At 37.8% G+C, this 144,179-nt stretch overlaps 3 protein-coding genes across 3 annotated transcripts; 1 reads left to right on the forward strand and 2 right to left on the reverse strand.

Annotated features, from left to right (window-relative positions):
- The first annotated feature begins 1,472 nt into the window (after positions 1-1,472).
- LOC127663395 (palmitoyltransferase ZDHHC9-like) lies at positions 1,473-29,860 on the forward strand. The gene is made up of 9 exons (XM_052154965.1): positions 1,473-2,248; positions 13,029-13,189; positions 18,772-18,930; positions 22,904-23,041; positions 24,550-24,596; positions 25,274-25,378; positions 26,588-26,691; positions 27,693-27,795; positions 29,678-29,860. Exons 1-9 carry the CDS (start codon positions 2,082-2,084, stop codon positions 29,858-29,860), a joined length of 1,167 nt encoding a protein of 388 aa, XP_052010925.1. The 5' UTR covers positions 1,473-2,081.
- A 4,041-nt stretch (positions 29,861-33,901) lies between these two features.
- Positions 33,902-46,909, reverse strand: LOC127663394 (SAM and SH3 domain-containing protein 3-like). The gene is made up of 8 exons (XM_052154964.1): positions 46,700-46,909; positions 37,873-37,962; positions 36,484-36,618; positions 35,826-35,970; positions 35,585-35,736; positions 34,798-35,010; positions 34,456-34,600; positions 33,902-34,128 (listed from the first exon to the last, which is right to left on the reverse strand). Exons 1-8 carry the CDS (start codon positions 46,760-46,762, stop codon positions 33,905-33,907), a joined length of 1,167 nt encoding a protein of 388 aa, XP_052010924.1. The 5' UTR covers positions 46,763-46,909; the 3' UTR covers positions 33,902-33,904.
- Positions 46,910-50,435: 3,526 nt separating this feature from the next.
- LOC127617134 (xaa-Pro aminopeptidase 2-like) lies at positions 50,436-61,569 on the reverse strand. The gene is made up of 21 exons (XM_052089041.1): positions 61,440-61,569; positions 60,607-60,674; positions 59,108-59,218; positions 58,938-59,001; positions 58,697-58,801; positions 58,146-58,232; positions 57,761-57,904; positions 57,392-57,493; positions 57,205-57,286; positions 56,552-56,753; positions 55,734-55,823; positions 54,791-54,900; positions 54,462-54,539; positions 53,885-53,956; positions 53,714-53,774; positions 53,537-53,606; positions 53,237-53,341; positions 52,272-52,331; positions 52,102-52,178; positions 51,389-51,478; positions 50,436-51,107 (listed from the first exon to the last, which is right to left on the reverse strand). The coding sequence occupies exons 1-21, from the start codon at positions 61,486-61,488 to the stop codon at positions 50,907-50,909; spliced, it is 2,028 nt and encodes a 675-aa protein (XP_051945001.1). The 5' UTR covers positions 61,489-61,569; the 3' UTR covers positions 50,436-50,906.
- Between the last annotated feature and the right edge of the window lie 82,610 nt (positions 61,570-144,179).

Consider the following 144,179-nt stretch of genomic DNA (forward strand, 5'->3'; position numbering starts at 1 on the left):
AATGTTTCTTACCCAAATATAAATTTCAGTGTTAAGCCTTACTTTTTCGTTTTTTTGTAAGGATCTTAAATCCTACCTGGACAGTCTCATTGCCTCCAGCAACTCCAAAGCCCTCAAAACTGCCTCACTATGTCATTTTTTACGATATTTTCCTAATTTTGTAACATCTCAACTGTGCTTACCCCTCACATTGGTTTTGTATGTTCTTAATATTAATAATAAATAAATAAAAATAAATCTCATTAAAGCACATTACTGCCGCCTACTGGTAACTTTGGGTTATATTCATTATTCAGTCTCCAAATTCCAAAATGTCTACAGCTGTATAAACTACCGGTCAAACTTTTGAAATACTTGACTGAAATGTTTCTCATTATCTTAAAAATCTTTTGATCTGAAAGCGTATGTTTAAATTTTTTTAATTAGTTTTTACACAAAAATATAACTGTGCCACCATATAACGAAAATGTAATAATAAAAAATATTTTGAAATTGATGACTTGGACCAAATAATAAAGAAAATCAGCCAATAAGTGCCCAACATGGGAACTCCTTCAATACTGTTTAAAAAGAATCCCAGGGTGATACCTCAAGAAGTTGGTTAAGAAAATGTCAAGAGTACATGTGTGCAAATTCTAGGCAAACTTTGACTACTTTGAAGATACTAAAATACAACACAGTTTTTATTTATTTTGAATATTGTTTAGTCACAACATAATTCCCATAGTTCCATTTATGTTATTCCATAGTTTTGATGACTTCACTATTATTCTAATCTGTGAGAAAAACAAATTATAATAAAGAATGAGTAAGTGTTTCATAAATTTTGACCTGTAGTCTTAAAAATCGTATTCTTGATAATAATTTTTGCGTTGTTTCCCTGTCAATATATCTAAAAATCCTTAAAACAAGATCAATTTGATTGATCTTGTTTTAGAAAAAACACTGCATAAGATATTTAAAAACTACCAGTGCTGAAGAAGTAAGCCAAAGTATTTAGAATACGTTATTGACTTTGAGTAATCTAATGTCATTACAAATGACATTTTACAGCATGTATTCTGTAATCTGTAGTGGTATACATTTCAAAAGTAACCCTCCTAACCCTGATTAGATAAAGATAAAGATACTATCCTGTATCTTTTTTTAAATCTCTTGACAAATGAAATAAAAAATAAATAAATAATAAATACGGGCATCCTAGATTAAATGACAGGAGGAATTCTGTATCAAAATTATTATTATTTTTTTTTAACACGGGCCTTTTATTTGGGATATCTTAAGGTGTGGCACGTGCTAAAATATCACGTTCAATTAATGTGGTCAAAAGTAATTTTTGTATGACTGGCTTAATGATGGTTTGGATATTATGAGGACAGCTTGCAAAATTCCTTTGTTCCCTGTACAGTGAGGTACTGGCCCTTTAAGAAGAGACATTTCAATCTAGGCGTGTTTCCTGCTCCCGGAGAGAATCCAGCCCTGCTCGCGCATCTTACGAGGGAGAAATTGGAGGAAAGATTATACTCTGACTTACACAAATACTTTCTGTATAATCGCCACAGGGCTTCCTTAATTTAGTTATTAATCTTTTTAAGAGAAAATGGATCGTACAAGCCTGTCGGGATAGACACTTTTTTTTTAACCAGCGACTTGAATGACAGTCGGTCAAGGTCTAATCTCCAGATGTGCAATCAACATTCACACGTTATTTGATCTAAATTTGAATCTAAACTTAAACACTTTTTAACTGATTTAAAGTGTATGTTTTCTAATGTCATTATGGGACATGTTCGCATGTGGATGAGATTTAATTTTGTATGGATTTTGAGCCCAGGAGAGCAGATATGTAGAGTGACGGACTGATGACTTGAACACTGATGATTCATGACAACACACGGGGAGAAACCTACAAACATCTCGCACCTGAAGGAAGATTATACAGAAGCCCTTTGAACCGTATTCCTGATCATCGTTCTCGTTTGTCTTTAGTATTTCCTCCGCCCAAGTTAATAATTTAGCGGACGCGGTTGCGATTCATTTATTTCAGGTTACATCGGCAAAAGATCAGTTTATTTGCTACCATGTCGGCGGTCATGATAACACGGAAGGCAGCTCGAAAATGGGAGAAATTACCTGGGAAAAACACATTCTGCTGCGATGGACGTGTTATGATGGCTCGACAGAAAGGAGTATTTTACCTGACGTTGTTTCTCATCATTGGGACCTGCTCTCTGTTCTTCGGCTTTGAGTAAGTTCATTTAAGTCTGTGGTGGTTATTAGCCATCAGCGACGCGACACAACTAGAACGCTTCCATTATAACCATATAATCAAGCAAGCAGTTGATTATAACAGGAGCGCTTTAGCTGGTGGCAAGTGCCAATGGCGTTTGTTTAATGCCATTGTAAAAATTATACATTCCTTTAACACAAAATGACGATTTTGCCCATTTTAGTGCCACCTGCCAGCAAACACCAATCGAAAATGTGTATCAAATGTAGGACCGTCAGCTTTTATTGTTTGGAAGTTATATAGGCCATTACTCGGATATGACAACTGTATTCTTGGGCCAATTGATTTTAAAAAACAATAGCCTTCACTTTACTTCAACAGTCAAGCTCCAGAGAAGCCAGTATTTCTATGCAATACGGGTGGCACATTTTTGCTTCAGAAACATATGCTTGGTTGTGTGTGTGTGTGTGTGTGTGTGTGTGACCTCCAGTTACATGAAGTATATGAAGAGGATTTAAAGGGATATTCAATACAAGTTCAGCTTAATCGACAGCATTTTTGGCATAATGTTGATTACCATAACAATTGTTTTCGATTCGTTTTTCTTTTTAAAAAGCCAAAAGGTTACAGTGAGGCACTTACAATGGAAGAGAATGGGGCCAATTTTTGGAGGGTTTAAACACAGAAACGTGAAGCTTAAAATCGTATAAAAGCACTTGCATTAATTATTCTGTTGAAACTTGTGTAATATTTGAGCTGAATAATGGTGTTTAAACTCATAGATATACATAGATATAGTTTTTAAGGCATTAGGTTGTTATGGCAAATATGCAATTTTACATCTTTACACAGAAAGGTTAGTAAGCAATTTTAGCGCACTTAAATCATGTTAACATGCATCTTGTTTACGTGTTGTGGCTATATTTGAACATTTATTTAGTATTAAACATTTACAGATTGACCCCATTCACTTCCATTCTTTGTGCCTCACTGTAACCCAGATCTGTGCTTTTTTTTTTTTTGAAAGGAGGGACAAGTCGAAATTGATTTTTGTGGTAGTCAACATCTACAAATGCTGTTGATTGATCTTAACTTGTATTAAACCCACAAATATTCCTTTAATGTGTTTAACCTCTGGATGTCAAGCTATAACATAATGCTCAAAATAACTTACCTTGTAGAATGTAGATCTGCTATTGAAAGGTCTTTTTAAAATTACAAATTTCCTCTCCTGATGACATCAATAGAAAAGAAACAAATAAGACCATTGTGCATTTATGTTTTATGCATTTATGTTTATGACACACATTTTTGCTAAATAATTGAAATTCAAATTTATTTGGAAGTGGCTTGGTGTCCATGTTGATAAAACACATCCTGGCTGTGCTTCTGCATTGGATGTGAGCTCTCTTGGGTGGATATGAGCTCCCATTTGTGGACAGTGATGCACGTGGTCTGTTTCCTGAGACTTGAGTGCTGTGCCCTGCCCTGCCCATATCTTGGATCCTCCATTTGGCCTGTTCATCAGCGCACAGGAAATGGTTGGCCTGCCCCTTGCCAGTGATCAGACTGATATACACTGTTTGCCAAAAGTTTGGAATAATGTACAGATTTAGCTCTTAAGGAAAGAAATTGGTACTTTTATTCGCCAAAGTGGCATTCAACTGTTCACAATGTAGTCAGGACATTAATAATGTGAAAAATCACATTACAATTTGATTTTTTTTCCCCCAGAACTTCTTAAACTACTTCAAAGTGTTCTCATAAAAAGATCCTCCACATGCAGCAATGACAGCTTTGCAGATCCTTGGCATGCTAGCTGTCAGTTTGTCCAGATACTCAAGTGACATTTCACCCCACACTTCCTGTAGCACTTGCCATAGATGTGACTGTCTTGTCGGGCATTTCTCATGCACCTTACATTCTAGCTGATTCCACAAAAGCTCAATGAGGTTAAAGATCCATAACATTCTTTTCCAATTATCTGTTGTCCAATGTCTGTTTCTTTGCCCACTCTAACCTTTTCTGTTTGTTTTCTGTTTCAAAAGTGGCTTTTTCTTTGCAATTCTTCCCATAAAGCCTGAACCCCTGAGTCTTCTCTTTACTGTTGTACGTGAAACTGGTGTTGAGTTGGTAGAATTCATATATTCTCAAACTAGAGACTCTGATGTACTTATCCTCTTGTTTAGTTGTACATCTGGCCTTCCACATCTCTTTCTGTCCTTGTTAGAGCCAGTTGTCCTTTGTCTTTGAAGATTGTAGTGTACACTTTTGGATGAAATATTCTGTTTTGGCAATATAAAGCATTGAATAGCCTTCATTCCTCAAAACAATTATTGACTGACGAGTTTCTAGAGAAAGCTGTTTCTTTTTTGGCATTTTTTTTTTTTTTACCTCATATATTGACCTTAAAACATGCTAGTCTATTGCACACTGTGGCAATTCAAAAACAAACACAATGTTAAGCTTCATTTAATGAACCAAATAGCTTTCAACTGTGTTTGATTTAATGGCAAGTAATTTTCTAGTAACAAATTAGCAATTTAGCATAATTACTCAAGGATAAGGTTGTTGGAGTGATTGCTGCTGGAAATGGGGCCTGTCTAGATTTGATAAAAAATAACTTTTTTAAATAGTGATGGTGCTGTTTTTTACATTAATAATGTCCTGACTATACTTTGTGATCAGTTGAATGCCACTTTGGTGAATTAAAGTACCAATTTCCTTCCGAAACAACAAAATCTGTACATTATTCCAAATATTTGGCTGCCAGTGCCACACAGTCATGTGAATCTTAGTTTACAGCACACCATGTTCATATTGCTGATAACCATAATTACTCCTCATGGGGCAGTTATATTAGCATAGAGACTAAGCTAAGTGCAAAAGCATGATTGCAAACTGTGTGTTACTGGGTGATGACCAGCTAATTGAGGAAGTGGATTTTTTCCCCCATTGAAAAGCGCTCCTACCGTTCCAGTTTTTCTTTGTTTGTGAAGCATTTTCTTCAACCAGCTCTAGAATGTGTAATCTTTTGTTTGTACTGAAACCGAAACTGACATGAATGCCACGAATACCTTTATTTGAAACACTTTGTGGAAAATGCAGGAATGCTTTTTTGTCAAATAGTAGCTTTTGAGTGTAATCAGCGCGATACATTTGTGGTATGTGGGATCATATAAAATAGGAACTCATTATTTTTTACTAGGCTCTAGCTAGTATACATTTAAAGTCTAAATGGATGTGCACTGAACCTTCTATGTAATGCAGAGTATGACATTGCAAAAGAGAAAGGCAGTGTCTTTGGCACTTGTATCTGTTCTAAAAATTACTGACCTTACTGCCCATGAGCAGTCTAGATGGAAATGAATCCAAAGAGGCTAATTCTTTTTAGCGACTCTCCATGTTTCACTGCTGGCACTCAGCTTCTTATCCAATAATTTGCAGGAATTATTCTAAGAGATTTTTTGCATGCTCGCACTACTATGTCCTCATTGGCCTTTATAGGCCAGTTCATCCCTCCACAGAGCAACCAAGTACAAGATTGATTAGTAGAGCTAGACTTTGTTCTTTCTAAAAACCTTTGTCTTTTGCTCTGTGACGGTGCTTGGGAGAATCTATTCCTCTTTCCTTCTCCCTCCTCCCCTGGCCTGCATCCCACCTATTCCTCTCCTTATGTGTCTGTCTGTTTTTGGCTGTGATACTACTGTGTATGTGGAAGAGTAATTTGTGCATTAATATATTTTAACATTAGGAGCTAGTTGACTAGTCCTAAAAAGTAGTCAGCTGGTTGGTGAATCAATATTTACCTTATGTAAAAGACTCTACATGCACACTTAAGCTGTATTCACAGTTTTTGGCAAGTCCAACGCTGCGTTAATGTCTGCACAGCTGAGATGGTGCGAGTTAGAAATGAAAGCGTACCTATATTCATTGCCAGATTCATGCTGCTTGCATTGTCATCAACAGTGCAAAAACAGTCATGAATCACTCTCTAATAGATTCTGTCAGCCTTTTTGTGACACGTGATTTATTTCAGAGCGGTTTGCAGGAATTTTGGTTGTACGTGAATATGTTAAATGATCGTAAACATCAGGCCATCTCCAATTTCTGCTATGCATTTGTGGACAGAGGAATGTCCCTCATCCTGTGGCCATGTATGAAACATGTGCAACTGAAGTCATAGAGACACAACAGAACTAATTGACTAGAATTGACTGAAAGAAAGAACCTCATAGCATTTGCCTTGTGTGAGCTCAAGAAGGCCACCGTCTGGTGCTGTCCTTCTGCAGAGGTCTTGACAAAAAGAGAGAGTGGTTTATCTTTTTTTTTTTTGTGTCCCTCTGTTATGCGAGTGTAAAACTGGAGTTTTGGCAAATTATTTTTTTGTGTGTGTGGTGTTGCATAATTTATTTGCTTCGGGAATCACTCACTTAAATGAGCAAACTCTTTATGAAGAATTAACAGATGCTGTGCATTAATTTTTTAGCCTTGCAATGCCGTCGAACATTACAACAGCTTTATCTGAGTGACACAACTAAAATCTCTATTCTGCTTTATTAGATCAACTACACTAAATACATTTAGTGTACTTTTAAGCACCCTTAAAAGTCCCACAACATAGAGAAGAGCCACTGGCATCAGATCCGAATTACAGTTTATTTGTTCAATTGCAAATCATATTTTTTTAAATTTAATTTTGCATTGCAAAACTGAAATAGATGAACTGATTATTTGCATGTTAAATGTTTTTTCCCCAGTTTATTTCCTTATCAGTTTAACCTACTTTTTGCTTTAAAAGTACATACGCAGACTTTCTGGAACTGATCTGTTTCCATAGAAATATAACTAGGGAAAAAACAAAGTAAAAACACTTTCACTCTGTATTCAATGCATTTGTACACATATTCTGTGGAGTAAAATTAAGCATTGTTTAGTCCAGTAACATTGTCAGGTATTGCATTGTTAAGTACAGTAACAGAAGTTACCATTGTGTGTCATTGAGGGACACTATAGCTTTATTTACACTGCATTTGTTTTTCAAATACAATCTTTAGGACTGACATTCTGTACTGTAAAATAATGAAATCTGTTCCTTTTTGTTCAGACAGTATAGTCAATATCCAGTGTTTAATAGGTTGCCATAGTAATGACTTGCACGATGTCTGGAGATGATGTCTTTAATCCTCTGGAGAGAGGATTAAAAAACTGGAAATCTTACCTCTGCTCAGTCGTGACATATTGAATGCCACGTGCAAATTTGTGAATTAATACACAGATGAAGACACTACCTTGCTTTGTGTATGACATTACATACACGTTGTGGACAATCCTTCCTCCCCCAATCGTATTTCACCATACCAAAATGCAGTTTAATTAGATCTGGCTCGTAAAGGTCGCATTTTATTTTGTGTTTTGCATTTTAGACTTCAAACAACTAGTCACATATGTCAAAGTCCCAAAAATCTGATTTTTGCTCTCTGTCTGAACAAAGTATTAATTGTAACGTGTACCTTTTCTGTGTAATTGTAAATTGTATGGAATGTAGAGAATATCCAAATTGTAGCCAGCATACATATGAATGTAAGAGGTCATTGCACATAAACACAGTATTCAACATCACAGATCATGATCAAAAAACATGCTTCAAGTATGTTGTCATATTTGTCCTTTGATTTGTTTGAGACTGGACCAGGTTGTGCATCAAATATGCAATCTATATATATTTTCAGTCAGCATCCGTTTTTTTATTCCCCTCTCATTATTCTTTCCGGTGCAGTAGCGGATGTTTGCTTAAAGCACTATCAGTAATGATGATTGTCAGGCCTCCCTTTCCCCTGTCCTTCACTGACCTCCACCTAGAGACCAGGCTGACCAATGAAGCAACTCTATTGATTTTACAAACACACTGTAAGCTCTTTTCAAGCAAAGTCATAAAACTCTGCAGTTGTGTTTTATGTTGTCTTAATTGTGGAAAACGTTCCTTTTCACCTTGTACACTGTGGAACTGTGTAAGCCGATAATTCACCAAGTAGAATCTGTAAAGGCAAACCGAAGGGTGGAGATGCAAGAACAGAGTAACAGCAGGGAATTTGTGCATGATTTGAACTACTAGCATTTGTTTCAATTTCCTGATCTAGCAGATTATGAAAAAGTGTCTTTGCAAAACATTTACATAGTCATCCGCTGAAATGGAAACACTTCAGTTTTATTAAGCAGTAAACGTGTTGACTATGTATATTCAGGCACAATACATACAGTGCTTATTGCATGGTTTTATGGGGGGATTAGAGCATGGTTAAATGAATGGTTCACTCAAACATTTTAATTTGCTGATAATTTACTCATCCTCAGTATTTCTTTCTTCATAAAAAAATCATTTAAGATTTTAGGATTTCATTTCAGGCCTCCTCCTTTAAACAATGCCAGTGAATGTATTTGACTCCAGTTGACAAATCAATTTCTTCTGACGTTTGATTATTTTTAGAAACAAAGCAATATATATACTTTATAACTACAAATGTTCACTTCCGTACATCTCTGTGACACACGCTCACAAGAGGGATGACATAAGCTCGTTGGTAAGGTCACGTAGATGAGGCGGCGGCAGGAAGAGCATCATTGTTTACAAGAGAAGGAGCACTGTACAAATGTTTAATTGTCTTTGCTGTAGATTTGTATAAGTGTATTGTTCAAAATGGTCATTTGGTGTGTGTATCCTGGATGCTTCAACCTTCAGAAACCCCAAAGAATATGCACGCTGGGAAAAATATTATCTTTTCATCGATTGCCTATACATGATCATGAGCGATTGAACATTTTACCCCTGAGGATTTCTGCATAAATAAGTTTGTGAAGCTTCTCTTCTGTGTGATATCACCTGTACCATTGATCTCACTGTGTAAACACTGTAAATCCTATGAATCTCAGTAAATGCTCTCGCACTTGGTTTTACTAACAACTTGAGTGGCTTGAATTCCTGATAGTCATATAACCTATATATTTCTGCTAAAGAAGTACAAGTAGATAATGCAATGGCATTGCTCCAAAATAAAGGATGGCTATTTACTGCAGTAATGTTTTCTTTTTTTTTATTATTGTTTGGAAATTATTTTTTATTTTGTTTTATACTATTTTGAAATTGTTTTGGACTGTTTTGCTTTGTGAACGGCGCTTGGTCTGTGGTGTGTGCCAGTTTCTCATGTAAACAATGATGCACTTCCTGCCTCCTCCACGTGACGTGTGACCTTACCAACGAGCTTACATCATCCCTCTCATGAGTGTGTGTCACAGAGATGTATGGAAGCTAACATTTGTAGTTAAAAAGTATATAAGTACATGATTACATTCACTTGCATTGTTTATAGGAGGAGGTCTGAAATGAAATCCTAAAAGTCTTAAATTCTGTTTTGATGAAGAAAAAACTCTGGCATGGCCTGTAAATTACAAGCAAATTTTCATTTTTGGGTGAACTATTCCTTTAAATAACCTCAGTGTGTCAGAGACATGAGGAATTTGCACTTTAATGGTGATGTGACGTGTGTAATTTTTTCATGTTAAAATATTTTCTCCAATCCCATCTTAATATACACTGACAACAAATTATTTTGTGGATGGATTTCCCTGAAAAGTTTAAACAATTAAGCTCCGTGGCACTATCAAAACATTGCTCAATGTGTTTGAGCTTCCCGACCAGCCTGAGGGTTTGGGAAACAAAAATGACACACTTCAGCTTTAATATTGAAGCTGCTTATCTCTGGTATTGACTATTGAGGAGAGAGGTCATATCCTGCACTGCATGTTGGGTAATGTCTGGCAAGCTCAGAGCTGTGATAGGAACTAATGATGGAGCTCGTCCAGGACACTTAATGTCATCAGCAGAGACATGACACACACACACACACACACACACACACACACACACACACACACACACACACACACACACACACACACACACACACACACACACAGCACTCTCCTCTGTTTCACCCTGCTCTTCCCTTACACTGTGCTTTCACAATAAAATATGGATTACCCTGCAGCATTCTACACAGGATTGGAAAGTTTTATCGACCAGCTATATGCTCAGTGTTTTTTCTCCTTTTTATTTTTTCTTATTCCTGAGTTTAAAACTGAAAAAATCACACTAAACCGACCCATGTCACAGGTAGAATTCCAATGTATTGAAGGTTTAGGTATGCTGATACACCAGTGTGATGTGTGCAAGTGAACTTTGGACATAGTACAGTGTAGTCTGACTGGAAATGATCTTTCTGTTGCTAATTAGTGATGCTTGCTGTGACAAGTTTGACTGTGATTAATGCTAATTCTTAGGGTTAGGCAGTCAAACATTCACAAAGCTGTAAACTTGTCCTACATTGCATGTGTTGTGTACTGTAGGTGAATCAATTGGATTGTTGAGGAGCGGTGTGCGATTACTTTTCCAAAAGATTGGTAATACGATTTTCATCTAGTAGATGATAAACCTGGTGTGTTACCTTAGATTCACATTTGAAGGAGGGACCTAAGCCATGTTTAGGGACCAAAATATAATACTTGGGCCAGTATGCAACTACCCAGAACACCCTAACAATCGCAGAGCAATATTCTGGATATACTGAAGACCTTAGCAACCACATAGCTTTGCCCTGGCAAAGTGGTGGTGAGTTTGTCACGGACATGCACTTTTAATTTTCATCAGAAATGGTAAAAATCTAGTTTTAATTACTGCCTATGTGCTAGTATCACAGCACTAAATTTGCCACAGGATTTGGAAACCGGCCCCACCCACCAGTCTGAGGAGACAAGCGGACTGGTTAAACAGGTGTTTTGGTATGCACCATTGAAAGATTAATTTGACACCTTATAGTGTGTGTAAAACATCCATCGTAAAACCTGTGCCAAGTCAAATATACGGATCACGGAAGGTCCGTTGTGGTGACCTGTCAGGAGCAGCCGAAAGAAGAAAAACCCTACATATATCTAGTGTGTCGTCAGGGATGTTTGAGGCTTTAACAAACCCTGTTGTTCTCGTTCACTCTTTTGACTTGGGCTTGTAAGCAACCACCCCAGCAATCAACCGTTACGCTAGCAACTACCTCGTGCTGCCCCACAAGAGCTCAAGTGGAACACTGTTGTTTACTACACTGAAATATTCCCCATTTTTAAGAAGGAAGTAACAAATAAAACACTTGCAATATGTTTCTGCTAGCTTTTGTATTGTTAGGGCTAGCCATATCTTCTCTCACTGAAGTTTATTGTAGTTAGTATTGTAAAGACTCCGCTTCATTTACTGAATGCTAAACATTGCAAATTTTCCCGAGTCTGTATGCACAGTCCTGTGATGAGGTTTGTACCATTATATTGATGTAAAAGCCATACATTATCTTAGTATAGCTGGTCTACATTGCAGGAGAGAGTGGATAAGGAGAGCCAGGGCGACCCTATTAATAGCTAAATGCAGTGGCCTGTGGAGTCGGCCAATCTGCTGCAGTTTGAGCACAGGGAGGCATTTTTACAGGACCAAAGCCATCCGCAGTAATGGGGAACAACCAAAACCATCTCTATATGGCTGTCTGCCGGTGAAATGGAGAAATCACAGTAGTTCATAGTAGGGCTTGTAAACTGGGGTGAGAAAGAAAATTTCAATTTTCACCTTAAATATTATCTATATTCAAATTAAATTTGAACATTAAAGTCAGCAGAGTATACTACCTCAGACTCAAGCTTCATTATAACTGCGATACCACAGTGTTTTTCATTAATTACAGTTGTATGTATGGTAGAAATGTTCCCAGATAGCAGGGCTATTCAGTTGTACTCTGTGGTGAAGTGGTTCAGACCATGAGCCTAGGGGCTGCTCAAACAGACTGAGCACAACAGAATGGAATAGAGTGCAAGGATCTCAAGACACATATTTCCAAATTTAACTCCTTTCCTGACAAAGTGTTAACATTTTTTAACGTTTTTACTTAAATTCGACTAATATTCAAATTTTTTTATTTGACAGCACTGGTTCATAGTAATCATTGTCATTGACTACTTCGTTGTTGGGAAAAGAATGTCTTTAGGGGAGTTCTGTGCCAGACAAATATTAGACAACCTCTTCATCAGTGGCCTCCCCATTTGTGATCAGTGTCAGAGATGGAAAAATACCTGACTACTGCTTTACCAAAAACAGATTGTAATGGTTTTATGTTGGATTTAGAAAATGTAGAGCATGGAAGAAAGAAGGTCTTCCAACTGTTTTTTTTTTTTTTTTTATGTACATTTTTGATGTGATCATCATTGCTTTAGTGAAATTCATTTGTTGAATGTTTTGGATGAAAAAACATACGCACTCTAGAGAAGTGACAAAAAGACTTAGTTTACTCTAGCAGTAATTTATGTAAAGTCTGCACCACTAGCAAATATAAATTTTTACATTTTAAATGGTACAATTTATTCAAGAATGTTTTACAAATCATTTACACCTACAAATATTGTTAAATATTTTATGAAGTGTTTCATGATTGGGGCACATTGACTGTTTCGAGACAGGTTTCCCAAACACGCCACTGCCAACAATGGTTCAAAAACAGATAGTCCCGCCCCAAACTCACCATTGATTGACGTTGCCATATTGGTCTGCTCAAATAAAGAGATTGCAATTCGCTTTAGTGCCTGTTTTGAAATGGAAATAACACATTTAACTTTAAAACTAGATGTTTATTTCTGTTTCACTTTATGTGCTGGTAATTCCATGTTCACCATGCCATTCTTTTATAACTGTTGTTTTTGCATTTGTCCCTTACAGGTGCCCATATCTTGCAGTGCACCTATCTCCTGCCATCCCTGTGTTTGCAGTGTTGCTCTTCCTCTTTGTAATGGCTATGCTGCTCAGAACCAGCTTCAGTGATCCAGGGGTGCTGCCGCGGGCACTGCCAGAGGAGGCCAATTTCATTGAGATGGAGATCGGTGAGTGTTTTCTGACTTTAGGAAAGGGATTTGAGGCATTATGCCATAGTTTGTACCATCAGCCCTACCTGCATGTGTTTTTACTGAGCGAAGGGAAGAACATGAACAGGGTAGCAGGCGTGTGGAGTAAGTGGGACGATGTTAGCCCAGCTCTGCTGATTTATTGTATTGTTGTGCTTTGCAATTAAAGTGGCTGGGTGCATTCATCCATGAGTGTGGGACATGTGGGAGACATTTTGTTGTTCTTTACTTCCTCTTCATGGCCATCTGGTGAAATATGTAGTTTTGAGTAGGGATGCACAATACCACTTTTTCTCTTCCTATTCCGATATCAGAAATCTCAGTATTGGCCGATACCGATCCCAAGCCGATACCAGTGTTATTTTTTTGCGTAATCAGTTTAGAATATCTTTACATTATTGTGTGGAACTAATTGTGGAATTAATTGGGTGTACTCTTTAAAATGTAAAGAAACACAAACCTTTAACTACTTATTATTAACTAGTATACTGGATAATGTAGCAGCAAATTAACAGTAATTCCAGTCTTCAAGTCTTAAGTAGAAAAGAAACTGTTTATTGTTATAAATTGTAAACAAATACTAATGATGACAACAATAATAACAATAATAATAATAAATTGTTATTACTATTATTGACTTTTAATAAATAAAAACCTGTAATATATTTAAATTGTGTACTTTTTAAACCCTCACGGCATTCTAAACTCTCCAGGAATTCAGTAAGTGTCTGTTTGTAGGCAAGTTCACAGAAGTTTAATTCACTTATTCAAATTCTGGTAAAATGCATTTTATAAGTGAACCAAACTATTGAGCATCTACATCTGAGAAGCTGTTTTTGAGTAGCGCTCAAATATTGTGCACCGCTGTGAAGGCAAAAAATAGCCACGAGTGCATCACCAGCCTGTGCGTGAGTTGTGTCAGCAGAGCAGCACCATTCACTAATGCGCTGGTGCTGCGCATACTATATATTTACTTATTAAACACAACCTTTTGTGATTCACTGAGCTATCGCACGTCTTCAAGTGGCTTTGAATAAAATGCACGAGTCATATGAAGTGCTTTAATGGTGTTTTTATGGTTCTGTTATGTCTTTTTTGAAGCTTTACAGTAACGAACATGACTAACACACATTTGGATCTGGCTCGTCAGACCGATACCCGATCCGTCTAAAAGCTTCAGTATCAGAGCCGATAAGATCCATGTATCAGATTGGTGCATCCCTAGTTTTGAGGTTGAGCTAGATCTCTAGTGTACAGCACTACAGATGTCACAGGTCTGACTGACGTGGAACACTTATACACCAACAATCATGCCACGCTCCAAATAACTGAGATCACATTTTTTTCCCCATTCTGATGGTTGATGTAAACATTAACTGAAGCTCCTCACCTGTATGTACTGCACTGCTGCCACACGATTGACTGATTAGATAATTGCATGGATGATTGTTTGTGCAAGACAGACTGGTTTGAGTATTTCTATAACTGGGATGTGGTGGTGGCGTAGTGGCTAAAGCACAGGGCTGTTAATCAGAGGGTCCCTGGTTCGAACCCCATGGCCACCACCATTGTGCCCTTGAGCAAGGCACTTAACTCCAGATTGCTCCGGGGGGACTGTCCCTGTAATAATTGCACTGTAAGTCGCTTTGGATAAAAGCGTCTGCCAAATGCATAAATGTAAATGTAAGTGTAACTGTAACTGCTGATCTCCTGGGATTTTCACACACAACAGTCTCTGGAAATGAATGGTGCCAAAAACAAAAAAGTTTTTGGACGGAAATGCCTGGTTGATAAGAGAGGTCAACAGAGAATGGCCAGACTGGTTTAAACTGACAAAGTCTACGTTAACTCGGATAACTGCTCTGTAGAATTGTGGTGAGAAGAATATCATCTCAGAATGCTATTCTGAGATGCGGATTGGTGCTGTTTTGGCACCACGAGGGGGACCTTCACAATATCAGGCAGGTGGATTTAATGTTGTGGCTGATCGGTGTATGTTGTTTTACTATTTATGATAACATCAGAACATTGAAGAACAATTCAAGGAGGCATTTTGTCTTGTTACATTGAGGTACAATTAATTTTAAGATTATGAAATCGGATACACCCAAACAATGCCAAATGTCAACTCCCTTGAACAGAAAATATTCCAAATGACGTCTTCTGCAGGGATGTTTGGCAGCAACTATTAATTCTCTTTCAAATCTTAAGAATGTCTCACTGGAGACATTTGTCTGTTAAAAGCAATTATTTTCAAATAGCGAGGATTTTGCTGAAATGAAAAATCTGCTCAAGCATTCACTCTAGAATAGTGAAAGGAAAAAGCCTAAACCTTTAATCACAAATGAAAATGAAACTTATTTTCCAACTTCAACCACATTAAAGGAATGAATTGCAATAATTAGTTGCTATAAGGGTAAAAGTGTCCACTTAGCCTGCAACAAACTCCACTCTTTTCACTAAAAAGAAAAAATTGTAAAAATAAGGTAACTACGGTAGGTTGCTAACTTGTCCTACTTTGAATGTCACAAAGGTTATCATCATTGCAGCAGACTAATTGGATTAGATTAAATTGAAGAGCTGATCCCATCTTTCTAATTTTGCTTCTAATGATTCATTAATGTAGTCTTGGCTCACTTGTCTCTATGGGAATATTGCCTGATATGCAGTTCAGTCACCAACCGTTCCATGTACTGATTAGAAGATCTTGACTTCAGTACAGATGAATACAGTTCCCTTCATGTAGCCTTTCTATTCTTTACTTTTTCTGTTCTCTCTCTTCCTTCCTCTTACCTACTCCCTCCCTTTCTCTTTTAAATGAGAGCACCGCTGTTATAGATCAGTACCACGGCTAATGCTCAGATGTGTCCGGGGTGGTCCAGCATTTGTTATTACTGATGTTCACTAAACCAAGACATCATTATCTCTAATAGTCCTCCTGATAAACCAGAGTATTCTCTATTGTCAATAAATATCTTCAAACCCTTGTTTTCACTGACTCTTGTACAACATATGATCTCTGTTCCATAACCTAGTTATGCTAATTCTAAGGCAGCACTCTAACTGTCATGGAACATCATCAGTGGCTGATTTCTAATGTTCTACATAGGCAGCTGCTTTCAGGCAGCTCACATTTTAGAACAGAGCAATTCACATTCAGAGTTGATCTGCAAACTCTGTCTAAAAAAAGAGCCAATTTGTTTAAGTACTGCAGCGAGGCAAAGATTGATTTTTCTATACAAATTTCCTCTACTGTCTCAGTTCTGTTTCAATATACCAGCTTTAATATGCTATTTTTAGATGAATGTATGTGTGACTGATTAAAAGCGGCTGATGCTGGATCAGATGTAAGCACAGATGTGCCGTTTTAGCCAACCCAGGCATGTGGATTAAGAGGCAGCTGTGTGGTTCTGCCCTTTGTGCCTTTTGAGTACATGCTAATGCTACCATCTCTCTGGAGTACTAAAGTGCAGAGGCAGACAGATGTAAGGAAATTCGTTATTTTTCCACAGCATGATGGAATAAGAGGCTTGTGTTTTAAAGAAGCACTTTGACTTTGATAATGTTGCTATCAGAGGCGTTGAAAGTGAGTCATTTTGAGAATAAAGAAGATATAGAAAAGACAAATTGCCCATTTCAGAGGTCCATGTCTTTTATACCTGTGCATCTATATTCAAGTTGACAAAAACAAAAGTAAATGGAGTTAATAAAATCTTGATGATATAAATAGCCACTAGGTTGGCATTTTCTGAAGGACTTGACATACCAGGACTTGCAAGGCACAAAATAATAATATTTTAGGTAAGTGTAGGTAGTTTAAAGGGTTAGTTCACCTAAAAATGAACATACTCATAATTTACTCACCCTAATGACATCCAAGATGTTTGAATTTTGTCATCTGCTGAACACAAGTGAAGATTTTTAGAAGAATTTCTCAGCTCTGTTGGTCCATACAATGCAAGTGAATGTACCAAAATGTTGAAGCTCCAAAATCCACATAAGCGCAACATAAAAGTAATCCAGATGGATTAACCAGTGGTTAAATCCATATCTTCAGAAGCAATATGATAAGTATGGGTGAGAAGACTAATATTTAAGTAATTTTTTTACTATAAATTATCCTCCCTGCTCAGTCAATTGGCACTTTTTCTTCTTCTTCAGTTTTTAGTGATTCACATTCTTTGTATATATCTACTGGGCAGGTAGGAGAATCTTAATTTGTGTTCTGCAGAAAAAAGTCAAGAGTAAATTATGAGAAATGTTTGGGTGGATGATCCCTTTGAGTCAAGCATAGGTTAAGGTGCTAGATCTGCACAAACGAAATGCCACATCAGAGCCTTATTTTGATGTTTTCATGACATTCACTCTGCATCTTGTCTGCTATGCAAGACAATCAACACAATCACGCAGTGTAACGGTGTCTATAAATGGTTAAATATATGGAAAGAAGACTAATCACAATTCAGTATGTAAAAAAGAAGACCAATCGAATTCAGTATAGAAATGTTACAATAACTTCATTGCTGATTTTAAATGCTTACTATTCATTCATTGTAAATAAATGGGAGATATTCAAACCATTCTTAACTATATATATATATATATATATATATATATATATATATATATATACATACTGGATTATGCAGCAAGACAATGATCCAAAGCATAGGCATAAGACCACCTCTGAATGGCTAAGTCAAAATGTAAATTTTGGAGTGGCCTAGTCAAAGTCCTGGCTTGAACCAGATTGAGATGCTGTGGCAGGACCTTAAATGGGCAGTTCATGCTCAAAAACACTCCAATGTGGCTGAAGCAGTTCTGCAAAGAAGAGAGGGCCAAAATTTCACCACAGCATTGTTAAAGACTGATCTCCAGTTATCGGAAGAGTTTGGTTGCAGTTGTTGCTGCTAAAGTTGGCACAACCAGCTATTAAGTTTAAGGGGACAGTTAGTTTTTCACATAGGTGATACAGGTGCATCAATAATAAAATATATTTTTGAAAATTGTATTTAGTTTTTACTCATGTTGCCTTAGAACATAAAACAATCTCGTTTGAAGATCTAAAACAATTTAGTATGAAAAATACACAAAAATAGAGGAAATCAGGAAGAGGGCAAATCATTCTTCACAGCACTGTACTTGCAATTTTTGGGGAGTATTAGGCAGGCCACACTGCAAGAATTGTTTGAAGAAATTCAGAATAAAATATTAAACTGAAAATAAATTAGAACAGATACAAAGAGCATTTTAATCTCAATCAATGTTTAGCATCAAGCACACCGACATGGCAAGACCATTCATTCCAAAACCATTGTGTTACATTATAACAGCACTACCGGAATCACAAAAGGTGATTATGAATAACTATTCTGTACCTCATGTGAGAAAGCCACACAAACTCTCAAAGTTCATGGTTCTAATTAATGTTTATATTTTCCCAGCCTTGTGACATTCCAACAGTGCCGACTGTGCTGTGTGTCATGCATATGCATATGAATCTTAATCAACAAGAGTGGCTGCCGGTTGCCACGTTAACTGTTTCTACCCTTTTCTTGCAGAGGCGGCCAATGGGAACGTCCTGGCCGGACAGCGGCCTCCTCCCCGGATCAAGAACGTGCAAATCAACAATCAGATCGTCAAACTGAAGTACTGCTACACCTGCAAGATCTTCAGGCCCCCTCGTGCTTCCCACTGCAGCATTTGTGACAACTGTGTGGGTGAGTGTGTCTGACTGAACTCCACCCAGAGCTCAGGGAAGACCCATTTTGCTTTCATCTGTGCAGTGTTTCTACATTACAAATGAGCACCTTTGTCTGAGCCATGGTGCAGTGGGCTGTGCTGCAGTGCTCAGGACATATGGGAGGTGTTTGCTCACGGGAACCCAGGTTTGAGGCCAACTTGGGTCATATCTTGATCCAGCCCCCCCTCTTTCTCTCAACCCTACTTTCCTGTCATACTCTACTGTTCTATACAATAAAGAAAGCCAACCCCCCCCCCCAAGTAAGCAGCTACCCAGAACACCATATCAATTACTTAGCAACCATCCGGATGTTACAGATTTACAAATTACAAATTTTTTCATGAAATCTTCACATAATAATTGTAAACCAACCAGACCTTTGATATGGTTGCATATAGAGGTCGGCCGATTTTTTTTGCATTTTTTTACATAATCGGCATCGGCCAATATCCACGCATATCAAGCCGATTATTAGGCAGGCGCATTTGTGGACAGCCTAGTGTTGTTGTGGAACACGTGTTCAACGCACGCTGCCCCTAGAGTCATTTTCCAGCAGAGTGAGCAGACCTCATCCAGTGCCTAAGGAAGGAGCCAAGTTCCTTGGAGAAAACAGTAAGGGTTAAATTTGTATAACTTCTTTAGATTTAATTAAAAACTTTTGATATGTTACTGTCAACTTCAAGAAAAACGTGACAAACGCGATAGTTGACATGACGTTCGGCTACTTTGGATATTGATAGCGTAGTTGAAGTTGCATTATCACAGCAGAAGGGTTGCTATCATGTCACAATAAGCAAGAATTTTGCAATTACAGACAGTGAATCTGAGACTTTTATTTGTTCTGTTTGTGTGTCTTATATTTGAGAGAGTTGTCACTCAATGCAGATAAATAAGTAATAAAAATATACCAACGCAGTATATGCTAGTGAAGGACTGGCTTTGGTAAGCTCGGACGTTATCGGTTCTGCTGTCGATACTGGAGAAATTAAGAAAATACATTCTTTATTGCTATAAAGAGAAAGTTATTTTATCTCGCCAGCCATTTCTATGTATAATAATATGAAACCATTTGTCTGTGATGCAGTTTAGCTATTCGCAGAGAGAGAGAGAGAGAGAGAACTTGCTCACGCGGTGCCACAGCGAGCACAAAACGAGCCCTGCTTCATGAGTGACAGAACTAAACATTCAGACATAGCCGGGTTTAGATCTGTGATTATTAGTCTGATTTTATTTTAGATTTCGCCTTCAAATATTATAAAAAGAATATTTATACATAAGCCGCATTCTGTCTAGCACAACTTCCTTCCCTTCACAGCGGTGCACTGACATTTCTCCCTAAAACTCCAACTTAACGTCAGAATCAGCACGATCGGTGATTGTTGTAAAATACAGTCTAGCTACTGTTGCTAAATTGCGGGACGCGTTTAATAATAAAAAGAGCGCAAGAGATACCGTTCCCAAGGCGGCGCGCGCTCCGAAACACAACGCAAAGAGACAAGCAAACTATAGGCTATTTTGGGTTTCATATGCGCGTCTAAACGATCAAATATACACAAAAATATGTCAAAACGACCGGCTTGGAGATTCACTTAAACACAGTTTATGTCTTAAATGGACGTAGTTATGGAAATAGTTGGGGAGAAATTATACTGCATCAGGAGACTATTAGATCTGAACTCGGTCTTAAAGGGGAAGCTGTCTATTAAACATGTGACGATTGAGCCATTACTGCGAATCAAACAACAAAAGGCAAAGAGAAAATCACTTACAGCTCTTGAATGAATAACTTCTGCATTAATAAGCATTAATCTATCTATGATAAACTATGCGGTGTTATTTTACAATTGATTACTTTATTAGATTTCTTTTTAGACCACACCTGAACAGTAATGTTAGTAAACCTTCCTGAAATTAAATCACTGTGCCTATATAACGTTTATCTTTGTGTAATTGTTTATCTATTGTTTAATATAAATCAAAAAGAACCGTTAAGAATACCGTTAAAGTACCGGATCGATAAACAGTATCGGTAAGATTGTAATACCATTAAAACCTTAACGATACCCATCCCTAGTTATGCCTGTGCTTCTCTTGGATGCTCTGAATATTGGATTACGTGTCTGGATTGCCCCTTAATTAAAGCTGCATTTGGATCTCAACCTTCGTGTCTCGGAGCAGATCGTAACACCTGCTTTGTTTATTTAATATATTTGTTATACATTATTTATACAGTATGTTTTTACATTATACATTTTTAATTTTAAGTGTACAAGTGCAGATTGGTCAAGTGTTCAATAAATGTATTTGTTGAGAAATTGTCTATCTTAAGTAATTATTTGTGTTACATTTTATCTTTCAAATAAAAGGTTCAAATAAGAGGTTCAAACAAGCACATATCGGCCAAATATCGGCCAAAATAAATCGGCAGCATTAATCGGCCATCGGCCGACCCGGATTTCAAAAGATCGGCATCGGCATCGGCATCGGCCTGAAAAAACCAATATCGTTCGACCTCTAGTTGCATATGAGTGCCATTTGATACTTAAGTGTAATATTGAATTTTTGAGAGATGAGTCAGACAGCAGGCAGGCTTACACACATGCACATACACTGCAAGGTTAGTGAGATACATATGGTGATATTAGAGACTTCACAGAGGCCGTAGCTTGCACAGTTATCCTGAACAGCGCCATTTGTTTGGGCGGCCTGTACCTGCTGTAGATGGTCTGTCACACACGCATGCCCACATACACTATCGTTCAAAAGTTTGGGGTCACTTGCCTGAAATGTTTCTCATGTTCTTAAAAACCTTTTAATCTGAAGGCGTATGCTTACATGTTTGAAATTAGTTTTGTAGACAAAAATATAATTGTGGCAACATATTTATTTAATTACAAAAGTACAATTTTATAAAAAACTAAAAAAGTTTTTGAAATGGATGACTTGGACCAAACAATGAAGAAAAGCAGCCAATAAGTGCCCAGCATATAGATGGGAACTCCTTCAATACTGTTTAAAAAGCATCCCAGTGATTTCTCAAGAAGTTGGTTTAGAAAACGCCAAGAGTCATTTCTGCAAAATCTAGGCAAAGTGTGGCCACATTGAAGATGCTAAAATATAATACAGTTTTGGATTTTTTTAGTCACAACATAATTCCCATATTTCCATTTCTATTATTCCATAGTTTTGATGACTTCACTATTATTCTAAAATGTGAAATAAATAAAGAATGAGTAATTTACCCTAAACATTTGAACGGTAGTGTACACATACACAATCTCTGGTTTTGTGTACCACCTCCCTCTTAGCAGTTAGAATATCTGCCTATTTCTGCCAAATAGATTAAATTAAGGCTGGGTGATGTATAACGAATGTTCATACATATTCTCAGTGATTTTGCTGGAAATATATCAAGCTATATTTGGAATATTGCATTAAATTAAATATTGAAAAAAAGAATAATTGTGTCAAGTCGCTCTGCGGCATTTTCCATGCTTTAAAATATTTTCATAAAATAATATATAGGTAATGTAAATATTGCTGTTAATGACTGTATTTTGATATATTGGTGTATAAAATTGAAAAGACTCAAAATTATTCTTTATTGTGTATTGTGTTTATCTATAATTTAGTAAAAAACATGGTGGAAAACATGCCTTGATTATTTTTACTGTATTTTACTTCCTGCAATAAAATTTTTAAATCTTCTTAGCAACAATGTTTGCTTGGTTAAGATAATATTTCCTCTATTTAGATATAGATGTATATCAAATATCATAAAGTCTAAAATATATAAAATATAATTTTCTTAAGCTACGGTATATAGCCTTGCCTTACTCTCCAATAGAAGAATACAATGTAGAAACTATCTTTTCCAATTTAAAGCTTTTCACTTATATTTATTCCTTCATAAATTCTCTTAATTCTCCTCTTCATTGTCTTTCCATTAGACCGTTTTGACCATCACTGTCCCTGGGTTGGAAACTGTGTAGGAAAGAGGAATTACAGATATTTCTACCTGTTTACACTCTCCCTATCTCTGCTCACCATCTATATCTTCGTCTTCAACATCGTCCATGTTGTTCTACGTAAGTATCAAGGCAAGAAAAAGCTTGTGAATCTCCAATATAGTTTGGCATGTGTGACTTGTAAGTGTTCTAGAACACACTGTATGTGTCTGCACTAGTTATGTTCTTTTTATAAGTGTCTTGTGACTACAACATTTTAAATGTGTATCTTCACTGTTGACATACAGAATCAGATTATTTGAAAGAGGAAATGACATGAATGACATCAGTACCATTTTAAATGCACAGATGGTCCATCAGTTTAATGACCATGGCTTCTGGGAAAACAAGTTCCTGTAAGCGACAATAAATGCAAGTGAATACAGGAGCCTCGAGTTTTCTCAGGAGACGTGTTACTGTCAGAGATGTTCAGGATATTGGAAGAGCCACAGTGCTTGTAAATAGCTGCTGTCTTTCCCCCTATTTTTAAGTCCTCCTCTGATCTTCCTCAAAGTGTCTCAAAAGACAGAAGAGAGAGAGAAAGCGAGCAAGAGAGGCCGAATTCCATCGTACTGCATGAATGGATATAAAGCTTGACAATTTGGTCTGAGATTTTGATCTTAATTTAGAGTAAAGAATTAGTTCACAGAAAAATTGAAATTCTATCGTAATTTACTCATTTTAATGTCATTCAAGATCTTCGAAACAAAAAAGAGAAAGTTAATGAATAGTTCGGTCCATCTATTTTTTTTCAATACAATGACCGTGAATAGTTCCTCACTTTAAGTGATTCTTTTGGGTCCTTTTTTAAGCTGTAAATTAAGACACTATCCACTGCCATTGTATTGAAAAATGAAACTTGATCTATTAAAATATCTCTCTTTGTGTTCTGCATTAAAAGAAAGTTATATGGGTTTGGAATAACATAGAGGTGAGTAAATTATGGCAGAAGTTGAGATTTTATGTTAACTATTCCCTTAAAACACACGCTGACTTGCCTTTTTCTTTTTTAAAGAAATGATTAACCCAAAAATTAAAAATGATTAAATAATTATTTAATCCCTCATGTCATTCCAAAGCTGTTTTTTTTTTCTTCTGTTGAACACATAAGGACCATTTTAAAGCTGCACCCTTCTATACAATGACTGATTCTGGTTCCCTTTATAGCACAAGAGTAATATGGACTAATTCTATGGTGCTTTCGTAGTGTTTTTTTGTTGTTTTTGGAGCTTGACAGGTGTAATAACTATACATTTTATTGTATAGAAAAAAGCTGTGTGAAGATTCATCAAAATTCCCATTTTGTGTTCCACTGAAAAAATATCAGCAGTCAGGTTTGGAATGACATGAGGGTGCGCAAATAATGTCAGAATGTTTTGGATGAAGCTTGAACTTTTTATGACACTATGTTTGATAAGGTGCATATAAACAGAAAGTGCAAACTTATCAGCTCTGGCAGAGTGTGGGTGGGTTCATGTGCGAAAGTCTTCTGAACATTTCATGTAATGATGGGAGAGAGTAAGAGAGATGCATATCTGATGCTGTGTGTTACATGTTGGAGCATTTATCAAGTCTTGTGTGTTTTACAGGTTCTGTGGACTCAGGCTTTGTCAGTACTCTTAAAGAAACTCCTGGAACATATCCTTACAGTATACCCCAGAGCCAATCATTGGAAATTTGAAAACAAAATGAACTCATCATAAAACCATCATCATTTGAATGATTGAAAGGAAATCTATACCAATAAACTGATATGTTTGTTTACATGACACATAATTTGATTATATTTGAACAGGCACAGAGCTATTATTGTTTAGACACATGTGTCTTAATGGCAGCACATTTAACCATTTGTATCACCAAACAAAGCAAAGACTCTTATATCAAATTTCAATATTTACTCTGTTGTCAACAAACTATTCTGAGATGAGATGGCAACTATGTTTTAGAGCATTGTTGCTAGTTTAAGCTTGTCATTTGATGGTCCAAACTGCTGGACCATCTTGGACCAGCAACAAACCATCTGGTCATACAAACTTTAGGTGGACTAGCTGGTTTTTGGAATATGGTAGCTGGTCAGCCAGCCAATGACCAGCTTGGAACTCCTAGAAACCAGCTATGTTTCAAAACACAGTTACCAGTTTAAGGTGATTTTTTTTTATGGGGAGTTTGATGATACAAAAACAGTTCAAAATAGAGACTGGCGTCTATAAAGCTAACGAATTTGAACTGCAAGTAGTATTTGATTGAAATGTGTTGTTTAAAGTGTATCGTATGCAATCAGAGCATGTTGTTTTCTTAACTACCCATTCCACTGTGTTGGAGGTTATAGTCTGTTTCTTTACCCTCTGGTCTGTGGTTGGATTGACTGGCTTCCACACCTACTTGATCTCCCTCAACCAGACCACCAATGAGGACGTAAGTTTGTTTCTTACCTGTGTGTTCCAAAGTCTACTGTCGGTTCTTCACTCCTGCTGCTATCACATGGCTGGAAAGATAAACACATGCCCTAGAGCATTTCAGTACACTAGATCCAGCGGTCGTCTTGGTAACAGTGTGGTCTCAGTGATAAGCAAGCACAGAGGACATCCTAACATGGGTTTTATGTACACTGTATACAGTATTTATGGGTGTAATATAAGCACATGTGCTCAAACACACATGTAATGTATAAATAAACACACATGCAGTATATAACCATATATAGTCCTTAGATTCTCTGCAGCGGCTAGAGTTATTTATGCTCTGATTTGTCATATTAGACTGCACAATCTGTAGTTCTGGCGCTATGGCACTTTCACACCTAACCCTAATGATTAATTTACAGCACTTTTTTTCCCTGCAATTGCCTTCTGTCCCTTCTTTTCTCTGTAATAATTAGAGAGAGAGAGAGAGACAGAAAGGGAGGAGGCATGAGAGCAGTTGCTGATGCTGCAAATAATTTGGTGTGCCAGTCGTTTTCCATTTGATTAATCTAAATTTGATCTTACTAATTATAGACATCAGTACTTGCATACATGGCTGTCAATCAAACTCTGACTCGGACACAACTGAACTAACTTTTAAAACTTAAATCTAAAGTGGTGAAAGTAATTGATTTGGAATACCATGGATGTTTAAGAAACCTGTTTGGATACAGCTATTATTTTTGCAATTGCGGTTTTTGCTGCTATTGCCGCAGAAATCGCTTGCAACAGCTTTAATTACACTTAGAAATAATGAGGTGCTGAAACTTTAAATGAGAATTTCTTAATCTGGTTATCATTCCTTTGATGCATGCATACATACATACATGCATACATACATACATTTCTATGTAGGCGCAGCTGAAACAGCAATGGCACAGAAAGCTTATTTCATCTTCTTAAGATGAGGAAGTGATTGATTAGATCAGATTAAAACCATCGGGAAAGAATGGCTAGAACTGGAGCTGCCCTTTTAAATAAAGCATAACAGGGAAGAGATTATTTTTATTAAGATCCCATTAAATAACAAAAAATTAGAGTGTAAGGAAAAGAACCAGCAGAAAGTTGAAGTTGAATTCAGATGATTACAGTCAGTGGCAGTTCTGACATTTTGCCAGTTTTATTTTCAAAGTTCAAAGTGTCCTTTATCTCTACTGCACAGATCAAAGGTTCGTGGTCAGGAAAGAACCGTATCCAGAACCCATACAGTCACAAGAACTTCATGAAGAACTGCTGTGAGGTACTTTGTGGCCCTACATACCCCAGGTAAGGGCATAATTGTAGTTTTCCTTGTACAGTGGCCCCAATAAGTATTTGATTAGTGGCCAACTGATATATTGCCGTTAAATCATCTGATATTCAGATTTTTTTTTTATATTATCGCATCGGCTGGTACATTTTCCAGTTTGACCGATTTGTTTAAGGCTGCGAGGGTGCTGAGAATCGCCTGCTTGCATGTGATGAAGCTCACGAAATTCCAGCGTTTTCTTCCTGTCGAGATCTCGAAGATAAAATCTTCCTCTGAAGCGTCTGTCAGCCAGGATCAAGACTCAGTTCCTCTGATGTGCGAATGTTACATGTTACATCAGTCCGTGATGGGCTGAGCAGGCAATCCATCCGTGTAAATTATTTGCTGCTTTCTGGATCTGAGCGAGCACGTGAGAGCAACTTCAATGTAAAAGCCCTTCACGTGTGCTGAGTAAATGTCTTATTCTCTTGTGTACTGTATGTACAATGAGTTTGATTTGGTCTTTAGTGAGAAAATTCGACAGCTAATGTACACATGCCAACTGTGGTTGCAAGACGACTGTTTGCACTTTTGTTATTTCCTTCTTAACAATTTATTTGTGCAAATAAATAAAAAAAAATTGGATTACTTTTAAATGGTAGATAGCTGTTTCTTCTCATTTCTGTTCAAAATCTTTTTTTTTTTTTAAAGATTTGTTTTTACAAAGTACATTTTTTTGACTGAAATTGAGTAAATATAGTGCTAAATAAGATTTTATCATTATTATTTAGTTTTTTTTTTCAATTTCAAGTATGTGTGATTTGCTATAAAATTTTGTGATATCAGCATTATCGGCCACCCTGCTCTCTGGAAATGGGTATCGGCCATTAACAAAATACCCATATCGGTCGACCATTAATTTGGAAAGTTGTATGATCATAAATGCTTGCTGTCATTGCATTACATAACATTTCAAACCACATGGAATGTATTTGATATTGTTACATGTATGTTTATATGTCTCTTTCTCTCCTTGTAGTGTTTTGGACAGAAGAGGGGTGATGTTGGAAGATGCATGTAGTTCCACTCCTCCTGATGTGCCTGTTACCACTAAAAGCAGCACCCCTGCACCACAAACCACAGTAAGAGAGCAATTACTAAGAGTGTGTAAGCGAATGAGTTAATGTATGTTTAGCACAAACCTTGTTTCTGGCTGCTATAGAGTGCATTGAGTTGTGAGTCTGCAAGAAAGATCCAAAATCAATTACTGTGAGAGCTGGGAAGTGGTGAGGGGGAGGGAGAAGGACCATGTGGATTAAATAACTGCATTAAGTTATTTTAGCTTGATGTGGCTTTCATAGTGCATCATGCAGAGAAGTGGAGCGTGTCTGATGTAGTCTGTGTCCATCATAACTGCAAAGACCTGAATCTTTACATTGGGTCAGGTGAATGTAAACTTTGCTGAGAGTTTCTGAACAGAAAATACATTTAAAAAAATTTGTAGCATAATGTTGATTATGTTGCTTGACGTCTTGTAATATTTCAGTAAAATAAGAGAAGGTCTGCACTTTGAAAATAGCTCTAGAAAAATTGTCTTTAATTGTTTAGCAGCAGGGATTTTAAAAACAAACATTTTGGCCAAAAGCCTTTCTTGTTAAAAAGCTCATTGGTCACTTATAGAGCACACAAAAGCATGCCTGGGAACACAACGATTTTTTTCTGTCATGTTGGATCTTTTTGTTCCTTTTGCTAAAACCATTAACTCAGCAGGGATCCCTGATGGTCAAGTGATTTATGACGTCACGCTGGCAGATGGTAATGCATGCTTCATCTCCCACATGGCTGGCAATTTTTGTAAATGAAGCTCACTTGAAAATCACTGGAAAATTCAGCTTGTGTGATGCCAGCTTTAGGGACACAGCTTTAGAATTGAATTGGGCCAGGCCATTAACATTGAAATACACAAAGTTTAAAAAAAAAAGTACAATCAAAAGACGTAAATATTATTCATGTTAACATTGAACATTGAATGGAACCCAGAACATGTTTTCTCTCCAGTGTATCAGGTCGTATGTTGGTATTAACTTGTAGATATCTTGTTTCATGCACACCTTTTTGAGCCTCACTGGAAGGTTAAAGTGCTTTAAACAGGAATTATTGCCATCATATATCTGTGGACATCAGTTGTCACATGATTTGTGACGAGCAAGTTCATCATTCAAGAAAAATCTGGAAACATCAAGGAATGAAAACATTTAGTTTGGAGTAAAAAAAAATATCAAAGGGAAATCAAGTTTATTTTTGTTAACTCACTGACAAATACCTTTTTATTTTTTAAGCATAAACTCCACCAAATTTTGTGAGATTTCTCTGAAAACAAGACTTCATATCTGAAGGCCATTCTGCTTCTCAAGTATTGTTTTTACTTGCTTCAAGGATGTTTAGATATTTTTCCTGGAAAATAAGACAAAAATACTCTGAAAGCAAGTGATTTTTTGCAGTGTAATATTCCTAAAATTCATGGAAGATTTTATTTTGAATATGAATTGTTCTAGTTATGCTCAACTGTTATATATTTAGCTGGCTTGCCATTGGTGCAACCTATAAAAACTGATTTTTAAAAATCCTTATTTTGTCATTGTCAAAGTCATTGGTGAAAGTTATTTCTGGAATTGAAATTGCTTAAAGGCATATTTCATCTAAAAATAATTTATTATTTAATTTACTTACCCTCATGTCGTTCCAAACCCGTATGATTTTCTGTCTTCTGTGAAACACGAGAGGAAAGGTTTTGAAGGATGTTGACACTGCTCTTTTTCTCATAAACTGAAATTTAAAGGGGACTGAGGCTTCACAGAAGAAGTAAAATCATTCACGTTTTGAATTACGTGAAGGGGAGTAAATGATAACAGAATTTTCATTTTTGGGTGAACTATCCCTTTAAGGTGTTTCATTCAACTAGTCATTATATGAAATTATACCCCAGTATTCTGATGCCTAATGGTGTCCTTTTACCTCACGCAGGAACCCACAGCTCCTCTGATCCCCAATGAACACACTCCTGATGAAGCCAAACCTGGCATTGCTGCAGGCACCCAGAAGTCCAGCAGTTCCCTTAAAGAAGAGAAACCCCCGTTTTCAAGAGAACCTCTATCAACATCCCCCAATGGCGTCACTTCTACGGTCATCAAAGAATCTGCCCACTAGCTTTGGCAGCATTTTCCAGACTTCTCTCAAACTTGTGAATGTTCTAACATTGAGGAACACACAGAAAAACTCATGTACTGCTGGGCACATTGATGTGGACTCTGATGTTCAGAGCAGGGGCCTGTGTTCTCTTCTTTTCTCGCAGAATGCCTAGGTCCGGCGATAACACTCCGGAAAAGATCAGGAGGTCTTGATTACGTTCCTCTCTAAATCAAAGCATGATCAAACTCACAACAAGGGAAACGTGTACAGCCATGGAATTAATTGGATATTGATGAGAATGGGCTACCATGAAGCCTAATAAGGAAACTCTTAAAGCACTTGTTTTTCAGTGTCATTACCTGTTTCTCCATAGCCTGAGACCATTATTGTGTACATTTCTGGCTTATGTAGTCATTGGTGCAAAAGAACCATTGGATCAGACATTTTGTGTAGTGTGAAGGTGCGGCTACACTAGGCTTTGAGTATGCAAAATTACTTGGAACACAGTAACAAATGTGGGCAATATGAAATTATTTTACACTCTAGGGCTTATTTTGAATATATAAAGGATAATAAATTGAACATTTTACAATATTTCATCCATTCCACAACCATGCATGTGACTTTAGATTCTCTACTGGTCAAATGTCTATCGCCTGCACGAATTTGCAGGTCAGAGTTCACCAAACGTAATTTTATTTTGTATGCATTAATAAACAAAACTTCTTCCCATGCTTGCGTTTCCATTCACCCACACTCAAACATCTTTTCACTATATAATTTTCGCTCTAAGATTTTCTAAACTTGAACTTTTGTATGCAACAGAAGATGAAAATTCTTCGCATGACCTTGCATTTCAACTCATCTGTAGTCACGTGCATTTGAATGGAGGTAAATGGAGCAGAAAGTCTAGTGTGACCGCACCATGCCAGTGCGCTTTAGCCATTGCTTCCTAGTGCGTAGTAATGTAGTTTGTCGTTGCGATGAACTGCCAATGATGAATGAAATTACATCAACTGAAAAGGCCCAACAAAACTGCTTTCTTCTACTGATGTCACTATAAGCTCTGTTCAGTCAATATGTTGCAAATGTTACTCAACAGGAAGTTAAAGGGATAGTTCATCCAAACTTTTTTTTGTATTTAAGTCTTTAACATCTCCCTTTATCTTCCACCAGAAGAAAGTCATATGTATTTAAAACGGCATACAGTAAGAGTGAGTAAATGGTAATGGTAAGTTTTCATTTTTTGGGTGAACTATGCCTTTAAGGTCTGACAGAGGATGTGTTTATACAGTCAGTGTGAATGTTAGAAAGCAGGCCAGTGCTGTTTGTGGTGGAGGCTGCTCTTACACATGGTTATAGGCTGTGTGTGAGTGTTTTCATGTGTTAATCCATGTGTTTGCATATGTGTGAGTGTTCGTTCAGGCAGATCTTACAGATGTTAGTAAAAGTGCCTTACCTATGCTCTACTATTACATACAACCAAGGCCATCAACAGTAGACCCCTTAAATTCCATGTCCTTATACTATTCTTGATAGCCCTATACATGTAATAAATCTAATTTGTATACAATAGAAATTATGTATCTGAAAGCAAAAAAGATTTCAAGCCATTGTGTAAATGTATAAAATGTAAAATAACTGAGAAGCTGCATATTCCCTGTAAGAAGTGGAAAGACTTGTCTGATTTATTATTTTTATCTTGAGGGAAGTTACAACATTCCCTCCATATTGTATGTTTTAATGAAAACACTCCACAACTGCCTCCTTAAATCCAGCATCGTACTAATGCCTGAGTCTCTCGTCTGTGTTCACATCCCAGGGAAGTTTGCTTTCCTTCCTCTTTTTTTCTTTCAGATATTACTACTAGAGGTCATATGTCAGCAGCTGAAGGCTTTCCTGTTTGTGGGCAGAATAACACTTAATAATTTTATTTATTTAATTAATCATTTACTCACCCTCATGTTTTGCAAACCCATATGACTTTTTTCTTCTGTGGAACACAGGTGTTAGGTAGTATGTTAGTCACCATGCACTTTCATTGCACCTTTATGAGGGTGAGTAAATGATGACCGAATATGTATTTTGGTGTGAACTATCCCTTTAACGTTCCTGTTGGCATTTTAGCACATTTTTGCATAAAACTATGAAATGTTTTAAATCATGCTTGCACATTTTTCTCACACTTTCTTTTCACCATGTTTTATGTAAGGCAACTTGTCCCAATGTTTGTGTAAAGGAATGCATTATGTATTCTGAACAACTAATGCTCAACTTCACCAATATGTACTGTGGAATATTGGTGGCAACTTGTAAGATAACACCGAATCTCTAAAGCTTATAACCAGCCACATACAGTATTTATGTTGTGTGTATCAGAAGATTAGACATTGGCAGTTTTGTTTTGTGTGAAAAGGTGTGGAAGTGAAATGTGAAAATTATTTTATCTCTGTTTGGTTAAAGGAATAGTTCGCCCTAAAATCATATTTCTTTCATTATATACTTACCCTTATGCTGTCTCAAGCTCATATGATTTTCTGTCTTCTGGGGAACGCAAACAAAAGATATGTTGACATATCTCCATCAAAATATCCATACAATTTAAGTCAGTGTTGGCCAATAGAGCATGTGTACAGCACTCTGGACGTGCGTCAAGTGTGAGGAAGTATAATTGAGCTTCGTAACATGATCATGCCTAGGAGATTGCAGATGTCAAGATTTACAGTGTAAAGGAGTTAGAGTTTGGTTGGTTCTCACCTTAAACTAATCATATCGCTTCAGAAGACATGGATTAAACCACTGTAGTCTAACGGATTAACTTTGTTACCTCTATGCCCCATTGACTTGCATTGTATCGATATATTCAAATCCTATCTCCATCAAAATATTTTGGTTTTGTTCTACAGAAAAAAAGAAAGTCATACAAGTTTGAGATGGCATAAGGGTGCGTAACTTATAATTTTTGGGGGGATTATTCCTTTACTTCAGATCAGCCAACTTTATAATGTTGCCAGTCCAGTGCCATCCTTCGCAGGTTGAAATGTATCAGCTGAAATGCTTGTAAGATACATTGATTTACTTTGGATAATTATTAGAACTTCTAATGTGGAAGAAAGTGTTGAGGGTATATAATTCCATTTTTACACTTTAGTGCTATTCTAACAACAAAACCCACCCTCAGACTGTGCTTCTATAAAATCCATTTTTAATTTGAAGCAAATAGCCTTTCTGTGAGTACTTTTGTGTGAATAATAAGATAATGATTGATTGCAATGTTAATGTGTATGGAAGATATGTAAACATAAGTCATCACAAATTGAGATATGTTCACTTTGCTTGGTAATAACACTGTGATCATGTATATCTCATATTCGTCACTTTATACTTTTGTGTGTATATGTATGTTAATTAAATTATATATGGTATTACTACAAATAATTTTTGTGATGTAGTTCAAAATGTCAATTTAAAAATGTAACAAAACTAATACAAATACAGTGACAATACAAGACTTGAGCAAGACTTTGAACAATACAAACAGGATAAAATGGTTTCAAATTTACAAAACGACTTTGTCATTATGATAGTACAAACAAAAAAAGTACAATAATAGTATATAAAATGCTACTTCATAGCTAAAGGAATGATGATGAACCTTCTCAGATATAAGAAAATCACAGTTAGGTCATACATATAGAACATGAGTTCTGTCCTAGAAACTATATTGAGAAAAAAATAACTTTTGGGTATCACCATATGCTTCTTATTTAATGATACATATATAAAAAACATAGCTACAGTTTAATCCATGGAATATCACATGCAGTTTATGATTTTGGATACTTTCAAAAAAGTTCTGAACAGTAATGTAAAAGAGAAGCCGGCTACGTCCAGCATGAACTTTGTGCCAGCTTCTAAGAAAACCTGTTGTCTTCTGTACATCTTAAATAGTTTCCTTTTTGTGGATTTGGTCCAGCACATGGCCATGACAAATACCCTCAATCAGTCGGTGAGTTTGACAGAGTTTCCAAGTAGCAGAATCAAAGGAACATTCTGTGGTCTTCACTCCATTTGTCTCTCTGGAATCTCCTCCACCTTCATCTTCTCCAGCTGCTGCTGAATGGCTTTTACTTCTGTGTCAGGATCAATTTCTGCCTCGGTCTGGGATACTGCCTGGGGCTCCTCACGCCCATTTGCCAGGTTTTCTGTGCTCTCGTAACAGCCCGAGTCCCGTGGCCTTTCAGTCTTTTGCTCAGATTTGTCTTCTTCATCAGATTCATCCTCCGCTGATAAAGAGAAAGGATGTTAGTTGGGCAAACATCATTATTTTGATAATGAGCATTTACAGCAGGCTGCACAAATGACCAATAAGTGGGACACACAGACTAATCATACAATCATACAAGTGTGTTTAATAAGAAGAGAAGCTTAGAATGTCTACTATAGCTTGAGACCTGTGTAAAACCAAAGACCGGATACATGAAAGTAACTGTTTCTCCCTTACACTAAAGGACTGTCAGGTTTGATTTTCTGCATAAATCAATAACGCAAGTTATTGTAGTTTTATAGCTCAATCAGGTCTTTATGGATTTTAAGATTCCACATGGACTTACAGTCATGAATAAGTTCTGTAGCTTTCAATATCTTGGCACGATGTTCAGGGTCTGTAATGTTTAGGTCGTTCAGGTGGGAATCCTTCAGGTCACTAAAATCCTCCAAACTCTGGAAGCCATGCATGGACAGGAGAGATCCCAGCTCCTAGATACACAGTGGAGTCAATCATCAGAAGTTCACTACTTATGAGTCATCACTTTTCTTAACAGTTCATCTACTGAAACAAGTATTCATACTACTGCCCTTAAAGTGATTTGAGAGCAGGTGCTGATGAGTGTGGCAAGGATTTTTTTTATTGCATATTCTAAAGAAAGTAACAATAAAAGAAAGGCAAGGCTTACAGTTAGGCCTATTCTCTCTAGAACTTCCTGCAGGGTTTTTGGTTTGGGTTTTTTCCGGTTTCCCTGACTGGTGCATCGTTTTCTCTTTGGTGGTGTATCCTCCTCTGGTAGCATTGTGACGTAGATGAACTTAAAGGAGCCCACTTTGTTATTGAGTTTACCAGTCCAGGTGCCTACTGGTGGCTTCTCAATAATATGGATGATATCCCCCTTCTGTGTAATAAACGTAATGTCAGTGTTTGCACTACATACTGCAAGTATTCAAAGTCTCTGAAGTAAACAGATGATGAGATTATTTATTGGTTACAAGGATAAGCATCACTATTACTATTGCTCACACTCAGGATTAAAGTTAGGGTAAGGGCTAGACTAAGTTAAGTTTGGGGTAGGAGCAGGGATATTGCTTGGGGATAAGTCATATAATGTGACCAGAATATCATAAAGACTTGTAGGTGGGCTCTTTTGACTTGTCTATGTAAGCACCCAGAACACCTTAGCAACCACCTAGCAATGCTCTAGCAGCCATACAAAAGATCCAAGCAATCATACAGCAATGTGCTAAAAAACACTCAGAAGACCTTAGCAACTCTACAGTATGTTGTGTCAACAAATTTTGCATGGGCAAGTATTGTTCACACTTAAAATAATAATAATAATTAAATTCGATCTTAAATTCAAAATTTCATATATTGTTCAAAGATCTATTTGAACAGTACAGATTTAAAATAAACAGTATTACTGATACGTTTAACAAAAATGGTTCAGCACTATGTGTGGAAATCCTAACCTGCAGTTTTAGGGATTCAATGTCATATGGGCTGGGGGTGAAGTCAGTGTGGACTTGGGCTCTGCCACAGAAGGGCCCTGTGTAGGTGCTGTCCTCCAGTCTCATACTGTCTCTCTGGCTGAAGCCACTGTCCAGACTCTGTCTGTCAGCACCTGCACATCAGTAACAAATCAGTCAGCCTTATCATCTCAGTAACGGCTCATATGTTCAGGTCTGAGATTAAAAGGGCGTCCAGGCTTACATCCAGAGAGCTGGCGTGAGAGAGGGCTGTGTATTGTGTCCTCTGAGCTGTTGGAGCATACAGATGTTCTGTTCCCAGCACTGAGATCTGGCATCCAGTCATTTGGAGACATGGGAGACATAGAGCCATCCTCCCCACTCTCAATCTGAAATTAACAGAATATTTTAATTCTATTGCTATCCACAGGGGGGAGACATGTTCAATCTGTTACAAGTGTTTGTTTGTTTTTTGTATTTTTTCCCCTCACTATGTTTGCTCGCATAATGAGTGAAAGAAATGTACTACCTTGTATCATGCCATGTATACAATTTAATGTAATAATTGATTGCAATTATACAGTATTTCTGAAACTGTGGTATTTTACCAAGAGTTTTACCATCAATTTTTAGGTGAAATGTCTAACTTTTAACACTAGCATTACAAATGGATTTACAATAAATCAATAAATAAATAAAGAAGAAGAAAAATATTTTCAAACATTTTTATGAACATTTGCCATTTTATGAACAGATAGCCCCAACCAAAACTCATGTCATTGGCTGAGCCAATGTTGCCATGTCGGGATGCTCAAACAAATGGAGCAATCAATGTGGGCTCATACAATCAGTGAGTTATACATGGGGTAAATTATTTTGGACCAATGTTTTTTTTTACTTACCCCTTCCTCTGCAAGGGCTTTCTGAACCATCTTGGACGTTTTGCGGGTCATTGTGCGAGTTATGACATTTCGCCATCTCTTTCCCAGTTTCCCGTTACTTTTCCCAGAATCCTCTGGTGGTGCCCCCTCCAAATTCTTAGAGATTTTTCACAAAAACAGAGTGGTTTTAGACATTTTGACCAGCTTTCTTTAATATGTACTGTACACTTGCTCAGTTGCTACAAAATTCGTCTCATCGTCTCATCAAACTTCTCCCAGTCTAAAATGGTCAACTGACAATGAATAACTGTTGCTATATTGCTTGATCTCATTTTAAGTCTGGTTTCTCTGCGCAACTCTTACTGCAAAACAGTTGAAGAAATGGCTGTGTTGTCCATCATCAAAAAAAATTATAAAAAAAGACTTCTGCAAGAACCATGCACTGTAAAAAATGTCAACCCACATAACAAGTGTAAATGTCTTGATTAATGAAGGATCTATTGTGACCATATTAAGATTTTTAGTTACATTTTAAGGTATTTATTTATTGTATTTTTAATTATTATTGTTGACAATTCTGTGGTGTGTTACTCATAGCCCATTTATGATGTGCAAATCTATTTCAGGTCATTTTCCCAGCTGAGCTGAATCAGCTCATATGTGTTTGTGATATGACCAAAGTACGTGGAGTGTTAGTTTTCAAGCGCTGGTCCACTGTGCCAATGTCTGTGACAATGCTTTATGTGTCATTACCCCAATGAGTCAATGTTACTTCTCTCTGAACACTATATAAATGTCAGATGCCTTTCCTTTTATTCAAGGGAAAACATGTGCTGTTATCAAAGACACAGACAAAAAAACTACCTCTTCAAGGTGATTTTCTATAAGTCTCTTTTATAGTACACTTTTCTGTATACCACAGAAATTCAAATAACACCACCACAGAAGGTTATTTCATAAAAATTTACATTCAAGTCAAATCATTAAAGATGACTTTGATTTTTTAAATAAACATTTATTGCCCATATTTTCCTGTAGCTTTTGCTATTTATACCATATCACACAATTGTCTACATCTGATAAAAGCAGACAGATTGTGAAGCAGGCTCTCTGCTTGGATGGCTCATGAAAGAATGACATCCTGTCTTGATATTTTTTTTTACACTGGTTTAAGATTAACCAGTTTTGAGGCCTTATTTAAGCATTCTTAGCTTTAAAATGTTTGGAAATTGTGTGAAGTGTGACTTCCCAGAATGATCCTGATGATGCTGTTGTTTTTCCTCTTAGCCAACAGATATTTGTCATTAATGTACACAGCTACACATGAAATATTTTGATACCTAATTGAGAGCAGTCAGTTAAAGGTTGGGAATAGCCTCTTCATCTTTGTAGTTAACAAACCACACTTACACTTTCATCCAAGGTGGCCTCACTCACTACAGGTGATGCTGGCTTTGGCTTCATAAAGTCTTTGAAGCTACTGGACCTTTGCAGAGACAACTGTGAACATAGAAAAGATTTTAATCAGAGATACTATAGTTACAATCAGGGCCAATTTGTTTTCTGGGTGGACCCACATTTCCCTGGGCCCACTGTGTAGGATACCATAGAGAACCTTAGTGGGTCCCTTGCATCATGGGGTGGTGTATCATGCAATATGTACTTCTGGCTTATGTAATATGGGCTATTACCATGTAAATACTAATGTTGAAGTTACATTTATAAATAAAATTTTTGTCGGTTGTCATATTTCTAATTTCATAAATTATAAACGTACAGAAGATATTAATGTCATTCCATTTTCACTAGGTGTTTTTCCACAAATTGTCTATAATCAACTGTCTTCTGCATATATATTGTTCTGTACTGTTGCACATTATCTTATTATTGATCATGACCTAATAACCAGTTGAATGCAGAGTCATCTAGTATTGTGCTCTTGTAATGTTATCTCTGTGCAACATGAAATGTCCAGTTTAGTTTAAATGATAGCTCATCTCAGTGCATAATAGCCATAAACTTTTATTGTAGTGCCACTATCAATATCCTAATCAATATTTATAAAACATTACCAGGTCTTGAGACAACATCTGAGGACGTGGGGTTCCCTTTTGTGGAACTCGAGGTGCATATGATCGCTATGGGACACCGTCCAATTGTCACGTGGTCTGAAGCCCTTATACAATCACGCCTATTTATTGGCTGATGGAGCTTAAGCAATGCCCCCTAGGGAGCTACGTCACAGGCTCCATAAAGGCACTCACTTTCGCACAATTTAGTCAGATTTTTTGTTCTTCAGTGCACAAATTGTCTAAGCCTCTGTTTGTTTCTAGCGACTCACGTTGAGTTGGAAATGTATGTTTATTTTATTTTTATTGTATTGTGAATCCCCTGAATAAAGCAGATATCTAATTTAAAAATGGTATGGCGACATCTAGTGGCAAGCGTGGAACTGCAGATGGCCATCCTGTTGGTTCATCAAGTGGCATATAGTAGTCCAGGTGTGCAGCGAGATGGAGCCTGCTATAGTGGAGAGGTGTTCAGAGTCTGTAACACTTGTGCCTAGGATCCTTCAAAAAGTCACTAGTGATCCATGGATAGGTTACATGAGGACAACGGCGCTTCGTTGAGGCTTGCAATTTTTTCACCATGTGGTGTTATCCCCACTTGTTACAGTTCAACAGTCTCCAGATTTGGAGCTCTGTGCGCTGGAGCCATTTGGGATTTCGGCTTTATGTCTGAGAAGATAGGAGTGCGAACGGACACTGGAATTCTCCTCGTGTTTGTCACCCTCCCCCTGAGTGAAAGCGTGAGTCTTATTGGACATTCTTGGACTTTCCCTTGATTTTACCCCCACGGCTCGCACTGGGGAATGAGTTGGTCAAGGCGATTCTTTTGTTTGCAAGGGTGATAGACAACAGACTTTGTGCCTCCATCTATGAATCGAGGTTAGCAAATGCTCTCCCCCCACATGTATTGCATCTCACAGATGAGCACTTGGGGTTTGTATCGACACCGCTCAGAGGACCGCAGTCTTCTGACCAGCCAAAGCCTACTAAATTATTTATTGATGAAGTGGAGTATATGCTGGGACTGGTTTAGTGTCTATCCCCTTTTTCAATACAGCAATTTAGCTCTATTTCCCCCATAATTTGTGCTGGTGAACAAGCATTGAATATTTTCAGCTTGTCTGAGTTTTGCCTCTGCCTCCATGACCAAGCTTGCCAGCCTGCTTAGCTTTGCTTATTCTTATTCTTATATGTACATCAATTTATCCTTTGCCATTTTACCATGTGCTTTGGGTTTTCCAATTTCTACTGTTTCATCTGTGTGTATTATACTACGCACACCCTTTTCTCTCGTTTTGTTTTCTTTTTCGGCTTTGTTCTGCATGTCTACATCTCGCATGTTGACTGCATGCATTCATTTTCTCCACTGTGATTTACACAGATTATTGCATCAATCTCAAACATCTGCTTAGGAACCACATCGATCTCAAACCCTTGCTGCTCAAGAACAACCATAACAACAACAACAAAAAATTGCGGTGTGTCATCCGCTCATGTTATTGCTTCCTGCATTACATGCCATATGCTTACTATAGCTTCTTCTATCAGCAGTGAGGGATTCACATGTGATGAATGTAAGGAATTAGTCAGGCTGTCAGAGATGGTTAATGAGCTAGAGGCACGCATCCAAACTTTAGTGGAGCTCAGTTTAGAAAGAGAACCCAGTAGATACTGTATTGTGCTAACCACAATCTATATTGTTCAGGTAGAACTATTCTTTCAACCACTAAAGATAGCTTCACTAATAATCTTCCAGAATTGTCTCACCTACTCAGTAAGCCAAAAAGTCTAGAAGAACTTGATGAAATAACAGAAAATATAATTTTTCTCCCTAATTTGGAATGCCCAATTCCCAATGCGCTCTAAGTCCTCGTGGTGGCGTAGTGACTCACCTCAATCTGGGTGGCGGAGGACAAATCTCAGTTGTTTGGAGTCACTCAGCACGCCCTAGATTCAAACTCGCAACTCCAGGGGTAGTAGTCAGCGTCAATACTCGCTAAGTTACCCAGACCCCTCTTTTTAATATTATTAACTCCTCAATATCCTTAGGACATGTCCCAAGAATCTTTAAAATGGCAGTTATCAAACCGTTATTAAGCCACAGCTTGATCCTGGAGAATTGGCTAATTACAGATCGCTTTCAAATCTATCATGTTAATTTCTACAGTGAAATGGAATATATGAACAATTTTAGTCAGAATTTAGGCCCAATTACATTACAGAGACTGCACTTATTAGAGTTACAAATGACTTGCCCTTATCATCAGATCACAGCTGCATTTGACACACTCTTGAATAGGATGGAGAATTATGTTGGCATTAGTGGACTTGCATCAGCCTGATATTGGTCCCATTTAAATATGGAGTGCCACAGGGATCAATTTTAGGACCTCTGCTTTTCTCCTTATACATGCTTTCCCTGGGAGATATTATCAGGAATCATGGAATAAGTTTCCACTATTACGCAGACGATACCCAACTTTATATTTCCTCTAAACCCAACGAAAATTCACAATTCTACAAATTAGCAGCGTATCAATGAAATCAAAGATTGGATAGCCAGAAATGTCCTTCTACTCAATTACGACAAAACAGGTAAACATTATTTGACCAAAAAGCGCTAAAATATAAATTTACTCTCGATGGATGTACTGTTACAACGTCTTCTTCTGCAAAGAACTTAGGTTTTATGTTTGATACCAATCTGTCCTTTGAAACCTAATTTCCTTATGATTGTAGAACAGCATTCTTCTACCTGAGAAATATTGCTAAATTACGACACATGCTCTCTGTTGCTAATGCCTAAAATCAAAATTAATTCAAGCATTCGTGGCCTCAAAACTAGATTATTGTAATGCATTACTGGGAGGATGTCCATCAAGATCAATAAATATACTTCAATAGGTTCAAAATGCAGCAGCCAGAGTGCTGACTAAGAACTAAGAACTAATAAATATGATCATATTAGCCCAATTTTATCATTGTTAGATTGGCTACCTGTTAAATTTGGATTTTTTTACCCTTTTCTCCCCAGTTTGGCATGCCCAGTTCCCAAAAATTCTGGCTTGTTAATAATTCCAAGAATATCAAAATCCACAAAAGCAGGAAGATCCCTTTCATACTTGGCTTCTAATCTATGGAATAGTCTCCCTAACACTGTTCGGAATGCAGACACACTCACTCAGTTTAAGTCTAGACTAAAGACACTGTTTAGCCAGGCAAAAACCTAATTTATCCTTCAAATCACAATTAGGCTGATTTAGTTAGGTCTGCCGGAACAAGAAACAATCCATCATGATCTATAACTCTGCATAAAATCGAATGGCATCTGCGCTAAAATTATTATATTTGTTTCCATGTCTCAACAATGCATATTGATGATTAATATCCTGAGGTTACCAGAGCCTGCCAGATCCAGCTCTTGAAATGGAATGCATAGACTATCATTTAATTTCAAACAAAAGCCTTAATCAACCAACTAACAAAGGACAAAGCATCTATGTAAACTTCTGCAGTTAACCCAGGATGGACTTCAAAGACATTAGCCATTAATCTTGAAGTTCATAAAAAATATTTTCTTTTTTAAAACACTAAACCTTAATACATACTTAATTTACACATTGATAAACATGACTTGCACTGTACACAAAGAACTAATATTGGAATTATATTCATGTTGTTAACCAGAGGGGAACGGGCCCGCACAGTTTTTCCCAAGGTTATTTTTCTCCATTAACCAACATCCTATGGAGTTTTCTGTTCCGTGCCACAGTCACCATCAGCTTGCTCACAGGGGTTCTAAATACAATTATTATTAGATCATTTAATTTCTAAACACATTTTACAATCATATTTAATCAAACTAGACAATGGTCTCTGTAAGACATTATAGATATTACAGTTTAGTTTTTTTGTTTTGTTTTTGTTAATGCTTTCCAGTAAAGCTGCTTTGAAATGATGCGTGTTGTGAAAGCGCTATACAAATAAAACTGACTTGACCAGGGTGTGCCCCCATTCAGTGAATGAAATTTGACCATATAAACGTATCCGTTTCTACACTGTTTGCTGTTGGATCAGTATTGGGATGAGTTTGCCGTTGTACATGCCTCAAAAGCCCGACAACCAGAATATTGTTCAGTTTCACCCTGAAGCTTGCACTGGGGAGTGATCATTGAGAGACAGCATTCTGAATGTCTTGAGACTCTATGACAAAGGGTCTCAAGACATGCATAACAGAATTCGATGTTCAACAAGCACAAGTGTACACAAAACACACAGTCACAAGCACCACACGCTGTTCCCCCATAGGAATGCTGGGGCCATTGTGGATGACCAGCTTGTTCCCAATATCCCCACCCAAAAATGCCTGTGAAGAGATTTTATCAATGAACATTCATGCTGTATACACACTTCGGGGTGGATTTTATACATCCCTAGATCTAATAAAGGCAATTCTACCACTATTCTTCCCTGTTTAACATGCCAGGGCAGTTGTTTTATTCCTTGAGCGTCCCAACTCTGCAGGGGCGGATCTAGAAAAATATTTATGGGGTGGCGAGAGGGGGGCAGGAATTTTTGAGGGGTGGCAACATACAGTATGGCAGACTTATATATACTTAATTTAATCACGTTTATCACAGTTTGATGAGAAATAGTATGTTCACACTAAAAAAGGTCACAGGCTGCCATTTACAAACTCATACAGACAAACTTAATCTCATGCAATCAATGACTTGAATTTGAGGTTTCATGTGAAACAGTTCATATTAGGAATAAGTGACCATACAATGTGATCTCACTTAATAGGAGATAGAAGTATGATTGAAGTAAGGGCATTATTACCGGAAAGGCATTAAGGTAAGACACAGGTGATGACAGATGTGTGAGAGAGGAAGCAAACACACGCAGCATTTGTACAAGAAGAAACTATACAAAGAAAAACTTACACTATGGACTGAGCTGTACTAAAGTGAGCATAAATACACTGTGGAAATAAATAGGTCACGGCACTCAAACGAGGTACTGGACATCGCTTTAATTGTTTACTCAGAACACACATTTTTCCAAACAGATCAGTCTCTTGCCGCTCTGCATTCAGTGAAGTCGGACATTGGAGATTCGTGCTCGTAAATTGTCAAATTGGCCATAACTTTTAATTCTTTGCTGCCAACTGGGGTGGCAGCAGGGGTGGCAAGGTATTCTTTTAGGGTGGCACCCTGTCCAGACAGGGTGTTACCCAGAGAATGGACATCACATCCTCAGATTGTGGAACAAATCTAGAGGAAGTTTGGTAGAGCAGAAGTGAACCTGTTCGCTTCGAGCGAGATGTTGCATTGTTCCCCCTGGTTTTCTCTCTCACCCTTGGCATTGCTGGGCATTGATGTGCATTTATGGAAGTTATGGGTGTTTCCCCTCAACGGGGTGCTCTTTTGAATGATGGTTTATCCCCTGCTGTAGCTGATACCATTCTAAATGCTAGAGCACCATCATCAAGGAGGCTATATATGATTAAGTGGCATATTTTCTTGGTGTACAGCGTGAAGTGAAAATCCAGTTCACTGCCCTGTCAGTACAGTGCTGGAATTTTTTGCAGGAGCATTGTTACCCCAGCAATGCTTAAAGTCTATGTTGCCCCTATAGCCGCTGAACATGTGCTTGTCATTGAAGTCTGTGTTGGTAGACATTGTCTTTTCTTTCGTTTTATATACGGGGCACATAGGCTTAGACCTTTTTGTCCCATCTGCATACCTTTATGGGATTTATCTGTGTGTTAGAAGTGCTCTCGGGTGCCCCGTTCAAGGCCTTGACAACAGTTATTTGTAAGTCTTTGACTCTTAAAACAGCCCTGCTAGTGGCATTGGCATCGTTTAAGAGAGTCTGTGATTTGCATGCCCTGTCGATCAATCTCCACACGTGTATGGATTTTGCTCAGTTTGTGCACTGCGAGTTTATGTTGAACATACTAGCCAATGGCGTAAGTCAGAACAGTTGTTTGTGTGCTTTGGTGGTCGCAACAGAGGTGTTTCAGTGTCCAAGCAAAGACTGTCTCATTGGCTTATTGATGCAAATTCGAGTGTTAACGAAGCGTGGGGTTTACCTTCAACTTCAGGTATTAGATTCCATTCTACGAGGAGCATAGCATCCTCATGGGCTTTGGCTAGAGGTGCGTCCTTGGAGGACATTTGTATGGCAGCAAGCATACATTTGTTTGATTTTATAATCTGGATGAGTGTTTGACTTCTGCTTCCCAGGTTCTCTCTGTTGGAAAAGGAGTAAATTCATAATTCCTTGTATTTAGATGCTTTAGCTCGCTTGTGCTCCGCTGTATGCTTGACACACGGGCTTATACAGTGGGCAGCTACTGTTCGCATGGCGTGAATGTATTTTGTCCCCATAGTGATCATACACAGCTCGAGTTCCGTGAAAGGGAACGTCTCGGTTAAGTATAGGCACAAGCCTATGCAGCTGCTAGAGATTATGGCCAGCTATGCAATGTTACGCTCCCCATGTACATAACTATAGACCAGACAGAGTAATAAGCATTATGGATTACACTTGCTTCTAAAATGTGACACATGAGAGTTCTGTAGGCTGGAAATGATAATATTCTTTATGAAAAACAGGCTGGCATAGGATTTCACAGATATGAAAAAAGTTTCGGTAACACTTACATTGTCCATGTAACGTCTCGTAACGTATTATTCAGTACTTGGTTATGAATTTACACTGTAACATCAACACTGTAATGCAAAGTGTATAGAACATTTAAATGGAGCCAAATAGAGTTAATTCAAAAGATCAAGGCACTTTTTTATTAATAATAAGATCATTCGTGTGGGTTTTGTGGGCTGCTGTGTAGAGCATTGTTTCAATTTGACTTTTTCTCTTATCTGAACCGTTCACTGTGCCATTTGTTTTCAGCACAGGAAGTGGGTATGTTAATTCAACGCAGAGAATGCTACAAGCCAATCCCTGCAGAGCTGTGCACTATCTAGACAACAAAATTTAACTGCAATCTGCTTAACCAACCAAATGCAAAAACATATTTATATAATAAATAAATAAACAGTGATTGTTTATTTGTACTTCATGCCTATGTATGTTACATTCATCATTTTCACACTGTAGGAACATGAACATTACATAGCTTATGTAACATGAACTATGTCATTTTAGTACAACTTGAAATGTAAATGAATTTACACATAGTGTTGTAGAAAACAGATTGTTACTTTTCTTATGAACAAAACATTATTTCAAAATGTATTCCCATCTCATAATCTCAACTCATGTTTCAGGTGATGTGGAAAATTGTATTGTTGTATCATGATAAATGGGCATGTGTTCAAATGTATGCTGTATCCTACTCTGGATAGGGATGTGAAAAAAATATTGGTTTTAAAAACAGACATCAAAGTAACCATGATGCACAACAGACAAAATTGTCATCCTCCCTTTGACTAGGTTACAGGCAAATACAAAGCGACTGCAGTTTCAGAGAGGAGAAATTTCGAAACTGTTAGCTGTTACACGCAAGATGTAAATCAAATGGAAAATAAGCGTAAGGCTGTAAAGCATGAGTTAAGACTTTAACCGCTAAACGAGAAGAACTGGAGTGGCGTGGGCTGTGAAGAGGTAAATCTCACTTTGTGATCAGGAGCTCTGTTTGGATGCTTTGCTCTGATGAGGTATAAACCGCTTCAGGATGTTTGATGAGAACTGAAGTGTCTCGACAGGAACAAGATCTCAGCCATGCATTTCAACCAGAACAATATGGTTTCAGTTCTTACGTTCATTACAAGTCTCAAGCCAAACATGACACATTACAACAGTATAGTCATTCACATACTGTAGATGACCCTCTCAAAGTACTGCTGATATCTGCTTTAACACACATGTTGCATTGACATTGAGGACATCATTTATGTATATCCCTGCTGTAGCTCAATTGGTAGAGCATGGCACTAGTAATGTAAAGGCCATGGGTTGAAATGCAAAGTATACACCAAATGCACTGTAAGTGGCTTTGGATAAAACTGCCAGGCGAATGCATGAATGGAAATGTTCATTTGGCATTTGTGAAGAGCTTAAGGGTAAACCTCAAATGTACATAGAATCCCTTGTATACTTCCTCGAACTCCTCTTCAAACCAAGACCAAAACTCTTACCTTCTTCTTTTGCACCTGGGGCTGCTCCTTTTCTGAGGCATTGGATGGTTTCCGTCGTAACATGTTGATGTAGATCCAGTAGTGGTTAAGCAATAAAATCCTGAGGATCACAACTACACCTGTGGCAGTGTAAAAGTTGGCTGTGCTACTAATGCTTGTCACTTGAACTAAAACAGTGACAAAAAGCCACTAGATGAGGAAGAGGTAGAAACAAACTCTGATCGGTGGAGTGGAGAACTAAATGCTTGAGGAAGTCACATGACTTGACAGGAAATTTATTTTTTAAGAGGTTGCTTTGGTTGATATGTTTTACATCAGAAAAAAAACCCCTTTGGATTTATAGTATTGAACAACAGTTCCAGGGCTGATGTTATTGCAGTATATGTATGATATACATCTTAGGGAGCATCCTCAACCAAAAGCTTTCCATCAATGTGAATAGATGATGACGTATATTATATTGTATTATTTTGTGTGCAACACAAACAATAAGATAAACAGTCACTTAAAAGTCCATCTGGTATTCAAAACGCAGTTGCTGACAAGCCAAGACTCAGATGCATGTAAACATTGTAGCGTTTAATAAAAAATGAAAAACAATTTAATTAATAAAGAATGGATTGAAGGTTTGAAAATTTGAACAAAAGTGTAATACAGTGGGGTCAATTATAATTACTAATGGTGATTGGGCCAAGTCTGAATGATGGTAGCCCTTAAAGGTTAACTGCATCAAGGTCACAGACAGCGACAGCTATGACGCAGAGCACATTCACTCATCCAAGATAGCAGCTATCAAAAATGAGTCATGCCTCTTATTATGTTGATACTTATTATGTACTGAAAAGTCACAATGTCCTCATACGACACACACACACACACACACACACACACACACACACACACACACACACACACACACACACACACACACACACACACACACACGTTGTGTTTCCATGTTTTATGGGGACTTTCCATAGACATAATGGTTTTTATACTGTACAAACTTTATATTCTATCCCCTAAACCTAACCCTACCCCTAAACCTAACCCTCACAGAAAACTTTCTGCATTTTTACATTTTCAAAAAACATAATTTAGTATGATTTATAAGCTGTTTTCCTCATGGGGACCGACAAAATGTCCCCACAAGGTCAAAAATTTCGGGTTTTTCTATCCTTATAGTGACATTTGGTCCCCACAAAGTGATAAATACACACACACACACACACACACACACACACACACACACACACACACACACACACACACACACACACACACACACACACACACACACACACACAAAAGTAAGTGAAGTAAACATGTGAGTGAATGCATGTGTATGTGAGTTGGCACAGAGTTATTTTTGTTTGAAATCACATGAGAATAAGATGCTTGACTCATGTGAAACATTTCAACAACAATCCTGAAAAGGTGTTTGAAACAATTCTAAGTTGCCAATAAGGCAGTACATTTGTTTGTACATGAGTGCGTTTATTTCTCTTGTCCATGCAGTGGTTATGCACACTGAGTGTAATAAGCTCATCATTTTCAACACCTCCAATTGCTTAAGTTCCTCTTTACGCACTGACCACACCAACCATGCCCTGAGCCTTAAATAACAAAGAAAAGTTCCAGTGTCACGTCTATCAGTCTTGTTTAGAAAAGATAAAGAACAACCAACAGTCTCAACTCTGTAAGTGGCATTTTGGACTTTGCCTCTTCACATGTTCAAAGTTTGTTTCTTAGCTGGGGAAGAACAGCCAAACAAAAGTGCAGAGAGAAACAGAAAGAGCGGACGTCTCTGAAACCACACTCACACCTTACTGCGGTTCTGACGGAACTGTTGCCAAGCAACAGCACCTCTGTAGGCATGAAACCTTCACATATGGCAGTGCTATTGACAGAAGCTCACTTTAGGCCTGTGCCAATTAAAGGGGATTGTAAAAAAAAGTCTTTCTCTGGAAACACTGGTGTATAACTGCTGTGATATGTGATTCTGCACTGTGAGAGATAGGACAGTACTTAGGGTACTGGGTGGGTGGTATTGAAACTGTCATGACAGTTTCAGTGCTCTAAACCATGCACATCTTTAAAGCCAACTCACACAAATAAAATGAATAAATAAAAACAGGACATGTATTACTAGGCATAATTTTTTAGATAGGACTGGTCATTTCTCATTAAACACTGTCCTTCAGTTTGCTCTGGAAAGTATGATTTGTTTTTAAATTGATTAAAGTGATTGAGTATCAAAATGAAATGTATTAATTCAATTGTGGCATCTGACATCGTATGAATTATGTTAAATGTGAATTTGTGGCAATTCATTTACAGCAGGGGTGCCCAATCCGTCGATCGCGATCTACCAGTCGATCGCAAAGGCAATACTGGTAGATCGCACGAAATTTAAATGTGCTTTCGTTAAATTTAGGACAGCTGAGAAGATCATCGGGGTCTCTCTTCCCTCCATCAAAGACATTTACAAAAAACACTGCAGCCACAAAGCACCCAGCATTGTGGATGACCCTACACACCCCTCACACAAACTCTTCACCCTCCTGCCATTTGGCAAAAGGTACCTAAGCATTCGGGCCCTCACGGCCAGACTGTGTAACAGCTTCTTCCCCCAAGCCATCAGACTCCTCAATACTCAGAGACTGGACTGACACACACACACATGTCCTGAGTTGCAGTTTAATTATGGTCACTTTATAACTGGCTGCTACCTCAATAACTGCTATGTGCATAGAACACTCATCTCATAGTATGTTATGTTTACATTTGGCATTATTAGAAACTGTCATCTTTTTGCACTACTGTATACCGGCTATTGTCCTGTTAATTTTTATTTATTGTACTGTCCCGTAATTTTGCACATGTTTGCACGTGCACTTTATATAGGTATGTTATTTAGTCTGTGTAGTCTCATGTGGTTCTGTGTTTGTCCTATGTTGTTTTATGTAGCACCATGGTCCTGGAGGAACGTTGTATTGACTGTGTACTGTACTAACTCTATATGGTTGAACAACAATAAAAACCACTTGACTTGACTTGAACAATACTTTATAACAGCATGCATTCATCTTGGTTCATTATAATTTATAAGAATTAAATTGTTCATTTTAGTTCATAATACATTGACTAATTCTAGCATATGCAACGTTTAATTTAAAAAGTATTTAGTACATCTTGAAATTAATGTTAATCATGATTAATAAATGCGGTTCATGTATTGGACATTGTTAATTAATTTTTACTAATGTAGCAAACTAATGTTAATGAATACAACTATTGTTACACCATGAATGTAAAAGCTGATGTATGTAATTCCTACAACACTAGCACTACCAAACGGAATTGCAAAAATAAACATTGTTTTCAAAACAGCTTTCCGAATAGGCCCCCTGTCTGATGTTGTTCAAACAAACATATAGTCCTGCCCCCAACTCACGCCACTGGTTGAGCAACTTTGTTTTGGCGGGTCTAAGCTGGTCTCTCAAAACGAACAGAGCAATTTTCATAGCGCAACAGAAACACAGTTCTTACTGTTTTCGAGAAAATTAACCTATGAATGGCTTACTTATAGTTATCTCTACATATTAAACTGGGATAGGAGAAAGTATTTTAACACAGACAAAGTTACACACATCAGCTATAATAAATATAAGATAGAAACTGAACACACTTAACAAAGAGAAATCAAAAGTAGTAGAGATAATGTAGTTCTGAAGTAATCTAATTTTAATAAATTATAATTAAACAATGATTGTCTCTGGTACATTAATCGAATTCCCAGCAAACAAACAATTCCGTATCATAATCTTATCTTTTTTTATTTAATACGAGCATGATACATGATAATATGATATTATAAATATTAACAACAGTTCAATTGCTGTGATTGTAAACCAGATGCTGTGATTATGCTATGTCAGCTTTCATATGCATGATTTTGACATCCAATGAGGACTGGTAAATCTGTTAAAAGTTAAAACTGCTTGTTGAAAAAAATAACAAGTCAAAAAGAAGAAATGTCAGACTGAGAGAAAATACAATATATTATATGCAACATATTCAGCATTGGAGCTTTTCTGTTTGTACCTGATGGTGATTGTTTAGCCTACCAGCACAAAGTAGCAAGAGAGGCAATAAAACTGAGCACTGTGGAGTGGCTTAATTCTTCCTACGTACAGTATGTCTTTTAAAGCAGATGATACAGTAAGGCAGAGGGCAGCAGTGTTGATAACAGTGTAACTGAGGAGATGACAGCTGAGGATTTAGCTGTAAGGAAGGGTGCTGTATGCTTCATCATCCAAGCATGCTCCTCCTTCAGCCCCTGCTTCTCCAGCTCGGGGCCCACCACACTGCGAATGGTCTCGTAGTATGTGTTCAACCAGTGGAGCTACAAGACAATACAACAAATTAAACATGGTCAGGCAGAAGCTTCACATTAACATGCATGGTTCATCCATTCGAATTTAAATTAATTAATGTTTGTTTTGTCATTGGCTTGCATTGCTCAAATGAAAATTGAAAATGAAGCTGCTCCATGTGCAGACATGAGCTAACTCACAACCCCCTCCAAATTCAAGGTGTAGTTCCACTGAAGTGTTTTTGTGGGGACTTTTCAAATGAAAGGAAACCAACACTAGCATACATGTTTTCTCTGCTTTGCACTATTACCTGCTCAGGGCTAAGAAGAGATGTGTCTATTAGGTTTCTGTCATAAGGCACCAGTGAAACAGTTTCAAAAGTCAGATAATTGTTGCCATACTAGAGGAACAAGATAAAAACAGGTAAATTGGTGAATTTAGGCATCATTTTTTTTAAAGGGACAGTTAACAATAAAATGAACATTCATTTATTAATTATTAATTATGTGTAAAAATTATTAAAGTGTTTCAATTAATTGAGACAAATAGGAGATTTTGAGAAAAGATAATGCGTAGAACACCCTTAACAAATGAAAAGCAGGTATTAATCTGATTTGCCTTTCATTTGTATTAATTTGCTCTGGTAGTTTCTGATTCTGAAATGACTTTCAGACTTGATAAATCAGTTTGCAGGTCGAATTTGATTAATTTGCATCTTGACTGCCATTTATTATGTGCATTTGGAGGCACTTCTCTAAATTTCATATTAATTTCGGTATGACATACATTCTTGTATGATACACAAAAGGAAGTGTTAAGCAGAATGGCACCATTCACTTTAATAGTATGGAAAAGAAGCAATGAAATTGCATGCTGACTGAAAATAACACATATGGTTATATGGGTTTGGAACAACATGAGGGTGATACAAATTTGTTTTGGGTGAAATATCCCTTAAATATATCATTAGGCTATGCACTGAATGTCAGAATTTAGAGTTTTGGACTCATTCATTTGAAGTACCTTTGTGGTAGCTGGAATAGTGAGAGCGATGTCCTCTATTCTTATACCAAAGTCATTCTCCTTGTAATAACCAGGTTCTAAAGGAAAGTTTTCAAAGACTAGTAAATTCCTTTATAGAAATGTATTATCATAATAAGACAATTATAATGAACTGCTCACTGATTCCTCACCTATTGATGTAAACATCCCCTCTTGAAATGGAATATTATTGGACTGAAATCCCACAGGCCCTATCAGAGAGAACACAATGAAAGAAGACAAACTTTGACATTAGCTTGGCAAAGCCTTGTCTGAACATTTAAACTAGTTTGTTGTTTATAAAGACATTCCAGTGAGACAAACAGGCAGCTAGTTTGTTATAAAGATATTCAGACAGACTGTCAGATAGATAGCCAATCAGATAAATCCATCTGTTGTGTGAAAATGGTAAGTCTGATCAGTTAGAAAAGACACAGCAACCTGAGTCAGAATAATCTGAAGGTCTGAGTCAAGTTTGGAGGATGTAGTGACAATTGATCATTTTGGTCAAACTCATCCCATTGGTTAAGCCAATGTTACTACAATGTTATTAAGACTAGTCAGGATGCTAAAATAAACAGAGCAATGTTTTGACCACAGAGCCAAAGTGTTAACCATTTTTGGCAGAATCAACCAACAAATGCATTATTACATTTACATTTATGCATTTGGCAGACACTTTTATCCAAAGCGACTTACAGTGCACTTATTACATGGACAACCCCCCGGAGCAACTTGGATTAAGTGTCTTGCTCAAGGACACAATGGTGGTGGCTGTGGGGATCGAACCAGTGACCTTCTGATTACCAGTTATGTGCTTTAGTCCACTACGCCACCACCACTTATTATAGTTGTCTACACACATTAACCTGAGACACGAGAAGGGATTTTAACACAGAAAAAACAAGACACTTCCATTTAAGAAGTTAAACTAGTGTCAGTGCAGTCACATTAGATGTAGAAGTTCAGTGCTATAGCATCAGTGACAGAATTTCTGAATGATTAGTTGATAGTTCCACTCTTTACTTGCTTTTCACTTTTAGACTGCTATCAGCACAAATGCATCAGGATAACAGTGTAACTGTTAGAATAACTGTTAGAACAGAATAAATCTTACATTCATGGACTCCAAAGTAGTTTCCCACACCATGACCTGTGCCATGACCATAGTTTAAACCAATTTCCCATAATGCCCTTCGTCCCAGCATCTCAATATTCACACCTAGGAAGGGGGTTAAAAACACAGATGAGTGGCCGGCACATAACAGATCCTTTAGTGGAAAGTCTGCTGCAGATAGGGGGCCCTCTTGTGGGAGAGTCATGGCATGGTTGTGTGTGTGTGTGTGTGTGTGTGTGTGTGTGTGTGTGTGTATTTGTATGCCTAAATGTAGATTGTGATTAAAATTTAGATCCTCACCTCTTGTTCCAGCAGAAAAGATGGTTCTTGAAATTTCAATATTTCCCATGAGCACCCTTGTGTATGCCTCCTTTCAGAATAAGACAGGGAGAAAAAAGAGATTTCTTTCTAGTGTTCTAAATTTATGCCTGCTATGCTCTGCATAATCAGTATCTCCGCCTGCCTGCTGTTCAGTACCTTTTGAAAGTCAGTGGGCACACCCCAGTGCACAGTACGCGTGATATCCGTTGTGCCATCCCTATAAGGCAAAATTAAATTTCTGATTCAGTTAACATAGATCAGAGAGAAAACTCGCATGTACTTCATCTCATCATGTTTTGCACAAAAAAGTAATACCATGACACTCACAGATACTGTCCTCCAGAGTCAACAAGATACATCTCATCCACCGTTAACTTTCTTGCAGTTTCATTAGACGGACTGTAAAAAATGGCCATTGTTGAATGATCAGGCTTTAAAAGGGACTAAAAGCATGACTATGTAGCAGTGGTGTTGCAAGGGTGGCCAAATTACTCAGGCCCACCCATAATTTTACAGATTACTGTATACTTTGACTTCAAATATCTGTTTTTAAAATAGTTTAAGAAATGCATAAATTCTGATTTCTGAATGTGTGCAAGAACTATTTGAATGTCTTTATGTTGTTAGAATCAATGTTAAAATCTATATTTTAAGTTACATTTTAGTATAATCAAAACAAGTCTGTGAGAAGCCAAACACTCGATTATTTCTATTTGACTGAGAACAAGCTAAGAACAAGTCCATGAATTTAATTTGTAAGATTAATTTGTAAGGATCTCAAAAATATCACATTGCAGGTTCCCTGCTGATTACGACTATTACTATTTGAATAGTGAACAAGGAAATATTGGGAAAGTAAAACATCATCAGAGGAAGGGGAGAGGAAGACAAACAAATTAAATACCTGTAATGGGCAAGAGCAGCATTAGGTCCACTTGCAGAAATGGTCTCAAAACTTGACCCTCTGCTGTTCTTTTGCTTACTGCCCATACACAATAAAGGGTTTGTGAGAGTGTGTCAAACGAAGAAAGTAAAATATAGCACAAAGTGATTTAGTCGGATAAGTTCCTGAATAAACATCCTTTGTTGATCCAAGAACATATTCTACTTGTTCAAACAATGTTGACCCTGAAATACAAACTTTGCAAGACGACTAATATTGTAGGAACAGAAACTGTGTTTTTCTGTTTGACTGGGTTCAGTGATGCAGTGTTTAGCTCAGCTGTTTTGTACCTGCGACACTGATTGACAAAATGTGCTGCCGTAAGCTCTGTCTCTTTGCCCTCGGGGACTTTCTTCTCAAGCCACAGCAGAAGCTGCATGACTGCGACTGCGTCCCTTACCTGTGGGGAGCCAGAGAGGATGTTCACCCATCGCAGCTGATAAAAACAAAATCACTGGCTCGAGACCAGACGGATGCCAGACGAAGGGTTTTATTCAAATGCAGTCAACTGTGGTCTGGTTCTAGGCCATAAAATATCAATGTTTGTCCCTGCTAGTGTTGCTATCATTAACAAAAATTCTACATTTTCTATAACTGAAGCTAATATATTTGGAAAAACTAACTAAACTAATTTATATTTTCATGATTCCAAAACAAACTTAAATTAAGTAAAAATTACCCAGAAAAAAAAGAAAAACTATTTTAAACCTTTACAACCTTCACTTAACATGAAAACTAAATATAGATATGCCACTAGATAGTGATAATGTTAGACATTCAGAAGAAATTTCATTTAAAGAAATGTTATCTATATAATTTAACTCATTCATTTTGACAGCCCTTAAATACTATGAATACATAAAAACTAAAAATATTAAAAACTTTAAAGTGAAACTAAAAAACTATCAAAAACTAAAACTGAAAAATATAGCAGTCATAAGATTGAAAACTAACAAAAATGACACAAAATTAAAAAACGTTACTAAACCTGGCCCTTGCACATTTTTAAGTCTTAAAATCCCAATAAAAGTCAATAAAAATTATCCCAAGATGTTTTTTTATGGAAGTTCTGTGATAAGGAAAAATTCAGCTGGTCACCTAATATGGATTTATGGTGTGTTAAAATGCCATTCAATCTAGAAATTTTGACAATACATGATTGTATCGGTAGTCATAAGGTTGACTGCCTCGCAAAAGTCATTTGGGGATCAGATTGTGTATGTGACGTCTTACGTGAGCCTCTTTGAGAATACGTTGCTCTGTCGCATCTTTCACTGCTTTTGTGATCAGCACTGGAGAGTAAGTGCTGGTCAGTAGATTTTCCTTAAAGAGAGGAAAGTAGTGTAATGGTCCAATATTTTGCACACTTCATTTGTAAAGTACATACAGTAGTCTAAGTTTGATGGACTGACAAAAGTTTAGATTTAAAAACTTTATTAATAAAAAATTGGATTGCATTTTAAGCAATAGTTGCATTGGTTCAGCAGAGCCATGTCAACTAACATCTAATGCGCTATGTAACAATCTGAGTCATTAGCCTACCCGAATTCTGTTTACTGTATATGCTGTATGGGCATCCAAGATAACAACCCTGGGGCCAACAAGCAGCCTATGAGCCCTGACTGAAAATCTGGGCTTAAAAATCTCTTCTAAAACATTGAAATAACCTGCAAATTTTAGGTTTTTGAAAAATGTAAACAAAATATCATTATGAGATTCTGCAAGATTTAAAGGTCACTAATCAAATAAGCAAATTTGTGACATTGACCATGTTAACTCCTTTATAATAAAGGTCAGTTTTGCTTGCTTCCAATGAAACGCACAAGATTATCTTTCTGCTAGTTCGAGTGCATGCTGCCATTACAGCAAAGGGGGCATGCCAAATACTAAGAAATTATGGAATAACTCACTTTTTTAATTGTTCTGCTGATAATATAATTTGCAATGGAATTGGATTGCATTAGAAAAATGCTAAATTGCATTTTCACTAGTGGTCTCAGACTTTTGGCCCCCACTGCACCAGTACTTTATAATTCTGATTCAAGTCTTACCTCAAGAGTAATGAGCTCATACAAGGCCTGGTTGGTGTACTCTGTACCCACCCACACCCTCACATTGGGTCTCTGTAGATATGACTGTAGGTATGAGCGCACAGAGCTGTATTCAAGAAGCTGCACACAGTTGGCCTGGTAGCATGACGTATTCAGATACTCCTTTAATTCTTCGGTTATTCGCTCAGTATGCACAAAGAGCCTGAGAAAGGAGAAGAGTTAGTCACTCTACACCAAGTACAATGAAGAATTTGGGCACTTTGGGAATCTTAAGTCACACTTAAATTGTCTAAATGTAAAACCATTAGATAAAAAAAAAATATATTTTTGACTTAGGTTTTATTAGTGAATGTATGAAGTCTGCTCTCAAGTTCACACAGGTGTAGCTCATCACATTAAGTATGGACATGTCCCACTCAATTTGACATATAAAAAGTACTTTTTTTTTCTTCGTAATTTTGAATAATATATCTATTATTTTATTTGAAACCTAACAATTTTTTTGGTGATCAATCTTTCTTTATAATAAAGGCCACTTAGTTTTGTTATGCAAAGACATTCATACATCTTTATTGGCTTAATGTTCTAAAGCCTTTTTAAACCACTAAACTGTATGTGCTTTAAATATGAAGCAGAGGAATTTGTGGACTTGCCATATTTCATCCATTGTTAGCAGAGTGTAGGAATAGAAGAATGGATTGAATGGGATGTCGTTGCCTCGTAGATTAAACAGCCCTGAAAATAGAGGCACACGGATCAATGTTTGATCCGAGTATATCCTCTGGACATTGATTGACAGCCTGCATGAGATGGCTTTGTTTTGTAATGTAGGGCACTTACATGCCGTCTCATCCAAAGCTGAAAGCAGCACAGCGGTGGGCTTGTATGGATTGTCATTCATTTGGGCCCGTATCTGCTCAACTTTCATCGGCCAAGTCCTCTCTGTACAGACCAACAAACACACACATGCACACAGTCATCTTCCATAACCTTAGTACTTAAAAGTGCTCCATTAACCTTCTCCAAAATAAGAGTAACATCAGATTAGAATATCTCCTTTGCCTACTGCCATCATGATCATTAATAGATGTATCTGGTCATTAAAGATTAAATAAGAGCTTTATTGCTCTGTTTGTCATGATCTTATGATACTTTGTCCTGCTTACTTGCACTTATCAGTCAAGTGACGGTGATAAGACATGTACACACCGATGATACTGTCAGGTAAGCGTGTAGGGTTGTCAGGAGGCAGAGAAGGTCGATCTGTCCATATTTTATCAACCAGGTTATCAGGCATAGATTTCAGGATCCGGCCTGATGGAGCCAGGTTGGTGTTGTAAACATCAAATGTGTCTGCGGCAATAATCAACAATGACCAATTGAGTCAGGACTAATTTTGGTAACAAAAAAAAAAAAGAACTAAAAGTTGAGGTGTGTAATTTTTCAAATATACAGATTAGTGGTAATTAAACAAAAAATATTTTACAGCAGAATGCTGTGATTGACCAGTATATAGTCTGCACATTAAACTGGGATTAAACTGCACATTCAACTTTTTGTTATGAAAGAGGTTTCATTGGCTGTGCTTGCTTACCTACAGAGAAGAGGAATGGGTCAAAGCCAACCTGATGTCCCTCAGGGATCTCTTTGATCAGCCAGTTGGTTATGATGCGAATGGAGACTATGATCCAGAAGAGTTAGACCAGCAAAGTGTTAAAGAATCAGCTAACAGTTCATGTGGATGTCAGTTTAGAGCAACATCAGAAGAAAATATTATACTACAAATATTCAAATAATTAGACACAGTCTTCAGTGAAATAACATTTTAAAATTTCCTTTAAAGACACGTTTTAAGATCTTTATACGGGCTTGTTTAGCTTTATTTAGACTACAAATTCATCAAGATCATTGACTTCCCAACTGAAAATTCCCATGCTGGGTAAGGCTGGTTTCTGCTGGATGATGCTGGTCTTTGGAGAAGCTAGCTGACCATGGAAAACTTGCTGGCTAAGCTGGTTAAGAAAGGAGACACCAGCATACCAGCCTCCCAAACACAACATATGCTGGTAATAAGCAATTCTAGTCTTTTCAAAAGGGTTCTCCCCATATAAATGTAATAGTTTGATCTTAAAATTGGCTCCTCACCATCTCTCTCTAGCTCCCAGTTACAGTCCATTTGTCTCTCTGCCTGAATCCAGTAGCGGCTGTCAGTCCACAAAACTGCCTTACTTTGTGTAATAACTGCTGTGCCTTTGGTATGAGAGAGACAGAATATTGTTAGTTATAATAGAAGACAGAGAAGGTCATTTGTCAAGGATCAAAGCAGAGGCAAACATAATGTGACTGAGAACATTGATACATTTATATTATGATCAGTAAAGCACACCTGCAGAGCCAGTGAAACCAGACATCCAGGCCAACCTTGCATCTCTAGGGGCGATATACTCACTCTGACAATAAAGTCACAATAAGTTAGTGCAACAAAGTTAATGTGTGTGAATGGAAAAGAGAAGAGAAGCGAAGAGAAGAGAAAAGAAGAGATGAGATGTTTTGTACCAGATGAGAATCTGTCGCAGGGAGGATGTAGGCAGAGACATTCAAAGGACTCATGGCTGCCCTGAGATCTTGAAGCCTCAGTGATGTGTTTACAGCTGTTGGTGGCAGATACTGCAACAACAGACATTAACCATTTAATCCAAGCGTTACTGAGCACAACATTAATTTAATGTACCTATCATATCAAAAATGCTGTTTTTAAATATCACAAAAATAAGTTTTCAATTATACAGTATTTCACATATTCATTGGACACCATACTCAGTATTCAATCTATTTACACCAGTAAAAAAATTATTGGACACACCTAATCAATATTTATGGGTCAAAATAATAGTCACCAAAACTGTGAAATAACACAAATGTAAGTATGGCAATTATGCATTAGTCCGAAATGTTAAACAAATCAAAACTATCTCATATTCTAGCTTTGTTTCAAGCTCTGCACACAGCTCTGGGCATTCATTCTCTCAGCAAACTTCATAAGGTGCCACCCGATATGCTTTGTATACATTTAAACTAAACATTTGAAAGGATATTTCACTCTAAAATGAAAATGCTCTCATCATTTACTCACCATCATGCCATCCCAGATGTGTGACTTTCATTTTTCTGCAGAACACAAACAAAGATTTTTAGAAGAATATTTCAGATCTGTTGGTCCATACAATGCAAAGTAATGATAACCAGAATTCTGAAGGTCAAAAAGCACATAAAGTCAGTCAATTCGAGGAGTCAATTCAACTCTAGTGATTAAATCCATGTCTTTGGAAGCGATTTAATAGGTGTGGGTGAGAAACCGATCAATATTTAAGTCCTTTTGTACTATAAATCTCAACTTTCACTTCCACATTCTTCTTTTTTGTTTTAGGCAATTCACATTCTTTGTGCATATCGCCACCTACTGGTTGGGGCTAGTCAAAGGTGGAGATTTATAGTAAAAAAAAAAGGACATAAATATTGATCTGTTTCTGAACCCCCACCTATCATATTGCTTCTGAAGACATTGATTTAACCACTGGTGTTGCGTGGATTATTTTTGTGCTGCCTTTATGGGATTTTTGCACCTTCATACTTCTGGCCACCATTCACTTGCATTGTATGGACCAACAGAGCTAAGACATTCTCCTAAAAATCTTCTTTTGTGTTCTTCAGAAGAAATAAAGTCATACAAATCTGGGGTGGCGTGAGGGTGAGCAAATGATGAGAGAATTTACATTTTTGGGGGGAACTATCTCTTTAAGTATACACCTTTAAATCGAATAGTTTTAATATCATGAGAAACATAAATTCAGTCAAGTTTGTCTAAACTTTTGACTGTTAGTGCACAGAGGATCTCTAGGTAATTATGGACTCTATCATGATACACATTTTACTCAAACTGAATTCCACTTCGTTTAGTAAAGAGAAAACAATCTATTTATAGGTCAAAGAAAAGTGTTTTGGAATGTGTTCTCTGTGCAGCAGAATTGAGTATGAATACATGGGTATAAGAGTACCGGAGGAATTACAGAACAGTTCCTCTCGCTGCCCAGCCCTTCCTCAGCCCACACTGCATGTCTGCTGCCTGTAATGACACGCGAGATGAAACACACACAGGACAACACTGTAACTATTTTCACTCATTGTCAGCACATTTAGAGAACAAAGGTGAGCACTCTTGGATAAATAACACTCTCACTCATGCCAAGATGACTGTTGTCACATGTCAATGTTATTGAAACTTTCCCAGTGGAACTACACGAACAGCTTCATATGAACTAACAAACATGCACAGAAGTTTCCAAAACAATACACGAACAAGCCAAAAACAGTGCACGCTCAGATAATATCATCATACACTGAATGAAAGAATATTTAAAGCAAGTTAAGTTTATTTTTGTAAAAACCTTTGTATAAAAATTCTTGTTTTAAGCATAAATCTAACTAAACGTTTAATTAAGGTCATGAGGCTTACGTCTAAAGCAAGAAAAAACTATATGCCAGTAAGGAAAGAAACATAAACATAATTTAAGAAATATTAGCTGGAAACAGTATCTTAATCAACTTTGTTTCTCTAATAAAGTTATCTTGTTTTAAGGATGTGTAGATATTTGTCTTCGAAATTAATACAAAACAATGATCAAGAAAATGATTTTGCAGTGTTTATTGAGTGAATAGCAAAAGAGCAAACAATTTACATTTTTCTGCAACACGCATGACACAACAACAGATGGTGAATTCAAATTGCCTTAATGAAAGCCTTACTCATACAGTGCACGACACTCTCATTCTTTTGCATAGTTACACCATTAAGATGACATTGCCATCACACAGATATTTTTTTTTTTACCTCCAAGAACCACAAGACATACAGCCAGTCTCCAACCTGAGAAGTCCATTTTAGACCATCTGCTCCAAGCACATCCGCACACACAGTGTGACAGCGGGGCACGAGTGTCTCTGTTTTGTGAGTATGTGTGTGTGTATCTTGATTCAGAGGAGTGCTGATCAAAATCATGTGCAATAGCTGAGGGGAAGAACTTTGGCTGCAACTCTAATGTTTACTTCTGCAATAAAAGCATGTAGTCTCTCCCCTCTATGCATTTAAGTTTACAGTGCACTTACACAGGCATGGCAAAGCAACTGCAGGCCATACAGTAAATTATCACTAACCTCTCCTGTTACATTATGTATACTGGCATGTCATTGAACTCCGCTACACATGTCCTCTTCTGCTAACTCACTCTGAGCTCAAAACCTCAGTCTCATTCCGCCTTATCTTGACTGACCAGGATCTACAAGAAGTTTAGAAAGTTTTTCTGGTAAGTTCAAAGTTGTGTACATGTATTACTCTATTGCATACTCACTTAAAGAGATAGTTCACCCAAACATTTAAATTCTGTCATCATTTTCTCACCCTCATGTCAGAACAATGTCAGGCCGCCAGAACAATGAGGAGGCTTTTGACCCATAACTTTTCAATCTACTGACGTGATGCTGCAGCACTGTTAAATTAATTGTGATTTATTTATTTATTAAATAAGTGTACAGAGATCCTCTACCCACAATATTCCTGAGCAAATGATCACAGAATTATAACCAGGCGATATCGTTCTTCCTCGCCTATCTGTTTATGATTATGGGTTTCAGGATGATGGCCAAATATCGCAAATAGAAGCACTTCAGTTATTTTGTTGAGTCTTTATCCAACGATGGAAGAACCTGAGCAGACTAACCTGAAAATCTATGTAGCCTATTAACGTGAACATTATTTCACAAATGGCCTGCACAATGCTTAACAGTTTATCATGTATTATGTACAGTATGCATTAGTTTATTAATTGAAGTATAAAGTGTTACCCATTTTACTAGTATTTAAAATAACAGTTAATCAAACCTATTAATTTAACTAGATATTTAACATTAAGTTTTACTAGTGTACTGTCAGAGGTGGGTAGTAACGTGCTACATTTACTCTATTATATTTACTTGAGTAACTTTTATTTTTGGAGTAAGTTTAAAAGTGGGTACTTTTACTCAAGTAAATTTCTAATGAATTCTTTTTACTTCTTTAAAATGGGTGGCGTTACTGGCGTTACATTACTGGGTTAAATTTTTAGTTAATGTGTAATTTACTGAAAGATTATTGAATGGGACTTTTACGAGAGTGGAAGTTCACACTGCTGTGCGTGCTGTCACAAACAGTCACTCGAAACGAGTCCATCACTGCTACAGCATAATGATGTTCAAAGTGAAACACTTTCTTCAATCCACACAGAGAAAAAAGAATAGTTTAGCCTTGAAATGCCATCATTTAACACCAAGACAAGCTGGTATTTCAAGATTAAAGTCACAGCAATATCGTGCATATGGGACGTAATTTTTGGTGGCATCTATCCACGTTCATTTGTATTGATAGAAAAGAGCAGCATTGGCAATCTGCCACATATCTCCTGTGGTTTTCCATGGAAGAAAGACATACGGGTTTGGAATGACATGAGTGTAAGTAAATGATGACAGGTCTAATATGTTCTCAGGCCTATTGTGACCAAAAGTCATCCCTTTTATATTTTACACTCCCAACAATGAAGAACTTTGCTTTCATGTCTAATAAGATGCAGAACTCAGATGAATGAAACATCACTGCATCATGCTTGATGAACAAAAGATGATGAATATCTTGACAGAGATGATTACTGTGCCACAGACAGATCCATTCCTACTGAACAGCAGAAATGCTGAAATGCATGCCTGACCGGTCCTCTGCCACCAGACTCATTACTGCATAGCAACAGTGTCATGTGCAGACTAGGAGGAGAAATACCTTCATAAGCTCCTCCACATGATGAATAGTTCACCCAAAAGGAAAATTCTGTCATTATTTGTCATGATCAAACACAAAAGTAGAAATGTTTGAAGAATTGTTTTTCAGGTCTTACAACAACAGTTTATGGTCCATGGGATGACAAGCTCAGAAAAAGACAAAAAGCCCTATATATAAATATCAGAAAAGTTGTCCATACATAGTCTGAAGCCATATGATACAGAGAGGAAAAGACTGAAATTTAAAGGAATAGTGAAAACTCACCCTCATCATACCAGTATGACTGACTTACTTTTGGGAAACATAATAATAAATGTTGTCACATTCACTTCCATTGCATCTCTCTCTCTCTCTCTCTCTCTCTCTCTCTCTCTCTCTCTCTCTCTCTCTCTCTCTCTCTCTCTCTCTCTCTCTCTCTCTCTCTCGTGCGCATGTGCGGTGTGACTGTGGGGAGCGTGTGTTTGGAGTGAGCGTGTAGTTGCTGTGTGAGGTACGAGTGTTTTTTTCTCTATCTCTTCTCTTTTCTTTATTTAGTTGTCATTCTTTAGTTACAGTTTGTGGTTTTCTTTTCTTTTTTGTGGAGATTTATTTTTGTAAAAAGGAAAGTAAGTGTTGTGTCTTAGCCTGGGTGTCAGCCCCGCTTGTCGGGAGCATGGCTGCCCCAGGCAGCGGAGTTTTAACTCCTGACAAGGCGTCATGGTGTCAAAATAGATTCTGCTGCTGGTGTGGAGGGATGCAGTTTAGCGGTGGGAGAAGTAGTTGGTTGTGAGAACATTGTATCGGCGTCCCGTATGAACAGCGCTGTTGTTGTATTTGTGAAGACTGTTGATCTAGCAAATGAGTTAGTGCAAAACGGTGTTGTGATTAACGGTATTTTTACACCAGTGCTGCCGTTGTCCACACCTTCAAAAAGGTGACGTTATCTAACGTGCCACCATTCATCCCAAACGAAGTCTTGATCAAAATGCTTGCCCGCTATGGTAAAATAGTTTCTCCGATTAAGATGATTCCGATTGGTACCAAATCCCTCTGTTAAAACACGTTGTGTCTTTTAGGCGATACGTTTATATGATCCTGCAGGACAACCTTGACGAACTAGATTTGTCGCTTAATTTTAGATTTGAGGATTTTAACTACGTTATCTTTGCCACTACGAACAACATGAAGTGTTTCAACTGTGGCGAGATGGGGCACTTGATCCGTGCGTGCCCAAGTAACGGTAGACAAGATAGGCCAAATGAGGGACCTGTACAGGTGGTAAATGACGGAGATGCTGTGAATGTTACCGAAAATCAGAGCGTTGTTGCGACTGTCACTGATAATGAGGTAGCTGGACCAAGTTCAGTGCAGACAGCAGCTGCTGTGATTGTTGCTGAGGCAGTGGATGTAGAGCAGATAGTTCGCTCTGAGGAAGATGAAGCTATGATGGTTACTGTGGGCGAAGAGAATAAAGTGGAGAATGGAGACGCTGTTGCTGATGCCGCGGACATTCTTTCTGTTAATGATGATGAAGCTGCGATAATGACTGAGCTGGATGAATGTGTTTTTAAGACGCCACAGAAGCGAAGTTTAGGGCAACGTCCTACAAAACGGCAAGCGAAAAGAGGTTTCAGTTGTGATCTGAGTCAAACGGACACTGAAAGTGAAAGTGATCTCTCGGATTTTAGTGTTACGTGCAGTTTGCCACTAAGTGGTTTTTCTAATAGGGATTACAGTGCGGAGGATATCAAATCCTTTTTAAAGATAACAAAGAATGCAAGGAATGTCCGTATTGAAGAGTACTTTCCTGATGTTATACAGTTCATTGACAAAGCAAAAGTTTATAGGAGTGAAGGGTGCTTTAGCAATGTAGAAGTATTTCGTCTGAAGAAAATACTTGCTAAACTTAATGTTCAACTAGGGTCCAATACTAGTAAGGAAAAATGAAAAGTACATTCATGTTGGCTTTTTATTTGAGTCTAATTGTTTTTTGCTTTCTTCATTTATGGGAGAAATATGCATTGCTTCTCTGAATGTTAATGGAGCAAGAGAGGGAAAAAACGTTTTTATCTTTTTGAAACCTTTAAACAGAAAAAGGTTGATGTTTTATTTGCTCAAGAGACTCATAGTGATGAGATAAACGCAAGTGATTGGGCAAGAGAGTTTGATGGATTATCTCTTCTTAGTCATTTGAGCTCCACCAGTGGAGGCGTTGCTATTTTGTTTTCCAAAGGTTTTATTCCTCTTTCATATCATGTGGAAGAGATCATAAAAGGCAGACTTTTAAAAGTCAGAGCTCAGTTTGAGAATTGTTTTTTGTATTTATTTCTGTATATGTTCCTACCAGGACAGTTGAAAGAATGTGTTTTTTAGATACTTTGAGTCAGGTTTTAGTAAACTGTAACACAGAGGATGTTCTGATTTTAGGGGGGGATTTTAATTGCACAGAATGTTTCTCTGACAGAAATCATGTAGAGCCGCATATGCCATCACAAAAGAGGCTTATCGAAATGATGAAGTCTAATGAGATTTTTGATGTATGGAGGAATTTTAATCTCACTCAGAGGCAGTATACTTGGGTTCATGTTCGAGATAATTTAATATCCCTAGCGAGGTTGGACAGATTTTATGGCCATAAACACCAACTTAATATGTTCAGGGGTTGCTCTATCATCCCAGTTGGTTTTTCTGATCACAGTCTAGTTAAGTGTGCTGTGACAGTGAGTTCTGTTAAACCAAAAAGTGCTTATTGGCACTTGAATAATAACCTGTTGTGTGACCATTTTTTTAAAGGTCTTCTTAAGGAATTTTGGGTTGACTTTAGATCCCAGAAATCATCCTTTCAATCTATCCAGCAGTGGTGGGATTTTGCTAAGATACAAGTTAGACAGTTGAGTCAACTTTATACCTTCAATGTCACAAGAGACAGAAACATTGAGATTGAAATGTTAGAAAAGGAACTAAATAATTTGCAAGAACTTGCCAATATCACCGGTGATTTGGCCATTATTAAGAGTTTTAGACAAAAAAAGAGCTTTTTAAATGACCTTTTGGATGTAACCACACAAGGAGCACTGGTCAGGTCAAGATTTCAGAACATAGAGCTGATGGATGCACCTTCTAAGTTCTTCTTTAATTTAGAAAAAAAGAATGGGCAAAAAAAGCTTATTCACTCTCTACGCTCCGAGTCTGGAGTTCTGTTGTCAGACCCCTCTGAGATCAGAAACAGGGCAGTTTGCTTCTACAGAAAATTGTATGAGAGTGAATTAACTCATGTTGAAACAGATGTGAGTTTTTTTGCTAACCTACCTCAAGTTCCTGATGAAATCAACGCCGAACTTTGTAAAGCTATAACACTAGTAGAACTAGAAAAGGCACTTAAAAACATGGAGGGTGGTAAAGCACCGGGAATCGACGGGCTACCAGTCGAATTTTACAAAACGTTTTGGACAGAGGTTAGCCCGGATTTACTGCAGGTTTTAAATGAAAGTCTAGTTAATGGGCAGCTACCTCGAAGTTGTAGAAGGGCAGTCCTCACTCTTCTACCAAAGAAAGGTGATCTAAATGAGATCAAAAACTGGAGACCTGTGAGCTTGTTGTGCTCTGACTACAAATTACTCTCTAAAGTTCTAGCAAATAGACTAAGTGAAGTTCTTGGCCGAATTATTCATCCCGACCAGTCTTATTGTGTTCCTGGGAGACGAATCTCTGACAATATCTCCTTTATTAGGGATATTTTGGATATTGGCAAAAATCTAAAATTAGACTTTGGTTTACTGTCCATTGACCAAGAAAAAGCTTTCGACAGAGTGGAACACACGTATTTATGGAATGTTTTAACAGCTTTTGGTTTTAGTAATGTTTTTATCTCCTTGATAAAAGTGTTGTACAATGATGTTGAAAGCGTCTTGAAACTTAATGGAAACTTGTGTGCCCCTTTTAGAGTTTTTAGAGGAATCAGGCAAGGCTGTGCCTTGTCTGGTATGCTATATACATTAGCTATAGAGCCCCTCTTAAACAAAATTAGAGCAAATTTGCATGGTTTACATGTCCCAAGGTGTACTCATGTTTTTAAGCTATCGGCATATGCTGATGATGTTGTTGTTTTAATTAATGGACAAAGAGATATAAATGTTTTGTTGGGAATTCTGAATGATTTTAAAAGATTTCTGCCACAAAAGTTAATTGGTCAAAGAGTGAAGCAATATTGGTGGGTAATTGGGCCAATATGGAGCCAAGGCTCCCAGAAGGTTTATCTTGGATCAAGGATGGCTTTAAATACTTGGGAGTGTATCTGGGGACAGAATATTCATGCAAAAGAATTTCGAAGGAATTGTCGAGAAGTTTAAGGGTCAGCCTCAACAAGTGGCTTTTTTACTCCCTAAAATGTCCTATAAGGGACGAATCTTGATTATTAACAACTTAATTGCTTCTACTCTTTGGCACCGATTAATTTGCGTGGATCCTCCACGAGATATATTGCCAAAGTTACAGTCAATTTTAGTTGATTTCTTTTGGGACAAAATGCATTGGGTACTGAAAGCTGTTCTGTATTTACCTAAAGAGGAAGGGGACATGGCCTAATTCATATACAGAGCAGAATAGCAGCTTTCAGGGTTCAATTCAGCTCAAAGACTCTTGACTGGACCAATAGACTCAAGCTGGAAATTCGCTGCTTAGCGTCATTCTGAGGAATTTCAGAAATCTGGACTTTGACAGATCTTTATTTTTATTGAACCCACAAAAAATGGATCTGTCTAAAATGCCCACCTTTTACCAGAACCTTTTTAAAGTTTGGTCTTTGTTTAAGGTACAGAAGCTAAGCACCACAAGCTCTTTGTACTGGTTACTGCAGGAACCTCTGATTCTTGGGTCACGTTTGGACTTATCCAGCTGAAAAGTCCTTTCCTGCAATTTCTGATATTCTTATCAGAACCAGGTTGTTGACACTTGGACATTTGCTTGATCTGTCTGGACCGGCTTTCGAGGATATCGATATAGTTGCTGGACATTTGGGGGTAAAGTCAAAGCGTCACGGCCAAGCTACTTGAGGGGTGGAAGTCAGCACTTACGTCAGAGGAACTCATGCTACTGGGGAATGCACTGAAGGCTCGGTTGCCCCAAATTGCGGTGACCCCTTTCCTGATCTGTACCTATTGGCTGACTTTGGAGAATGTGAAAGTGTTTTTTGCAAACCAACACATTGATGTTAATGGGTTCGAACCCAGTGTCTGGAAAACTCCTGTACAAAAACTGTGTCAAAATTCTGAACAAACAGTCTTTCAACAAAAGAGTCGACACGCCTTGGCGCTCTGTCCTCCATCTGGGAGAAAGTATTAAACCAGAATGGAGAGCATTGTACAAATCACCTTTGCCCAAAAAGGTTGGGGACTTACAGTGGAGAATCCTGCATGGCGCTATTGCGGTGAATGCACTTGTTTCAGTTTTAAACCCTGGTACTAGTGACGAATGTCCATTTTGCTTTCAGAGAGAAAATGTTTTTCATGCCTTTCTGCATTGTAACAGACTTTTACCGTTATTTCAGGTTTTAGAGAGTTTATTTGATCATTTTGACGAGATTTTCACTTTGGAAATGTTTATTTGTGGTTTTAAATTTACTCGAGTCGTCGATTTTGTTGCCAACTACTGAACTTTCTATTAGGGCAGGCAAAAAGGCTATTTATGACACTCGGAAGATAAAAATTGAACGAAATTCAAGCATCAATTTACCTATTATGTTTTTTAACCTTGTGAAATCTAGAGTCTTAATTGACTTTCAATATTATAAGTCTATGGGGATCTTATGTCATTTGAGTTGATTTGGTGCTATAAGGGAGCTCTGTGTGAAGTTATTAACGAGAGTTTACATTTTGTACATGCTTTAGAATGATAGTGTGAAAATATTGCTTTTTTACTTGTTTTTTTGTTATGAATTGAATGTGTATTACTTTCCTTTTAGGTAGGAACTGATTGTGTTTGTCCAGGAAAATTGTAATAAAGGTGTGTTGAAAATTCAATCTCTCTCTCTCTCTCTCTCTCTCTCTCTCTCTCTCTCTCTCTCTCTCTCTACAATGAAAGTGAATGGTCCACAGAAAAATATAAGGGCATACTAGTATGAAATAACATGTGGGTGAATAAAAGAATGACATTCCTTTAAGACAGAGAATCGAAAAGGGTACATGAGCTGACTGGATGAGTTTTATTGACACCAAATGTGAACCATCTGACATTTCCAGCACACACCTTACATAATTAACAGCATAAAATGTTGAAACCAACAATAAAACGAAGTAAAAGGCAGTTACTAATTAACACCAAGAATGAGTACATTTTCAAAATATAAAAGACTGAACACTATTTGTTTGTTACACAATAAGCACCTTGTGCAAAGTCATCATACGTGTGTGTCACTAATCTACCAGCAGGGGGCAGGTTTGTCACATTCATTTTTCATTTCTTTGGTAGCCTAAACTTGAAATTGTGATAAAGGGGTAAATATTGAATGAAAGCCATTGTTAATGTTATTTAAAAGTATATCAAATAATACTACAATGATTACTGGGGGCAGGCACATGAATACTCAAAATATTAGTTAACAGCATTTCTGTTTTAGTATGCAATGCAACAGCAAATATAGCTGAAAAATTTGAGCTTGGCGCCAACAACGCCAAGGTCATAGGTTTGATTCCCAGAGAACAAACAAACTAATGAAATATAGGCTATAACTTGAATGCACTGTTAGTCACTTTGGATAAAAGTGTCAGCCAAGTTGAATAAATGTAAATCTAAAATTAATCCAAGCAGTAAAAGGTAAGAGGAAGAATAATAATAAAAAAATAAGAGAGAATGTACAGTAGAAAACAAGATTTAGCTAGGGCCAAATGGAGGCATATATAATTAAAAGCCCTTTCATTATAGCTTCAATAAATCTTCTGTTGGTTTTATCTGCTTGGTTGGTCATTTACAAATGCTGCTAATTTGTACATGGACAAAATCATGTTTGATTGCACATACTTTGTGCATTTGTCATGCAATTGCACCCATGTTTACTAGTTGTAGACACACAGACAGATTCATTCATGTCCTATGCACATTGAGTATGCAGATTTGTAAGCTCACATGCCAGCGAACCCTCCCCTGGAACCAGAGGCAGTCTTCATTATTTGCTCAAATGAGCACAGTGCTCAAAGTTATAGATAGATATTAATAAATGGTAGCCCTGGCAACCGTTCCCTGGTAATGTGGAGCAGCATGTGGAGCCACAAGCAATACCTGCACTGACACAGAGCAGCAGAGCCCAGCACGTTCTCTCTCTCACACACACATGGATTACTGACCTCAGATCTGAGTCATACACTGCATTTCCAAAGAATGCACAGTAATCTGTGACTCAGGTAGCACAGCTAAGACATACACCTGGTAGCTATATTAGGTGTAAAACAGGCTGTGGGGCTACACTGTAAAAAATGTCTGTAATTTTAACGATAAAAGACTGTAAAAATGCTACAGAAATAAATTGATTAATGAATATTAACTGTACAATATACAGCATTTGATGATATATTTATGGTATAATTAATGATAAAAATTTACATAATGTTTAACAAGAGAGAACATGTACTTTTTACAGTAAATTCTTATTAAAATTACAGGAACAAAATAATAATTGGGCATTCCCACAATTCCCTGCATGGCTCATCATATTTCATTATATTTTATGGGAATAGTTTCTTCTTATTTTTAATATATGTGGAATAGGCATGAAGGGGTTTTTATTAAATAATAAAAACTCTAAAATCAGCCCAAAAAACACTCCCAATATTTCCAAAGCAGGAAAAACTTAAATTTCAAGAACTGTTTAATCTAATATATAGACTAGCTATTTATAATATATATTCTAGTAGAGTGTTTATTATGTTTGTATTTGACATTAATTTAATGTTATAGATAACAGCCAAAATAAATGGGCTGTGTGTGCTTTGTTTTTATAGTTAGGAAAATATGCTCTTGTAAAGGTTAAAATACACCTGAAAATCCATTGCAGGGGGCAAATATTACCTCTATTAAAAATATTATTGAATTGAATTTGGAAACAGTTGTTTGAATGGCACTTGTCTGCAATTCTGGTTGTCTGTAATTCTTTAATGGTTGTACAATCAGTCATTATCTTTGATGTGACTGCAGTAGCGACTGACAATGCCTGGAGATCTTTATACAGTACACAGGCCTACTGTAAATCATAGATGTTAATCATTATCACTAATATCAAATTAGATATCATAGCAGAGACCAAGGAAACACAGCATGAGTTTGTCACTTAAAATATGTTGTATGGTGTCAAATGGGAAGGAAAGAAAGAGAAAGGAAGAAAAAGAGAGACATAAAGGAAGAAGTCACTAACAGAAACAACAAGAAGTGTGGAGAGGAAATACTTCCTGTGAGTGGTGCATAATATGTGTGCTGGGTCACATAATGCAGTGTATACCTCAACATAAGACTCTTTTCTTAGTAAAAGAAACAGTAATCAGTAAAAGAAACAGTAATCCACTCCATTAAAGAAGTCCTTCTGTCAACATCAACATTTTTAGGTCACAAAGTCACAGACTGTGAATACAATTCTCCTGTACTGTAGATTGGATTCATTACTTGAGTTTTTGGCATCAACAAACACAAATTTCTTCTTCTAAATGGTAATTGCGGCAAACTTTACAAAATGTGGGAGATTAAAGCGGGTTACATTTTTGTTACGTTTGGAATGCGTTTGAAGTTAGCTTTTAAATACTTGGATGTGGTAATGCTATGCAGTTCAGCCCTGATTGCACTTCACTACCCCTGAGAAATAAAACAAAACCTGTAGTTGCATTTTTTGGTGACACTAAACATTTTTATCAAATAACTTCATTAAAACCAATTAACTAATTTACAAATGCATTATACATTATTGATATGCTGATACAACAACAGGACATGCAATACTAGCAGGATAGTTACCTGACATGTAATAAATGCTTATTCACACTGATTCAACATTAAAAGCCTATGAAAATGTATCTTAATGTGAAGTGGACACATACAATTTATTAAGGAGACGCCAACATTAGAAACCTATGTATTTAAAGTTCTGTATGGTTTAATGGCCATTAGACTTTATTAAATTCTGTACTGTGAATGAGCATAAAGACCTGAAAAGTGTTTTTGCATAGGACTTCAGGTAACTATAGGACTAGGTATGTTGGGCATCACTCAAAGTAGTACAAATGTGACCGGGAAAGTGACAACACAGGAATTTGTAAATTACTTCTACGGAGTGTCTATTTGCACCCCGGTGTTAATAGCATCTACCACACAGGGCAGCTATTTGCACTCCAATATTCTGGTAGAACCACAGAATTACAGGACAAACTAAACAATAGAAGTCGCTGTGTACTGTTGTCCCAGTGACTGCGGTTCGAATCCGCATTCGGTCCCACTCTTTTTCACATCTGATTTCCTGTTTCGACTCTATTTTCTTTAATACTACTTACAATAATAAATAAAAATTAATGGTTACACTTTCAATTGAATAACACATTTCCATCTAATTGAATTGAATAGTCTTGAAGAAAATGTTATTATTAAAACTTGCATTTTGTAAGATTTGTACATTTTATTTAGTTAAAGATTAGGCAATTCAATCAGATGGAAATGTGTTATTCAATTGAAATGGATACATCTTGAAAATAGGCAAAAATATGTTTTTGAGTGTACTGTGCAAGGTAATTTTTTTTTTCTAAGGTATGGTTAAGGTTAGGTTTAGGGGTAAGGGTTAATGTAGTGTGTCAGTGGGACTCTAAATAAACACAATAAACATACTGCAGTGATGCCCATTGCCATGCCCCCTTTGGTCCCCACCACTCCAGACATCAGCTGCTCTAGTTCACCTGCACGATCAACAACACCTGTTCCCAATCACCTTATCAAAGACTCTATATAAACTCACCTTATTCACTCAGTGCTGACCCAGTCTCGTCTCAGATCACCAACACTTATCACACTACTAATATCTCCTATATGTTAGTAGTAGTAGTAGTAGTAGTAGTAGTAGTAGTAGTAGTAGTTCTTCTTCTTCTTCTTCTTCTTAGTGTTTGCAGTAAGATATTATTCTTCTTTGTTTTACCTCATATAGTGCTCAGTGTTTTATTTGTAGATCTTGTATATAGTCTTTTATTGTTATTGAACTGCACTTGGGTTCACTCTGATTCCCGTCTTTCGGATGGGACGCTGTCTTTCGGATGGGACGTTAAACCGAGGTCCTGACTCTCTGTGGTCATTAAAAATCCCTAGGGCACTTCTCGTAAAGAGTAGGGGTTTAACCCCGGTGTCCCAGCCAAATTCCCCCATTGGCCCCTATCTATCATGGCCTCCTAATAATCTCCATCCCTGAATTGGCTACATCACTCTACCATCTCCTCTCCACCAATAGCTGGTGTGTGGTGGGCATTCTGGCGCACTATGGCTGCCGTCGCATCATCCAGATGGATGCTGCACACTGGTGGTGGTTGAAGAGATTCCCCCTATAGTATGTAAAGCGCTTTGAGTGCCTAGAAAAGCACTATATAAATGTAAATTGTTGTTGTTGTTGTTGTCTTTGTCTTCCTTCCATCCAAAGCCTGACACCCATATCACGAATGTTAGTATTTAAATATGAGTGCAAAAATTAACTGACACTATTTGCACCAGGCTGCAAATCTGCCTTACTTATAATCATTAATGAACCCCATGAAAATGTATGAAGCCTAAAACAAAGGGAATAATAATATTAAGTGTTACCCATATTTGATACAAAGCCTACCTGAAAACATCCACCGGAAAACATTTTGGGGAAATAAAACTTTCATCACTGTGACTGAAATTCACATTCAACTATTATTATTATTATTATTATTGTAATTGAAAATTTTACATGCAATATAAGATTTTCAAAGCTATAAAAGGAAGGAATGAAACATGAAATCATCATGCATGGGCAGCGATACATTCAGTCCAGATTGCACTGAAAGAAGACAGCAACCTAAAGACAACACGTGTAACAGATCATGAAACCAGACTCATGTCTGAGATTGGTCATTGGCTGTGTATGATCAAACCACATGACAGAATGATCTAACTGATACATCATGCAAGCCATATATACATGATTATTTACACATTAGATTTATTTATGCAGCGCTTACTCATTCACTCATCAGATGCATCCATTAATCTTACTGATATTCCTTGGAGTCCACTGGCCGAATATATGTGATTTCCTGAGGGTCTTGGTGTGAGACTTTGAAGTGGATCTCTGGCATCAAGCATGATGGGAAGGAGAGAAGGTGGCATGGTGGGTGTAGAGAAGGTTCCAGCAGGCCATGGGAGCTGTCAGATGCCAGTAGGAGAGACTGATGATCAGGGTTGGAGTCGGATGGTGACGCTGGTCCCTGATCTGTGTAATCAGAACCTGTGAAATGCTGGTATTGGCCCGGTCAGACAGGGTCAGGAAAGATTGATGTTGAACTTCCCTCTCAGCTGTGCTTAGACACTCTGAGGCAGAGTTTTACATAATCAGCGGGTGGTCTCTGGGGTGCGGGAGTAGAGCTGTACTAACACACATACACAGTCTCGCACTCCACACTTCCTCAAATGCACCCCATGCTGCTTTCGCCAGTAGAAGAGACCCCACTGAGCATAGCTCTACTCCACAGAATTAATGAAGGAATGTGGAATTGTTCTAGTTTTGAATAACAGAGAGCACTGTGCTTGCTGCTGCTCAAAAGAAGGAGGATGTGGTGTCTGTGTTCTGTTCAAACAAATGTAGATCACTATATTTGATGATTTTAGGTTTTCTGTATATTTTTATACACCCATGCAGTGGAAATGCAATTTATTCTCTTCCTGTGATTGGCCCATCACATTAAATCACAGATGCCCTAATAAAACTTCTTTGCCTTCACTCCCTTATAAATAGGGAATTTAAGCAACAGCTGTGGATGTGACGGCTACGGCGATCCGAAGTAAACAGGTCAACCCCCATTGCCAAGAAATTTAAAGGTCATTAAGCAACAACACAGAGGATGGCAGACCAGCTCATTTAATTATTCATTTCACAATTAAGGAAATGTCATTTAAAAAAGCAAGAGAAGAGTTGCTTACAGCATTATATTATAATTTACTGACAGAAGAAGAGTTTTTACTCTTGTATGATGTTAATAGCTCTAAAAACCTAGATTTACCATGTAAAAAATACCCACCTTTCAATCTGACATAGAGGAAGATGAGTGTTTAAATGAATTTAGTTTGAGAAAATGTGATTTACCAATCCTGGCAGATGTTCTTGGCATTCCCAATGAGATGGTGTGTTTAGAGAAGTGTTGTGGGAGGAGTGGAGCCGCTGTGTATAATCCTGAAGAGGTTGACACACACTTGCTGGTACAGTGACATGATGCAAAGGTTTTGTCACCAACCAGTACCGGTCCTGTGTATGGCCACAAACTCTGTGCTTGACTTCATATATGCTGCACATCATCAGAGGATAACTCAGTGGAACAACAACATACTGAGCTCTGCTGCGTTAAAAACATACGCTGACTGCATCCACCAAATGGGAGCCCCTCTAGATAACTGCTTTGGATTCGTAGATGGCACTGTGTGACCCATAGCCAGACCTGGTATAACACAGATGGTCCTATACAATGGTCACAAGCCGATTCACAGTTTAAAATATCAGGCAGATGCCATTCCTAATAGTTTAATTGTCCATCTGTAGGTAGGTTTTAATTACTTTCCACATTTGAAAACATTGTTGTTACCCTTACAGTTAATAAAATGTTAAAAATAAAAAATCTTTTAACAGAGGGAAAGAAGCATGTCTCTGGGATGCTGGCAGAATCTGGACTGTTGCCTCTACTGGAGCATCATGCAGTGTCTGAGGATGGTCACCCTATGTGTTTGTATGTGGACCCAGCACACCCACTGCATGTGCATCTGCAGAGTCCCTTTAGAAATGTTCACCTCACCCCCAAATGCAGACATACAATTACTTCAAGTTCATGGACTTCAAAAAGAATGTAATAGTAGTGTCGGCACTGTATGTGGTATCTGCTTTGTTAAGAAATGCACTTACTTGTCTGTTTGGAAATCAGACATCTCGGTTTTTTAAATTGGATCCTCCACACATTCAAGACTATTTTTCTTTTGACTATTTAACTCACACGTACAGACATGCATATTAAACTCTATATACGTAATTGCATTAAATAAAATCACAATGAAATAAATGTGAATGAACAGTAAAATATCTCTATTTATTTGACATGCTTTCAATGATGGCAAGTAATACTTACCCTTGCTGTTGCTGAAGAAGCATAGCCTGCATTGCCTGCATTTGCTGCTGCTGGTTTTGCATTAGCTGCATCATTGCAGTCATATGCCTTTGTGACTCTATGTGCTCTTCAATCAGTATTTTTAATTTGAATTATTTTCCCTCAGCTCCTTCTCAGCCAGTCCTCTCTCCCTCAAAAACTCAATGGTGTCATTCTCACATCTCCTTTTACGTTTGTTGGTTCTGCAATCCTCTCCCTTGTCGCTAAGCCTCCTGGTGGTCCAACAAATTTTCTCCATGACCCTCTTCCTTGCTTCCTCTACTCTGGTACGGTTTGCCTCTATCTTCCTCCTATTCTCATCACTCACTCTGTTTTCCTCTGCTATGTGCCCTGCCATTACACCATCCCGCCGCCCTCCCCCTCAGGTTGAAGTGTCCACCGACACAGGTGCGGGCATGGCGTCTGGGCCGGCCTGCTGGGGCTGCGGGTATCCGGGGCACTTCCGGGATCAATGCCCCGTGATGGAGCTGGGGACTGTGGTTCGGGTCCCTGACATCCCGCAGGCTGCCCCCGATCAAGCCGGAGCGTACCGGATACCGGTAAGAATCAAGGGGGGTACTCGCCAAGCGTTAGTGAACACCGGTTGTAATCAAACCACTATCCACCAACGCTTGGTTCAACATGGGGCATTGGGCACAGGTAAAATGGTAAGGGTGCAGTGTGTGCATGGGGATATTCACAAATACCCTGTGGTGACCCTGACCATAAAATTCCGGGGAACAAAACAGAGTGGAGGCCGCGGTTAGTCCCCGCTTCACCCATCCGCTAATTTTGAGGACTGATTGGCCTAAATTCAAGAAGGTATTAAAGGGAATATGCGCAGATGGGTCCTGCATGAAAGTGAGGAGATGTGTTATGTGCGATGTTCTGGTGGGGGAGGCAGAGCCTGGGCCATCTTTGTCTGCTCCATGCCAGGATGACGTCAGGGGGGGTGAGGCAAGCCGTGTGCGGCATGCCGTGAATGTCAATTGGTGTATCCGCCAGCCACCCCAAAAGCGCCACTGCGCTCTCTTCCGCTAATCGAGGTCAACTTTGAGAGGATTGGCATGGACCTCGTCGGGCCATTAGAGCGGTCAGCACGCGGCTATCGCTTTGTATTAGTCCTAGTGGATTATGCAACCCGATATCCGGAAGCAGTGCCTCTGAGCAACATCTCTGCACGTAGTGTTGCAGACGCACTCTTTAAAATAATTTCCCGGGTGGGGATTCCGAAAGAAATCCTCACCGATCAAGGCACAACTTTTATGTAACGTACACTACACAAGCTTTATGAGCTATTGGGTGTTAAATCAATTCGCACCAGCGTTTACCATCTGCAGGCAGATGGCCTGGTGGAGCGATTTAACAAAACCCTTAAGAATATGATTCGTAAGTTTGTGCACGAAGATGCTAGGAATTGGGATAAGTGGCTCGACCCCCTGTTATTTGCAGTACGAGAGGTCCCACAAGCCTCCACGGGGTTTTCCCCATTCGAGCTGCTGTATGGGCGGTGCCCATGTGGAGTGCTTGACGTCATCTGCGAAGCTTGGGATGAGGGGCCTTCAAATAGCAAGAATGAAATTCAGTACATTCTTGATCTTCGAGCAAAACTCCACACACTGGGGCAACAGAGCGACAGAGCCGGCTGTATAACAAGGGAACTTGACTGCGGGAATTTGCACCGGGAGATAAGGTACTCATACTACTACTACTGCTACATTTCAGTGTCTCATGGACCGTATCCTCCGGCCATCTCCAACATCTGTGGGCGGTCCATAAGGTCGCTGCGGCGGGCGGGGCTCACGGCAAACCCCAAGAAGTGCACGATTGGGCGTAAGGAGGTACGGTATCTGGGGTTCCACTTGGGTCACAGCCAGGTGCGTCCCAAAATTGACAAGACCACGGTGATTATGACCTGCCCAAGACCTAAGACCAAAAAGGGGGTGAGGCAGTTCCTGGGGCTGGCTGGCTATTATAGGAGGTTTGTGCCTAATTATTCGGACGTCACCAGCCCGTTGACTGACCTCACTAAAAAGGGGGCTCCAGGCCCGGTCCAATGGTCGGAGCAGTGCCAACAGGTGTTTACGCAGGTCAAAGCTGCACTTTGTGGGGGGCTGCTTTTACATGCACCTAACTTCTCTCTCCCTTTCTTATTGCAGACGGACGCTTCAGACAGAGGGATGGGGGCCGTACTCTTGCAGGTGGTGGAGGGGGAGGAGCGCCCGGTGCTGTACATCAGCTGTAAGCTCTCCTAGAGGGAAACCATCTACAGCACCTTGGAGGAGGAGTGTCTGGCCATCAAGTGGGCAGTCCTCACGCTCCAATATTACCTGCTGGGGTGGGCCTTCACTCTCTACTCGGATCACGCCCCACTCCAAACGGCTCCACTGCATGAAGGATACTAAATCCGGATCACCCGTTGGTATCTGGCCCTCCAGCCCTTTAAGTTCAAGGTGGTCCACAGACCGGGGGTGCGGATGGCTGTCACTGACTTCCCCAGTGGGGTATGTGGCAGCGGGGGCATGGTCAAGCGCCCGTCCAGGGGAGAAAGCGGTAAGGGCGCTTGCACCTGAGCTAAATTATGTCTAACACCTGTCTCTAATTTCAGTGAGCACGGGGAGAGCAGCATAAAAACGGCCACAGAACCTCCAGTCTGGGAGAGAGACACACGTCAGTCCATTGTTGGCGTGTACAAGAAGCTACGAGAGAATTGAAAAGTTTATGTTTACTGTTGTGTGTAAAGCTGTGAGCACTGCTGTGGCCATTAAAAATACGTACTTGAAAAGAGCAATTGCCTTCGCCTCCTCTTTGACCATCAAACTTCGTTACACTCTGTTATTTCTTTGATAAGTTCATCAAGCTGTGTTGTTCCTGCTGATGTGCCACAACTCCTCTCATCTTTGTTATTTTTTTTCTTGTATTTCATCTGTATTAAGTGAAATATCTCCATCTCAGTCCTCTGTGAAACTTTATATGTAGGGTCTTAAATGATCTTAAAGAAGCGATTTAATGTTTCTGCAATGGCAGACCAGGCATTGCCCATCTCAACACTCCCTTATTTGTACCTGCATTGTTCTGTTAGTAGGATTTCTCTACAGAGAAGTGTATCATGTCTCTCTGTCCACTACATAGGTGCTCTGAACAATATGAAACATGGACTTAATTAAAAGTCTATTTTTACCAACACTGGGTAATTTATTGAGTTTTGAGGAGGATGTTTAGCTACTGTGAACGCTTCACATCATCTGAGGCAACAGAAGACATTTCTTTGAACAAATTGGAAATACAATATAATTAACCAGAGTTTAAAAAAATCTCTATCCATTAAAAGACGAATGGCAAAAACTTATTACACAATTACAAAACCACATATCACAATTCACAAATTTGAATTACCAAATCGGTTGCATAGTATCACTATATTCACAGGGGTGATTCTCCCGTAGTAGACAATTATAGTAGTGCGTTAAAATCACGAATGTGCAATAGAACAGAGAACTTCGTAGCCTTTGCGTCCACAGCTGTTGCTTAAATTCCCTATTATTTATGTGTGAGAGAGAGATGGGTGAAAGGTGTTCAAAACAAAGTCCATCAAAGGGTCTTTTGCAAAGGGAGAGGTGAAAGTGAAATGTCTATTAAGGTCTGCTCTGTTAAATATTTATGGGTTAAGAGTAGACCCCGAAGCCGCCGCCAGGCGCCGCCATTTGCGCCATTTAGAATTTCAGCCGCCGCCAGCCAATAATTTCGTAAGCCAAATTGAGCCGCCATCTGATCAAGTTTGGCTGAGCCGGCTAGAATTATTTGCATCAAATAATAATTCTATCACATAGAGACATACACACACGAAATATATAAACAATACACAAGATCTATTTTCCCACTGGATTCATAACAGCGCAGTCTTGTGCTCGTTGCTACGATACACAGACTCACAGTGAATTGACGACCAATTAAAATTGCTCGTTTTCCGTACAGAAGAAGCGATGCATGTTTTTCTCGCACTGAGGTGAAATGGCGGAAAGAAGCAAGCAAGGTCATTTTGATCTCACTTCTCACATACTTTCCTAATTCCTACTTACTTTTTTCTTAACTTAGGCCTACCCAGACTTTTGTTAAATCTTCAGGGCACGGTTGCACAAACACCTGAATCAAAGATTGATGTTATGAACCAAATATTCTGGAACGGAGAGATTTATAGCACTGAACGTGATATTACTGCAGTAACAAACCACCGTTTCCACATTGCTAATTCACGACGCATGCTTCAGTGTACATTGAAGTGAAATGTGCAAAACTTTGTCCAAAATATTACTGATAACAGTGTGTGTTTATATTAAGGCAAGACACGGCAGTCAAAAACATATTTTTTTTTTACTGGTCAATTTTGAGATTTTTTGGATATTTGTCTTCAATAACATGTCTTCTTTCAGACTTGTGGTGAAAAAAAGTCCGAAATACACATTTAGGTCTTTATTTTACTACACTTCGTCTGTTTGCATCTGTAGATTTCTCATAAAATTCAACAAAAGTTTGCATTCTTAATCAAGGTGTAATATGATAAGCTTCATCCATGATAATGCCAAGTTATTGTATACAACTTAGCCTACATACATTTAGCCTAAACACAACACATTGTAGGCTATTTGAAAATGTTTAGTAGCATACAGACTACAAAATAAATATATACATACGTTGTGAAAGTAAAATCTGGTGTTTTCTTTATTACATTGTATTGCATTTTGTAGAAATATAGTGTAAGCCATGCATTGCTTGGAAATATTGAGATCTAGTAAATCAGTATAACATAGACAGTGGTGGACGAAGTACACATACCATGTACTTGAGTTAAAGTAAAGATACTCAAGGTAAAATATTACTTAAGTAAAAGTAGAAGTGCTGCCTTTAAAAATTCACTTGAGTAAAAGTACAAAAGTATTTGCCTTCAAATGTACTTAAGTATCCAAGTACTATGATTTTTTATGGCCATAATGTCCTATTATAATTTTTCACAAGACTCTTGCTTAACTCAGTCTACATGAAGACTAATGTCACTCTTGGCACACCAATCTATTAATAATATGACATTAATTAGTCAGATGTGTGTGAATATATATATATATATATATATATATATATATATATATATATATATATATATTGAATTGAATAAATTTTTTGTGTGTTTAATTTTGGAGGGAAGGGGACTGTTCCCATAAGGTATAATACATTTACAGTATTTACTGTATATATTTTTCTCGAGCATCTATGGTCATAATTATTAACATCCTAATGTTATGATATATTCACATAAACCTGCACAATGCCATTAAATATAAATATAAATATATATATATATATATATATATATATATATATATATATATATATATACACACACACACACACACACACACATACATAGAATATATATATATATTCTATGTTATGGGAGCAGCCAATTTCCCTCAAAATTAAACACAAAAACGTATTAATGCAGTGTTTCTGCTACTCTCCAGAAAAACAATGCTATTATATGCAAGTCATTTTAGTGTCAACATAATAAGCAATGTACATTATGCGTCAATATTTACCGATAATTGCTGCAATAATAGCTGCTGCTCTCTGCCCCGCTTAAAATCATTGGCAACGCAATTTGTTTGGAACTATTGAGAGCTACACGAATCACGTGACCGCGCAGCGGCGAGATCACTTTCGCAACCGTCTATGTTCGCAACTCTCATATTTAACGGCTCTGGGGTGCGTTTCCCGTACAACAACGTAACTTGCTGCTCCACTACCGTAGTACGATGCACTGTTGAAGAAATCAACTTGCTAGTCACGACTGTTTCCCAAAACCGTATTGTCGCAAATTGGTTGTTCGACCACGTTGGTTAATGATGTCACACATGTGGTGGATTAAAAACTACTTTTAATGAATCTGTTCGAATTAATGATCGAATTAATGCTAGATGTTTTGCTATAAATTACGGACATGTCATCTGAGGACTCTCTCATATTTTTCTCAGTTATTTGCTTTATTTCCAGATTCAATCATAGGCTCGTTCTTACGCACTAGAGCACGTTCACACATGCGCACTCTTCAAAAATGGTGCTTTAAATCTATTGACAAACTAAAAGACATAAAGGACATTTGTATGTCTTCTAAATAAAAGATACTGATTGTACTGAATGTCATCTTGCTTATTTGGCTCAAGATAATAATTTATTAAGCCCACATGTTATAATAACAAGAAACTCTGCTTCTAACCACAGGTCGAGAGCTGTCGTTCCAACCACACAACTCTGCGATGCTGTTTGCGAATGTTCGTTGGAATGATGGTTTCGGGAAACACCGACTCGTTGAACTATGATGATAACGACGGAACTTACGACCATAGTTGGCTAACGATGCTTTTGGGAAACGCACCCCTGGTTCGCGCTTAGCAGATGCCGCCAAGGCAAGTTTAAAACAAAGCGCGCGTGCTGTACTGTGATTGGTGGCTCGTTTGACCAGTTACATTTTTATCCACTCATAAATAAAAAGGAACGACTGATTTTGAAAATGTAGTAGAGTAAAAAGTAAGATATTTGACTTTGAAATGTAGTGGAGTTAAAGTAAAAGTCTCCCCAAATTTAAATACTTCAGTAAAGTACAGATACACAAAAAAGCTACTTAAGTACAGTGTAACGAATTACATTTACTTCGTTACTGTCCACCACTGAACATAGACATCTGTAGACATGAAGTGGCAGCTTCAGCCATTTGCAGCTATGAAAAGTTTGGCGGCTGCAGCAGCCATTTATGTTTTGGCTGAGCCGGCTAGCCAGCCAATAACTTCATCAGCCAGCCATTATTCTCAAAACAAATGGCTTCGGGCTCTAGTTAAGAGTCGCTTTGCGTGATACCAGAGAGCACAATGTCACAGACACTGAATAACCTCACAGGCTACCCAAACGACTACCACTAGCACAATTACAAGTGTCAAAAAAACAAAGAACCGCACAACCTTTGTTACGCTGAAGCTCAGATTTCCCCTCAGAATGTCTTAACGATACACCGACAGAATCGAAAGCAGATGGACAATCCTGCCATTACAGTGTATGATTTGAAAGAGGAAAAGAAGAAACAGCAGACACTGCTCTCTACACTGATGAACAGAAACAGCTGGATGACCACGGAATGAGAAAAACTCTCCTCTCTTTATTGCAGTCAAACATCCATCTGGTATGAGAGTCATCTGATTTCTGCTTTCCACTGACCAAAATTGCCATTGCTTAAATCAATAAATGAGCATTCCAATGGCTGCGTTAGAAAATCTAGAGAAGTGCCCACTTAGATAGCATTTTTAGGCATCATGTTCAAGTGATTGGAATATTTTAATGTGTTAACCAAATATTGTGTCCAGGTAGCTCACTAGGTTTTAAAATATATTTTCGACAAACTCAATCTTTATAATTACTATTTTCCATATTTTAGAATAAACTTCAAAAGGTATCAATCTGGAATGCATTTTAAATGTAGAGTTGTTCTAATAATAATAATAATAATAATAATAATAATAATAATAATAATTATTATTATTATCAGTATTATCATTTTTAAAAAGCGAACATTTGTGTTATTATCATTATTACTAAAAAATCTTAAGCTTTCTAAATACTACAACTATTAATATTACTAATACTACTATAATTAGCAGTATTTTATTACAATTTTAGCTGTCTAAAACAAACCACGAGGGCACAATTTATATGTATATAATGCTAATTTCAAGCATTTTAGTTTGAGCTAGTTGATCAAAGGTTTTTTAAATCACAAGAAGCATACATTGAGTCAAATATTTAAGCTTTTGAATGGTAGTGCAAATATAAGTGCCTTTAATGAACTATAGCTTTAGACATAAAGTTAATATGAGGGAAAGTGTTTACCAGGAGTCCAGCCAGCAGTGATGTTAACATGTCAGGCCATCACGGTTTATGTTCCCTGCTTCCATTACCTACAGTGGCTGCTTAAGTTGGGCCACATGAAAAGTTAATCTCTTTATATCTCCCGCACTCATGTGGAGTGACAGTTTCCGATGCCCTAAGAGAAGAGTGGGGCTGTGACCTGTCACAAGTTTTAAGTGTTTACCAGGGCAAAGAAAGTTCACTCATTATGTTTATGAATGCAGTCAGAGTGGTTAGCTGGACACATAGTGCATCACTGTATATTAACCTACTCGGATGTCGAGTAGTCAAAATGTCATTGAATACACAGTTATACATCCAAGAACATTAGTCCCATAACCACAAATGGGCCATGTTAATTAGTGTACACTGTTAGTGGGGGCAACCCACTATGCATTAGGGGACTTAATCACATCCCTGAATAGTAATTAGTTTCAGTGTCCATCACCAAACAGACTATACTGTCAGTGAATGTTGCTTCCAACTAAACAGCAAATGTTTGACATAAGAACATAATTGTGCAATGATCTTAAGAAATTTATGTTCGGTAATGAAATGCCATTCCACGTAGTTAAATTAAGCATTAATTTGAAAGCATTGTGTTAGTAGGGTCAGGCCCGTTTCAAAAATATATAAATGAATTGTTTTAGCACTTTTTACTTAGCATTGTTTATTTAACAACACATGGGTGGAAAATCACAGCCACTTAAAATTACAAGGGAAGAATTATGTTACAAGGGAAGAATTATGAAGAACAATATGTTTTTCATTTTGGTTCATTCTGAGCAAAAACTGTATTTTTTTAATTCCGGTTCAGAAGTTCCGCAGCCTCCTTTCCAAATGGTAACCGGTTATAGCAAAATTAAATTACGGTTAATAACATTCTTTTTAAAATGACAGTACTTTGCTCTAAGGGGTGGGTGAAATACCAATTACAAGCCATAACCATTACATTGTGAATCTTTAACATTTTATGGAGATCAACTAGTGGTTGTCTTGCTATCGCGGTCGATGTAACGAAAACCCCTAGTCTAGATGTAGATTAGAACATAGGCTAAATGTGGAAAATAACGTAAAAGTTTATCATACATACCTGGAGCGGTGAAGCCACTGCTAGGGGCAGAGGGACTCGCTAACGGCCACCACAACATGGAGGGGCGTTCCATCCGCCAGGGGGCGGAGGACTCGCTCCGGTCTGCCCAGGGAGGAGCGAATGTCATCCACCAGAGGGTGAAAGAGTGGTTGAGGACCAGCCGAAGGCGTGTCGGGGAACCGGCGAGCAATATTTTCTCTCTCTCTCCTCTCTCTCTCTCAATGTTGCTCCACCTTGCCCTTTCCCTCTCCTCTTTTCCCTCCCCTTGTCTCCCTCCCAGGTCTCGAAAGGCGGGGGTGTACGTCATGCCAGGGGTTCCCCAGCCTGAGGCAAAGGAGGGAGGAGTGTGATGAGGAGGAGGGAGGATCAGGAGGGCAGAAGAGGAGGCAGCTGCCATACGTGCATTTGTGTTTTGTGTCTTTTTGTTTAAGTTTTCATTAAAATAGTACTTTGATGCTTCGTCCGGTTCCCGCCTCTTCCTTGCCCATCTTAACCGTGTTACAACTACTTAAGAGTATTTGTAATTCGTTACTTTACTCCATTGACTATAACTGTGCATATATCCAGACATCATTCAGTCAAGTGCACTTTTGGCTTTTTAAAAAGCTAATTCACAGTATGGAGTCATGCTTTACTGTCCCAAGTCTGCTGCATCCTCTACTACTGAACACTCAGAAGTGAAGCGTAAGAGATGGGAATTGCTGCTTGCAAATTGCGTTCAGCGTGATTTTTTTGGACATGTTTGTGTTAATTTATTTGCAGAATTCCTATAGTGAATCTAGCGAACGTGAACATAAAAAAAGCTGAAAAGGCCAGCTTAGACCAGCAACGTTGGTCTTTTCAACAGGGGAGGGAGGGATGGAGTGATGGAGCAAGATAAAACTCTAAAAAAAGCCATAGGCAAAATCCGAGGCATTTTCAAAACAATGCACCGCACACCAGACTCCATCAGACTTCCTGGAGTCGATATTCTGAGCCTTTTAATGACGTCCGGCAGCCAGGCAGCAGCGATTAAGTCAGGTGAGTCCCAGCGCGTCACAGGAAGATATTGACTCAGGGGACTGAAGGAAAACATCCAAACAAGTGAGCGAGCATGTTGATAAACAGGAAAATACAGGGAGGAAGGGATGGTATTGAATGCATGCGGTTTTCAGGGACAGGGCCACACTCCAACTGCTACTGTCCTTGTTTCCTCTCCGTCGGCTCGAGCTTCCCCTCTCTCTGGCATCCTGTCTCTTGGCTCATTTGAGTGAGTGTTTGTGTATGTTTGCATCTCTGTTTGTTAAATGATACTGTAATTAATTGCCTCTAAATTTGCCATTGCACATTTTCCACTTTAATCACAGAGGATGTTGCTGCACTCTCTGCCGGGTTACATGGTGACCCTAATCTACTCCAACATGAACACACACGTCTCTTTGAACTGAACCCTATGGAAGTGCTCAGCTGGCCAAATGGACCCAACAGCTTGATTAAGGCAGGATAATTTTAAATTCCTCCTTTCCCCAAAGCCTAATCTTGGATAAGTGATTGCATATCCAAGGTACTAAGCATGTTAGTATGACTAACAATAAGGTGAAGGTGTCCCTTTTATTCCCAATTAACTGGGTTTTATTGAGAGACACAACACACAACGTGTGGTAGTTTTCACCGTGAAATATTTCTCATGGTGAAATTATTCAAATCAGTAGTCTGCATTGTGTGCAAAAGCATAAAGCTTGATCCACATATTCAAAGAAATATAATTAGCTTGAAGAGGGATTTGCTCGCAGCCTAAAGTGACCTTTGTAAGCTTTGAATAATGGGCTGAGACTTCTACTAACAGACAGCACATGCACAGAAAAAACATCCACTCTTTAAACACAGTAATTTTTTCTTTGTTTAAATTCTTCTGGGGGACTATTCATGAGAGTTTCTCATCAGTTATAGTGGTAAAAGACCCCAGGACAGCCCATCAATGTGATGGTGAAACTGGTTGAAAGCAGGTCAAAGAATTCTGTGTGTGTGGGTCAAGTTTTGCCTAGCTTGTGGGGACCAAATGCCCCCTCAAAGAAAGTAAATGCTGAAATCACCTACAGTAAGTCACAGGAATTTATCTTAATAAATGAACATTTAAAAATGCCAAAAGTTTAAGAGATTGAGGTTGGGGAATCGAAAATATCATTAGCTCAGTATAAAAACAATAGAAGTCAATTAAAAGTCCCCACCATAATAGAAAACAAACATATTCACAGTCATACACTGATTTTTTATTTCCAACAAAAATATCTAAACATCCTTAAAACAGGAAAAAATTTTTACCAATGGCATAAGAAAAATAAACTTGTTTAGGTTGTTTTTCTTACCCAATGGCAATTACTGTACTTTTGTGTTATAAGCATAAACTACACAAAATGTGTTAATTTGCTTTGAAAACAAGACAAAGAGTAGTATGTAGTATGAGATGAGATGTAAATAATTGTTACTGATTATATTATAATAATATAATTTTCTTATGGTGACATTTATGCTATTTCCATTTCTTCTTAATCTTTTCTGTATGTGTGTATGTATGTATGTGTGTATGTGTGTGTGTGTGTGTGTGGGGGTGTTGTGGTGCAGAGAAAAGTTTAACAACAATTGATTCGAAATCTTTTCTTTCAAGAGATACAGTGTTTCAGCTTTTATATTGGGTGGTGCATCAATATTAGAACACGTCCACTGTCTCTGCACTCATTTTGTTGGAAAATTGAGGCCTGTGAGGCAATATCACACTGACAGACAGGGACACATTGATTTTGCTCTCCACTGGGGAAGAGAGAATGAAAGAAAGTGAGAAATAGACAAAGAGACTGAGAGAGAGAGAGAATTTAATAGATAGATGGACATGAAAGCTGAAGGATCTGCCTGACACATGCTGTCAAACACTGAGTGTGTATCCCCGCTGACCCGTGGAGAAAGGGAGCACAGCCACTGGCACGCACACACGTTAGCGAACTCTGTACTTCAAATACATGGCCATACTGCTAGTTCTGACCTTCCTCACACTTTCTTTCCAATCATCAGGTGACAAACTAAATTTTTAGGCCATTATATTCCTGACACTTAGTGTATATACTTCACCTGTCGGTTTTCACACACTCATTTAACATTTAAACCAAAGACACATTAAACATGCCCCCCTTCCTCTTTATATCTAAAAGATGTACTTTCTCCTAGTTAATATGCAGAAACATCTATATGTAAGCAATTCATAGATTTAATTTCCTGAAAAGTGTAAACACTGTAGCTCTGTAGCCCTGTAAAAACATTGTTTCAGAGTCTGTGAGTGGTGTGTTTACTTTTAAGTGTTACATAAGTTTTGAGGCCTTGAGGGCTCCTGAGAACTTGCTAGGTTAAAATAAACTGTGGTTCAAAAGGGCCATGGGGAGATGTCTACGTTGCCCCAAACATGTTCATTGGAGTGTCTGAGTCGCGCTAATTTAAGATGATTGAGCCTCTTCAGCCCGAGCTCCCATACTAGACACACTCTTCCACTGGGTCCACCACTTCATGTTTAAATTATAACAAGTATGTTTTTTAGTTATTTTAGAGTTACATTTTGACCAGCTCCACCATCTTGAGGGCTACACGCATGGTTACTCAGAAGGGAGCCATTTGTATGTCTCTCCGAACAGTATGTCTCCTGCATTAGGACAAATAGTCAAAGCAGATGACTGGTCAACAGAAGTGCCCCTCTGATGCCTCATCTCCTCTCTCCTCTTGTTGATTCATTATCTCAAACTGCAGTCTCTAAAAGACAAGCAAAACAAGAGAAAACCAAAGCCAAACACAGCAGAGCTCTCCTAGAAAAAATCTGAGGCTAAGCGATAGGGTTACTGGGCAAGGCTGTGCTAATGGGTGCTGTGTTAGTGCTGAAGGAAAAGGAAAGCTCCATCATGGGAATACAGATTCCCACTGGGGGAACCGAGGCCATGAACAGTCACAAAGGTGTAGTTGAAACGACCTCTCGAGTGAAGTGCATTGGCATGTCGATATTGTCGGATCCCTCTGCTAGTCTGAAATCGGCAAGGGGGAAATGCTCACTGCACAACCTCAATATTTTGAGTGACTCAGTGGGTGTTTTGATATCCCAGTGAACAGCGAGCAGCCATAACTTCAGTTGCTCAGGATTATTGATCTATTACTGAAATCTGTGAAAAGTTAGTTTTTCCTCTTGCGATAATGACAGATAAACGTGGATTTAATCTAATGTTTTGCAGTAGGTTGTGACATCCAGGATAAGCACACACAAGCACCATTTTGAAAAAGAAACAGATACAAATACAAATCTATAGCATAACCATTTAAGCTTCTGTATAACATTCCTCATCTGTTGTAAATAATACAACACTTTTATATTTTACGTATTTCACGTAAAGAAGCAGCATGTATCTGACCCTCATGACCAATCTTGGCGCCCATTCACGTACATTGTATGGACCTACAGAGCAGAAATATTCTTCTAAAAATCTTCCAGTGTTCAAAATGAGAAAGAAAGTCATACACATCTGGGATGACATGACGGTCAGTAAATTATGAGAGAAGTTTCATTTTTGGGTGAACTAATCCTTTAAAATACCCCTTGATCTTTTGGCTCATGATTCAAGGAATAAATGCCTGGGAGAGATGGTGCTTGGATGAGCAAATATGTTCATTAATTTGTTCCACTGACAAAATTTATTACAAAGAATGTATGTCATGATGGTAAGACATCTTTGGGCCTTAACCCCAATAGTTCTTGAACATCCTGTGTTCTCTTAGAGTTGTGCACTAAAGCTAACTGCAGCTCTCACTAAAGCAACGATCTTGCTGTGTTTATGCCATGATAATCCTGCAGCTGGACTTATGAAAGATAATGGAATCCATCACAAAGATGAGTTTTGAAGATGACCGAATTGACCCATCCATTTATTTCTCATGGGAGCTGTGTTCAGCTGCTTTCTCATAATCGTAGATGTAAAAAAATTATAAAATGCACCCGGAAAAAGTAAACAATAACGTGCAGAACTTTCACAGAATTTCACGAGAACACCAAATATTTTAAGTTTGTGAAAAGATTTAATGCATGAGAACAACTAATGATCCATAAGGATGCACTGGAGTTTGAGGGAGTTGCACATTAATGGCCTGCAGTGCCAGCAATTACTGTACTTTGAACCAAGAAACCAAGCAATGAATTTCAATTCAACCACATTCTGATCAGACATCTTAGACTTTCTGAAGGCTGCCAGTATGCCATTTACTATCCAGGCTTCTGTCAAGTGTCCTCTTTTCTCATCGTGTCACCAATTATGCATTCTGCTGCCGCTGAAGCACTCATGGCAGCGCTATGCAACTGTCAAGGACAGTAAGGCTGGCCTCTGTCAGATGGGGCACTTGTCAAGCTGCCAGAGCACCCGGTGACATTTCCCTTCACAGCACATTGTCAGCTGTCTTAATGGCTGACTGCAATTAATTAATAAATAAGCCAAAACTACCCATGAGTGTTACACTCCGGTTATCCTGGAATAGGCAGACCTTATGATCTCCCGCTTTGACCGCCCCGTCAAAACAAGGGGAAAACCATCAACAAAGGGACCAATAAATTATATTAAATTTACATGTGTTTATATTAATGATTAAAGACACGGCCATTCAAACAATGCTGAAATTCTTGGCTGTGATGGAGGATATGGAAGCAATGATTGCATTGACATTCCTGGCCATTTCCTCGACGTACACGGTGCTGCCTTAAGGGTTTTCTACCGCTTGCATATTTTCCGGGCTTGCATCCTCTATGTCCATGCTCAGGGATTCCATGGGTCTGGATGGACAGCAGGTGTGTGGCCCAGGCATACTTTCCAATGATGTCAAGTCAACAGAAGTGCCATTACTGCTCTTCCTGTACATCTGAAGACAAAGGCACTGGAATTCATAAGGATGCATTCTTACATGCCTCAGATTTTAAAGATAGGTTCCTCTGTATGCCAAAATATTGTTTATAGTCATTTGGGGGAAGTTTTTCATCTGCTTGAGATGATAAACTGTATTAGTTTAAGAGGCTCTTGGTGTGGTGTCCTTGAGATGATTGCAAAAAAATAGAGAATAGAACAATGAAGGTGAGAAGAAGTGAACTATGGATTTGATTCACACATTACACGTAAGGGATAATGTATTTAGTCATAATTCATATTTCATAATTTATTTTGCGATAACTGTGCATTACAGTGATTTTACTACAGGTAGGGTCATCTTAGGTACTAATGCTTCGAACACCCCACATCCAATCAGAATTCAGGGTTGGAACTAACAATATATAATACTGATCATTTTGATTTATATAAAGCCTCTAATGAAGCTCAAGGTTACTTCCGTTTTATAATCAGAAATATTTCACAGCTAAATGCCACTTTTGACCAATCAGAATAAAATATGAATTCATAGAGTCGTGCAATGAATCTACATAATAAAGCTAATCCACCTGTTCCTGTTCTGTTCAGATGAAGGAACATTTGAACACATGGAAATACTCCTGTGTGTTTAATCACATTTAAAATATCACCATGGTGATTATTGGAGATGGGCTTAAAAGCAGAAATTACACATAATTGGTTCTTTCACCACATGAATGATTTCTCAGAAGGCATATGACACTGGGCCAAACAAAGCCCACAGCATGCATAAATGTCTATGATGACAGCAAAAAAAAAAAGCAATTTCAGATTGATGACATATTTCTGCAAATGTATTGAATGGGTTGATGCTGAGTGGGAAACAGCCAAGTCATTCAAATCACAGCTTTTTGCCACAGTGTAATGAAGACTCAGGTTGGTTTGGATCCATATGCGGCTTTATTAGAACAGTAAACTCAGGTCGTACAGGCAATGGTCTGGGACAGGCAAACAGAGTGAGGCAGAGAGGCAGAGGCGTAAACAGGGACAGGCTAATGATCAGGGCGGGCAGCAAACAGTCGTGGTACAAGGCAGGCTAGAGTAACTGGGCAGGTGGCTAACAAACTGGAACGGGGAATAGCTAGGTCGGTGCACGTATAAACTAGAGAGGTAACTAATGATGCTTGGAAATGTCGCCGGGGCTAAACAAGACTTCGCAAGGAGGGAACAAACAGACGTGATTAAATAGAGTGAGGTAATAAGCAACAGCTGGGGTGAGTAATCAGTATTCGGGTGAATGCGATCTCCGGAGGCTCGAGGAGGAGGCGCCTTCACCCGTGTTCGTGACACACAGGAGGTACATGCCACATGTGTACCGTCCTTTTTAATGTGAACAATAATTATTAATGGAGCACCAGTGTGTTGTTTGGCATTGAGTTTGAAAAAGTATTGCTGGTAGACAGAGTAAACCCCAGGAAAAACAACATGCTTAAAAAATTTGACTTTGGACAAGGTACTGATTAAAAATGACAAAAACTATAGTGGTGTTCAACAGTCCAACAGGAATTTGACTTTTTGGAGTTTAGTCTTTGTGCCACTTTACACTGCTGCAAAATACTTTTCACAACTAAATTAGTTTTGTTTGGATATTTCACCATGTTTCAAGACACTAGTGTTTTATGCCATGTACACGGCAGTGTACATGACACAAACATTTGGTCTCAAATGACTTGAATATGATATTGTCTTAATATTTTATAATAAGCTTATTTTTTATGTAAATATTTATATAAACTAGTATCAAATGTATAAACTATATATACATAATTATATAACAAATTAAGCAATTATATCATTCATAATTATATAAATAATAAAAGTTTAAAAAGTTTACATTTGTATTTACATAATACAGTTTATATTATATAGCATATTATACATTGCATACATATGCTATTTAATATAAATTTATAACAGTAATATATATATATATATATATATATATATATATATATATATATATATATATATATATATACACATTTGTACTTTTTTATTTATTTGCATAATTATGAATTATGTAATCATTTAAATGTGAAATTATATTGAACAATAATAATTATAGTATAATGATAAATTACTTATATTTGTGTTGTTGTTGCCTTGGTACCAGCATCTTATGAAATATGAGTCTCTTTAAGTATTCAGATATCTTAGCTTCCTGTTTGTGTCCAATCTGGAAACCCTGTCATCAGAGTTACTGGTGAAGTCTTTGCCGTGTTGTCATGGTGTTTTAACAGGCTGCAGTGACTGATGAGGCCATTACTGTAGTGCTCCATGCAGCATGACCAGCTGCAGCCAGTGCTTGTTCTGAATTGTTTGCATTAGAGGAAACAAATACATTTGCAAAACAAACAAAAAGAAATACTTCCCACCTGACAACTTCCTGACGGTAAGAATAGAAGCTGTCTTGCACGTGGCCAACAAGCTCGTCAAGTGTTGAGGTTTTGCCCTGGGGATACACATTGAGGGATCCTGGGGATACACCGGGAGATTGGTGTACACATTCAAAGCATGGTGCGAAGCGGAATAAGAGCCTCTGAGAAGCTGTTCTTTTTTAGCACGGACTGCTGATGCAGTGTTCAAGTTGAGAAATGGGATCATACAACTACAAATACAGTCTGCTGAAATCAAGGTTTACCATATCATTGTGCTGCACACGCTAAGAGTCACACACAGCATGACAAGCCTATATAGAACAAACACACTAGCATATACAGAGGCCCAAAAATCATTTTGGACACTTAAGCCACACTTAAATAATGAATAACATTGCATTAGATTGCAAATGATCAAACAAAGTGTAATTTATGTTAAAAGACAGATAGCAAATATAAATGTATCAAGCAAAACATTTGACAAAAATCGTTTGCTAGGTTTCATATGACAAAACAATAGATATATGGTTAAAACAAAAATAAGACAAAATATATCTGGACACTTTTTGGTTGTCCAACCTTAGTGGAACATGTTCATTGGTATCTACAACATTTGTGTGAACCTGAGAGGTGACTTACATATTTGAATAAAGGACAAAATTCTGTTTTAAGATACAGTAAACAACATTATGCCAAAAATGCTGTTGATTGAGCTTAACTTGTATTGAACATTAGAACATTACTTTTAGAGTGACCAAAAATAAAATTAAGTATCCAACATTATCCAAATACTTTTTGAGGCCACTATGTACTCACACACACGGAAAACCAAGAAACTGCTTTACAGGCAACAGAATCATCTCTAGTTACTCACATAACCTCGGTTCCATGAGATGAAGGGTACAAGACATTGCATTTGAACACTATGGGAAAATCACTTTTCCACGATCTAGTTGAAGCCCTTGTATCATAACGGCAATCTTGTGAATCTTCAGAATTTCTGACTGAGGGACAAGAATGCATTGCTCATTCCTCGAAACTCTGAAATTTATTAGTGCGGCCAAGTTTTGCAATGTCTTCCCTCACGTTCCCTCATCTCAGAGACCGAGGTTACGAGAGTAAATTGAGACATTCCCTATCGAATCAGTTCACTCTAACTTTACATTTGAAAGCAATGGGGAATGAAGTCCCATCACGCCACACTACGTAGCAACGTACCGTAGATGTACCAGTGTAGAAACACTTGAATACAAAAATATGTATATGAGATTCCAGCCCTTCGGGTGGTGATTATATGTCTTCAAGCATGTATGAAAATGAATAACCCCACATGGTGAAAACCAGATGGAAATTTAATCCTAATACACACAGAATAATTTATCTCCTTCGTAACTAGAGGTAGGGAGCGAGGTTTTATTCTATTGGAAGTGCTAGTGACTTATAGTGGGTGTAAATTGGGCAGGAAAAATAATTGGACAAGTGCCACCGACTACTCTTAATGAGCTTTTTGAAGAGGCGGTGAGGAAACAGAGTTTAAAAATTACTAACGATCCGAATCATGTCCTCTACAGTGAGTATGAGATGATGCCCTCAGGTAGAAGGTACAGGTTACCAAACTGTAGACTGAATATGTTTAAATTTTCATTTGTACCACTCTCTATAAAAATATTGAACAACAACAAATAGGGTGTGTGGGTTAGTTTTTTTTAAGGTGGTAAATTATGTGTAGGTAATTATGTATGTGTTATGTATATTGTGTTGCATCTGCTATCTCGAATGCCCAAGATGAATTTCTCCGTCAGGAGACAATAAAGGCTAATCAAATCAAATCAAATTGGATGGCAAGATTATAACAGGTAACCCACCTAAATTAGGAGCTTGGGCTCACCCGCTGGGTGAAGGAATAGAAGCTCTAGACTGAGAGGACTCGCAAAGCGGTGTACGCCACGTCTAGGTTATAAAACCTCTCAAACGTGTTCTGCGAAGCCCATCCTGATGCAAAACATATATCCTGTGCTCATGAGGGAGCCATGCCTCTAGTTGAATGCACCTTTACACCAATAGTGCATCTAATGCCCTGTGACTCATAAATGAGGGCGATCACATCAACGATCCAGTGAGAGAGCCTTTGTTTGGAGACAGACATGACTTTTGTGCATCATCTATAACAAACGAAGAGAGACAGTCCAAACTGGCGTGTATGCTCCACATACATGTGCAATGCCCATACTGGGCTTTATATATGCACTAACTGCTCCTTATCTGAATTAGACGGTGGAGAAAACAAAGCTTGTATGTGCACTATCTGAGCCCTGAAGGGTGTGGACTTTAGGCACATAGCCTATTTTGGGTTTGATGGTGGCTTTTGAAAGCCCTGGACTCAATTCCTGACATGAACTGTCACCAACAGGGCCTGTATATCACCAACCAATTTTACTGAGGCCAGAGCCAATAGCAGTGCAGTTTTCAAAGAGAACACATGCAACTCAACGGATTGTACCAGATTTAAGTCCCATGTTGAAACCATAGCAGGGCAAGGGGGGTTCAAGTGCCTTGCTCCCCCTAAGGAACTTTATGATCAAATCATGTCTGCCTATAGAGGAACCAGCCTCTGGGGAATCAAATGCCGAAATGGTCACTACATACACCTTAAGCATTGATGAATTAAAATCTGCGTCTTGAAGGAATGTAAGGATCTCCATTATGGAGCAATTCACTGGGTCTTTGTTGCATGAAGAGCACCAATCTGCAAACTCATGCCATTTTAGTGCATAGAGGCATCTTGTACTGTATAAGATGCTCTAGCTTGCAAAATGGTATTCCTTGGTGTTCCTATATCACCCTGTAGCTCAAGACCAGTTGTTTGCTGAAGCTAAGCAGGGTTGAGCCTGGTCAGTACCTTCAGGGAGGAAAATGACATTGGGTCAACTTGCAGCAAACCAGAAATTTCAATGTGTTGTTTTATGAGGGAAGGCATATCGCATTGGCTATACGCTCACACGCTAATCAATTACAGGTTTTTCCAGGACTGAGAGGTGTTAACTCAGGGGCCCAAGCAATGTAGCCTAAGGGGAGGTCTACTAGCTGAAGTCAAAGACACACACGGATACACGCATGCACACAGAGATGACCATATCAGAGAGAGGCAGATGTTTTGCCGTTGTCATGAATGAGAGCAAAAAGAGGTTCAGACTGAGGGTGACCTAAAAGTTTTCCTCATGGAATGAGAGCGGAACTGGCAAGCTTGATCTTTTAATTTCCCTGCACATTTCACTTGCTGTGTAACCATGACTGAGATGGTAGTATTACAGAACATAACTGTTTATATAGTTAATTTGCTACATGCAGTGTGTTTGAAATGAGAAACTTCCACTAGTCTGGTCGGGCCATTGGTTGCAACTCTTCAAATTCACTAAATCAGAGAGGTCTAGTCCATGGGGATTTAGCTCAGGACAGAGCTCACTCTGCGTAAATTTACAGGAGGTTTGCGTGTGTGTCAGACAGCCTCATGAGACTGGTTGTGAAAATGTTAAGGACTGGTCGTGGACTGGATTGATACAGAACACAGCACAACATTAGAGGTCCACTGAAATGGAGCCATAAAAAATTTACCAGCTTGCAATAAATTTTTCACTCCAAAAAAACTTGAAGCAGCCCAGTGAGTGAAGAGTAGGGCAGGAAAAGAGGTTGGGGGGCATTTGAAATCCTGATGACGTTTAAGCACCAGATGACAAAAATAAAACGGCACATAAACCTAGTATTTAAAGGCATAGTTCACCCCAAAATAAAAAGAATTCTATCATAATTTACTCTCCCTTCTGATATTACAAACCTGTATGTATTTTTGTGTGTGTGGAACACAAAAGATGTTTTAGAAAAAGACCATTTTAGACTCAGTCTCCATTCACTTTCACTGCATCTTTTTTCATACAATGAAAGTGAATGGAAACTCAGGCTGTCATTCTTCCAAACATCTCCTTTCGTGTATCACAAATGACAGAATGCCATACAGATTTGGAACAACATGAGGGTGAGTAAATGATTACAGAATATACATTTTTGGGTAAACTATACCTTTGACCAGTGCCTTTAAAAGCATTTAGATACAGTGCAAAAAATATTCAATGTAAATGAATTTAATTTGTGCAGTGTTAAACAGCAAGTTCTGGTCATTTTTCATTTGTTAACAACAAAGGAACAAATTACATTAGAGAGGTGAAATGTGATTTCAAACTATGATTAAACATCTCGTTATAGTTTGTCATGGAAATCTTAAATTACACATATTCTGGTTTTATTCATTTACTTTTATTCATGCCTTTGGGATCATTCACCTATGTAAACATAAAGGCTGAAATTTAAAACCAATTTAGCTTTGATGGCAGTTCACACTTCATTTAAACTCTTAGCGAGCAATTTATCATGGATGCACAGTGGATAAATTGAATGGAAACAAATCTGACTTTTTTGGCACAGATGGACAATACAATCACACAGTTCAGATAACAAGTACAATCAAAGAGCCAATGGAATTTTTGCTGCAACTTGTCCAAATGTAAGACTTGGCACTAATATCATAAGAGATGAGGAAGTGGTACAGTATTCCTGCAGAGGGGGATTCAACTAAAAAAACACATTGAACATCTGCACTTCACCCTACCATCAATATCCCCCCCCACCCCTTGACAAATCTCTGTCCCCAGGGAATTCGGAGTCCCATCACAATCCCACAGATCCTCATCCATCGATTATTCCCATCTTGCGCAGTGGCTTTTGGGTGCCAACGAGCTAAGGCTGTGCACACAGATGGGAGCATAGCCCTGTGATAGCTTCCATATGTCAGCGTGCTTCTGAGGATGCTTTTTAATTTTTTCCTATAATTGTATCTGCTTTTGCCCCATCTCCTTTCTTTTTCTCTGTTCTCATCAAATGTTATGAGGTTTGGAACAACATAAGGATAATATCTGATTACATAAGTTTCACTTTCATTTTCACTCTCCACTATTAGTTAAGCCTAAACTGTACAAAACTATTACAACAAATTTTCAGGCCTTGCAATGGATGCTGAAAGCCAAGATATGATCATCTGGTTCTCCAGGAGGACATGCTGTGCCTCTAAGTTCTTGCAATCATGAATAATCTGTTTAACATAACTTATCTGTAATGGAGGTTAGGCTGTTTTAGGTCACTTCTGAGAGGCTGTGACATGAATCAGTCTGGTTCTATGGTAAATAAGTGTGAGGAAGCACAAAATATCCTTTGACACCATAAAGGCTTATGGTGGGGAGTCAAGGGAGATTCGCTCATCTGTACTGACACATATGGTCAGTAATATCCCCCCTCTGATTATAATCCTTGAAGTCAACCTCATTAAGCAGACATCCGCACTGAACCCTGTCTGAAAAGGGGCAGAGAGTTTTGCCTGTCAATCAACACCAACTGGCTAAAAAAACGTACTGAGAGAAAATGATCCTGGAACCCTGAAGTTGTGACCAGCTGGACTTTCTCACCATCAAACAAACTCTTGCTCTAAGAAAGACTGAGGGACGAAATCACGAAATAAATTGCAGCCACTGATAGCATGGTTTATTTGCACATGCTGTCTGTAATGTTTTAGTGCCAATCTAAAGGAATTCTGTAAATCATTTGCGGTGCAAACACGCCCCAGAATTTAGTGGTAAATGCAGTTTGCACAGTAAAATTTGTGGTCTTGCAAGTCATTTCTGCAAAAAATTCAATTTACTGCCTGTTTTCTGTGGCCAATAATAATGCAATTTTAGTTGCACTAAGCACAAGGGCACCAGAACCAGGGGGCCATAAACCCCCTATCTTCAATCCATGATCTGAAAACACACACACTTCTGCTTCTCGCAGTAAGCATAGTATAGACTAGTGATTAACAGAATGGAAATTTCATTCCTACCTATAATGAATACTTCCAGCCACCACACTTAAAGCATTCCGAAACAAGATCTCACCTAACTCGAAGGAATACTAACAAATACATCTCAAACAGGGTTACTAAAAAATAAACCTATACCTATGTCAATACATAAAACAACATAATTCACATTAAACAGAACTTGAAACTTAACTATAACCCCAATTAATTTAAATGTAAATTAATAACACCCCCAAACAGTCCCCAAAACCTGCACAGACGTATTCAATTAATTATGCAAAGACAACAGTCAATAGCAAGTCCTCAAGCAAAAACAACAAAGAGTTACAGGATATTCCTGGTAAGAACCTGATATTCATTAAAATGTGTCATTTTGCACTAAGAAAAGTGAAAAAATGCAGACATTTTTACCACTGACCTACCAAAGCCCCGGACCATGAATAAAAAGAAAAGCTCCGGAACATGAATAAAAAAAGCCCGGACCAGGAATGAAAGTGGATGAGAGCGTGCTGGCGAACTGTCACTGCCATTCTATGCTGTTTGTGGATGCGTGTAATGGAACCATAAGGAGATGTTACCTTTTACACAAGTCCAGATGTTTATGCAAGTAGTTATAATTTATGTGATATGATTTATGTAATAGTCGTAGAATGACCAAATACTGTTTGCACAATTCTATCAAGCTTACCAAGTAAAATAACGGGGTTTAACATTCTCTGTGACACAGTCCTGGGCTGCGTATCCCAAAAGCATCATTAGCAGGGCTGTAGCAAGGACTCTGGTCCCCCTGATTATATATTGCTCTGGGCCCCTTTCTTATAAAAGAAATACAGTTTTAAATTTGTTGTGGGGCCCTCTGGACCTTTGGGCCCCTAGAATTACCAGCTTTCACCCCAATAGCTACGGCCCTGATCGTTAGCTAAATAGATTGTAGAAACCATTGACGCAATGGTCTCTATGATCAACTTAAGCTTGCAATGCTTTTGGGAAACGCAGGTTATTTCTTGTTCGTCCAGTGTTTTTGTTTGCTGTGCCTTCCTTACCCTTGTGTGTCACTTTTATGGCATGATCAGCGTTTCCCTGGAAACGCTTGTTGACACGTTCATCAGCTAATTATCTCCACCTGTGCCTTGTTACCTCTCCCTTTATATTCTCACTTGTATGTGCTGTTTGTTGCCGGATTGATCTGTGAATGTCTCCAGTCAGACTTCGCCTCTTGTCAATCTTGTTTGCCCTGTTTTTTGTGTGTTTGTTAGTTTGTATATTATCTCCTCTAGTTTTCGTTCTGCTCCTGTTTAGCCCAGCCATGTCTTCACTTCTTCAGTCAAGCACAGTCATCCTCATCTTGGTTAAGTCAAGTTTTCTTCATTACAGTCAACTCAGCCATATTGAATCTCAGTCTATTATCACCTTGGATTGCTGCGGTTTATACTCTCCTGGAATTGATGTTGAACTGGACTGTTTTCTAAGTTCTGAGGGTAGAGAGTTCCATAGCTTTGGAAAGAGAAAACTAAAGAAATGGTCAGCTTTTCAGCCACAGAGAATGATAACATAAGGCGTAACCTTGCAATGTTTCTGAGATGATAAAATTATGTTTTTACATATTTTTACATGTGGATCAAATGACAAATTTGCATCAAATATAACTTTTTCATTACATTTTTCATTTTTGTTTGAAGCTCCAAAACTGAGCCATCAGTGGACAGAGTTAAGGAGCCAACCTTTCAAAGCTGGTGAGGAGATCCAATAAGCATAACCGCTGTCTTATTACTTATTACTAAACTGACCATATCTGACTGTGGAATGTTGTCAGAGGTGGACTGGCCATCGGGAGAACCGGGAATTTTCCCGGTGGGCCGGCCACGAGAGAAGGGGACAGTGAAACACATTGCCACAGCTACAACCCATAAAATGTAAATGAATAGGGCCAATCTGTAAATGTTAAAATACTCAGTTTAAAATGTATAGCCACAAGACAAACAATATGGGTGTTAAAATGGTTGTGTGACATACATTTTTAAAGTCATTTTCATTCTTTTCAGCACTAAATTCAGTACTAAATTTCACATTGTCACATTTCAGTCCGATATGTAGCTGACAATATTATTACTATTATTATAAACTTTAAGAAGCGCAACATCTTCTCAAAGCAATGCAAAAAAAAAAAACATAAGTAAAAAAATATCCAATGAAAATAAACACTTAATAATTTAAGGAATCTCTACAGAGAATTTATGAGTATCTGAAGGCAAACATTGTAGGTTTGTTTTCTAATATACTATATAATTACAACTGAATTTTAGCAAAAATGATGGTAAATCACTGTCAGTGGTAGTTAGACTGTTGGGCTGTCTAGCTGATCAGTTTAATCCATTGCGCTTTAAGAAGAAAAAAAACCTGCAGCACAATTCAAAATGGGTCACTTAAGTTGCGTGGTCTTCGCCGCGTGTGATCTTCAAATAGCACCTTGTGAGTGCAACATTCACGTGAAGCAAAGATGCATGTGTCAGTTGAGAAGCAAATTTAGTGTTAAAGAAGCACTGAACGCAAAATGAATGTCATTGAATTTGCTGAATTTCACTGACATTTTTAATGCCTGAAAAATCCTGTCCATCTCTCTACAATTCTCTGTTTCACTTGAAGCTCTGCCCGCTGACAGATATGCCGCCCACATGGATACTTACATATTGTGATATACTGGGCACGATATAGCAAAATCTCTATCGATTGACACTTTATACTGTCGCCACTATATATATCATCATATCACTCAGCCATAAACCCTGAAATCCTAAAACAAATTTAATAACAAGGATTAAAAACCTTTACAGCTCAATTAATACACAATTTTTAACAGAAGAATTAAGTTTTTTTTAATCAAATATTGAGATTCACATTTTAAAGCCTCCAAAAATGTACCCCTATTTTTCTTTTTTAAAGCAAAGGTGGGATGAGTTGAAATAATTTTTTGTGGTAATCAACATTATGCCACAAACGCTTGTGATTGAGCTTAACTTATTTTACCTGTCCCCCAGAGAGGCACAATAGAGTGATGTTGACTTAAACCATATGAGCATATTTATGCATGCTCACACATATATACCACTTCCAGACATTATTTAGGCTGGAATGTAATGTAACCCAAACCACAGTAAAACAAAAAGAGCGTGTCAAACCAACACAAAGCATGATTTAAAACACCTCTTTTGCAATGTGTTTTTTTTCTTTCAAACATCTATTCAATAAAGACATTAAAACATGTGAATAATACATCTAAACAGGGGCAGGTTTACAATCTCTGAAGCCCCAAGCAACAGACCAACAGCCCCATTTTGAAAAATTGTGCTTAAATGACAACATTTATTTTAAATCATAATTTTAAATACATCCTATCAGATATTGTAGCCAAGTAAATTCTAAATGTTTAATGAAATAAAAATCTAGTTAAAGATAATTAATGCATGTTTTCCAGTTTTCTATAATACAGTGATAAAAGAGCAATATTTGCCTATTAACCAAACATTTTTTTCTTTCATTTTTTTTGTGTGAACAGGGTGTGCAAAACTACTCCACCCGGTAACATTTTGGAATTCCGTTGATACAGTAAATATTGATATTATAACCCAACAATTATTTATTGTGGTCCAGTTTGTCATTATAATATGATACAGTATTATTATTAATATGATGACTATTAAATCGATTTCTGTCTTATTTACTTTCATCTGGAGCTTATTTTCTGACACTCCAGTGTTTTGTTCACCATGGTGCAAAAGGCTGTATTTTATTGTAAGCATTGTCGGAAAAATGTGTAACTATAACAGTAAACATACAAGACATGGCGGCCCCTTGGCACACTATAACAGAAGGAAAAAACATTGCTGTTTATCAAGCACTGAAACATTGCTTGGTGCAGAACAATCTGTAATAATGTTAAACATTGTATCAGTCATCTCTTTGCAATCTGAATTTGTTCAGAACATCAAATATTTGTGACACCTGCACTAAAAACAATCTTGATGGAGCGCAATGACTGAAACAAAACGCAGGTGTCTCGACATGTGTTTTTGAAATCTGAAGTTCTTTTTAACTTAACACAGTGTCTAAAAAATTTCCAGTCCTGCGTGAGGCACTGAAGAAACAGCAAGCAGTAGAGGACATTCGTCCACTGTGTTTACAGAAAAAGAATGGAAAACAGAGCAGACGCACACAAAAAACACTTTCAGTGTGAGCAGCCCCCAACTCATCCATTCGCATGTATCCGTGTGAGTGAAAGCACGTGGGCGAAACAAGTTCGGAAGGACTGTATAAATTTTCAGAAATTACAATCCCAAACCCAAAGTCCAACTTATCTTGCGACTTTGTGAAATCTGCACCTGTACTCAGAACAACATGTCAGCATTAAAGTGTTTTTTGTTTTCCTACGTGGGGCGGGGGCCCCCCCAAAAGTCAGGGGCCCCACGCAATTGCGTGTTTTGGGTGGTGGTTAAAACCGATCTAATACCTTTACACTTGCTCAGGCATGAAGACATTACCATCCAGCTCACAGGGGAGTTTTGACAATGTGCTTTGTGCCCACGCCCTGACTCAGCTTCCCACGCAAGATCATAGGGAGCATGTCTCGCATTCAGGAACACACTGGCAACCTCTTGGAGGAAAGCAACAATGTATAATGTGATGGTGGCTGTAGGGAGACCTCAGGATAAAAAACAACGCCTGACAAAGTGATTTATGATGCCCTCACTACTCCTCGAAGTGACAAATGCAGTTTTAGTGAGCTTGTATAAAGAGACTAGTTAAGAGACCTCATTGCTCTCATAACATTCCTCTGATATTTGGCTAACAGAGGACAAGACATGATAGGGCATTTATGGTATAATCCATTATTATTTATACTGTTGTGACCGGATGCAGCAAAGGCCTGAATAGCAAAACAATACTGTGTTTAACTGACAGAGGGAGAGGACAATGCCAGGTGTGACAGGGCAGAGGGCGGGGCCATGATTTTACACATCCACCCCCTTATCAGGCTAATCAAGCCTCCGAGAGGGATAAAGGCCGACTGCGGACGGTGGTGCGACAGAGAGAGAGCGTTTATGGGCAGCTGTCCATCCTATGTGTGTGTTTGTGTCTTTTGGTTTTAGTTCTTTATTAAGAATATTCTTTATATTGTCAAGCTCACCTCCTCCTTTCCCATATACCCCTTTACACCAGGAAATTTACAAAAATGGCAAAAACTTTGCCCATTGGACAAATCTGCAATTCTCACTACATTTTTCTTTGTGGATTCTCTTGTGCATTTGTCTTATAAAATGCTAAAAAGAATGTCTTTTTGAATTGCCCAACATAGCAAAAAGTGGTTAACCTATGTTGTAAGTTTGGGGTAAAAAAGGACTACCTTTTTGTCTAAAAATGGAAGATAGGTTATAAAGTTTATAAAATATTATTCAATGTTTTAAATGAATTGGTAACACATTACAATCATGTTCTATTTGTTAAATTTAGTAAATGTAATTCTAGATTAACATTTGTGCTTTTTTTTTGCATCATCGCCAGGTCAAAGTGTGGGCTGGCGGGGGGCATTGCCCCATTATATCTTTCCTTGTGCATAGAAAATGATGGTGCAAGCATCTACTTTCCCATCTAGGCACCCTGTCGTACTGCTGGACTACTGCCTGAGAGACAGATGGCAGGCAAATGCAAAGGAACCTGCCCCGAGCACTAACTTTCCTGGCAAGAGAGCCTTCGACAATGCCTGCTATCTGTCTGCCTGTATCTCCAGTGAAATTCCCCCATTATCATCTGAGTCAGCATGACATTAAGAGGGGTATGTCAGAGAAACTGATGGGACAGCTGAGCCTCATTATCCAAAATATGTTTGGATGTTTCACCAAGGCATCACTTTTTTCTGTTTTTCTAAACAATGTATGTTACACATAATGTGAAAAACAATCAGGCTGAACCAGGCCTCACCTGACCCTAACAAGCCATGGTGAAGGGATTTCAGATGAATGACAGCAGCATGTTCACACCAATCAGATTTAAGCATTTAGCCATTTAAGAGGGATTAATGGTCAGATTGACTTAGAGGGACCCCATTTGCTCTGCTGAGCTATATTAAACGGGGCACATGATCAAACAGATTTTAGCAGTAATCCTCTCTCAACCTAATACAATTCGGAGGAACTACTGAATCATCATGAAATGTCTGAGAAGATCTGTTCTTATGTGCAACAAGTTCAGTCTCATAGAAGAGGACAAAAATAGACAATAATATTTGTTTTCCTAAAAGGAAGAAAACCTTCCAGGAATTGTAATTAGATCTAATGAGATTGTTCAAGAGTGGCTAATCTTTTAGGAGACAGTGTTCTCCTCTTCAAAAAAGCTTGCCAGAGAGGATGAAGGTTTGGGAGCATGCCCCTTACACTTTACTATGTCTATGGAAATTATTTGATCTTTTGCAGGCATGGGGCATCTAAAAATCTTAACAGACTGAATCACAAAGAGCAGTAAACCTTGGTTTTTCATGTAGACATATGAGGAGCTTCCTGTTGAGCTTGTGGAACAGAGGTTTGGGCTTCAGACCCTATTGATGTTCTGAATAGCAATCACATCTGTCTCCTCTGTGATGCCTGCTATTATAAAAGGAGAAAGTTTTACTGTTCAGGCTATTTAAAAAAACATATAAAGTCCTTTAAAAGCAGTCTGATTAATAATAATAATAATAATAAAATCAGATGAATAGGAGTATCTCAATTGGTAAAATGGTGAAAATCAAAACATTATTGGTTATCTATTTTATCAGAATGTCTTATTTTTCGACAGGATGTTATTACAATATAATTACATTGTAATAACAAAGTTACACAATTTAATACGTCTCAGTAAATTTGAATTCAGCATAAGAGTGCAAAATTTGAACCTTATTTTTAGGCACTGGAAAAGTAAATTAAGTTGTATAATTGTAATCTATCCTCCTATTTAGCACAAATCAAACAGCTGAACCATTCTCAGCCATAACAAGAGTTATTAAAAGTGACACTTCATAACACTGTATATTAATTCCATCATATGCTACCTTAAGCTGTATCTGAGCGGTGTAAACACCTCACCGCATGGCAATGTGACTAATTTCTTCTTAGAAAAGGGAAAAAAAAAACATTTAAAAAGCGTCTTCAGCTTGACCTTGCTTGACTTTGATTTGCAAATCTGTCTTATACATTATGCTTGAGGTCTTTGACATTTTCCATATGTTTAATCAGTGTTTTGGCAGTGGGTTGGAATATTGCTCACCTCTCTGCACCAGGCCACAGACTTCTGTGATTGTATTCGCTATGTGCACAGGTGACGCGACGAACGTTCGAAATATGCGTGGTGGGCGGGGTGACTTCCGGTTTAGGTTACTACCGGTATTTCCGATGTAGATGTTGTGGAAGAGTGAGTGGCAAGCTATCAGTGAGTACCGTATGTAAAATGTTAACAGTAAATAAGAAACGTCTTACATATCAGTATCAAATTGGCAACTCTAAATTACATTGTAGTGTTCCTCGATGTGCCGTTTCATCGAGGTATAATTCTGAAGTTTTCATCGTTTTCCGCATCAGCCTGAGGTACGAGCTCAGTGGCTAGTCAAGATAAGACGCGAGAACTTCACTCCTAAAGATAACACCCGGGTATGCAGTCGACATTTTAAGCTAGAAGATTTCATCATAACCACAGGACGCCGAAAACTTGTTCAAGGAACTGTGCCATGTCTTTTTGAGTGGAACAATTTTTGTTTACCAGCGCCAAGGACTGTATTTTTCTCTATGAGCTTCCATATACTGCTTATATATTTTGTAATTTACTGTCATACTACACTCAACAATAACACGGCTCCTATAATTGTAACATTGTGATGCAACGTTTGACATTTTGTATGAGTTATGCGTTTGTAGATAACTAGTCCACATAACTGCACATAATACAGTACTTTAATGCTTCTTTGCACTTCTGGTTGGATGTCAACTGCATTTCATTGGCTCTGTACCTGTACTCTGCTAAATGACAATAAAATTTAATGTAATCTAATAACTACTAACACTGAATTCATAATAACAAAAGGTACCTTGTATAGGTTTGTTGTTTATGTACATACATGTGCATTTCTTAAAGAGAAATATTTACATTGATTTTCACACAAACACATGTTTTGTACAGTCTGATACAGTAATGCAACATTATGATTAAGGCTCTGCCAGCCACACAGGAGCACTCAACCTCATAGAGCTGAACAGGAGTGGAGTCTTCTAGGACAATCTTTTAAAAAACTAAAAAGTGTGTTATAATCAGCAGAGATCACAAACTGATCAGATATCTCAAAGTCAAAAGTGCATTTTGCATTATTTTTCAAGTTAGCTACTATGAGTTAGAGAATGAGGTTACTTTAGGGTTAGTAATAAAGTAAGTAAGTTAAACACAACACAATATAAACAGCAAAGCAACTGTCTCAACAACCAGCTTCTGGGGTTTCATATAGGAATGGTAGGTCTACTAGAACACTAATAGGGCAGGCACGTGTCATCATAGTGTTACCTACTTCAAACGTTTGGCTAGCTAGATAGTTGTCTAAGATGTTCAACTTGTTTAGGTAATTATACATTTGTTTGCCAGTTTAACCCATCATTGCCAAATTGAAGCCCCAGAACAGAACTGGTTGGATCAGACGAACAACTGAACTGTCTTTAATCCTACTCTGATGGTGTGAGGTTTCTCATGTTTCCTCAAAGATCTATGACAGGTAGCACGGATGCTGACTCTCCCTGTCTGTCTTTACTTGATACTGGGGATAACCAAATACTGTCAATACATGTAACTGAACAACACAAGTCATTAGTATATGGGTGATTCTTAGACTATGGGCACTTTTATGTACTTTGTAACCAAAAATGTCATTTTTTAAAAATATGACCAAAGTACAATTGATATGGATTGCAAGAGTAGATTTGTGTAATACTTTTTATATTATAATACATTACAATACTTTTTATATTTAGATTAAAATATTATTTTTATTTCTAAATTATACTTTTATATTAATTGATTTCATTTAGATGAATGAAAATTCAATTTTGTTGCATCATTTATTGCTTATATTTTTGCCTTGCCATAAGTTGTGTCAGTTAATTACACGCACTGTAACCGTTCATCTGTGAGACAAATCAGTTGTATACATCAAACTCAGCACTACACTAAAAACAGTTGTGGTTATGTTTAATGGCTTTGTGAATTGAGTTTACTGAGTGTGATGAGTTTAATTGTTTTTCTAATAAACATCTCCACTGTTTCTCTACATTCACGTTAATTCATTGTAATTTCCATCACCACACACATTTTTAAAAAATATTTAAAAGTTCTCATCACACATTAAAAATGTATCCACAATTTACGAGATCATGCTCTACTTAATATAAAAATGCAAGTCATTTATTTTCTAATAAGCTCTTGCCCAAACCAGTATTACATTTCAGAGTGTGACAGGTGTACTGTTCACCGTTTGGTCCTTAGGGCAGTTAATTTATCTCATTGACAAATTTATAATTATTGTACATTGTGGAAAAACTGATAAAACTAGTTACAAAAATGATCCTAGACAATTCTTGACTGACATAAGTTATTCTGTTTTTAAATAACAGCATTGAGATGTGGTGGAAATGACATTTCACTGCTGTTATCTAAAAACAGAATAACTCATAACTTCTTAGTTATGAGACTAACAGAGTCTCATAACTTCTCTTGTAATCTAAGTTTGTCCTCTTACAGACCTTAAAACTAGACAAAACTAAACTTATGAGACTGTGTTACGTGACTTTTGAACAAGTTTTTTTATTCAACTTCACAAGCCGAAAAGTGCCCCTTGTTGAAGAAACGCCCATACATTTATTCAATGTCAGCTAGTAAAATGAACATATAATAAACCACATGTGACCAACAACTAAAATTAATCGTTTAATAAGTATTTTGTAAAGGTTACTTTCTAGCCTAACGTCACCTAGCATCATCGCTAACGTTAGGGCTACAGCTAGCTAAAGACATAGCATAACTTACCTTCATAATTGTCAATGAATGAAGAGGCGTATATCTTGAAACCCTTTTCCCTCTTGCTCTTGGGAGCCGATGATGACAGCTTGAATTATTCGGTATGCGTCATTTATCGTTATCCTTGGCAGATGTTGAAGGGATCTGGTGTAGAAAGCCATGTTTATCTGGTCCTAGTCTTACCTGACAGTTACCGGCGTCGTCGATGAACCTAATGTAGCGTTAGACCGGAAATACCATCGCCCACCAGTGACGTCTGACAATCATGGAACGTTCGTAAAATCAACTAGCCAATGCCATGTGTTTTGCACTTTGGATTCTGTTTGAAGTGATCACCCACATCAGAGTGGCCTTGTCTCTTGTAGTTGGAGTGCTGATAGCTTCTAGCTTAAGTTCATAGTACCTGTGTGTATACTCCGTCTACTGGCCACAGACACCAGGAAGCACATTCCCTGCTTGGCAGACATCCAGCTCTCCTAATCCAGACAGAGAATGCTACATTTGGACCAGTGACCGCAGCTGCACCAGATGTGTGGCAGGACTGGGCTGATGGTTGGGGTCAGATTGAAGAGTGCTTTGAAGAGGGTGGAAGTCCTGATTACTTTGTGCAGCACTATTTTCCTACAGCAGGTAATAAATTGTTGGCCATCTCTTGGCTAACATGTCACTGCTAGTCACTGTAACATCTTGCACAAAATCCTCCCAGCCAGACTGATGTGTGTCATGGATTCACAGAGGCAGCCATGTGCTCCTGAATACAACATGTTATCACAACAATCACAGTGAAAGACTGCACTAAAACATGCTAGGATTCAGTCATTCGTGCTCTTGTGTTGTAAGATGGTGTTGAAAAAAACTAATTTTCTGGTCTATAGTCTTAAAAAGGTACAGTAAATAGTGTTATTTTGACCTGAACAGCATAGACTATGACAAGTTTATAAACAGGTCTTGAGGTTGAGGTAGCATCAATAGCATTGAAACAGCAACTTAAATGGTATTCTAAAGCTTATCAACAGTAAATGTCTAAATTAAGGGTTGAACAGTCATATTGAATCAGAATGTTTTTGCACATGGCATACAGAAAAATGGTTAGAAATAAACCATCAATTACACAGATTTATATAGATAAAGGAAAGTAATTTGATTAGGCAAGAGTGTGCAATCCTCATTTTAATATGAAAATATTAGGCATAAAAGACCCCATGAAATGGCCAGCCTGATCTCATAAAATTATGCAACTGTGGCAACATTTTTGCAAAATTATATTAAGCATTTCCTCACATGTAATGCAGCAGTTCCACAGTGCAATGTCCACTTAGTGGTGCTAAAAGCAAGTCAGACTTTCTCCCAAACAGATGAGGTTTGAGATATAATTAATTCTAAATTTACATACCCAGTCCTCACATGTGCAGCAAATGTGGTTGCAAAATTATCCATAACAAACACTCAATTTTAACATATGACTCTTGTGAACACATATTTCATGTAATTTATAAGCATTTTGTGTGAAATTTGATATTTTTACCCAAACAATTATCAACCGATGAACAAAACTGGGAGCTCTCTTGCACAATATATCTCCTCACGTCTCTAACATGAGATTGTGCCAGAAAGAGGGTGTCGCAAAACACTTAGAGGGGCCACGTTCAATTTATGACAAGATTACATTTCTTCATTTGGCAACACTTTTATGCTACATTTATGGGCTTTTTGGAGTTTCAAAGAATTGGCCACCATTCACTTGCATTCACTTTCATTAACAGAGATGAAATATTCTTCTAAAAAAAAAAAATGTGTGTTCCGCAGAAGAAAGAAAGTCATACCATATGGGATGGTGAGTAAATGATGAGAGAATTTTTATTTTTGGGAGACTCATGTAGTCATATACAGTTGGCAATATTGACTTCAATAGTTGTCCCTCACAAAATCTCAGTGCTGTTACTTTGAAATATGCATGCATGGAAAGCTCTCATATGACTTCTATTAATCTTTTAACTGTTAGATCAGTTGTTTGTGGAGACGGATAAACTGTAATCAAGTCAAGTGGTTTTTATTGTCATTCAACCATATACAGTTAGTACAGTACACAGTGAAACGAGACAACGTTCCTCCAGGACCATGGTGCTACATAAAAACAACATAGGACAAACACAGAACCACATGAGACTACACAGACTAAATAACATACCTATATTAAGTGCACGTGCAAACGTGTACAAAAAGTACGGGACAGTACAATAAATTACTAAAAATGAACAGGACAATAGACAGTGCAGCACCGACAAGTACACAGTAGTGCAAAAAGATGACAGTTTCTAATAATGCCAAATGTAAACATAACATACTATGAGATGAGTGTTCTATGCACATAGCAGTTATTGAGGTAGCAGCCAGTTATAAAGTGACAATAATTAAACTGCAACTCAGGACACGTGTGTGTGTGTCAGTCCAGTCTCTGAGTATTGAGGAGTCTGAAGGCTTGGGGGAAGAAGCTGTTACACAGTCTGGCCATGAGGGCCCGAATGCTTCGGTACCTCTTGCCAGAAGGCAGGAGGGTGAAGAGTTTGTGTGAGGGGTGTGTGGGTTGATGTTGTCCTGTAGTTGGTGATGGCCTGGATGCCCTGCCACATGCGCCGTGTGTCGCCGCTGTCCTGAAAGTGACTGTGGATTCTCTAGGCGTGTGCGTGCTTTGCCTCTCTAATGGCCCGGGACAGTTTGGCCCTCGCTGTTCTTAGGGCAGCCTTGTCGCCTGCTCTGAAGGCGGAGTCTCGGGTCCTCAGCAGTGCACACACCTCCGCAGTCATCCACGGCTTCTGGTTGGAGAGTGTGGTGATGGCCTTGGAGAAGGTGACATCATCAATGCACTTGCTGATGTAGCTGGTCACTGATGCTGTGTATTCCTCCAAGTTGGTAGAATCGCCATATGTTGCAGCCTCCCTGAACATGTGCCAGTCAGTACACTCAAAACAGGCCTGAAGAGCAGAGATGGCTCCTGCTGACCAGGTTTTCACCTGCTTCTGGAGCAGATTGTGCGTTTCACCTCAGTGTCAAAATAGGGCTAAGAAAGCATCCAGCATCGCAGTTGGAAATCATTAATTACTGGAATTACATAAAATATTATGGCATTTCAAAACTATAGGGGTGTAAGTCTCATGATCATACTGCCATAGACTAAAAGGCTTTTAAGCGTGTCATGGTCATACAGGTTCACTACAGTAAAAACTAATTTCTTCATCATACAGTTAGAACCGAATAAAGCTATTGTTTTAACATGTCTACATTACCAGTAGCTGCAAATCTTATCTTAATAAGCCCTCACTGTTGGCTGAGTACCATACTGTGGAACTCTGACCACCACTCTTCTCTGGCGGTCTAATAACCAACTGCTGCTATGAACACACTCTATTTTGGTTTAAAATCCACACAAATTATACTGATGATGAAGTTCCACAAGTGTACTGCCCTAAATTAGAAAATATGTAGGACATTGTCTGTATTTTTACAGACCAGTCTCTACAGAAGATAAAGACTCAGTTGAGGATGTTTTGTCAACACTTAAATGTAAGCCATAAATCACTTATTTGCAGGAATATGCAACTGAATCATATGGTGCAGACAGCTGGCCTGTCTCCAATGTGAGAACAAAAGCTTCTTAAACTTAACTTAAAATCCTCTCTACTTTTTAAGGAATAGTTCTACCAAAAATGACAATTCTGCCATAATTTCTCACCCTTATGTCATCCCCAAACCAAATGACTTTCTTTGTGATGTGCAACCACAAAAATAAACAATTTAATGAATTGAATTAATATCCTTTTGGTTGAATTCAATCAAATGAAAATAACAAGTAATAAAGTGCCCAAAAGGGCTTAAAATTAGTCCAAGTGACTCATTTTATATTTAAGTCATTATTCACTCTCAAATGAAATGAACTGAATGAACAGTACTGAAAGTAAATAAGGCGGTTACATCAATAACATCAAACATCATTGGTTCTTGTGTGTCTTGTGACCAAATGTCATGACATCATGCTTTAATCTCATTGGTTTCTGTTGCACGTCACGCCGCCTGGTCACCAGATCAAGTGGTGCACTTGATAAATCTCTGTTTTGGCTTGTACCCTATAGTATACGTTCATTACTGCTGTATCCAAATTTTAAACAAGCTTTGCCTACATTTTCAGTTTTTCTTACTCTCTGTATCTCTGCCTCACTCTTTCTTTTCTAATTTGCTGGACACAGTTAGAAATAAGATGACTGGGGCATGCCAGTAATTGAAGTCTCCACAGTGACTGCCTACAGCACAGCTCTTAGTGATTCCCGTGGGAGGTTTCCTGGGGGAAACTCAATAAGCTGCTCACCATTAAGTATAGTCATCATCAGACTTTTCCCACCACAGGATGTACACTTGTTGATGGCATCTAAAATAGCATCAGGAAGTGTGACCTATGAAAACTGATAATACACATAATACAGGCATGCTTGGAGAGTAACCAATTACTTGTAACGGCATTAGGTAATCAGGATAAAAAAAATGGGTAGCTGTAATCCGTTACAGTTACATAAAAATCAATCGTAATCGGATATGTGATTACTGTCAGGATTACAAATTTTAATTTCTGACAAAAGAAATAGTGAATTTTCCTGACATAACATGATACAGACAGCTGTTTGTTTAGAGTGAGAGATGGTTTAGATGCGTGTTTCACACTGCCAGCGACATTGTGTGAGACACTGACACCATTTTGAGAGGACAACGACTTCCGGCGACAGGAGCTGTTGCGACCGTTGGCAACAGAGATCACCACGGGAAGCGTCAAGACAAGTTGAAAAAATGTAAACTCAACATTTGCGATGGACTACCAATAAGAGTGAAGACAGAGGGGCTTACGTCATCTGTCTCCAGGCAGGATGAGTGTGAGTTACTGGAGTCAACTTGAGTGCAGGCAAGATGGAGAAGTTAAAAGTTTCTGTGAGCGATTTCACTGTTCTTTATTTGCCTGTAACCACATATATAGTTATGGTCTAATAAAATGATGTGTGGAAAACTGTCTCGGCATTCTGAGTGAGTTTGATTCATATATTTATATAACGTTGGTCTTGTTTAATGATATGATGCATTAGGCACTGCTGCAGATTATATAAATGTTCTCCTCTGCAGAACAACTGATTCCTTGTCAAATGAGTATGATATCTTAGTTTTATTGGCAGTATCATCTGTAAACAGCATTTCAAATGCTACTATGGCCAGTTGTGCAGTCCACCAGTAACGTTAGAGCAGCGACAACAGTAGGAATGCCCACCAGCGACACAGATCACAATGTCTAGCGACATGCCACCTGCGGTGTGAACAGGGCTGCATTCCACTTCACTGTTAACATCCACTCACTAACTCCCCATTTTGGAAGTCCGTTCCACTTCGTTAAGTGAGCGAGGGAAGTTTCATTTGACAGACCCTCAACCCCTCAATTTTGACAGAGGGAGCGAATCTACTCTGATGTACGCCTCAAGCAGCTCCATATCCCACAATGCAACTCGATTGTGTTATAAACCCCACACCAAACAACTCTAATGTATGATGGAAGGTAAGTTAGGTCAATTAAGCCGTTTAGAAACATTATATTGAGATTTAACAGCATATTACTTGTAGCTACCTTAAACTGTTTATCACACAGTTATAGCCCATGTGTTCATTGATATGCTAACATTTTCAATGTGTAAATCTTGATTAATTCTTTCTAACAATTCATTCTATTGAAGGAAATACAATTAAACAAGATTTATACATAAGCCTCTGAAATTAATCTCCGAAACCAATTGTTTTCTCAGGTGCAAAAATCACTAAATAATTCACAAACTGACATCAGTCTTTAACATGCTCCAAGTGATCAAGGATGTTCCAGTTAAACCCATTGCACGTCTTCCACCAGTAGTGAACACTTGCGCAACGTAAGCAGTGACGTACATCCGAGTCCATGAGACAGAGTGAAGTTTGCGAGGGAAGGGGAAACAATTTTGAAATGGAACGCAGGCCGGGGCATAAGTGCTCAAAGGAATCTGTGACCCTCATCATTTGGCGGGTGCAGGAATAGCTGTCAATACTGACACGATTTGCGCATTCATCGATGCTATGGCTTAGAAATCCCCTGCTTTACATGGTTGCAAATGCAAACTGTACTATATTAACCAAGTCGTTCTGTATGTTGCTCCTTTCCATATTGAAGCGGAAAAAATTACCCCTTAACTAGGTGAATGATACTTAAACTGTAATCATTTAAGAAAAGAAAGACGTTTTGAATACAACAAAAAGCAACTGAAAAAATACCCCTGGAAAACGTGCTATGACTTTCTCTCCTTATTTACCTCTCATAAATTTGCATCCCTGATCAAACATCACCAGCTAACAGTTTATGGCTGATTACTATAAATCATGAACTGTTAGCTGGTGATGCTTGGTGTGGTCGCCCATGCCTAAATCTGCCCCTGAACAACATGGATATGCTTGTCCACCAGCAAGACCAGCACTAACAAGGATTAATCACTAGACAAGCACGGAAATTGCATGCTGGTTGAGATGATCTTTTCAGTGTGAGATCTATCTGAGATCTATGAAAAACATGAACAGACCGGAAAGACAAAAAAGAAATACATTTCTTCTAGCTTCACAATGTAGAACCATTTTCACCAATTTTGCCTGCAGTTCTGTTCAAAATCTATCAACTATTCCTTATACGTATTGAGTAAAAAAGAAGAAAATTCACAGTTTGAAAGGTCTTGTCCCTTTAAAAGCATTCGGGACATATATACATTTATACTATAAGTTTAATGCACACATTTACAGTGTAGGGAAAGTGAAAACATATCTGTTCAGGCCTTGAATACGTTTGACCTTAAAGCTAAAGTGTAAAGCATATTCTTTATGATATCCAGACCACTCTGAATCACACATAGTTATGACCATTTCCTGATTTGTGTGCAGAGCTGGCACACCTGCAACTGCATACTGAGACTGTGTTCAACACACAGTTAGCGTGTGATAAATGACTCCATATTCGTGCACATTTAACAACCTCCTGAATCAGGTCAAATCAAATCCCCATGATTGAAGCAGGCTTGTAACTGCAAGCCTCTAGAAACATCAACATTTTCAGGCTGGGTGAGAGCACGAGGGCTTGATTATGTCTCATCTGGGCCTGTGTGAAAATTGTTTTCCATTATTGCAGCTGTCAGAATATTGAACTTCAGAATTTATCATATTCTGTGGAGCTCTAGAGGATCTTTTGCTCTAAACTTGAAAAAAAAAGAAAACAGTATTTAGCCTCAAAACACACCATATCTTAAGAGTGTGGTGGTTTCAGTGACGTAGGATTTACTCTCTGTAATCAACGCCTGGAAGGAAGCTGATGACATGATTGCCTGTTGAGAAGCCGATGTTACGAATTAAAACAGGAAAGGTGATGACTCGTCTCATCCTAACTGAGTTATCATGCTCTCTGTGTTAGCTTTGGCCTTGACGTAGCCCCCTGCTCCTTCCTCCTGATAACTGCAAGAAAGAGGCTTTAGGAGAAGAGAGGAAGGAAGGCAAGAGACACAATCACCTCTGCTGTTGTGGTTTAGCTCATGATGCAATTATAAATGGAGGCCTCAACGGAAGAAAAAACAAAGATACATTTGGATGGATTACAAAATATGGGTGTTAGCTATGGACACTTTTGGCCCTGTGAACCCTTTGAAAATGGTCATTTATATTCAAATTATAGATGTACTTGTTTGATTACATGCTGAAATGACATTTTGTCATTCTCCTTTTTTCTTTCTAAGGCTAATTTCAAAGCTAGCATTATATCATGTGTCCTAAATCCACACAATTATATGATATTTTTGCCAAATATGTTTGAAGTCAATTCAAGTCAAATTTACACAACTTATCATAATTAACATGATAGATTTTCATATTTTAAAGTTGAAGGTCTATGTCAGGAGCAAGGGATAACAATAAAAGCAGCAAAAAAATAAATAAAAATAAAGTAAAAAACAAAAATGGCAAAAAGTTCCCAAGACATTTTACTTTAGATTTTATGATATTAAGATAACAACAACAACAACAACAACAACAACAACAAAAATGTGTGTATTAGTTGAAATCTATTTGTTTTAATAAAAGTCTACCCTGGAATATAGAGTCCATAGTTCAAGACATTAATCCTAAGGGTAATGTGGACCTTCCTGTGCCTAATGAAATCTGAAGCCTGAAATGGCCGCACCTAATGACACTCTCTGACAGTTTTTGAATTAAACAACCATGCTGGGATCAATCTAAATAGCACACAGATGGCCAACACTATTTTTTCTCTCCTTTTCTACCCTTAAGCACTCTCATATGGTATCTAATTTACCTGATGACCGTTCTTTTCAAAGCAGCAATTCCTGATATACTTTTTCGGCTGTTTGGTTTGTTTGGTTTTTAATTATTTATTCCCTGTGACGTGCACAGAACGGGGGCAGCAGGGGCCCTTTGAGGGAGTAAAAATGTTGTTTTGAATTTGCATCGAAGTCACGTCACGGAGCATCAGATGTTTTTTTTATTCTATTTGTGTTTCTTGAAGTTACAAGCGAAACGTGACAGAACACCGTGGCTCCTGTATCTGTACGGCTGTACGCACTGTGCATACCATGAGCGCTCCGACTGATCTGAGAAACATTAACTCTCAGAATATTTCATTAATCATGTATTTCTGTTGGCGGTTTAAAAGAACTAACAATGCCCAATTTGTGAATGAATAATTCTTTTGATGGTTCTTTTCAGTGAATTGGTCAAACAGGCTTGCAAAATGTTTTTTTGCATCCGCTCGTGCAGTTTTTCAATCGTTTTCCATGTCAACATTTGCTAGATGGATGTCTTTTGACAACTGAATCATGTTTCATTGTGTTTTTAGCATCTTTCATGGGAAAGCTGCATTTTTAGACGCCGTGTCAAGCTTAAAAGAACTTCAAATGAAAAAAACTCATCTCGAGACACTTGTGTTCTGCTCTATTCGATGTGGTGTCTAAACTGTTACTGGAAGAGTTGCAGTAAATCTCAAATTCACCAGAATTGAATGCTTTGGTGTTGTTTTTTGCAACAACAAAACAAATCTCATGTGGGAGCATGCCCACGGACCCCCCTAGATATAAGGTTTATTAGGCAGATTTAGAGATCTGCAACCCGAAACCGACAGGTTCAGGTTTGTAATTAATGAAAAAATAAACAGGCCTGCCGATCATGTTTTGGGCACGTGCTCTCACTCACTCACAGCCACACGCGAACAGACGAGTTAGGGGCACATCTGTTCTGTTTTCCAACTGTTAAAACACTTGCTGGACGAATGTCTTTGACATTTTCACCGCATCTCGCTTTAAACACCATGTCAAGTTAAAAAGAACATTTGCAAAAACGCATGTTGAGACACCTGGCGCTCTGTTTCACTCTTTGCGATGCGTCTAGATTGATTTTAGCACAGCTGTCACAAAGATTCAACATTCTGAACAAGTTCAGGCTGTATGGAGGGGAATGTTGCAGTGTTTCATATTATTCCAGATTGCACCAGGTGAAATTTCAGCAAATAAATGGTAAGGCAATGCCAGCTGTACTAAGGGGCTGCCGTGCCTTGTTAAAAGTGTGTGTTTACTGTTTCAGTATTGTTAAGAATGATGCCTATATATGCTTACATAAAATACAGCTATACTAGGAGAAGGTACTAGGAGAAGAAATTAGATAGTAAGTGATTTCGGGTTCAGGTCAGGTTCTGGATTAAAATCTGATGGTATTGTTTGGGCCAGGCCACACGTTCTCGGGTTCGGATTTCATTTTAAGGCCCGTGAAGACCTCTAGGCAGATTTCTATACATACCCTCAGATTAAATCCTGCTGGCGCCCATGACAGAAGATATCTATTTACGGCATGTACACTCTAAAATATTTTTTCTCCAGGCCATTACTTCATATTATTTTAACATGTGTGTGAAACAATACTATGGTATTACTGAATTAATGATTACATTCATATTTCATGATACTGTCATAGTACTCAAAGATACTTTAAAAAATACCATGGTTTTACTATGACAGATGTCAAAAACATGGGATTATCAAAGACCATATCTGAAACATAAGTGTAAAAAATGTTAAACATTGTTGAAAATTTTGTATTTAGAATTAGCACAGAATTAGTTTAGTATAAATAATAAAAAAAATAAAAAATTCACAACTTTTACCCATGTCCCTGCTGAGGTCTTTGCACGCCACAGTTTATTCCTACCAGAAAACACCATAAGTTTACTTTCATTCAAAATTACGCTTTCATTCTTACATTATGCCACATCACTAAGAATATGAATTTCCCAATTCATTGGACTCCACTATAAATAATAAAACCTTTATTCTAATCTTTATTTTCAAATACTTAGGAACATCAAGGTTAGATGAAGTTAGCCTAAATAATCCATACCACATGTTTAAAAAAATAAAAAATAATAATAAATTAATCAGTTGCATCATAGTGTGAGTTATATTAATTTACCTTAAATTAACCATGCTTAATTCTCCTCTTCCTAATACTACTGAGATTTTTTAAGTTAAATGTAATTCGGTCATTAGCAGTAATATAACTAAAAACAATCCATGTGGTGATGCTGATTAAATTCTGGCAATTGAAATCAACATTTTCCATCTGTTATGCCATCGTACCACTTAGAAAATTCACTCACAATGACAAAAGAGAAAAAACATCAATTTTGCCCCTAATAAAGGCTAACTTTATGAGGAACCATGGCAACAAACAACAATCATCTTCGCTGCCTGCATCTAACTTATGACAAATGTTCTTGATGACAAGTGCTGCTTCCAAAAAGGAGAATATATAAACTGAACAACATCACCAGAAAACAAACACGCTTCTTTTAATTAATTTAGTGTTCATTATCAGAATGCATGCTTCTATACTTCACTTACATGCACCCCATGTTGCATGTAACACATAAGGTGTCTGAAGCTTTAGACTCCATGTTACTAAATGGAATTAATTTAAATAACTGGTTTTAATGGGGAATATACTGCACTGTGTGCAAACACAGACATTTCCTCTTCCTTCTCATGAAAAAAGAAACAAAGATATATCATAGGGCATCAGGATCTCACATGATCATACATCTCTCCACAGACATAAACACACAATTCTACAAATGTGTCCAGTTGTTAAAATATTCTATTTCAATTCAAACATACTGTGGGCACTGACAGTAATATATTGAAGAGGTACAACAAAATGGAACAGATTTGAACTTGCCTATTTCTCATGAGTGATGGTGTTGATGATCCTCAGAGACACCTCCTGCATTTTTCTTAAATATTCTGTCACTCTGCTCATCTTGGGTCAGAGTGTGATGAGTCCGATTTGCACTGATATAATACTGTTAATGTAAAAGTGTTAATGACATTTATATTTATTTTATTAAAATAATTTATTTTAAATGCAAATACCGTTTATGGAAAAATACATTAAAAAGGGACATATAAAACTTTTTACAACAGTGTTTAAATCTGATCAATTATGCACAGCATTATTAATTACCATGTGAAATTATGAAATATGCAGGATCATTTACCATGATATATGAGGATACTGTGCAAATAGTGCATATGATGTGCTATGATAAATGTAATCTCATCATCTAAAACCACGTTAGTAACTTTTAGACAAAGCCTTAACACCACAGACTTTGAAAGATACACCCCCCACCTCCTTAGAGGATATTGTGGTAGAACTTTGTAAATATATTACTTTGGGAATTCTTAGCCAATAAAATTGGATCTTCAGTTTATAACAGTATTCAAAACATGCATTCTTTCTCAAATAATTATGTTTACTGACAGAATTCTGTTTTCTAGTGGGAGGGGAAAAGGTCTCTTGTCTGATATTTAATATATGTGTGCCATATCTAATCAAAATCAGCTGAAAGTTTCCAAGCTGTTTGTTCTGGCATACTACTAGGGGAAATTTGATGTACAACAGAATAAAATGAACTTTTTTTCACAGTCTTATGAAAGATGTCAGAAAATACTTATCAAGAACAATACCAAAATAACTTTCTACTGTTGAGATAGTTGTGACCTATTACCAATCCCTTTATTACCAATTTCTTTCTTGATTTTTTATTGACTCCTGTAACTGAAAAGATCTTAAGCACCTAAAACCACAATAACATCACTGAGATGGGCAATTAAAATCTTATTACTGTGAGTGAACCAACCTACAAAGCCACTCTATTCCCTCAGTGAGATCTGAGAGTGTTACATGCAAAGCCAGGCCAAAAGGATGGTACGCTGATAGTTTCTCCTGTTGGCATAAACTATTTTGGCAGCTCTTACAGTGATGATCAGAGTTGGTAATGTGTTTCCATTTCTGAGCCACTCAGCAGTACCGTCTTGTACTGGATAGGGCAGAAGGTGCTCTGCCGAGAAGACAATAACTTCATGCTTCACACACCCCTCGGTCAGGCGCTTATGGGTCAGGCTTGGTTGTCAGTAGTCTGGGGAGGTGGGCAGCCATCCAGGGCTGCCTATGGACAGCCTAGGGCCAGAACCTAACAGCCCTTGGGATAGAGGCAGTGGGCAATGGCATCACAGCAGCTTGCCACATAAACATGACCATGACTGAGTGACGTAGGTGATGAATCATTCACTCTGTGCAGCTCAGAGCCTTTAGTGCAAAGGGGTCTCTGAACATCATCCCTTAAACTAGCCTGCTCCCAGGTCCCTGTGTACAAATCTTTTGTCCTACTTTTGTCTAGTATTAAAATACAGTATATTGAACACAATCTCATGACAACTCACAATAATTTATACAATATGGCAAAATTATCCATACGTCTTGGCTCGCACAAACAGATTTGGGTAAGGGGTTAGACTTATGATTAGGTTCAGATTTGGGGTTTAAATGAAAGAAAAATCTTAATAACTTTGTTCATTGGCTCATTTATTTTTCTCTATGGGAGTAAAAGTCAGATGTCTCTGTTTGAGCCAACTATTTCTTATGATTTTGCCATTTCATACTATTATAACGACTTATCAAGAGGGGCATGTTTTAGATTTTCTTGCCATATGGGAGCAGTTATGTTGTCAGGCTTCTGGGTGATTCTATACAACTCATAGGTCATTTTGACAAGTCATTTATGGGATTTTTGTATTTGTATTAAATGAGCCTATATTTTTACTTCAAATATCTTGAGATAACACAAGATAACACTAAAAATGACAATGTGTAAACTGCTCCAGGAAATAGTTGCATATTAAATACATGTTGTTCATTAACAACATTTCACTATAATGTAAAAACATAAAATATATACAATTTGAGGCATTAAATGTGAATTTGTAACATGCAGTAGACACATGAAATGTGCTGTACTTGTTTGTATCTTTGCTGAATATTTTCAGAAGCCAGAATAATATCATATTTCAAAGAGTCCACCAAGTACAAATAACCTATTTGATATTGAATTTTATAGTTCCCCTCACAGAACAAAGTAAAAATAAATATATATTACATTTAGATATTTAATATTCAGCAATTAATACTTTGTAAAAAGTATTTTTTAATATTTGTAAAGTTTCCAATCTCACATGGCAGTTTTAGCTATACTGGGATAGATATAGAAAGCTGATAGGTCCAGACTGAACCAAATACTGAAGATTATTTGGCTGCTATGAGTGGACAAATCATACATGATGATTTGTCACATTTAGTGGATCGATGGCAGAGTGCCACTTCTGTAATATGCTGATTCAGAGCTGTGTGTCACCTTGGCCTGGGTGGAATGAGGCATGAACCTCATGTTTGAAACCCGAGGCGTTATGATTATTGGACAGCGTGAACACCATCTGAAAACATCATCTAAGCAATATTAAACTAATCAAACAGTCACAACCATTTCACATTAGTGTATATCTTTAATCTGACAAATCTAATCTTAGGCAACAGTAATAGCAGTCACAGTCCAACATGCAGAATGGGTGTGAGGATCTGAATTCACAATCTGGGCCAGAGATACAGATCTTGTTCAATGAGACTTTATTCAAATGATGTTCTATACTAGAAATAGGTGAAAACACCTTAAAGGAATATATTCTGGGTTCAATACAAAGTAAGCTCAATCAAAAGCATTTGTGGCATAATATTTATTAAATTTAATTTCGACTCGTCCCTCCTTTACTTTAAAAAAGAAAAAAATCTGGTTAATGGAGGCACTTAGAATGGAAGTGAATGGGGCCAAACCATAAACGTTAAAATATGCACTGTTATAAGACATAAACATTATGTGTTGACATGATTTCAGTGTTATAAAATAACTCACTAACCTTTTCTGTGTAAAGTTCAGGCAAATTCTACAACTTCTTTTCCATGACAATGTGATGCCAACAAAACCACTGTAAAAATGACAAATTAAACCACTTTACAGCTCAAATAATACATGAGTTTAGACAGAAGAATTAATGTAAGTGCTTTTATAAAATTACCAGCTTCACATTTCTGCTTTCAAACCCTCCAAACATTCGCCCCATTCACATCCATTGTAAGTGATTTTTTTTAATAAAAAAGTAAAGGATGAACACGTTGAAATATATTTTTGTGGTAATCAGCATTATGCCACTTATGCTGTCGAATGAGTACTCCTTTAAACATACCAAAAAAATCCTCGACTTACCACTCCAGACTCAAATATTTTAAAGACAACATAAATATAAATACCCTATATTTGCTTTCTTAATAAACATTCCTGGTCTTGTTGTGTGCAGTTCAATGTTACACTACAGAAAATATTTAATTTCCATTTATTTATTTATTAGCTATGTGAATATTACAATGTGTTTTACATGAATGTCCTGATCACCCATTGTGGGTTTACCATGGAATGATGACCGGCTCACTGCACAATGTCCCTTACATAGTCATATCACACACAAGAGACATAATAAGAATTTTAAAGCTATATGTCTAGATATGTGCCATGCAGACTGAAGGTCTAGTTGCTACGTAACAGAAAAGGGTCAGTGGCACTGTGCAGGGTGAATGGTGAATGGATTCCTCCAGAGCAGTCCATTTATCAAATGCTGCCAACATGCCAAATGCACAAAGGACAACACATCCACCTCTAGATCCTGTTCCTTTTCACTGTTTCCTTCTAACCCCCCTTCCTCTTTTTATTTTAACCTCTTTGTCCCTTAAATCTTAAAACAATAATTGAGTTCACCAAAAAGACCCAAACTTGCATAAAATTCCAGATGAGATGTAACATGTTAGTCACATGGTTTAAGGCATAAGGAGCAGGGGATACATTCATTTGAAGATTATTTCAATTTCAATGATCCATCACATTAAAACTGCTACTTAAGGTTACCCAAACAACTCTTAAATTACCTCACTAAAAGACCTGTTCATCAGGAAACATAATTTCATATCAGATGTTCTCCATCTCTGTGAGTGCAGAACAAAACCACCACTAATGAGTCCCTGATCCCATGTTGAAAAATGACCCAAACTTCTACCTCAACCCCTTACAGGTGGGAACAGAGAATTGACATTACCGCACAGAAACGATTTATGATATGGATTTTGTGGCCTTCAAGCAGGTCATTAAGTAGTATGGGTCATTAGAATGAAAAAGCCTTTTCTTGCCCGTTTCATATGATAACAATACGCAGCTGGGTTAAAAGAACCTCAAGAACTATTACTTTAGAATTTATGCGTGACACAAAATAAATTATATTTATGGCTTGGCACACTAAGGCAGTGATACACTGTGAAGTGTGAATTGTTATGTTATTCTTCACAGACAAAGCAAAGAGAATTCATAACAGGGAAGGTGTCAATGCATCAAAGGTGAATTTCACAGAGATAAGAAACAAAGTATGGGTTCAAAACACTGCCACTCCACCATAGTTTTTATGGAGGCATCTTATTTCCTATTCATTCAAAGCAAATAGAAGGAATTCACCACATTTCCACACCTCTGTTTCATCGCCTCATTTCTTAAACCATGTGCCACCTTCAGAAAAAAACAGACTGAGCTTCTGACAATGACTTTGAGGCAGTCAAGAGAGTGAAACAGCAATCCATCAGTGCAGCCGTGGTGAACATGAGGTAAAAATATTCTCTTGTTTTATGCCAGCTGACCCCATAACTGCACTTGATACATCCGTTTCTTTATTGACTCCTCTCTGCTTTGTCTTTTGTTCACCTTGGCCTGATTGCATCAGTGCAAATAATGACCTCTTCATGAAAATGACTGCAATTTTCCTGCAAAAGTCCCCTGAGTTGGCAGACTGCCGCAGTAATACACAGAGGGGAGAGCGGCAGACACTAAACCCATGTTAATGATGAAATTAAGAACTGCGACCACAAATGAGGACAGGAAAATGATAATACTATTACTCTGTTTTGTGTAATTAGCACTTTCAAATGCTGATTACTGCTCCTGTTCAGTTTATATGTCCCCAATTGCAACCTCTCCCAGTAGGACACATTATCGTATACTTTCCAGACTAAACAGGCAGCACATAACACCTGGAATATCAGATATCGCACATTAAAGTGGTCGAAGATTAGCTTGGCAGCAAAAACTATAAACTATAAAATAAGGAGAAAGGCTTTCGTGGTCAATCATGAAGATTAAGATCATTAGTGAACTTGGTTGGTATTAGCAGGTGGAAGAGTGGGCATTGTCCAACTTCAAAGTCCCTTTCAGCAACACCTAAGTCCCGTGTGCTGCCCGCTCTTCCTGAAAGCAGTGTCTTATCGCTCACCTGTCCGCTTGCATCAGTTCCTCTCTCTGTGTTGTGCAGAATCTGTCCCACTTACAACCAGCAGCTATACAAGACAAGCAAGCCATTTCTAAACTGCGTGCAATGGTGTGAACTGATCGAAATTCTGATAAGCACAACAACATCGGGGAAGGAAAAAGCTGTGGCTTTTTCTTCAACCTAATAATTTGTTTTGACTCCTTTTCATCTTACTGCTACACTAAATGAACTCCGGATCTGGATGAACAGCATATCTCTTCTTTTAGATCTAACTTTTTTATGTGATAGAGATAGAGAAAATGGGATGGAAAGCAAAGAGGGTAAAAACACTGATGAAGAAGGAAGGATCTAAAAGAGAACAAAAGTAACATTAGAAGTCCAAAGCACTATGAGAAAAGTTGGCATGTACAGTTGAAGTCAGAAGTTTACATAAACCATAGTCAAATACATTTAAACTTTATAGGCCAGTTAGGATCACAACTTTATTTTAAGATTGTGAAATGCCAGAATAATAGTAGGGAGAATTATATTTGGAAATTGTTCCCAAGGATGAACCAGACTTGTAGAGGTCCACAACTTTCTTGGATGATTTATTTGATTTTCCCATGATGTCAAGCAAAGAGGCACAGAGTTTGAAGGTAGGCCTTAAAATACATCCACAAGTACACCTCCTATCAGAAGCTAATTGTCTAAAGGCTTGACATAACTTTCTGGAATTTTCCAAGCTGCTTAAAGGCACAGTTAACTTAAAGTATGTAAACTTCTGACCCACTAGAATTGTGATATAGTCAATTAAAAGTAAAACAATCTGTATTTAAACAATTGTTGGAAAAATAACTTGTCATGCACAAAGTAGATGTCCTAAACAGCTTGCCAAAACTATAGTTTGCTAATATTAAATCTGTGGAGTTGTTAAAAAGTTAGTTTTAATTACTTCAACCTAAGTGTACGTACATTTCTGACTTCAACTGTATCTTCAGTGCATAAAAAAGTCCCCCAAACACGTGGCTGTAAAGCATCCCTGTAGCTCTCATTCTCTAAATGTATTCATCACATCCTTTGAGATTCAGACAGCCGGATGACTTCCAGATCAGCATTACCTGGCACCTGTGAAACTATAGTACAGATCTGCATCTCTGATTAGAAGCTGGCTGTACATGCAAAGATGTTGAAAGTTTGTTATTTTAAGCTCTATATAGTAAATCTATGACAAGAACTATGTGGGTATGAGACTGTAAAAGACATCTCTTTGTTTAAAATGAGAAACATGAGCACAGGGTTCATGGATTTTCCCAAAACATGTCCCTAACAACAGTTTGCACTGTCTGTACAAGACCTGCTGTAAATACTACCTGATTGACACAATGTCAATGCAAAAGTGCAAATACCTGAGATTTTTGGATTCCTTGTATTGTCTATGCAGTGAATAGCATTTGAAACTTGCTCTATTGAAATGAGAGTGACCCTAAACTGTCATCCCATGCAAGTCTTAGAGCTCTCTCGGTGATGGACCAGATAACCTGGATTATGGAGACAGCTGCTGCTGCAATACTGGAGCCAGTGTTTGCTGGAGATAATTGGCTGGTCCAGGGTAGAAATGATCAGTCATCTGCATGGCCACAAACTCTCTGCAATACATTTTCATGAAGTAAAATAAGAGAATGCAATGCTATAGAAAGAACTATACAAATTGCACAAAAGTGAAACACATTGCTGAAAGAAAGTCACTTATCTACAAGAGTGGCAGAAATGGCATGCATTTCTAAGTTGAATAGGCAAGGAAGGGAAGACGTGGTTTTGGGTTGAAAGTTAAATCCATTGACCTCAGAAGTCTGACATGTGCGATACAGGGAGACAAATGCTGTCTCTTTGGGGTTGTGCATATTTAAAAATATTCCACAAATTAAGATTAATCTCTGCAGCTCTTTAAAGACAAACTTTTACCACATTGTTAAAATAGCTCTTGGCTTTTCAACCTCGGCACAGTTACTGCTGAATGTTTACAGTCCTTGAACACAATACACTGAGGTGTGCCACAGAAGCCCAACTATTTTCAACCAGCAGATCTCTCAACAGTACTAGTAAACATCCGCCTGCATTTATTCCAGGTACCGTGCTTGATGCCTGGAGTAATCACAGATACCATTAAGAGGCGGAAAACAAACAGGAAGAACATTACTCACGAAGGGAGACAAATATTATGGTAAACATTTTGAGATAAGTTGCCTTTTTTAGCTTTGAATGAAAAAACACCTGTTGATTTTACCGTTTTGATTAATATTGCTTAGAGACATCAACTTGGGCATCAGCTTTGTTTTAATTACCCAGATTACACTGAGATTAACCGGTGGCCGGGACTGGGAGAATAGACTTCACTATTAATAAAAACTTGCATAAGGAAGGGTTTTGAATGAATGAAGGACATGCCTGGTGAAATGCCATCACTGGTAGCTGACTGGCAGCATGCATAGCATTCCTTTACTCAAAGAGCTTCCTGTAAACATTAAAATACATCCTGTGTTGGGCCAGAAGTCAGATGTGCCAGGTGCATTTGTTATGAACATATCAAACAACAGATCAAAAGAGGAACCTGTTGAAAATTTTGCAGGTTTTATTTTAAAATGATATGGAAAAAACCTACAAGTAAAGGTATTGGACCATATGGAGGGTACTTAAAAGTTTACAACACCCAAAGAGGATTAAAAGTAATTTGGTGCAAAAGTTAGGAGTTTACAACCTGCTTTGTTGTAAGTCACACATGCTCTTGTCTTTATTGAGAGCATTACAACATGCCTTTCATACTCAAATCGAAGCATAATTTCGGGTTTAGTAACTGATTTTCTGCAAGTGTAACTTTGGTTTGGCTTTTGATTTTAAAATAATTATTTTAAAGAACAGTTCTATATTTAAAGTTGTTTTTTATCTTCGTGGTGTAACAGTAAGTTTTTATTTGTCAACGTTAGTTAACTAAATAAATGAACATAAATGAACCATAAACAATACATTTTTATCACTTCAATTCATCTTAGTTAATGTTTATTTCAACATTTAATATTTAAATCTAAAAGTTGTATATATTAACATTATTACATACTGTAAAAACATATTGTATGTTAACAAATAGAACCTTATTGTAAAGTGTTGCCTTTGATTTTGTGTGTTATGAAAAACATGAGTCAATGAACAATGAGTTTGTGGTGATCAAAGCACTTTAGATACCAGCCATACATAAAACCTGGTCATTGTTCTTCAACAAATTATCTCCTGGCTAAAATTAGGTCAGTGGTGGTGGATAAGCACCAGCAAACTTTGCATTGGACAGTACCAGACGAGAGGATTACTTCACAAAGAGTGAAGGCTTCAAGTGGACCCTGCTAAAATGGAAGGCGCTCCTGTTGTTTGGTCTGAAGAGGGTGTTACGGACATACTTGCCTAAAGCAAATGACTATAAAAACAATGCCTCACAGAGCCATGGTCCCATAAATGAGAATATATACATGAGCAGAGCGCAGCATTTTTAAAAGGTTTTGACAAGAGTATCTATTCATAATGTGAATATGTCTTGAGCAGCCACTTAATTGGTTTAATATGTATTTTATTGCTTTATGCTGTCAATGGAGATTTGGTAAATGAATCCTGGGCCTCTTGGAAATGAAAACACCATTCAACAGAGATTATCAAATTATTTTTTAGTCAAAGTATGGAGAATCGTTGTATTTACTCGTTGAAGATGAGACCCTGAATGATGTGTAATGGGCCATTCAGACGGAACACTTTTTTTCTTCCGTCTGCACTGTTTAACAATTGTTGTTATATGTAAACATTCACTAGACAGAATGTAGGAATGCTGCACTTCTTAGATGCTGTGATAATTTAAAAGGAACTTTTTAAATGTGTCTCAAGACACCTGCCATCTGTTCAATTCATTATGCTGCAGAGCAAGAATATGTTCCATGTGAATGGCCCCTAACAGAAATTGAGCAATAGAACTAAATAGAGAGAAGATATTTTTGCAACAAAACCTAAGGCATTATTCATTAATTAAAAAAAAAAATGCTAACAAATTAAAATGTTTCTTGATAAAACAATTCTGAACAAAACACTCAAAAACAAAACTTTACAGCACACATTAAGTACATCTGTTCTCAAATGGCCCTGTTTTTTGGCCTCTTTAACACATTTGTATTTAATTGTCTTTGCAATGATATGATTGTGGGAATATTCATTCATGTGTTGAAACTGAAGAGGGGGAGATCATAAACAGCATGAATTGTGCTAGGTTGTCAGTACCCAACTTTATAAATACAAATAAAGACAAAGAGTCAAAAAACAACAAAATAAAAATCACAATGGAAAAATAATTACAATAGCATTTAAACTGCATCCAATTCCATTCACAAAAAATATATGAAACATTTTATTCCATCAAGGCTTTACATATCACTCACCATTCAGTATAAGAATCAAAATCCCTCCTGTATTTTGAACGAAAGAATATTTCAGCTCAGTGTAGATTGCTGATTTTCATCAGGCCTTTTGTTCTTGTAGAGAATGGAAATCTATTCGAGAGCAAATCAAATGACTCAGGATCAGCAAATCAAACAAAACAAGAGATGAAGACACAGGGTCTGATAAGTTTTCCTCTGGCACCTCCCTGTCACATGCACACTAGAGAGAAATGCTACAAAATGTGCCAGCTATTCTACCCAAATGCAAAATACACAATACTGAAACTGAGAAAAATGGGATTAAAGCACAGTGCTTTGCCATTTTTGTACTTTTAATTTTGTAATTATTGCAATTTTCACACTCTGTTTTCTCTGAATCTAAACATCTGTAGGTATCACCAAACCCATCTATCACAGGACAGTTCATAGTCAAAGAGACACTATTTCAGTCATAAATTAATTCTGACAAAATGTGTAGCTACTGCAATTTGCCTTTTCATGGCAGCGTAGACAATGACAATCCATGGGAAGGTGTTTCATAAAAGAAAACGACCCTTTCTATTCATCTTGCGTCCTTTTTTGGTGCCTCTAGTGTTGTTATCGGTGGTCTCCAGATACACACATCCTAAAAGGTTTCTGTTTGGTTATTATCATAAAGCTACCCTCTTCCTCTCTCTCTTTCTTCAGTGGGAGGGTTAATACGGGGGGTGGGGGGGGAAGTCCGTGACCCTCAGAGTCAGGGATACATAAGCAACATGAGGGACCTGGGCTCCTAATCCAAGGAAAACAGTCCTCATACACAGAACTACCACAAGCTGACTCCCTGCACACTCACGGCTCTACTGGACTTGGCAACGGCTTCCAATTTACAAAGGGAAAAACGCACATCTCCGCAGGAGAACTCCAACAGAAACCTGCCCTCAGTCTCAGAGTGGTGCTGTCACGCACTTGCACACAGATATACAAACACCTTCACACAGACACACACCCACTCAGACACAAACACAGCCACGCACACACAGAGACACACGCACACAGTCTCTCTGCCTTTCTCTCTCTCTCTCTCCTGCTCACCCACTCTCCTCTCCCTCCCATCCACACACACACCACTACAGTATATCAGCTTGCAACTCGCAGAGAGACGGAGGGGAGAGCAGAAATGAATGTGAAGATCTTGACGCTGGTGATTGTCCTGGTGGTTTCTCTGCTGTGTTCAGCCAGTGCTGGTAAGTGTGGAGCTTGATGGCCGTTGCCCGGAGCCTTCCTATGTTTATCTTTTTCTCTGCTGTTAGCCTTGGGAATGGGCAGCTGTAGTTGATCAGTTACCCAGCGTGTTTAGCCTTCTAGGGCTGGGAGAGGAGGGAAACAGTACCTGGCTGCGTGCTGTGCTGCACTGCAGAGGTTTGGCTTGTTTATGTGCCTATTTAATGAAGTTTATTGTGCCATTGGTGGATTACTTTGGCAGATTCAAAGTCAGACTTCATATTGACAGACAAGAAAATTATGGTAATTATAATTCTTCCTGGTGTCATGTAATGCTTTGTGTTCTAAGATTATGCACTCTTGGATTTTGTAAATGCAAGGTGTATGCTTATTCAGTCTTGTGGTGCATGTGATGAAGGTTGTATAATTCATTCTGTCGGTTTGGATTTCAGATTTAAAAGCCAATATGCTGTCAGCACTGACTGTGGATGTTTCAAGGTGGATTTGATAAAAAAATTTTAGGCTGTGGCATATCATGGACGGTAGGCTTAAGGTAGAGAGAATAGCTCCTTCATGGAACGCATGTGAGATTTTGTGCTCTTTCTTATACTTAACCTCAGAATGTTTCATTATAAAAGCAGACTGATATTGTGTTATGTAATAAGAATTATTTATCTACCTCTAGAAATAGTACAACAAAACAGACTGAGCATTTATCAAGGATAGGTCACACAAGCTTGAGTCAGGTGACCAATGGTCACCCTGCAGATGTGATGCAGGTAACAGGCTTGTGTTAAAAACAACAACTATGGCCCTTGTGCAAATGCTTGCATCTCTCTAAAGTCCGACACAATCCATTGGCAACTGCTGGGAAGCAGAGTTGGGAGGGTTACTTTTGAAATGTATTCCACTACAGATTACAGAACACATGCTGTAAAATGTCATTTGTAACGTATTCTGTTAGATTACTCTAGGTAACGTCAGTAATGTACTCTAAATACTTTGGATTACTTCTTCAGCACTGGTAGATTTTTCACTTATTTTGACTATAAAAACTCTACCAGTACAGTAAGAAAAAATACACATGTTAAAAATAAATTCTCTGAAAAACCTAAATATTTTATGCGGTGTTGTTTTTTAACACAATATAAATCAAATTGGTTTTGTTTTAAGGATTTTTTGATATTTTTTACAGGGAAACAATGCAAAAATAATCAAGATTATGATTTTTGCTTATAATATCAAAGGTCTTACTAGAAAAAAATAAATGATGATCTAATGTGAATTTTCTTGATAAAATAAATATGATCATGCCTGGTAACATGTGCATGTAAAATGGCTAGCAATAGCATTTTAGTTTAGCGTAAAGCTGACAATTTACACAAGGTTTATTTCTATTTCTTCTGCTCCAAACTTGCTCACCGCTGTTCAAAAGCACTTTGAATCACATCATATATATGTATAAAGGTTTTCCATCTGAAAGGACTAAATATTAAATGAAACAAATGACAATAAAATGCAAAGTAATTTCTTCAGTAATCAAATAACTTTTTGAATATAACTGTATTCTAATTAACAATGATTTAAATTGTAACTGTAGTGCAATACAGTTACTTGTATTTTGTATTTTAAATACGTAATCCCATTACATGTATTCAGTTACTCGCCAACCCTGCTGGGAAGCATGTGTGTTTGAGAGCTTAAGTGTATGTCGAAGTGTCTGTGTGTGTGTAGGGTGCTGGTTAGTGGATACTCAGCCTATCAAACAGCAATCGCGTAGAGCTCCTTATGCCCTGCATTTCCACACACAGTCATTACGCAGATGCTGCTATTTTTATCTCTGCACGAGTAAATGGGAAGCAATTACCTTGCTTTATGGTCAGTATCATTTTTCACTCCCCCGTGCCTGTGTGTGTGGAGTGTGTCCAGCTTCTCCTTTTCCTTATGCCTGATCCTCAGAAGGACAGGCGATGGCTACAACAAGCCTTCAGTCTATAATGCCTGATTTGTGTGACATGCTTCAGGTCAGACTGCCTGCTTGTTCCCAGCCTGTTGTTATTGGTAGTATTATCTCCATTGAGAGCATTAAGCATCATGAGATGGGGGAAGAGGGAGAGCTGCAGGGAGCCGGAGCTGCGCGCTGTCGCGGGAAGGTGTTGGAAGCGGCTCGGTGTGTAGGCTGCGGGTGTGAAGCCTTTCATCTTCAGACAAACACTTTTCCACTACACTGGGAGTTTGCTGGAAATTGCCATCTATTTCGACCATGAGTGCATGAGCGTGTGTACGATGGGGGTAATCTAAGTAATGCGGGAGCGCTGATTTCTTGGAGGTTGAAAAAGGGTGCGGACATGAAGGAGGAGAAGTGATGGTGCAACAGGCGACAAGAGCTTCATTACTGTAGCCCAGGCAGGCATTTAGTGTCACCCAGCAGAACGGCTGAGGCCCTGCTAATCTCATCTCCACATACCTCAATCTGCTTGTCTTGTAATGGGCTTCCCCTCAAGAATGGGCAAATCTTTGCACATTGAGCCATTCATAATTCAGCCTGAAAGCAATCTGTCTTCCACTCTCATTGCTCTCAAGCCTGGTATGTAAACACTTCATATTGTGGAAACAGCTCAGGAACTCGGGGCTGTCAGTCTAAGTTCTAAATCAAAGCCTCATCTTTCAGAGTAGGAAGTGCTGGATGAATCCCTTAAAAATTATAACAGGCTCAAAAGCAAACATACACATGCATATAAACGCACAGAAGTCATGAGATGTGGTGTAATTTTAGCTGCTTTGAGTAGCCGTCCACTCAGTTGAGCAGGTGAGAGTGCGGAGATCAGATCTTGAGCGATCTGTTTGAAATCAGCTCAGTGCAAAGTGGCGATTTCATGCGAAATGTCAAAAATGTTATTATTTGGTATCAGTGTTCATTTTTTCCACAGTTTCATAGTTTGTCTTTTGACAAAAATGTGCTTTAAAATTAGTCAGCATTTCGTCATCTCATATTAATTAGTTTTAGTCAGTTTTAGTCTGATGAAAATGAGTCAGCCTACAATTTTAGTCAATGAAAATAAAATATTTTAGTTGACGACAATGTACAAAATGGACAAGAAAAGTGTGTTAGACTGTAACAGAGCAAACTTTAATAAAATATTCAATAATTTATGGAAAAAATGTATAAACATTTTCTAATTAAAAAATGTATTCAACATATAAATTTACATAGCCTACTGTCCTAGTTGTGAAAAAACTGAGCTCTTAAAATAATAATGAATAGACTGAAGTATTGGCTACTTTTTAGAAGTTAGACTACTGTAATCTGAATACTTCATGCTTTTGAGACTCATTAATTTTCTGTGAAAGGATATTACACCGCATGTAGCATGTTTCTTACAGAAACAGTAAATTCACAACGCAAGTTACGCAACGCAAATTACACATATTCTGACAAGTGCGTAATTTAGATCAAGTTCACCTGTTCATTTGCGTCACTGTGCAGATGTAAGTTGTTATATTACATATATGTTGCGGATATAGGCTACTATAGTAATTCAAATGTATAAATAAGATGCATTTGAATGAGGTATTTACCCTGTTTTGAAGCAGTTCATTTTGCCTGTGTTCAACTCACGCAGCTCAAGGGGAGAAATGCTCAATTAGTAAGTAATGGGTTAGATTAATCAATTTCTAATATCTTCTTATATATACATATTCTATAGATGTTTCTTCTCCTTTTCATATCTTGCACTATTAATATCTTGTAGTTTCATTTTTATCTAGTCATATTTGCTTTAATAAAATAATTTAATTATAGTCATGATGCACCTTTTTCGACTCAAAATCAAAATGTTTCGTCTGACGAAATAAAAAAAACCCTTCAACGAATGTTTTTGTCAGTGATTTCATTGACGAGATTAACACCGTTTGGTATTAAACTTTGATATAGCGATTGAGAACTTGTGCAGGCATGTCTCGCTCATCTGTGAAGCTGTGCGTCCTGGGTTAGTGTGAGCCAGCGAGACTCTGGAAAAACAAATACTGGGCTCATTAAGAAAATCTTCATCCACACAATGTTTCTTTTTAGAAGAAAAGGGGAAAGGGCCAGGATATTTTGTGAAATAACATCAATGGCCCTGTGCTAACAACATGCAGGAAGTATTAAATCATAATTCCAGTTTATTTCACCCGCTCACCTAATGTGAAGAAGGTGTTTGCAGCAACAGACTTGATTATGGGGGCCGTGGAGAGAACACAAACAGGCAAACTTTTCCAGATGTTCAGTGATAACATGATAATAGTCACAGAGCAGCATGAAGGAAACGTGTGCTACAGAAAGGTCATTACAGGATTATGAACAATCATTCAGTGGTGCTTTCAGGCATGATGGATTTTTGTCTGAGTTCCTCTCTATCAAAATCACACGCATACACAAATGTGCATACATAGACGCACACACATACAAGAGGTCAGTGACTCAGATCTACTTTATGAGTAACCTGGATATCCTCTGTGGCGTTGCAGGAGAAATGGCTGTCTTGCTTTAGACTGCAGTGTGATTTGTCAGTGACTGTAAAAGCAAATGGTTGAGTAAAAAATGCACACAGATATGTCCGATGTGATCTACTGATGTGAGAATAATTACTAGTTCATAATAATGTACATAGTTATCTAGTATTTTGTTGTCACAGTACCAACATTTCAGTAGTCGGTACCGATACCAGTGAAATTTCACGGTTCTTGATACAAATTTCGATACCACAGACAAAATGTGCCAATATGATAATGTGCTATTGAACACACTCATTTAGCCAATTTAAAGTTACATTTCAACATAAATAATAAATTAAAAGAAATGCATGTTTCCTTCTAGTGTTTATAACACTTGTTTTTTTTAAGCAGGGCCCTACTGAAATCTCTTATATTTTCCCCAAATCTTTTTTCCTTTTTTTATTACTATTATTTTTCCAGAATTCCATGTTTTAGTTTCACTTCATTATCAAATGGAGTCTAATCAAAAAATGAACTTTTAACAATTTTAACAAGTAAAATAGAACAAACTTTTATTCAGTACAAAAGCATTCTTGCTTGTGATATATTGCTTATTTTGTATTATTATTATTATTATCATTAGTAATTAATCGTTCTTTATTATTATTATAATAATCCTTATTATGATTTCGTATTTTGACGCTGGTACCAGATAGAGTCAGTGCTCGGTACTACCTGTACTGTAGAATCACTGATATCATTACATCTTTTATATTTTAGTAACGTCTTAGTACCGAAGTACTGTTGCTTTTAACAGCACTAACATAGAATTATTACTAAAATAATACGCCACACAAGGCCGTAATTTTACCACAGGTAAGGGATATTTTTAAAAGGATAGTTCGCCCAATTTTTTTTTTTATCTCATTTACTCCCTCTTAAGTCATTTCAAACCTGTATGACTTTCTTTCTTCCATGGAACACAAAAGATCTTAGTATTGCAGGTGAATGCAGGTGAGTGAGCATTTTCATTTATTTAAATGGGAACCAAGCGACACCATCTAAAGGTGGATTGTGGGATTGACAACGGTGCAGTGAAAGCGTGGCGAGCGCCTGAGAGCATCATAAAAGTTGAGAATTCTCAGCTTCATGCAAATAAGAAGTGGAAAATGCCAGGCACAAGCCAATCAACGTGAGCTGAAAGCAGTGACGTCTGTCAAAAATGCTTCAAAATCAATTAAATTGTTGGAATTTCTGTTATATTCAGTGCTTAAATCACATCTTTATATTTAATTATGACTTCAAACAGACTTAAAATGATGATTGCATGCATTCATAGTGGCAGTACTGAGGCTGGTTATGCAAAAGTGTTATAAATCAACACTGTTTGTACATCGCATTTATATAAAATGATATTATTGCTTGTGCACTGAAAACAATTATAGACAATACTCACTGGCTTTTCCGATTACAAACATGCCCCAAATTGGCAGGGGCGTAGCACCAAATTTTGGGCCCTGGGTACAAACCATCTTGCTGGGCCCCCGTACCAAATATGTATGTATAGAAAACTGACTTCTAAGGGGCCCCCCCTGCCTCGGGCCCTGGGTACTCGGTACCCTTTACCCCCCCAGTCCGACGCCCCTGCAAATTGGCAGCTCTCTGACGTGGTGAGCGGTGTGTAGAGTGGATTTATTCCATGCCGGTGGAAATGTACAGTTAGGCAGTTATGTAAGTTACCATTCATTTTCATTGCATCTTTTTTTCTCTCTCCATAAAATCAAAGTGAATATTCACTAAATCTGCCATAACTCCATAACTTTAGAGATGACACCCATGGTAAAGCTTGGAATAAACAATTTGCATTAATATGTGCAGTCACAAGTGTGCGTTTACTGTATGCACTGAACAATCTTTGTTTTAAACATATCTAAACCCCTTTCTAAGATTCATTACTGTAACATCCTCTGCCGCCCTATACCACCCAACAACTTGTTGCACCCTTTATGCATTTTTATAAACTCTTCAAGTACATGTTTGTGCTCAGAGTTTATGGAACTGGTTATTTGGTAGCTATACAGCTCTGGATTTTACAGAGCAGAAACAATAAAAAAAAGTGCCCTTTATAAAACATTTTCACGCAGTAGAGGCATAGCGGTAACCTTTGAGAAATGTTACATATTGGCCACAGCATGGTAAATGTCTTGACATATGTGACTGCTGTAGGCCAGCATAATGCAATTTAGAGCACTCTGAATATATCAGATCACCTCCACCCTAAGACTTATACAGGTGCAGAGGATAAATATCTAAAAGGGTGGTGGAGGAGAAAGAAAAGGGAAAAAATAAAGAGACGTGATTAAACCTATGTGATGGCAAAGGGAGCCTTGTACGACCTTCTGATGTGGCGAGAAACACAGCCACTAAAATATTAAAAGGCCTTTAAAACTTCACAGCTGGTGGTCTTCCTTGCTTCCCCACAATTGCAGGTGGACAAATGCGGGGAATATAAAGGGCCTGGTGCCAAAACTCTTTCAAATGGATGTTTGCTCTCTGCTCTCTCTCAGAGCCACAGTTTTGCATCTGGCATAGCTGCATACCTCCTGTACCCACACGCCAGCTAGCTGACAAACTATTAGCTAGGCCCCTTTAACTGAACATCAGAGAACATATCCCCTCAACACCCCCAAAATCTCTTTCTCTCTCCTCGACTTTTTAATTAAAGCCAGATATAACAAAACGCCTCACTGCATCCACTGGGGCATAATATTAATCTGATTTATGGCTCCCTTTTCAAATATGAAACATTACATTTATTGTGGTTGCTGATCAAATAAGATCAGAGTGGACATTTTTATGAAATGCTAAATAAATATTTAAAGTCAGGAAATAAATGTGCTTTAATTACTTTCATGCTCAATTTGTAAAGCATTGAATGAGAAAACAGGAGAGGGTTTTCTCTAAATGGCAGAGAAATACCTAATTGTTTTTGGACTTATTTAAGGTTCTGCCAAATAATTTTAAATATATCACGTCGAACTGTTCAACAGATTTAAGACTTAAGATTTCATAAAGTCTGTTCAGAAACAGATATTTCTAAGGTACTGATTGCTGTGAGTGGTTCTGATGTGAGAAGTTAAATGGATAGTTTATGAGAAGTGTTGGAGCATTTTTGGAAGACTTTAATGATGCCCCCATTGGGAGTACCCATAATTCCAAGCCTTGGGGTACAGGATATCTGTTTAATGCCAATAATGTTATTCCTCTAAATAATATACAGCCAACATAAACCCAAGCATGCCTTCTCTGTTCTCTTTAATGAAGGGCAATGCATATTAAATGCAATCTACACACCTCTATACTGAACTGAAGCATCTCCTCATGAGCTTAAAAGAGATTCTGATATACAAGCATTTGAATGTCTTCAAATTAGTTGCAAAGACATCTGCATAGATAATGGGACATTGTTTTTAAAATGTCCAAAGTGAAGATCATTCCTAGCGGGCCTCATGTTGAATGAACAAGTCTGTTTGTAAAAGTAGCATGCAGGAATTTTCCATAGATTCCGTAAATATACACTATATACAATTCAGGCCAACAGTTTACTCAGGGTTTGTGAAGCTTTACATTTAATCTTATGTGGTTTAAACATTCTGGTTTATACACCAACACATATAAACAGAAATGGTAAATGAACTGTCAGTAATTGAAAATCGTCTGTAACTTCAATGACCCTAAAATTTACCATGAGATCCAGGGCAAATTTTCTAAAACAAAACACTCCACTGCGTCTTTGTCTTATTTGCTGGCTGACATGCATGCCACAGAAACAGCCATTCACATTTGAGCTGTTCACCGTGCACCAAGTGGTTCAGTCTTGTCCATTCACATTGTTATGACACATTTGTTTCTTTTCATGACTGATCGTAAAGAGATGAAAATGTGTGATCTCAGCTGGAAATTACCCAGCATGCACTGGTTGACACTCTTTCAGCGGTTACTCAGTAGCTCGGCAAAGGGCCTAAAGCAGGAGAATTGAAACTGAAGCCTTTCTACACCATCACGCTTCCTTTAAAGACAGTATGCATGTGGGTTCACAGCTGACAACACAATAGAAAGGGGTGGATGTGGTTCATTACCGATTAGAGAGCACATTGAAATAGACTGTTAGTGGATCCCATCCTTTGGGCAGCAAATACTTTCAGCATATAATTGTGGCCTATGAAAAAAACGGGGTCTTCCTCTAGAGGGCGTTTAACTTCCTGAAAAGCTGAATACTCTATTGGAGGGTGCAACATAAAGGGACGGTGACACAAATGGGTAAACTAGAAAATAGATTTACTAACAAAAAAACAAATGGTAACAATCAGAATATCAGTAATCAGTGATGTCAGTCAGTTGTGAATGTAAGTGTATGAACGTGAAGAGTTGTATTAGCGAGCGTATAGATGCTAAAAATAAACAACAGCCAAAACTGAAGAGGGGAGCTGGCAGACTGCCTAAGCAGCAGCCACAACTAGCGAAACCACAACGTTTAAATCGGTCTCCACAACAAGGCTCAGGTGCGCACAAACCACGTCCCAATCACATCAACTAAACCTGCAAAGTAAGAAAAGAAAACACTCAGACACAGCACTGACTGGGTTGTAACAGGCGCATTCAAATTTTGAGAGTTTTTTATTTTATTTACTGTGGACATATGTGCATGAAAAAGTATGCTTGTTTAAATCTATTAATTGAGATGCAATTCATGATTCTGAGATACAAATGTATATCCACCCCTGCAATGTTATTAAATAAAATGTCCTATCCTGTAATCACAAATGACGGTAATTGGTGCATCCAGTTCATCGCTGCCAGCGCTGAGTAGAGTAACATGCACCACTATGGCTTCACTGAAGAGTAAGACCAGCATTCTTTATACAAGTACTTGGCTAACGCATTGATAATGCATGGTTCAGTTGAACTTTCTTAACATGCATTCTTGCGTTACAGAGGCGGTAATAAAACTTAGAACTCAAGGGGGTGATAGAGTTACATTCAAAAGTGTGTGCCATTAAACTGGATGTGGTATTGTTCAGGTAAGCTGCTATTAATTTAATGACTTTTAACTTGCTCAGCAATATTCTCTTCAAACTGCAGCTCCGCCATGACAGTAGATGACTTGAAAGAGAAAACTCACTGTACAAGCAGACAGTTCACATTAATGGCCTACAGCGCCCCTTGCAGCAATGTTGAGAATGCAACGTCTTCTTGTGTGGCGTTATAAAATTGAGCTTCAGCGTTTACATACCTGCGTTGAGCATGTTTCAAAATGGTTTCATTCTATTGATGTACCGGAAGCCAAATACCGTATTCGGAAAGGCACGAATAATGACTTCAAAATGACAAACAAATTCATCCAAATAATAGAAAAAATATTAGTTTGACTGATTATACAAGAAGCACAATGATAAAGCGACATTTTAAATTCTAAAATTAAAATTAATTTTAAAGTCTCTGAAGCCAATATTGCTAAAATGTAAACCGTATGAATGAAAATATGCATGGTGTAATTTCAGATTGGATGGCCGTGGTTTTGACTCTGTTTGCGGTCTTCATTTATTGTGCCCATCTGGAGCTTGTAGAGAGTAACATTAAGATACTATATCATACATTTTCCTCTTCTTGAAATGTATCACACGTATCAATTCACATGTAAAGCTTCCCATGTATTAATTTATAACCCTTCCTGAGTGTTGATTTCACAGCTTGTCTATCCATCTCTTAAAGTTAACCACATTTATAACTATATAATAATAATAATAATAATAATAATAATAATAATAATAATTATCATTATTATTTTCCTGCTATTCCCTTCTGGAGAAACTAAAGAGGCTCGCTCTTGCCATTTATTCAACTGTAATTTGCTAATTCTGCACATGTAATTTAACTATATATTGGTGTCCTAAAAGCGTAAAAAATCCTAATAAATTTACGGGACTTTCACCTGTTTGTTTCACCAGGATTTTAATCTGTTTCAGCAGATATTAATGTCAGCAATACCAGGAGAAACCACAGTTAACATATTCCACAGTTAATGTAGACTATAAATTCAGCTTCAACTGGTAAGAAAAAATATATATAATTTAATTCAATAATAATTGCATAATAATAATATAAATAATAATGATTGTTATTAGGCTACTATTATGAATAGGCATACACAAGGCATATTTGATTTATAGAAACTATAAAAGCAGCAGAGTAAAATTTTAAAATGGGTGTTTCATTTAGTTTGACAATTCCAGTATAAGCCTTGCCCACATCCAGTTCTATCTGAATAATTTTGTCAGAGGAACAGATACAGATCTGCAGATACAAATAATGGCTTCAGTGCACACCCCTATGTCATGCTAATTGCCATTATATTGCTCTTTATTTCTATGATCCAATCAGTATCTCAAGAGATTAATGCTAAAGTTGGGAGCTAGCAGCTTCTTGCCAATTACTAGCGTGCTAATCTTGAGCCTGCCACTACTGACTAAAACATTCAAGTCTCAACCGCTGCTGCCCACCTTGGAAGTAAATCTTCTTTGAGACAGCATGCTGTTTGCCCTGGAAGCCAATTCAGAAGAAATCGCACTTAAGATGCTTTGCATGATCAGCTCGCTGATTTTCCTGTTCTTAAAGGGTCCAACCTGCAGTAACCTCTAGTCAGTGATTCAACCCCTGCCAGTCTGAAGTGCTGCTCCAAGAGTTTGAACAAGTCTTAATCAGCCTTCTCTCTCTCTCTTTCTCTCAGCATGTCATTAGCAGTCAAGGCAGGAGCCATAGCGCTTTGAGCCTACAACTTTCTGATCATTCGGTACCAGGCCAATTCTAGCCACATTATTATAACTTGGCGCTAATTTGGGTCATATGTAGTTTACTTGCAAGGCTGCACACCATCTGAAGGTGTCAGGAATGATCATAGAACAGAGGGGTGATGAAAAAGCCACAGCCACTTTTATCACAGTACAGCTCTTACTTTCAGTATTAAAGCTCAAAGTGGAGCAGTTTTCGGGAGTGAGATGAGAGAATGTCAGCCTAGGAAAGCGAGGACAAGTTCTTGTA

Source organism: Xyrauchen texanus, chromosome 23 (assembly GCF_025860055.1).
Source record: "Xyrauchen texanus isolate HMW12.3.18 chromosome 23, RBS_HiC_50CHRs, whole genome shotgun sequence".
Lineage (NCBI taxonomy): Eukaryota > Metazoa > Chordata > Actinopteri > Cypriniformes > Catostomidae > Xyrauchen > Xyrauchen texanus.

What these genes read in the sequence shown, in the direction of transcription:
- LOC127663395 (XM_052154965.1), top strand. Translation starts at nt 2,082, where the DNA reads ATGTCGGCGGTCATGATAACACGGAAGGCAGCTCGAAAATGGGAGAAA. An exon ending in TCTCTGTTCTTCGGCTTTGA is followed by an intron (nt 2,249 to 13,028) that starts GTAAGTTCATTT and finishes TGTCCCTTACAG; the next exon opens with GTGCCCATATCTTGCAGTGC. An exon ending in CCCCTGCACCACAAACCACA is followed by an intron (nt 27,796 to 29,677) that starts GTAAGAGAGCAA and finishes TACCTCACGCAG; the next exon opens with GAACCCACAGCTCCTCTGAT.
- LOC127663394 (XM_052154964.1), bottom strand. Translation starts at nt 46,762, where the DNA reads ATGTTACGACGGAAACCATCCAATGCCTCAGAAAAGGAGCAGCCCCAG. An exon ending in AAGCCCTTGCAGAGGAAGGG is followed by an intron (nt 35,971 to 36,483) that starts GTAAGTAAAAAA and finishes TGTTAATTTCAG; the next exon opens with ATTGAGAGTGGGGAGGATGG. An exon ending in TACAGAACTTATTCATGACT is followed by an intron (nt 34,129 to 34,455) that starts GTAAGTCCATGT and finishes TCTCTTTATCAG; the next exon opens with CGGAGGATGAATCTGATGAA.
- LOC127617134 (XM_052089041.1), bottom strand. Translation starts at nt 61,488, where the DNA reads ATGGACTTCTCAGGTTGGAGACTGGCTGTATGTCTTGTGGTTCTTGGA. An exon ending in CTGCGACAGATTCTCATCTG is followed by an intron (nt 59,002 to 59,107) that starts GTACAAAACATC and finishes CTTTATTGTCAG; the next exon opens with AGTGAGTATATCGCCCCTAG. An exon ending in AGCTTTGGATGAGACGGCAT is followed by an intron (nt 57,287 to 57,391) that starts GTAAGTGCCCTA and finishes CTCTATTTTCAG; the next exon opens with GGCTGTTTAATCTACGAGGC.